A 144,179-nucleotide genomic window follows, 5' to 3' on the forward strand; every position below is an offset into this window, starting at 1 on the left:
ATGGACACGTACATACTGAGGCATTTTAAATGGATAACCAACAAAGACCTACTGTACTGCTCAATGTTATGTGGCAGCTTGGATGGGAGGGGAGCTGGGGGAGAACGTATACATGGATACATGGAGAATGTATGTATGTGTGGCTAGATCCCTTTCTGTTCACCTGAAAGTATCACAACATTGTTAATTGGCTATGAAAAAGTGAAAGTGAAAGTGTTAATCACTCAGTCGTGTCTGATTCTTTGTGACCCCATTGACTATAGCCTGCCAGGCTCCTCTGTCCGTGGGATTCTCCCGGCAAGAATACTGAAGTGGATTGCCATTCCCTCCTCCAGGGAATCTTCCCGATGCAGGAATCTAACCTGAGTCTCCTGCATTAACATGTGGGTTCTTTACTGTCTGAGTCACCAGGAAAGCCCCTAACTGTTTATATCCCAATACAAAAAAACTTCAAAAAAAAAAAAAAAAAAACAACCTAAAATTCTGGTCTATAACCTCTGCAGAAACTGAAACTAATTTATAGCCACTTCCAAATTAGGGTTCAATCAGCCCTCTTCCTCACTTGCCTGTGAACCTCAGCTTCAGGGACGTGAAGGTGCCCAACTCCCTTGTTATTACCAAGCTCTGAATAGGTGGCCTTCATTTATCTTGTGTGGATGGGCTTGCTTTATTCCCACACCTGCCCTGGCTCCAACTCCACCATGGCTCTGCCTCCTTTACGGTGTGTTCTCTATGCTGCCCGAGGCAGCCTGCTGAGACTTGCACCAAATTTCCCAGAGCTCCTGTCATCCTCAGAGTAGAGGTCAAGACTCTCAGCCAGCCATTTCAGGCCTGAACTCTGTCCCTCTGTTGTCCACCCCCCAAAAGGAAAGAGACTAATGGTTCATTGTACACTCACAGCTCAGCCTCACCTCCAAGCACCTGAACATGCCTGGGATGCCTTTGATCCCTCACTTCTCTGGGTTCTGTGGGAATCTCTCCATGTAACTATGGCTTTGATTGAACCTGTCTCCTCAGGGAGGGCTTCCCAGGTGGTTCAGTGGTAAAGAATTCACTTGCCAATGCAGGTGACATGGGTTTGACCCCTGGGTTGGGGAGATCCCCTGGAGAAGGAAATGACAGGCAATTCCAGTATTCTTGCTGGAAAATCCCATGGACAGAGGAGCCTGGTGGGCTACAGTCCATGAGGTCACAAAGAATCAGACACGGCTGAGCATGTCTCGCCCTAGGACGGAGGTGCTAGTCTCTTCTCCAGCATTCTGCACCCCCAGAGATGAGATGGGACTCTGGAAGCTCTGGTCCAAAGTGAATTGCTCACAGGAAAAGGCCACTCTCCTGGGCCATGACTGGCAGAGAGGTGAAACACTGTGGCATCGAGAATTCTGGGTATTGTAGGCCCCAGTTTGCCTCCAGTCGCAGAAGGGAAGCCCCTGGTCAGAAGGTGGGAGCAAACAAATCATTTATGGAGAGCCTCCTGTCTTCTTAGCCTGCCAGTTGCTCCCAAACCTCAGGCTGCATATCACACCTCAGAATCTCTGTAACCATATGAGGCTGGTACCAAACCCAAGTTCAACTTCTTGCCACTGGAAAAAGCAGACAAACGTTGGTGGGAAAGGAAAAGTTGCTTTATTTAGGAGACCAGCAGTCTGGGAAGACGGTGGACTAATGTCCTAAGACCATCTCCAAGCTGCCGGTTAAGAGACAAAGGATTTAAAGGCTGTGTGAGGAAGTGGGCTGCAGCATGTGTGATCCGCTTGTGCTCAATTCTCAAATCTGTTGGCTTCAAGGTGAAATTTCAACAGGCCTGGGTCCATCTGCTTGTGGTCAGCAGTTTTCCCTTGGTGAGGGTCTGCTTCCTGTAAAATCTCCAGCAGGCATTCCATATCCTGAGTGAGACACGCTGATGTGGGCTGTTTTGGAGGTTCACAGACTGAAAAGACCAGCCTCTGAATTTTGGACCCAAGGCCAGCAGCTTCACCTCCATGATGTGGAATGAAAATTGAAGATAAAACCTCTCTTGCAGACCTCTGTGAAGTTGCTTAAATATTCCTCAAACATACATGTCCATTCACTAAAATAGGACCATATCTTGGTGAGGTTGTGTTATTAAGTGCTTAAGCCAGTGCATGGTATACAATTAGTGCTGGCTACATGGTCCTCATCATCAGGGACCTGGGCTCCCAGGCACCTGTGTGCTGGGAGGCGAGGCAAGGCTGCCATGTACAGTTCTGGGCAATGCCTATCAAAATCCACACACACACACCATGGACCTGTGAGGAGCCTTAACAGGAATGATTTAAAATTATATAGGGTGGCAGTGTGTACAATCTGTGCCATTTAAAATTCATTTAGGAAAAAAATAATCACACATACAGAAGGATGTCATCAATTTCAGGTAGCCAGTTGCATTAGGGGTATGTTCTTCTAGGCAAGATGATTCAAGATTTATAGTTTAAGAAATATTTTCCCTCAGGAGTATATTTTTTTGAAACAGGCAAGAGCAATTTTTTAACTGCACCCCAAGGCATGTGAACTACTAGTTCTCCAGCCAGAGATCAAACCCACGCCCCTGCATCAGAAGTGTGGATCTTAACCACAGCATAGGGTGGTAGCATAATTTTTCTATATCTTACTTTCAAATTCACAACCTTTGAACTTACACTAGAACCAATCATGTGTTTGGCTTCAAATTGGCAATGCAACCTACCACATGGTATCCAGTGTCTGACTTCAGGGCCTGTAACCCCATTATTGATTATGGTACATTAGCCAGAAAGCCTCACTTCTCTAAGCCTCTGTTTGCTCTTTTCTGAAAGTGGGAAACAACAGTATTCATAGCATATGGTTGTTGGGATTATTACCTGGAGAATTACATGCCGTCCTCTAGTCATTCTCCCAACAGTACTTCGAACCTTTCACATTGGAAGACCAGGAAATGACTCCTGACCATCCATACTCTCTTGAGTTGATTCAGAGGCTTTCAGGTGCTCGCTTCCTCCAGGAGCCAGAACCTCACCCCCCAGCAGCCTCCCTGCCCCTACTGTCCTCAGGTAAACTGGCCTTAGGTGGATATGGGTAGTAAATGAAAGCTCAGCTTTAATTCCCATGACTCAAGCTTACCAGGTTCAGTCTTCAACAGGACACCATCACTTCATACTGGAGTCCAAAGTGAGCACAAAACTCTCAGATGAGGAAAAAGTGAAATCAAATTCTATAAGAAGATTTGCCCCGTTTATTTAGGTCGTCTTTAATTTCTCTGAGTGTCAGGGGACGTTCAGCTTTAAGGAATGCAATATGTTGCACTCTCCTTTGTGTGCCGTTTCTCAAGGATTCTCTATTCCTTATCAGTTCCTATTCTGGGACGAGTAGAGGGGCATGCAGTTCTCAGGACTGACATCATGGGAACGAGTATCTGCTTGGATTCCTTCCTGTAACTCCCTTCAGTGACTCTTTTCAGTGTCAGCGACCTTGTGTGTATTAGACTATCCATTTTGTTGCAACTGATGGAATTTCATTCTTTGTAATAGCTGATAATCATTTTACTAAAAGATATATAAGCCTACATTTCTGCTAATAAAATACGTTTGCTCCACTAGAGACCTGGGTCCCCCGCGTCCTTCTTTCTGTCTTCATTCGCTTCAGAGCGTGGAAGCCTGCCGAGCTCACTTTCTTGCCCAGGCTTTCAAGACCTCCTTGAGAGGATGCCCTGTGCCTTCGTGAGCGGTACAAGTCCTGTGCATGGGCTTTGTTGGTTTTCTACGTAACCTGAGAGATATTGCTCTCTCTCTCTCCTGTTCCCTTCTTTTTCGTTGACTCCAGTCAACCAGGCCCCAGTCTGTAAAGAAGACCACATCTGAGCAGAAGTGTTTTTCTGTATATCAGCTAAGCTTTGAAGTTTTCAGTAATACTGAAAAAGGTAATTTTGTAGTTTTCAATAAAATAACTGAGGAATGAATATAATCAAAGAATTTGCATATATTTAATTATATTTATCCCTAAGTATTTTACTTTTTATGCTATAGATTTAGAAATTTTAATTATTCAATTGTTTTCTACGTATTACTAATATATAGAACACAGTTCATTTACATCTATAACCCTCTGTCTACCATATACACACGTGTATTTACAAATATATATAAAAAGAACTGTACACAGGACTTTGCTACATTCAACTATGCTAGTGAGTTTTCTGCACCAAATGATATGTGATTTTTCTTCTTTAACCTGTTAATATGGTGGATAACATTCCTTGTTTTTCTCATATTAAATAAGTCCAACACCACTAAAAGAAATCTCTCTGGCTATGGTAGAAAATTCCTTTTATACATTGCTGAATTTTATTTGCTAATACTGTCTTAATGATATTTATATTTATTTTCATGAGATGTGTGTATGCTCAGTTGCATTCGATTATTTGACTGTAGTCTGCCAGGCTTTATTTTTATGAGGTTGGTTCTAAAAGTTTCAGATGTTTTAGAGTGTTCTTTACATTCTGTGTTCTCTAAAGAGTGCTGTATTTGGTATTCAGTTCTCATATGTCAATGGGTTTATCTTATCATATGCCTGATAATCACCTCAATTCCTTCTTCCACTGATTGCTCTTATTTTTGTTATTTAGGTTGGAGTTGTATTTCTTGTTCTAATTAATACAGTTTCCTTGTAGGTCCTGTGTGCTCATCCTTTGGCGGTTTTAGACACTGGAGATATAGTCTTTTACTCTTTATATTTTAACTTTCATGAGCTTTGTGGAATAGAAACCTGCAATTCTAAAATAAATTATTCATCAATTTTCCACACAAAATATTTTGGTTTTTAGTGATACATTTAAATTGTTCTTGGGACTTCCCCAGCAGTCCAGTGGTTAAGATACCAGACTTGCAACACAGGGGGCATGGGTTTGGTTTCTGGTCAGTGAACTAGGTCTCACATGCCATGTGGTACAGTAAAAAAGAAAAAAAAAAGTTAAAAAAATTATTCTTGCCCGTTTAAAAAAGCTGTGCTCCTAATTTATCTTCTGTTGGTTTCCTTATTTCTTTTGCTTCCCTGGTGGCTCAGGTGGTAAAGATTCCGCCACAACGCAGGAGACCTGGGTCCGATCCCTGGGTCTAGAAGGTTCCTTGGAGAAGAAAATGGCACCCACTCCAGTATTCTTGCTTGGAGAATCCCATGGACAGAGGAGCCTGGCGGGCTGGGACAGTCTATGGAGTTGCAAAGAGTCAGACACAACTGAGCGACTAACACACAATTTCTCTTACTCTTTGATACTTAATAGTTCTTATTTTAAAACTTACTGAAATTTACCTTATGCCCCCAGAGTTTTATTTAGCTTGGAGGAATGTACTATGTGTACCTGAAAAGAATGTGTATTCTGTTGTAGACTGAAGTAATGTCTTACATATATTTACTGAATCAGGATAGCTGATGATATTGGTCATGTCTTCTGTATCCTTATTATTTTCCTGCCTATTCTATTAATTATTGAGAGGAAAGAATTTTGAAAGCCTATTCTTAGGTACAAATATACTTAGCATTTATTTATTTATGGCCATTCGGCTTGCAAGATATTAGTTTGACCAGAGATCAAACCTGTGACCCTTGCAGTAAAAGCACAGAATTCTAACCACTGGAGTACCAGAAATCCCCAATTTAGCCTTTTTAAATCTTCTTGATTAAATTACTTGTTTAATATTATAAAATTGCCATATGTTTTCTTTGGTCATATTATTTTTCCTTAAGTTTTTCTTATATTAAAATAACTTCTCCAACACTCTTTTGGTTAGTGTTTGCATATTATTTCATTCCATTCCTTTTCACTTAAATTTATATTTGTAATTAAGGATTATTTATTATAGGTTGCATGGAGTTTGCCCAAGAATTTAATCATATGAAAAATCTCTCCCTATGATTTAAATATATGAGATATTTAAAGCAAAAAACTGAAAAATAATTGTAGGAACAAAAGTATAACTTATTCATTCACATCTATCTTCTTAGAGATAAATCAAACAAAGAATAAGCATATAGATGATATTAGTAATATAACATTCAGAAGATACACATTTATCTTGATTTTACACTGTTGAACGTTTGAAAAATCACATTCACTAAGGCAAAAATGAAGCCACGATATAGGATGACAAGGTTTCTGAATTCTCTATGAACATATCCATATTTGTTTAGTACAGCAGTGCAGTAATAAGATTTATAACAAGAAATACATATTTGGCCTTTGTCCAGGTTTCCAGCACAGAACTCATAAAACCTTAGGTCTTTCCTAAGGGAGGAGCCAAATCAAAAACAACACCCATTTGTGGATGTGACTGGTGATGGAAGTAAGTCCGATGCTGTAAAGAGCAATATTGCATAGGAACCTGGGATGTTAGGTCCATGAATCAATGCAAATTGGAAGTGGTCAAACAGGAGATAGCAAGAGTGAACATAGACATTTTAAGAATCAGGGAACTAAAATGGACTAGAGTGAGTGAATTTAACTCAAATGACCATTATATCTACTACTGTGGGCAAGAAACCCTTAGAGGAAATGGAGTAGGCATCCAATTTCCTGAAAAACAACTCTGGCAAACATCTTAATTGTTTAGGCTGTAATGCCTGAATGACATGAAGGCATTTTACAGCTCATTTATTTATTAAGCAAGTTATAGTTTAATGGGCTTCTCAGGTGGTGCTTCTCAGGCGGTAAAGAATCCACTTACCAGTGCAGGAGAGGCAAGAGAGGCGGGTTCAATCCCTGGGCGGAGAAGATGGCCTAGAGTAGGAAATGGCAACCCATTCCAGTATTCTTGCCTAGAAAATTCCATGGACAGAAGAGTCTGGTGACTGCAGTCCATGAGGCTGCAAAGAGTCAGACACGACCGCAATGGAGCACATGGTTTAATAGATCTAACTGATGACTCCTCTCAAGTTTCAATAGTAGTTATGTGTTTTGTGCTTGTCTCAGGCTATTGATAACCAATGTCTCCTTTGCCTGTATCAACAGTGATTGTCCTACCCAGCAAGGAACACTCTTTTTAAAAATCCATATTATATACCTTATTCCTCAATATTCTTTTGCCCAATCATTCCAGGGCCAGGCTCCAGGCAACTAGATATCACTCCTGTACACCAAATCTTTCACTTGAGTTATTCGACTTTATTGTTTTTGTTTAGTCACTAAATGGTGTCCAACTCTTTGTGCCCCATGGGCTGTATCTGCATGGCTCCTCTGTCCATGAGATTTCCCAGGCAAGAATATTAGAATGGGTTGCCATTTCCTATTGAAATAGCCAATCTTAAGCTGTTTGCTCTGCCCTTGCCTTGCCTTTTCCTTGAGACCCCATAAAGTATCTGGCCTAGACTTTCCCTCCCTTCTGAATGTAAGTTAAATAAGCAGGGTGACAATATATAGCTTTGTCATACTCTTTTCCCAATTTTGAACCATTCCATTGTTCCATGTCTGGTTCTAACTGTTGCTTCTCGACCTGCACACAGGTTTCTCAGGAGGCAGGTAAAGTGGTCTAGTATTCCCATCTCTTTAAGAATTTTCCAGTTTGTTGTGATCCACACAGTCAAAGGCTTTAGTGTAGTAAATAAAGCAGAAATAGATGTTTTTCTGGAATTCCCTTGCTTTTTCTATAATCCAATGGATGACAGCAATTTGATCTCTGGCTTCTCTGTCTTTTCTAAATCCAACTAGAACATCTCGAAGTTCTTGGTTCACATACTGTTGAAGTCTAGCTTAAAAGATGTTTAGCATTACCTTGCTAGCTTGTGAAATGAATGCAACTGTGTGGTAGTTTTAACACTCTTTGAATTGCCTTTCTTTGGGATTGGAATGAAAACTGACCTTTTTTAGTACTGTGGCCACTGCTGAGCTTTCCAAATTTGCTGGCATATTGAGTGTAGCACTAACAGCGTCATCTTTTAGGATTTCAAATAGCTCAGCTGGAATTCCAGCACCTTAATAGATTTGTGAGCATCTCAAATTTTATTTCCTGGGAGCAGGCTGATCTTCATGGAGTATGAAATTACATCCTTCTCCTGCAGTTCACAAGAAGTAAAGCCCCTCAGTCCATCTAGGTAGGATTATCACTTTCACATATTCCCCAGAGTAATGCATGGATGGAAAATTCTTTAAGAGATGGGAATACCAGACCACCTTACCTGCCTCCTGAGAAATCTGTATGCAGGTCAAGAAGCAACAGTTAGAACTGGACATGGAACAACAAACTGGTTCCAAATTGGGAAAGGAGTACATCAAAGCTGTATATTGTCACCCTGCTTATTTAACTTATATGCAGAAAACATCATGTGAAATGCTGGACTGGATGAAGCACAAGCTAGAATCAATATTTCCAGGAGAAATATCAATAACCTCATATACGCAGATGACACCACCTTTATGGCAGAAAGTGAAGAGGAACTAAAAAACCTCTTGATGAAAGTGAAAGAGGAGAGTGAAAAAGCTGGCTTAAAATTCAGCAGTCAAATAACTAAGATCATAGCATCCAGTCCCATCACTTCATGGTAAATAGATGGAGAAACAGTGGAAACAGTAACAGACTTTATTTTCTTGGGTTTCGAAATCACTGCAGATGGTGACTGCAGCCATGAAATTAAAAGACGCTTGCTCCTTGGAAGAAAAGCTATAACCAACCTAAACAGCATGTTGAAAAGCAGAGACATTACTTTACCAACAAAAGTCTGTCTAGTCAAAGCTATGGTTTTTCCAGTAGTCATATATGGATGTGAGATTTGTACCATAAAGAAAGTTGAGCGTCAAAGAATGGATGCTTTTGAACTGTGGTGTTGGACAAGACTCTTTAAGAGTCCCTTGGACTGCAAGGAGGTCCAACCAGTTAATCCTAAAGGAAATCAGTCCTGAATATTCATTGGAAGGACTGATGCTGAAACTCCAACATTTTGGCCACCTGATGCAAAGAACTGGTTCACTGGAAAAGACCCTAATACTGGGAAAGATTGAAGGAGTGAGAAGGGGACGACAGAGGATGAGCTGGTTGGATGGCATCAGTGACTGAATGGACATGAGTTTGAGCAAGCTCCAGGAGTTGGTGATGGACATGGAAGCCTGGCGTGCTGCAGTCCATGGGGTCGCAGAGACTCTACACCCCTGAGCGACTGAACTGAACTGCTGCTCTGATAGTCAATACCGTCAACACCCTTTCCCAGAGGCCTCTAGAGCCCTAGAAACTACATTATCCAGAAGGTTGTGTGCCCAGTTGAGCCAATGACAGGACAGCATAAAGGTATTTCCGGGTCTATGGCTCTCTTTGGGGCGGGACTTCCGGCGTCCTCCTCCTGGCGGCCATTTATATTACTTTCCTGTGTGTTGTCGCTCGGGGCGCTACGTTGGGAATGAGGTGACTGAATTAAGACGGTCCAAGAGGCAGCGCACAGAGGCGGGTCTCAAGTTCAGCGACGCCGTCAGGGGACCCCCGCGCTAGGCCCCCAATCGCGCCCGCTGTGCCCGCTTCCCGCCTCCTCTCCCGCCGCTCGCGGTCCTGCTCTGGCCACAGAGTCCGATGGCGGCGGCGGCGCTGAGGGATGCGCCTCAGGTAAACGCTGGTCCCCTGGGCCCTTACCATTCTCATCCCACCAGACGCTAAAGCCCGAAGTGCGTGGCGCCTGCTCACGTGCCTGAAGCGCGGCCCCGGGGTCCAGGCGGCTGAGGCGGTCGAGGGTGGGGCCCTGTGTCTGACAGTGTGATGGAGCATGGCAGGGTGACAGGCGGAGGAACCTGCCTGCGCAAAGGCTTAGAGGTCGGATATAGGCGAGAAGGTCCAGGAAGACTGGCGTGGATCTGGTGTCTGCAGGGAACAGAATGTGGTGAAGTGAAGTCGCTCAGTCGTGTCCGACTCTTTGCGAACCCATGGACTGCAGCCTAAGAGGCTCCTCTGTCCGTGGGATTTTCCAGGCGAGAATACTGGAGTGGGTTGCCGTTTCCTTCTCCAGGGGATCTTCCCGACCCAGGGATCGAACCCAGGTCTCCCACGTTGTAGGCAGACGCTTTACCATCTGAGCCACCGGGGTGGTTGAGTGGTCTTGATCTAGGGTGGGTCTACCTGCCGTGGACTGAAGCGGGGTGGCTGGGTGGGTAGGCTTCAGTTCCTGGCCAGGGATTGAGGCAGGTTGGTCGTGGTGTGAACACGGAATCCTAGTCACTAGACCAGTGGTCAGTGACAAGGCCCTGGCCCTTCAGTTTTGCAGGAAAAAAAAAAAAAAATCCCCACAAAGAGGGGAAGCCGTGAAACAGAGTATTTATTAGGAGGAGAAAATAGTACAGTACCTTTTGGATAGACCCACCAGCGGACTCAGGGAGAGTTGTGCTGTGGTGGTTTGAGTCGCTTTTGTGGGGCATTTATTTCTTGTTTCCTTTGGCCAGTCATCTTGCTTTGCTTGGTTTTGAGTCGGTATTTGGTTTATCTCAGGATTTTCCTGCGTGTAAGCGCATCTTTTAGCCAAGATGAATTCCAGTGAAAAGGCTTATTGGGTAGTTGACATCACCTACTTTGAGGTGACGCCCCTTCCCTTTCCAAAAAGGCTTTCTGTGCTGACTTCCAAGGAGCCTTTCTGTTCATGTGTAGTGGGGAGGTCTCCTTAACTTCAGGAATGGAAAATATGTGGTTTCTTACGTTTTATGTGGGCAGGGCCCAGCCTCCATCATCCTGCCCCAGACCTACTCAAATGTGAGTTTCATTTGTGGTGTCTAGAACAGACACCACGTGAACCAGGATTCCAAAGAAGGTTGAAGGAGAGAAGGGTTTTGGCTGCTGAGGGGACAGGGAGTCCAACACAAAAGGGGAAGTGAGTCATGGGCATCTATAATCACATGTGCTTCTGGGTGGCTCAAATTGAAGCAGGAATCAATAAAGGTATAAAAAGGGCCTTCAAAGCAGTTTTCCACAAGTGCAGTTGTGGGAGTGCAGCTGTGGAGTAAAGGTGTGAGAGGGGTACAGTCTACAGAATCATGGGTACGTGGAGAGGAAGTGCTGGCTCATGGCTCCAGCGTCCTGTTACTGGGGACTGAAAGGTGAAGCCTGAGCCCAGGTTTGGTTGTGTATGTGAGTCACAACCTAGAGACTCCAGGGGAGTTGATTGACAGAATGGATGGGACCCTACAGGCCAGGACGAAAGCTTGGATGACATGTCTATGCAGTCCATCCCAACGTTGGTGAGGACTCAACACAGTGAATAAAGGGACCCTGAGGGGTAAGGTGGGCACCAGTGACACCTAGGTCTGGAATTCCTGTTCGGTGGAGAGCTTTGGAAGAGGATGAGGGTGGGATGTGTGATGAGGCGGATTATGCGATCCTAGAATGTTCATAGTTTACTCTGTCTCTCATAGAAGTGCAGTGTGACCTTTGAGGATGTGGCTGTGTACTTCTCCTGGGAGGAATGGAGACTCCTTGCTGAGGCCCAGAGAAGCGTGTACCTCGATGTGATGCTGGAGAACTATGCACTTATAGCTTCACTGGGTAAGACTCTCATAGCCTTCCCAGTGACCTGGACTAGGCTCTGTCCCATCTCACCCCCCTTTCCTCAGGGGGTGCTCTGTTCTTCTACATGTGGACAGTGAGCACTGCTTGTTTCCCAAGCTTTCTGAGTTGCTGTGATAGCTAGCTAGGACTGGGTTGTTTGCACTGCCCTCTTCTTTCCCCTGCAATACCAACCCGAGTACCTGTTGTACAGAATGCTGTTAGGAAAAAGATTCCAAGTCAGCAGTATTACAGTAAACTTAATGGATTCTACCTTACTCCCCTCTCTCTATCCGGGTCAGTGTGTCTAGATCCTTGTCAACTCTGTCCCTTCTTTTATGCTGAGTTGTGCAGCTTGTGGGATCTTAGTTTACTGACCAGGGACTAAATCAGGGCCCTGGCAGTGAAAGCTTGGAGTCCTGGTCACTGGACTGCCAGGGAACTCACTTGATCCCTTCTTTTTAGCTAACATTTCTTTGTGCCTGCTTGTGCTGAACCATGAGCTACTTCTCAGTGTCCTCCAAGGTTGGTAGTGTTTAAATTTGTTTTCTCTTTTTTCCCCAGCCTTGTCCAGATATAAAATTGTATATCTTGATGTGGTAAAGTTTTGACTTGATGTATGAATACAGTATGAAATAATTGTCACAGTGAAATTAGTTAAACATCTGTCACCTCATTAAGTTACATTATTGTTGTTACTGTTGTTATAAACATCATTTTTTGTTAATATTTATTTAGGCTGTTCCAGGTCTTAGTTGTGGCACTCAGGATCTTTGATCTTCGTTGCAGCATGCAGGCTCTTTCTCTGTGTCATTTGTGATCTAATTCCCTGACCAGGGATTGAACCCAGGCCTCCTGCTTTGGGATGGCAGAGTCTTAGCCACTGGACCACCAGGGAAGTCCCAGCATCATTGTTAACTATAGTCACCGTGCTTTATATTACATCCTCAGAACTTATTAATCTTATAACTGAACATTTGTACCTTTTGACTAAAATCTCCCTATTTTCCATATTCCCCAGCTCCTACCATTTTACTCTGTTTCTATGATTTTCCCTTATTTAGTTTTTAAAAATTACAGCCATAGTGGACAAAGATTGTTTCCTTTAAATCTGTGCCCTCACCAATCTCTGCTCTTTTTTTCCTTTTCTTTTTTTTCCCCTGCTTTTTTTTGACAGTAGCCATCTTATCAGGTAGATTTCCCTAAAGTTTAGATGGTAAAGAATCTCCCTGCAGTGCAGTTTGATCCCTGGGTTGGGAAGATCCTCTGGAGAAGGGAATGGCAATCCACTCCAGTATTCTTGCCTGGAGAATCCCATGGACAGAGGAGCCTGGAGGGCTACAATCCATAGGATCACAAAGAGCCGGACACGACTGAGCAGCTACTACTGCATCTTACCAGATGTGAGGTATTATCTCATTGTGGTTTTGATTTGCATTTTCCTGATGGTTAGTGATGGCACCCCACTCCAGTACTCTTCCCTGGAGAATCCCATGGACGGAGGAGCCTGGTGGGCTGCAGTCCATGGGGTTGCTAAGAGTCAGACGTGACTGAGCGACTTCACTTTCACTTTTCACGTTCATGCACTGGGGAAGGAAATGGCAACCAACTCCAGTGTTCTTGCCTGGAGAATCCCAGGGACAGCGGAGCCTGGTGGGCTGCGGTCTCTGGGGTCGCACAGAGTCGGACATGACTGAATCGACTTAGCAGCAGCAGCGGATGGTTAGTGAGATAGTTAGTGAGGAGGAATATTTTTTCATGTACCTTTTAGCCATTTGTAGATCTTCTTTGATAAAATGTCAGTTCAAGTCCTTTGCTCGCTTAAAAGATTTTTTTTTTAATCTTATTTATTTTTAACTCGTGGGTGTGCTTAGTCACTCAGTTGTGTCCGACTCTTTGAGACCCCATGGACTGTAGCATGCCAGGCTCCTCTATGCGTGGGATTCTCCAGGCAAGAATACTGGAGTGGGTTGCCATGTCCTTCTCCAGGGAGTGTTCCCAACTCAAGGATCAAAACCAGGTCTCCTGCATTGCAGGCAGGTTCTTTACCATTTGAGCTACCAGGGAAGCCTACTTTTAGCTTAATTTTAATTAACTTATTTATTTTTGGCTGCACTTGTTCTGTGTTGCTGCATGCAGGCAAGTGGAGGCTACTGTCTAGTTGCAGTGCGCAGGTTCTCAGTAGTGGCTTCTATTCTTTTGGCTCATGGGCTCTAGAGCACAGTCTCATTAGTTGCCAGCTCATGGGCCTAGTTGCCTCAAGGCTTGTGGAATCTTCCTGGACCAAGGATTGAACCCATATCTCCTATAATTGGTAGGTGGATTCTTAACCACTGGACCACCAGGGAAGTTCCTTTTCTCACTTTTTAAACAGATTGTTCTTTTCCTGTTGGATTGTAGAGAACCTTATATATTGAATACTTCAGATATTAAAATATAAATTTCACCAATGAAATCTATCTGATCATGGCCTATTTTTGTTGTTGAAGATTACTGATTCAATTTCCTTATTGGTATTGGTCTATTAAATTTTTCTATTTATGATTAAGAATTGATAGGTTGTATGTTTCCAGGAATATATCTGTTTCTTCTAGGTACAGCTGTGTGTAACAGCTCCTAGTAATCTTTTATGATTCTTTGGTCCTGTTTTATTTCTCTGTTAATTTATATGAGATAAAGTCTAGACAAAGGTTTGTCAATTTTATTTATCTTTTTATTTAGTTATTTATTTTTGGCTCTGCTGGGTCTTTGTTGCTGCGCAGGCTTTTCTCTAGCAGTGGAGAGTAAGGACTACACTCTAGTTGCGGTGCTTGGGTTCTCATTGTGGCGGCTTATCTTGTGGAGCACAGGCTCTAGGGCACAAGGTCTTTAGTAGGTGGAGCACGTGGCTTAGCTGTTCCATGGCATGTGGGATCTACCTGGATCAGAGATTGAAACCATGTCTCCTGCATTGACAGGTAAATTCTTTACCACTAAGCCACTAGGGAAGCGCCTATCTTTGAAGAAAACCAGCTCTTAGTATTGTTAATCTTTTTATCATCTTTGTAGTTTCTATTTCATTTATTTCTGCTCTGATCTTTTTTTTTTTTTTTTTGATTTGGCCATGCTGTGCAGCATGTGGGAACCTTAGTCTTAATTCCCCTTCCAGGGAAGGAACCTGCACACCCTGCACTGGAAGCATGAACTCCTAACCATCGCATCTCTAAGGAATTCCGCTTTGCTATCTTCGTTTCCTTTGTTTTGATAACTTTGATCTTAGTTTTCTTTTTCTAGTTCCTGGAGGTGTAAAATTTGGTTATTTATTTGAGATCTTTCTTTTTTCTTAATGGTGGCATTTATTGCTCTAATCTTTTCTCTTAAAACTGCCTTTGCACATTTCATATGTTTTGTTTCTATTTTTGTTTTTCTCAAGGTATGTTTCATTTTCCTTTTGATTTTTCCTTTTACTGATTAATTGGCCAAGAGCATATTGTTTAATGTTCGCATGTTTGAATTTTGAAGCTTTCCTCCTATTGCCGGTTTCTAGTGTTATCCATTGTGTTAGGAAAAGTTACTTCATATGGTTTCAGTCTTCTGAAATTTGTTAAGACCTGTTTGACATAATATATAATCTATCCTAGAGAATATTCTATATGCACTTGAGAAGAGAATATATTCTGCTATAATAGGATGGAATGTTCTATGCACATCTGTTACATCCATTTGGACTGAAGTATTCAATTCAAATAACTTTCTATCTGGATATCCACCTATGTTGAAAGGGGGATATTGCAGTTCCCTATAAATATCTTGGAAGGAAAGTTATGACCAACCTAGATAGCATATGCAAAAGCAGAGACATTACTTTGCCAACAAAGGTCCGTCTAGTCAAGGTTGTGGTTTTTCCAGTGGTTGTGTATGGATGTGAGAGTTGGACTGTGAAGAAGGCTGAGCGCCAAAGAACTGATGCTTTTGAACTGTGATGTTGGAGAAGACTCTTGAGAGTCTCTTGGACTGCAAGGAGATCCAACCAGTCCATCCTGGAGATCAGTCCTGGGTGTTCATTGGAAGGACTGATGCTGAAGCTGAAACTTCAATACTTTGACCACCTCATGCGAGGAGTTGACTCTTTGGAAAAGACCCTGATGCTGGGAGGGATTGGGGGCAGGAGGAGAAGGGGACGACAGAGGATGAGATGGCTGGATGGCATCACCGACTCGATGTACATGAGTTTGGGTAAACTCCGGGAGTTGGTGATGGACAGGGAGGCCTGGCATGCTGCAATTCATGGGGTTGCAAAGAGTTGGACATGACTGAGTGACTGAACTGAACTGAACTGAACTGATAAATATCCTGTTGCTGAGACTTCCCTGGTGCCCAGTGGTTAAGATTCTATACTTCCACTGCAGGGAGCACAGTTTGGTTCCTTGTTGGAGAACTAGGATCCTGCCTGCCATGCAGCATCCCGCCCCTTCCCCCCCCAACTCCAATTTTCTCTTGCTGTCTTTTCTGCCTTCAGAGCTGGTCATATTTGCTTAATTTTTAAGTTATGATGTGTAGGTATCATATGTGTGTGTATGTGTGGTTATAATTGTTACATCCTCATGATGACTAACTCCTTTATTATTATATAATGACCTTTGTCTCTTGTGACATTTTTTTATTTAAAGTCTATTTTGTCTCACTTAAGTATAGCTTATCCTTTTCTCTTCTGATTTCCATTTATGTGGAGTATCTCTTTCAATTTCTTCACCTTCAGCCTGTGTGTGTCCTTAAAGCTGAAGTTACTCTGTTGTAGGCAGCATAGAGTTGAGTCTTGTTTTTTTTTTTTTTTTCTGTTCAACCACGTTGTATCATTTGATTGGACCTACTGTTGTCACCTATTATTGCCCCCCTATTTTGCAGGTTTTTTCCTTCCTTTCTTGCTATCTTTATGATTTTCTGTGGAAATGGACTTTTAAAAATATTTATTTATTTAGCTGTGTTGGGTCTTAGTTGCAGCATGCAGGATCTTCGTTGAATTGGATAGGATCTTTTGTTGTGATGCATGGGCTCTGTAGTTCTGGTGCATGAACTTAGTTGCTCCGAGGCATACAAGATCTTGGTTCCTTGACCAGGGATCGAACCTGCATCCCTTGCATTGCCAGGCGGATTATTAACCACCTGGGAAGACCCTATGGTAAGATACTTTTATTCCTTACTCCTGTCTTTTGTGTCTATAGGTTTTTGACTTGTGGTTACCATAAGCTTATATAAAACATCTTAAAACATTCTGTTTTATGCTGATAATACTGTAAATTCAATCCCATACAAAATGTCTACTCTTATACTTCCCCTACACATATATTTTGTTTTTGATGTCACAGTTTACATCTTTTTATATTGTATATTGTGTAACCATCAACAAGTTATTGTCGGTATTCAGTTCAGTTCAGTCACTCAGTGATGTCCAGCTCTTTGCGACCCCATGAATCGCAGCACGCCAGGCCTCCCTGTCCATTACCAACTCCTGGAGTTCACTCAAACTCATGTCCATCGAGTCGGTGATGCCATCCAGCCATCTCTGTCGTCCCCTTTTCCTCCTGCCCCCAATCGCTCCCAGAATCAGAGTCTTTTCCAATGAGTCAACTCTTCCCATGAGGTGGCCAAAGTACTGGAGTTTCAGCTTTAACATCATTCCTTCCAAAGAACACTCAGGGCTGATCTCCTTTAGAATGGACTGGTTGGATCTCCTTGCAGTTCAAGGGACTCTCAAGAGTCTTCTCCAACACCACAGTTCAAAAGCATCAATTCTTCGGTGCTCAGCTTTCTTCACAGTCCAACTCTCACATCCATACATGACCACTGGAAAAATCATATCCTTGACTAGACGGACCATTGTTGGCAAAGTAATGTCTCTGCTTGTCAATATGCTATTTAGGTTGGTCATAACTTTTCTTCCAAGGAGTAAGCGTCTTTTAATTTCATGGCTGCAGTCACCATCTGCAGTGATTTTGGAGCCCCCCAAAATAAAGTCTGACACTGTTTCCACTGTTTCCCCATAGTTGCTTTTAATACTGTTATTCTTTATCTTTTATGTTTGAGTTGAGTGATTAAGGCAGTTTTACAGTATTAGAGTGTTCTGAATTTGACTATATACTTATTTTTACCAGTGTGTTTTATGTTTTAATATGTTTTCATGTTACTGTTAGCATATTTTTATTCAACTTGAAGAAGACTTTGTTAGACTTCCTCATTTTTGATAGGGTTAGGTCAAGTGGTGATGAACTTCCTCAGTTTTCATTTGTCTAAGAAAGTCTTCCTTATTACTGAAGAATAGCATTGCTGGTAAAATATTCTTGGTTTGCAGTACCCCCACCCCTTCCCCTTTGGCATTTAGAACACATCTCACTGTGACTGTATGCAGTGTTTTAGCTAAGAAAACCACTTGTATCTTTATGAGGGTTCCCTTTTGTGATGACTTTCTTTTTTCTTGCAACTTTCAAAATAATTTGTCATCACTTTGAGTTTTATATTAATGTGCCTTGCTGAAGTCCTCTGTGGATTGAGTCTGTTTGGGGACTTACAAGCTTCATGTACCCGAACGTCCATTGCTTTTCCCAGATTTGGAAAGTTTTCATTCATTACTTCTTTAAATAAACTTTCTGCCCCTTCCTCATGCTCTCTTCCTTCTAGGGCTACCATTCAGTTCAATTCAGTTCAGTCACTCAGTCGTGTCTGACTCTTTGGGACCCCATGAACCGCGGCACGCCAGGCCTCCCTGTCCGTCACCAACTCCCAGAGTCCACCCTAACCCATGTCCATTGAGTCAGTGATGCCATCCAGCCATCTCATACTCTGTCGTCCCCTTCTCTTCCTGCCCTCAATCTTTCCCAGCATCAGGGTCTTTTCAAATGAGTCAGCTCTTCACATCAGATGGCCAAAGTATTGGAGTTTCAGCTTTAGCATCAGTCCTTCCAATGAACACCCAGGACTGATATTCTTTAGGATGGACTGGTTGGATATCCTTGCAGTCTAAGGGACTCTCAAGAGTCTTCTCCAGCACCGCAGTTCAAAAGCATCAGTTCTTCAGCACTCAGCTTTCTTCACAGACTAACTCTCAAATCCATACATGACCACTGGAAAACCATAGCCTTGCCTAGATGGACTTTTAGACAAAGTAATGTCTCTGCATTTTAATATGCTGTCTAGGTTGGTCATAACTTTGCTTCCAAGGAGTAAGCATCTTTTAATTTCATGGCTGCAATCACAATCTGCAGTGATTTTGGAGCCCAGAAAAATAAAGTCTGACACTGTTTCCACTGTTTCCCCATCTATTTCCCATGAAGTGATGGGACCAGGTGCCGTGATCTTAGTTTTCTGAATGTTGAGCTTTAAGCCAACTTTTTCACTCTCCTCTTTCACTTGTACCAAGAGGTTCTTTAGTTTTTCTTCACTTTCTGCCATAAAGGTGGTGTCATCTGCATGTCTGAGGTTATTGATATTTCTCCCGGCAATCTTGATTCCACCTTGTGTTTCCTCCAGCCCAGCGTTTCTCATGATGTGCTATGCATATAAGTTAAATAAGCAGGGTGACAATATACAGCCTTGACGAACTCCTTTTCCTATTTGGAACCAGTCTGTTGTTCCATGTCCAGTTTTAACTGTTGCTTCCTGACCTGCATACAGGTTTCTCAAGAGGCAGGTCAGGTGGTCTGGTATTCCCATCTCTTTCAGAATTCTCCATTATACAAATATTATTTTGTTTAACAGTGTCCCATAATTCATGTAGACTTTTTTCTTTACTCTTTTTAGTTGTTTTATCTTTTTTCTCCTTTGACTGGATAATTTCAAAGACCTACTTTCCATTTCACAATCATTGTTTTGATTGATCAAATTAGCTATTAATGCTCTACATTTCATTCATCATACTCTTCACCATAATTTCTGTTTGGTTATTTTTTGTATTTTTCTGAATCTCTGTTTAAAACCTTATTTTACTTGTATATCATTTTCCTTATTTTGTTGAATTGTCTGTCTGTGTTTTCTCATAGTTTACTGAGCTGCATTAAAACAATAATTGTGAGACTTAGAGAATGAACTTACGGTTCCTAGGTGGGGAAAATGGGGCAAAGGGATAGTTATGAAGTTTGGGATCTACTTGTATGCTGCTGCTGCTGCTAAGTCACTTCAGTCTTGTCTGACTCCGTGCGACCCCATAGACGGCAGCCCACCAGGCTCCCCTGTCCCTGGGATTCTCCAGGCAAGAACACTAGAATGGGTTGCCATTCCCTTCTCCAATGCATGAAAGTGAAAAGTGAAAGGGAAGTCTCTCAGTTGTGTCCGACTCTTAGCGACCCCATGGACTGCAGCCTACCAGGCTCCTCTGCCATGGGATTTTCCAGGCAAGAGTACTGGAGTGGGGTGCCATTGCCTTCTCCGTTACTTGTATACAATGCTATATTTAAAATGGATAACCACAAGGGCCTATTGTAGAGCACAGGGAACTTTCCTCAGTGTTATGTGGCAGCCTGAATGAGAGGGAGCTTAGGGAAGAATAGATACATTGTATATGATTGGCTGAGTCCCTTTGCTCTCCACCTGAAACTGTCACAACATTGTTAATCAGCTATACTCTATACTCCAATATAAAATAAAAAATAAAAAAAATATTATTGTGAGAGACTTCCCTGGCAGGCCAGTAGTTAAGACTCTGTGCTTTCATTGCTGGGGGCATGGATTCCATCCTTGCTTGGGGAACTAAAAGCTTGCATGCCTTGTGGCCTGGTCAGATTATACTACAAAGCTGCAGTCATTAAGACGGTATGGTACTGGCACAAAAACAGAAATATAGACCAATGGAACAAGATAGAAAGCCCGGAAATAAACCCATGCACTTATTGGTACCTTAATTTTGACAAAGGAGGCAAGAATATACAATGGAGCAGAGACAGTCTCTTCAATAAGTAGTGCTTGGAAAACTGGACAGGTACATATAAAAGAATGAAAGTAGAACACTTCCTGACAGCATACATAAAGATAAACTCAAAATGGATTAAAGACCTAAAGGTAAGACCAGAAAATATAAAACTCTTAGAGGAAAACATAACACTCAATGACATAAATCAAAGCAACATCCTCTATGACCCACCTCCTAGAATGATGGAAATGAAAACAAAAGTAAGCAAGTGGGACCTAATTAAACCTAAAAACTTTTGCACAGCAAAGGAGACTATAAACAAGGTGAAAAGACAGTCCTCAGAGTGGAAGAAAATAATAACAAATGAAACAACTGACAAAAGATTAATTTCCAAAATATGTAGGCAGCTCATACAATTCAATACCAGAAAAACAACTCAATCAAAAAGTGGGAAAAAGACCTAAACAGACATTTCTCCAAAGAAGACCTACAGATGGCTAATAAACACATGAAAAGATGCTCAACATCACTCATTAATAGAGAAATGCAAATCAGAACTACAATGAGATATCACCTCACACTGGTCAGAATGGCTATCATTGAAGAGTGTACAAACAGTAAATGCTGGAGAGGATGTGGAGAAAAGGGAACCCTCTTGCACTGTTGGTGGGAATGTAAATTGATACAGCCACTATGGAAAATGGTATGGAGATTTCTTAAAAAACTAGGAATAAAACTACCTTATTACCCAACAATCCCACTGCTAGGCTTATACCCCGAGGAAACTAAAATTGAAAAAGACACATGTACCCCAACGTTCATGCAGCACTATTTACAATACCTAGAACATGGAAGCAATCTAGATGTCCATCAACAAATGCATGAATAAAGAAATTGTGGTATATATAGACAATGGACTACTATCCAGACATAAAAAAGAATACATTTGAGTCATTTCTAATGAGGTAGATGAACCTAGAGCCTATTATAAAGAGTGAGATAAGTCAGAAAGAGAAAGATAAATATTGTATACTAACACATATGGAATCTAGAAAGATGGTAATGGATTTATTTTCAGAGCAGCAGTGGAGAAACAGACATAGAGAACAGACTTATGGACACGGGGAGAAGGGAGGAGAGGGTAAGATGTATGGAGAGAGTAACATGGAAATTTACATTCCCATATGTAAAATAGGTAGCCAATGGGAATTTTCTGTATGTCTCAGGGAACTCAAACAGGGGCTCTGTATGAGTGGGATCCCACCTAATGGGGTGGGATAGGGAGGGAGGTGGGAGGGGGAAGGTTCAAGAGCCAGGGAACATATACATACCTATGGTTTATTCATGTTACGGCTAGAAAACAACAAAACTCTGTAAAGCAGTTATCCTTCAAATAAAAAATAAATAAATTTTTTAAAGGTTAAAAAAAATAAATATTATAATTTTTTTTTGACAGCTTGTAGATCTCCATTTCTTTGAGGCAACTGATTATTGTTCCTTCAGGGGTGTCATGTTTCCTCGATTATTGTGTTTGTGTTTCCTGAAGCCTTATGTTGATTAGTACATTCATGGAGCAGTCATTTCTTTCAGGCTTTACGTAAGGTTTTGGTGGTCAAGATCCTCACCTTTGGGTGTGAGTGTGGTAGCTTGATGGACAGTGGCTGCTGCACCCACAACAAAGCCCAGTGGCTTTGTGTTTGCAGCTCTGTCACCTGAGGTCAGTGTCAGCACAGACTGCAGGGTCCTCAGTAGCTAAAGCCGTGGGTGTCCACAGTAATAGAGAAGACTGCTAGGGCTCTCCTGATTTCTTTCTCCCATGGGATATGTTTTGACTGAGGGGGTCCCCCTTAATGTGGAGTTTGGCTCTTAGAGGGGGAATGCTTCATAGTGGTGATGGCGTTGGTGTCTGATGTGTGGATTCTGTGGAGCAGATATAGATCTGGACTCTAGGATGTGAATAGATGCAAGGCAGTAGCACTTCTAGGGTCCCAGTTACTGAATAGTCTGTCTCAGTGTTGACTTTGCTTTGTGAGATGCAGTGGCACCCTGAGCAGTGGTGGAGCCTTGACCAGAGTATGGGTACACACAGAGAGACAGTGTCTTTGGGGTCTGAAGAACTAACTCACCCACAGTGGCCATGAATCTGGCGCCTGAGACATTCAGGTGACAGGCGTGGAGTCAGGTTATAGAATATGAACATCTGTGGTTCAGGTGGGGCTCAAGGGTTTGGGGTGTGTGCAGGGTTTATGGGGATGGAAGCTGTGGTTCTGAAATAGAGTAATAGCTGTTTTTGTGGGGACAGGGATGGTTCAGGATATTATTCTCTTGCAGGTGCCTCATGGTGGTGGCTATTAGTTACCTTAGTGTGAGAGCTTCCAGTGCCCTCTGCAGAGCAGGCAGCTGGGGTTCACACCTGTAAACACTTGCCTTCCTCTGCTCTGCAAAGTTTGGGGTCTGCAAGTGTGCCAGGGCCTGTTGAGGTTCTCTGAGGTAAAAGCTACTGGGATCCTTTGCAGTGCAGGCCATTGGGAATGTGACAGCAGCTACCATTTGGCTGATGCACTTAGTTCCCACCCTTCATCTTATTTCCTGTCCATCTTCATGTGTCTGTTAAGGTAATATGTTCAGTGATCGTTTTCGTGTTGTTCTTTTTCAATTTCCTCTGTGTTGCTGCAGTATCTTAATTGGATTCCTGAGTTGTCCAAGGGCAACTTTTGTTTGCTTTTGTGTATTTTTTGTTGGTGGTGAAGGCTCGTGTCCTCTGCTGTTTTGCTGACATCACTCTCCTGGATCTTTTCTCTGCATCTGTTATGTGCTGAGTTGCTTTGTGATGATACAAGCTGTTCATCTGTCCTGTTTTTCCTTTAGGATTTTTATCCTGCATGTCCTATGTAGTTGCTTAACTAGTGCTTATAGATGTCCCAGGATTGACATGACTCCAGTCATGGTGAGGTGGGCTCAGAGGGGGCCTGGTCCTGGTGAATGGCAGCTGAGGAGAGTATGACATCAGGCTGTGTTCAGATCATAGCAGGAACCTGTCTTTGTTCAACCAGGGTTTAGTGGCCATTTCCAGTGCATGGCCATACTACTTCTATCTTTTCTTTTCACTGTTAACACTTGACTGACTTGTCAGTTGTACTCCTTGTCATTCCTTCTGTGACTTCAGCCCAGGGATAATCTGGACTGATTATTTGGACTCCACATCTCTGGACTTCACCACTCTCTGGACTCCACATCTCTCCTATCTCTCACTACCCTTTCTGTAGTACTCACCAACATTGATTGTGCTATGATATGTTCACATTTCCCTGAATTGACTTCTAATAGCAGCTGATATGTTGCTGTGGGATTTTAATGAGCTTAGATGACCTTTTCTACCCAGTCTGAGCAGAAAAGTCCTACAGGAAGCCACTGGAAGAGAAGTGAGTCATAGACCCTGCCTCTCTTCCTTATGTCCTATCCTGTATTTGTTTTTTTCTCCTGATGAGGTCTCCACTATTGTGTGACCTTGAGGCTCAGTAATGCACAACAGTTGGCTGTTCTTCCAACTGAATTCCAAGTTCTGTATCTTGAAAAGCATCTCATAGACTCACATCTGGATTAGATAGGTACACTAGTGATGAGCTGGACCCTTCTCTGTAGTCAATATGTACTTGACCTGCATTTCTTTCTGTTCAGGTTGCTGCTGTGGAACAGAGAATGCAGAGGCACCTTCTGAACAGATCACTTCTCTAGGAGTGTCACAGGCTAGGACTTCAAAGGCAGCTTTGTCTTCCCAGAAGATCCACCCCTGTGAGACTTGTGGTCCAGTCTTGAAAAAAGTTTTCCACTTGGCTGAGCACCAGGAAACACAACACACCCAGAAAATGTTGAGGTGTGGAGTATGTGTGAAACAGTTTTGTTCTAGTGCAAATTTTCAGCAGCACCAGGAACACATGGGAGAGAAAACCCTCAGAAGTAGTGTGGATGAGGCCAAGTTTTTCAAGAGCTGCAGATTCCTTGTGTTACAGAAGCCATTTACCTGCAGGGAGTTTGAAAAGGACTTCCCAACCATTATGGGACACCTGCAGCAACAGACCACTCATACTGTGGAGAAGCCAAACAAAGTCACCCAGTGTGAGTCAACTTTACAGAGCAGAAGTCGTCACACCTCAGGAGAATGCAGGAAAGCCCTCAGCCCCAAACACACACTTGTTCAGGATCAGGGTGTCCATACTGGAATACCTTGTTTTGTGTGCAGTGAATGTGGGAAAGCATTCAGGTACAAATCTTCATTTGTTGTGCACCAGAGAGTGCACGCTGGAAAAAACCTTCATGTGTGTGGTGAATGTGGGAAATCCTTTAGGCGAAGCTCAATTCTTTATAAACATCGAAGAATTCATACTGGGGCAAGGCAATACAAGTGCAGCAAATGTGGGAAATCCTTAAGTCACAAATCTGTCCTCATTTCTCCCCACCCATGGTGCAATGGAGAAAAGAATTATGTGTGCAGTGAGTGTTCGAAATCTTTTAGCCATAGCTCAGTATTCATTCCACACAGGAGAGTTCAAACTGGAGAACGGCCTTATAAGTGTAGTGACTGTGTGAAATCTTTTACTTCAATGTCTGCACTCTGTTATCATCAGAGATCCCACACTGGAGAACGACCTTACATATGCAGTGATTGTGGAAAATCTTTTATCTCTAGCTCTGACCTCCGTTATCATCAGAGAGTTCATTCTGGAGAAAGGCCCCATGAGTGCAGTGAATGTGGGAAATCTTTTATCACTCGTACTGCTCTCCGTTATCATCACAGAGTTCACACTGGAGAAAGGCCTTACGAGTGTAGTGAATGTGGGAAATCCTTTACCCGAAAAAATAACCTTATTATACATTTAAGAGTTCACTCAGGAGAAAGGCCTTATGAGTGTAGTGAATGTGGGAAATCTTTTACTTTTAGCTCTAGTCTTCGTTATCATCACAGAGTCCACACTGGAGAAAGACCGTATGAGTGCACTGAATGTGGGAAGTCTTTTAACAATAGATGGACGCTCATTCGACACCAGAGAATTCACACAGGAGAAAAGCCTTATGTGTGCAATAAATGTGGGAAATCTTTTTCCTGTAGCTCCACCCTCCAGTATCATGAGCGAGGTCACCTTGGGGAAAGGCCTTACGGGTGTGATGAATGTGGGAGATCTTTTACTACTAGCTCTGCCCTCCGTTATCATCAGAGAATTCACACAGGAGAAAGGCCTTATGAGTGCAATGAATGTGGGAAATCTTTTATCTCAAAGTCTGACCTCCATTATCATCAAAGGGTTCATTCTGGAGAAAGGCCTTATGAGTGTAGTGAATGTGGGAAATCCTTTATCCGAAGGAATAACCTGCTTTTACACCAGAGAGTTCACACAGGAGAAAGGCCTTACAAGTGTAGTGAATGCGGGAAATCTTTTAACAATAGATGGACACTCATTCAACACCAGAGAGTTCATACAGGAGAAAAGCCTTATGTGTGCAGTGAATGTGGGAAATCATTTACCTCCAGCTCCACGCTATGTTATCATCAGAGAGTTCATGCAGGAAAAAGGCCTTATGAATGCAGTGAATGTGGGAAATCTTTTACCTCTAGTTCTACCCTCCGTTACCATCAGAGAGTTCACACAGGAGAAAGACCTTATGAGTGCAGTGAGTGTGGGAAATCTTTTACTTTTAGTGCCAGCCTCCGTTACCATCACAGAGTGCACACTGGAGAAAGGCCTTATGAGTGCAATGAATGTGGGAAATCCTTTAAGGATAGATCGCAATTCAATAAACACCGGAGAGCTCACACTGGAGAAAGACCTTATGAGTGTGCTGAATGTGGGAAATCTTTTAGCCAAAAATCTTCCCTCTCAACACACCAGAAAATTCATAATAGAGAACGGTCTTATGAGTGTAGTGCATGTGGGAAATCTTTCACCTCTATCTCTGGCCTTGGTTATCATCAGAGAGTTCACAGGGGAGAAAAGCCTTATCGGTGCAACGAATGTGGGAAGTCCTTTACCAATAGCTCTATACTGATTCGACACCAGAGGGTTCACACAGGAGAGAGACCTTATGTGTGCAGTGAATGTGGGAAATCTTTTACTAGTAGTGCCACCCTTTCTTATCATCAGAGAGTTCATGCAGGCAAAAGGCCTTATGAATGCAGCAAATGTGGGAAATCTTTTACCTCCAGTTCTACCCTTCGTTATCATCAGAGAGTTCATGCAGGAGATAGGCCTTATGAGTGCAGTGAATGTGGGAAATCTTTTATCTCTAGCTCCAAACTCCGTTACCATCAGAGAGTTCACACAGGAGAAAGGCCTTACGTGTGCAGTGAATGTGGGAAATCCTTTAGAGACAGTTCCCAGTTTAGTCAACACCGGAGAGGTCACACTGGGGAAAGACCTTATGAGTGTAGAGAATGTGGGAAATTTTTTATGCGAAAATCTACCCTTTCTCAACATCAGAGAGTTCACACTAGAGAAAGACCTTAGATGTTTAGAGAATGTGCAGTTTTCTTGTTCAGTGTAAGGATACCAAAGGAAGCTGAGGATCCATCTGTCTGAATTAGCTCCCAGACATCTGCATAGCTATTGGTAATCATGAGGAAAGATTCCTCATGATTTTGTGGGAAATATGTGGCTATGTTGCAGTCTCTAACCTCTCCAGGGTTCTGCCCACATATATGTCACTCCCATCTCTGTGGTCAAAGCCATTTCACATCTAGCACTTGGCAGGTCCACCCAGTGTGCTCAGGGAGACTTACTGTGTCCTCCCATATTTTAGCCAAGTTAAGAGTCACTTGAGGCCTACGGTGCCGACTTTCACTCCTCCATGACTATCTTGGACATGGACCTGGTCAGTGTCAGTCCAGAAACTATCAGAAGTTCAGCTGGAAGCTTGCAGAGAATAGCAGCAGGGATGTGTTGATTTCATGTGATACTAGTAATAAGGTTTTACGGCTTCCAAATGATGAATAAATACTTGCTACAGGTTGCTTTGGCTCATACAACACTCGAGACCTTCTAAGCTCTTAAGTCCTCTTTCATCTTGGACTTTCTATTTACTGTGCAGGTGGTTCACAGATTTGTGCTGTGTAAGCATAAAGGGGAGAACAGTTTTTAGGGGCCTCAAAGTTTCTGTCTGAGGGAGGACGGTATGTTGACAATAGCTTGCCAGTTATGACCAGGTCTGCCTTGCAGCTGCAGCTTCCTAGAAAAGATTGCGGGGATTTCTGGTTTTCACTTGAAGCCTGGAGGCTTTGTTTTAGGAGTCTCCCAGGTGACACTGAGAAGCAGGCAGATGTGAGAATCTCAAGTGCTTCTGAGCATAACATTAATTTTTTTTCCTTACTAAACGGAGAGATCCCAGGGTGTTTCAGCACTGTGGAGGGAAATCTTCTCCAGGTCTGCAGAGAGCCATGTTCCCTGATTAGTGTAACTGGTGGTAATACCACTGGGTCCATAACCGGTGCAGAAACACTGATTTGTAGGGAGAGGAGAACTGCAGCCAACTAGTGTAATGTGCTGCTTCTAAACGTGCATCCACAAATGTCCATGTGTAAGTGATAGTCCCTCTGTATTGTTCATCTCAAGACTATTACCACATGGACGGGAAGAAAAAAGGGGGTCTAGTCCCTGGCTGTCGGAGAAGGCAATGGCAACCCACTCCGGTCTTCTTGCTTGGAAAATCCCATGGATGGAGGAGCCTGGTAGGCTGCAGTCCATGGGGTCGCTAAGAGTCAGACACGACTGAGCGACTTCACTTTCACTTTTCATGCATTGGAGCAAGAAATGGCAGCCCACTCCAGTGTTCTTGTCTGGACAGGGATAGGGGAGCCTGGTGGGCTGCCATCTATGGGGTCGCACAGAGTTGGGCACGACTGAAGCGACTTAGCAGCAGCAGCAGCAGCAGTCCCTGGCTCTGGCTCTTGTGACCCAGACAGCATTCCCATTGACACTCAGTGGAAATATTCTCTATTACTCACCATATTTGTTGGCACTGATGCAAGTTTGACAACCACCCCCGCCCCCCAGGGCATAAAGAGAGAGATGGAGTGTATGGTTGCCATACCTCTCTGTCAAAAAGACTGGGGCATAGAGATCTTTAAGTTGAGCTATTTTTTAAAGCTTTACTAAGGTATAATATCTCTGGCTTTCCTGATGGCTCAGCAGTAAAGAATCTGCATGCAGTGCAGGAGATACAGGAGGCCAGGGTTCGATCCCTGGGTTGGGAAGATCCCCTGGAAGAGGAAATGGCAACCCACTAGAGTATTCTTGCCTGGAAAATTCCATGGACAGAGGAACCCCGCGGGCTATGGTCTGGGTCACAAAGGGTCAGATACGACTGAACTACAAACACACACACACACACACAATGTACAATTTACATTTGCTAAACCGAGTATATTTAAGGTACAACTTGACAAGTTTTGACACAGGTGTGAACCTCTGAGACTATCACATAGTCCTGATAGTGACCATATCTGTCATGGTGTATTTACCTCATTTGTTCTATAATCTCCTTGCCTTTCTCACCTTTCCAAGTAACCATTGATTTACTTTCCTTAAAATAGATAACTTGCATTTTCTTGAGTTGATATTATTGGAATCATATGCTATTTACCATATTTTTCTTTCCTTTATATATCGTAATTACTTTGAGATTCATCAGTGATATATAGTGCTTTTTGTTTTTTGACTGACAAAAATATGACATTTTTCAATATGCCACGGTTAGTTTATCCATTCTCTTTATGGATATTTGACTTGTTTCTAGAATTTGACTTCTGAAAATAAAGCTAGTATAAAAATTGCATTAGTTCTTTTTATGAACATGTATTTATCTTTTGTCAGTAACTTAGAATGCAGTGTATGAGCCACGGCTATTTTATTCTTGTTGGCTGCAGTGGATTTTTACTGTAGGCCGAGGCCTTAGTTGCCCTGCCACATGTGGAATCTTAGTTCCCTGACCAGGGCTTTAACCCCAACCCCTGCATTGGAAGGAGGATTCTTAAACACCGGACCACCAGGGAAGTCCCACGACAGCTTTACTTTTGAAGAAGCTAATATTGTGATCTAAAATGATTGTGCCTTTTGCATCTTACCAGCAATATATTGAGAATTCCACCTCTCCCATATTCTGAATACTTGGTTTATTGATTGCTTTAATTTTAGCTTTTTTTTTTTTAAAGAAGTATATCACTTTTTTTGTTTTAATAGAGTTTCTGTAAGGGTTTATGATGAGCAGTTTTTCAGATGTTCATTTCCTATCTATGTATCTTTGTTAAAATGTCTGCTTAAATCTTTATTGGCCTTTGGCTATTTTCCTTTAACAAATAGGACAATGAAACCATAACGATGTATATTGGAATTTCACTCATTTTTTAATATTGTGAGTGATTTTGCTTTATGGAGTAACTTTTCAATACTGGCAGAATTTTCTAACCTAAAAAGTTTTTTTTTTTTTTTTTTCCCAGTGTTCACAATGCAGTGGATACTTAGACATATGCTTTTAAATTTTACCTGCACTGTTAACACATTCTCTATCATATTCTTGATTTTAGTCACTTAAGAATACAATAAAACCTTGCTTTATAGTGCTTATGCTTTTTCTTGGTTCTGTCACTATAGAAGTTGGTGGATTGGAGATGGGGACAAGGTTTCATCAGGATGGACTGGTCTTTACTTTGAGTTCCAAAGCCTGGTTGGGAGGGAATGGAGATCAGTGGTCAGACTCCTCAAGTCCTCATCCAGGCTACCTGGGTTTAAATTCTGTATCCCTGATCACGGACCCACAGGCAAACACTCTTTCCCAAGCCCTTTTCCTTTTATGTAAAGTGGAGATTAGGATCTGCCCTGCGTCTGGCCCACTGAAAGATGTGAAGAGAGGAGCTGTCCATTCCCATGCAGCTCCCTCTACAGGTGAGATCCTGGTGCCAGGAAACTTTAGCTCCCCCTGATATCCTCAGACCCCTCTATCCCCAGGTGCATGCATTTCAGAAATAAATGGAGCTTCTCATAATTCCTGACCTGGGTCAGCCCGAAGGGACTTATCTGCATCAAGGAGGGGGTTGCTGGTTACTGAGGTCTCAGTGTGGATTTGCCAGTGGGAAATAATCTGGGAAACTTGCTAAAGCTTCCTGAGCCTCATTTGGCTGATTTTGACATTGAGGTGTTAACTTTGGCCCTGGGAGGATCAATAAAAATAACACAACACTGAGCATTTACACCAAAATTCCAGGCTTCATATTTTGAACTTGTACGTGCCATTTATTTAAAAAATGTTATATAAAATATTTTTGTAACTCTCCTTTTCTCAATTCTCTTACTGTACTTAATTAATTTATTCTTTGTATTAGTTATATCCTTATCTTGTTGCATTTTATAGAGTGCCATGTAAATTAATATAAATGCCATGTAAATATACTGTGAAATTTTATTCAGACTATATGTGTTCATGGTTATAGCTTATTTTTCCTGAATCCATTGACTCTTGAGATTGAGAGCACACTCACCAGTTGATGGATTACCACAGAAGCATTTTGATTCTTTTTCAACTGTACTGGGAGATCGTTTCTCTCTATTTGCCCTAGCTGGTAAACTAATTCTCTTCAGATCCTCTTTAACCAAATTTCATTTATTATGCTGAAATGTGAAATGACCGATTCTATTACAATATGTTTTTTCTTTCCCCTGAAAGTCAATGCAAGTTTTGCTTATTTAAAAATAAAATTTTAATCTAAGATCATATAAATAACAAATAACTGCTTAGAAAGACAGAAAATATACTTATTTCAATCAATATTCATTTGATTGTACTGGAGAGGTTCCACATAAGCTTTTTAAAAAATTCAGTGAAATGTGACTGATGAAAGTATGTGATAAAGTAATAAGTATTGTAATGGTGTATCATATATTCAGAGTAAGTATTCTATAGTCAGAGTGTTTTGGAAACATTTTAAATTATCAGGCCACCTTAATTCTGGCTGGTTATAGGTAAATTTTGAAATCAAAATGAATTTTTCACGAATTATTGTATAGCATTTGAATAGTTTTCACAAAAACTGCCTGTTACAAAATATTGCCCAATGTTTTATGGATACTTAAAATACATTTTTTTTGTTTGTTTTATACAAGTAATTTTTGTCATTTGAATGTTTTTGTATTTTGTTGCAGCAGTGAAAGCTCAGAATCCTAACCACTAGGCCACCAGGGAACTCTGTATTTTTATTTACAAAAGTCAGAAGTATATTTTATGGCCTGAAATTGGGGCTTAGCTTTGTAATGACTTGCACACCTTAGTTTATTTGAAAACAATTTTTTTTTTACATTTTTATTATAAAAGCTACAGGTGTACAGTATAGTGAGTCATAAATTTAAAGATTATACTCCATTTATAGTTATTATGAAATATTGGCTATATTCTCCATATTGTACAGTATATCCTCGTAGTTTATTTTATACCTAATTTTTTGTACCCAAGCTACAGATGCACTTGTGGCACCCACTCTCCTCTCTCTGATTTACTATTGGCATTATCACCATGTTCAGGATTCCTCCTACTAATACTAATAGAACCTCCCCCTGGTCCACAGACTGTCCACCAAATTTTGTAGATGTGTCCATCCAGAGATCCTCCCCATAGTTCCAGACCTGTGTATCCGGCTACGTGCTAAATAACTCCATTCTTTTGTTTTCTGAAATATACCCCCAAAAGGAAACTGCTGATACACCAATGAGAATTATTACCACTACGGAACACCCAACATGTTGATGGAGCTTCTGTCCTTCTACCTCCCAACACCAAAAAGCTTGGTGTCAAAACCTGACACCCACCTTACTTTCTCTCACAATCAGAAAAACCAGGCTGTCTTGTTTTTAAAAGTGATTCCAAAGTTCGCATCTTCCACAACCACAACAATGGGTCACACTAACGCTCACCCCTCACTCCTGTATTTCCCACTTCCTCCTTTTCTAATGGAAATGTCTGTCCCTGCCTGTTTCAGTATTACATTTCCTTAGCATGAAACCTTTGGTTTCACAGCTGGAGAGCAATTTTGCCTCAGGGTTAATTGTGCATTAGGTCTCAGTCATATCTGAGTTAGATGACATGTAGATGAGTCTTTGAACTTTCTAATATAACATTAAAACTAATTAGACACTTTTTCTTTCATGTATCCTTTCTTGTTCATTGAAGAATGTAAGCTGCATGAAAAAAGAATAGGTTTTCATCTGTCATGATTTCCATACATCTAAAACAGTGCCTGACACTGTATTTTGTATAATGAAAATTTACTAGAGCCGTGAATAAACATGATACTCCAAATTCTTGTTCACATTTACTAGTTTTGGCTACTTAAAAAAAATAAAGTTAATTAAGATTTTTTTATTCACTTATTTTGGTTGCAGTGGGTCTTCCTTGCTGTGCACTGGCTTTCTCTAGTTTCAGCGAGCAGCAGCTTCTCTTGTTGCAGAGCAGAGGCGCAATAATTGTGGCACACTGGCCTACTTGCCCCGAGGCATGTAGAAATCTTCCCAGACCAGGCAGGGGTGGAATCCATGTCCCCTGCTGTGGCAGGCGGATTCTTATTAATGTACCATCAGGGAAGTCCTAGTTTAGCTAATCTTAACGTCCACGTCAATTCTTTCTCCAAGTTGGTATTAATGTTTTCAAGAATAAAAGCACTATTGAAAATTCTCTGATGTTTTCAACATCACTTGCTGTATCCGCAGGGCGGTATCTGCTACTGTCTTTGAGTAACAACACACACATTAATAACTTTCTGAAACTTGCATGTCAAAACTTTCTGATATTATCTCATGTCGCTGTAAGGAAGTGTGCCTGCAGTCACTGGAAAATGATAGTCACTTACCAGCAGGGACACGAGATCATAAGCTTAAGATGCCTTCTTTTGTATAAGTGTTCAGATACTCCCTTCCATATGTGCTGCGACTCTAAAAGTTGCAGCTACTGACCCATACCAAAATAACATTAGTTCTGTTGCTTTCAGTTTGAGATGGATATCTGTTCACTAAAAGGAATCGAGTTTATGTTAGGAAGTGGAATAAGAGATAATATATGGATGAAAGTGTTTCTCAGTGGATAGAACACAATCCCTAGTTCTGTAGGAAAGAAAGAAGCTTTATTGTGGAACCGGAAGTAAAACTCCTGCTTGACCACCTAATTTAGAATATCCATCTTCTTTCCCCCAGTCATGACCCTGTACAGACTGTTTTGCTCATAGCCAATCATAATACAACACAGAAAACTGACTACAGCTTCAGTACATGAATTTAAAGAACAATTATATAATGTGTCCAGCTACTTGCTGACTCATTTCTGAATGGCTCTAGAATAATATCGGAGAAAGCAATGGCAACCCACTCCAGTACTCTTGCCTAGAAAATCCCATGGACGGAGGAGCCTGGTGGGCTGCAGTCCATGGGGTCGCTGAGTGTCGGACACGACTGAGCGACTTCACTTTCACTTTTCACTTTCATGCATTGGAGAAGGAAACGGCAACCCACTCCAGTGTTCTTGCCTGGAGAATCCCAGGGACGGGGGAGCGTGATGGGCTGCTGTCTATGGGGGTCGCACAGAGTCAGATACGACTGAAGTGACTTAGCAGCAGCAGCAGAATAATATGGCCATTGAGAGGCCATTTAGAGGACATCCTGGACGGTGAAGTCAAGTGGGCCTTAGGAAACATCACTCCGAACAAAGCTAATGGAGGTGATGGAATTCCAGTTGAGCTATTTCAAATTTTAAAAGATGATGCTGGTAAAGTGCTGCAGTCAATATGCCAGCAAATTTGGAAAACTCAGCAGTGGCCACAGGACTGGAAAAGGTCAGTTTTAATCCCAGTCCCAGAGAAAGGCAATGCCAAAGAGCACAGTTGCACTCATCTCACATGCTAGCAAAGTAATGCTCAAAGTTCTCCAAGCCAGGCTTCAACAGCATGTGAACCGTGAACTTCCAGATGTTCAAGCTGGATTCTGAAAAGGCAAAAGTCAGAAGAACCAGAGATCAAATTGCCAACATCCATTGGATCATCAAAAAAGCAAGAGAGTTCCAGAAAAATATCTGCTTTATTGGCTATGCCAAAGCCTTTGACTGTGTAGATCACAACAAACTGTGGAAAATTCTTCAAGAGATGGGAATACCAGACCACCTGACCTGCCTCTTGAGAAATCTGTATGCAGGTCAGGAAGCAACAGTTAGAACTGGACATGGAAAAACAGACTGGTTCCAAATAGGAAAAGGAGTTCGTCAAGGCTGTATATTGTCACCCTGCTTATTTAACTTATATGCAGAGTACATCATGAGAAATGCTGGGCTGGATGAAGCACAAGCTGGAATCAAAATTGCTGGGAGAAATATCAATAACCTCAGATACAGATGACACCACCCTTATGGCAGAAAGCGAAGAACTAAAGAGCCTCTTGATGAAAGTGAAAGAGGAGAGTGAAAAAGTTGGCTTAAATCTCAACGTTCAGAAAACTAAGATCATGGCATCTGGTCCCATCACTTCATGGCAAATAGATCGGGAAACCTTGGAAACAGTGAGAGACTTTATTTGGGGGGGCTCTAAAATCACTGCAGTTGGTGACTGTAGCTATGAAATTAAATGACGCTTGCTCCTTGGAAGAAGAGTTATGACCAACCTAGACAGCATATTAAAAGCAGAGACATTACTTTGCCAACAAAGGTCTGTTTAGTCAAAGCTATGGTTTTTCCAGTAGTCAGGTATAGATGTGAGAGTTGGACCATAAAGAAGGCGGAGTGCCAAAGAATTGATGCTTTTAAACTCTGCTGTTGGAGAAAACTCTTGAGAGTCCCTTGGACTTCAAGGAGATCCAACCAGTCAATCCTAAAGGAGATCAGTTCTGAATATTCATTGGAAGGACTGATGCTGAAACTGAAACTTCAGTACTCTGGCCACATGATACGAAGAACTGACTCATTGGAAAAGACCCTGATGCTGGAAAAGATTAAGGCAGGAGAAGGGGATGACAGAGGCTGAGATGTTTGGATGGCATCACCAACTCAATGGTCATGAGTTTGTGCAAGCTCCGGGAGTTGGTGATGGACAGGGAAGCCTGGCGTGCTGCAGTCCATGGGGTTGCAAAGAGTCTGACACGACTGAGCGACTGATCTGAACTTGCTGACTCATATCTGAATGGCTCTAGAATAATATGGCCATTTAGAAGAATGACATTTGAGTGCATCTTATTGACTTAAAAAAATTGTACAAGTGAGAGTTGCAAGTTAAGTTTTATTTGGGGGCTAAATTAGGACTGACCCCCAGGAAACAGCATCTCAGATAACTCTGAGAAAGTGCTCCGAAGAGGTGGGGGTAAGGTTAGTGTACATGTGATTTTGGTGAAGGGAGAGTACATGCAATCAAGCGCATATTTTTCTGAGAAGGTTTCTGCTAGTTTCGGGAAACTTTCTGAGAGTCACGAGAAAACAGTCATCACCATGAAGGATTTTAGTGCCTTTCTAGATATGAGGAGATATAAGAATTGGGCTCATCATCTGAAGACCTGTCCTGCAAGTTTGCTGCCCCCGTTCCACGCCCCCCCTCCCCCCCGCCCCCCTGCCGCAAGCATAGAATGCTTCATTTCTGCTTTCCACTCAGAACCACTTTCAGAGGGTGTTGAAGTCAACAGCTGGAGCAGCACATGATTTAATCCTTGTAGAGGTAGGCGGCAAGCACCATGGCAAGTGCCAATCTGAAGTTGACAGTCTCAATATTTTTATCTTCTGGGAGCTGAGTGAGCTTCAGGAATTCTGAAATTTTGTCACTTTGCTGCATTTAACAAGAAACAGAACCCTTCCTTCCTCAAGGTAAGATGACTGCTTTCCAGCATCCTTCCGGGTGCCAGTTGGCACAAGTTACGGTTGGTCAGAAAGGAGAACACACTTTCCGGCAATCGCTAAAGCCCTGAGAACAATACTACAGGGAAGATCCTGCGCCCAGGAAGGAAGATCCACATGAATGCATTTCCGGGGAAATTCTTCACACTGGGCCCATTGGGGCGGGACTTCCGGTATCTTGCTTGTGGTGGCCATTTTAAACTGCTGTGAGTGTCCTGGTTGGGGGCCGCTGATTCCTCACCGGGTGACCCGATCTAAAAGCGCGAGAGCAGGCGGTGTCCCCGCACCACATAGTGGGCTCTGAGGTTCTGCAACGATGACCGGTACCCTGCGCCAAGCCGAGGAGAGGAAAGTCCTTGCCCGCGTTCCCCGGCCGCTCCTGCCAGAGTCTGATGGCGGTGGCGGTGCTAAGGGATCCACCTCAGGTAAAGGCTGGCCCGCAGGGCTCTCACCGCCCTCACTCCACCAGACACTAAAGCCCCGAGTGCAGGGCGCCTGCTCCTGTGCCCGCAGCCCAGGCCCCGGGCTCCAGGACGGTGAGGCGGTCGTGGGTGGACCCTGTGTCTGACAGACAGTGTGATGACGCGTGGGAGAGGGTGATGGGCACAGGTACCTGTAGGTGCAGAGACTTGGAGGTCGAACTGAGGCGGGTAGGTTTGGGGAACCTGGATTCCAACTGATGTCTGCAGGAACCCGAGTTGAGGGAGTGTACCTGAACTGGCAGAGAGGTTTCTTTTTCTGCTTGACCTGGAGGCGGTGGAGGCTAGTGGACAGAAGAGGGACACTTATGTGTTAGGGGTTTGTTGTTCTTGTTTTTACACTGCATGGGGTCTTCGTTTCTGCCCACTGGGCTCTTCCTTGCTGCTGGAGGGCTTTCTCTAGTTGCAGAGGGTGCGAGGTGGCTTCACTTGTTGGCAGAACTCCGGCTGTAGCTGGAGTGAGTAGTTGTGGTGCGGGGACTTAGTTGCTCTGCGCCATGTGATATCTTCCCAGACCAGGGATCAAACCTGTGTCCCCTGCATTGGCAGACAGATTCTTTACTACTGAGCTGCCAGAGAAATCCCATATGTGTTAGGGTTTTAAAGGTCACCAAAATCCAGTTCAGAGAGGAAACAGATTGGAGGTGGTTGATGAATAGGTTGTGGCAAAGAGAAGTAGCACCATTTTCCAAGGTCAGGGATCTGATAAGAGGCTGCTCTGAGGACTGAAACACAGAGGTTATTAAGTTAACCCCAAGTCCAGGTTCAAGGCCTGGTGGGGATCCAGGGGAGTCCTGCATACTTGGGAGTCCAGCCACAGTTGTCTTCCTCATCCCCCAGGTTCTGAAGGTTGGAAAAGTACTTAGGGATCTTACACAAGGCAGGAGATGATGTCCCAGTCCCTCACTGATATTGACACCACCCATAGAGAGTGGTCAGCTGATAAAGAGTCTGCCTGCAATGCGGGAGACCTGGGTTTGCTCCCTGGGTTGGGAAGATCCCTGGAGAAGGGAAGGGTTACCCACTCCAGTGTTCTGGCCTGGAGAATTCCTTGGATCATACAGTCCATGGGGTCGCAAAGAGTCGGACACCACTGAGCAACTTTCACTTTCACTTTATAGAGTGTCAGGGTATTGTGTCCAGAGACTTGCCTTGATATAATCTCAGCTCTTGAATGTGAGGGCCATGAATCCAGCTCTGGGTCCTGACTGCAGAACAAAGGTAACATACACATATTTTGTTTCCTGATGACTAAACTGGTATGGAAGGTTTTCCCAGGAACAGATCAGATCAGATCAGATCAGTTGCTCAGTTGTGTCCGACTCTTTGCCACCCCATGAATCGCAGCACGCCAGGCCTCCCTGTCCATCACCAACTCCCGGAGTTCACTTAGACTCACGTCCATCGAGTCAGTGATGCCATCCAGCCATCTCATCCTCTGTCGTCCCCTTCTCCTCCTGCCCCCAATCCCTCCCAGCATCAGACTCTTTTCCAATGAGTCAACTCTTCCCATGAGGTGGCCAAAGTACTGGAGTTTCAGCTTTAGCATCATTCCTTCCAAAGAAATCCCAGGGCTGATCTCCTTCAGAATGGACTGGTTGGATCTCCTTGCAATCCAAGGGACTCTCAAGAGTCTTCTCCAACACCGCAGTTCAAAAGCATCAATTCTTCGGCACTGAGCCTTCTTCACAGTCCAACTCTCACATCCATACACGACCAAAGGAAAAACCATAGCCTTGACTAGACGGACCTTTGTTGGCAAAGTAATGTCTCTGCTTTTGAATATGCTATCTAGGTTGGTCATAACTTTCCTTCCAAGGAGTAAGCGTCTCTTAATTTCATGGCTGCAGTCACCATCTGCAGTGATTTTGGAGCCCAGAAAAATAAAGTCTGACACTGTTTCCCCATCTGTTTCCCATGAAGTGGTGGGGCCGGATGCCATGATCTTCGTTTTCTGAATGTTGAGCTTTAAGCCAACTTTTTCACTCTCCACTTTCACTTCCATCAAGAGGCTTTTTAGTTCCTCTTCACTTTCTGCCATAAGGGTGGTGTCATCTGCAAATCTGAGGTTATTGATATTTCTCCTGGCAATCTTGATTCCAGCTTGTGTTTCTTCCAGTCCAGCGTTTCTCATGATGTACTCTGCATATAAGTTAAATAAGCAGGGTGACAATATACAGCCTTGACGTACTCCTTGTCCTATTTGGAACCAGTCTGTTGTTCCATGTCCAGTTCTAACTGTTGCTTCCTGACCTGCATACAGGTTTCTCAAGAGGCAGATCAGGTGTTCTGGTATTCCCATCTCTTTCAGAATTTTCCACAGTTTATTGTGATCCACACAGTCAAAGGCTTTGGCATAGTCAATAAAGCAGAAATAGATGCTTTCTGGAACTCTCTTGCTTTTTCCATGATCCATCGGATGTTGGCAATTTGATTTCTGGTTCCTCTGCCTTTTCTAAAACCAGCTTGAACATCAGGAAGTTCACGGTTTACATATTGCTGAAGCCTGGCTTGGAGAATTTTGAGCCTTACTTTACTAGTGTGTGAGATGAGTGCAATTGTGCGGTAGTTTGAGCATTCTTTGGCATTGCCTTTCTTTGGGATTGGAATGAAAACTGACCTTTTCCAGTCCTGTGGCCACTGCTGAGTTTTCCAAATTTGCTGGCATATTGAGTGCAGCACTTTCACAGCATCATCTTTCAGGATTTGGAATAGCTCAACTGGAATTCCATCACCTCCACTAGCTTTGTTCATAGTGATGCTTTCTAAGGCCCACTTGACTTCCCATTCCAGGATGTCTGACTCTAGGTCAGTGATGACACCATCGTGATTATCTGGGTCATGAAGATCTTTTTTGTACAGTTCTTCTGTGTATTCTTGCCATTTCTTCTTAATATCTTCTGCTTCTGTTAGGTCCATACCATTTCTGTCCTTTATCAAGCTCATCTTTGCATGAAATGTTCTTTGGTATCTCTGATTTTCTTGAAGAGATCCCTAGTCTTTCCTCTGTTTGTTTTCCTCTATTTCTTTGCACTGATCGCTGAGGAAGGCTTTCTTCTCTCTTCTTGCTATTCTTTGGAACTCTGCATTCAGATGTTTATATCTTTCCTTTTCTCCTTTGCTTTTTGCTTCTCTTTTTTTCACAGCTATTTGTAAGGCCTCCCCAGACAGCCATTTTGCTTTTTGCATTTCTTTTCCATGGGGATGGTCTTGATCCCTGTCTCCTGTACAATGTCATGAACCTCCATCCATAGTTCATCAGGCACTCTATCTATCAGATCTAGGCCCTTAAATCTATTTCTCACTTGCACTGTATAATCATAAGGGATTTGATTTAGGTCATACCTGAATGGTCTAGTGGTCTTCCCTACTTTCTTCAATTCAAGTCTGAATTTGGCAATGAGTTCATGGTCTGAGCCACAGTCAGCTCCTGGTCTTGTTTTTGCTGACTGTATAGAGCTTCTCCATCTTTGGCTGCAAAGAATATAATTAATCTGATTTCGGTGTTAACCATCTGGTGATGTCCATGTGTAGAGTCTTCTCTTGTGTTGTTGGAAGAGGCTGTTTGCTATGACCAGTGCATTTTCTTGGCAAAACTCTATTAGCCTTTGCCCTGCCTCATTCCATATTCCAAGGCCAAATTTTCCTGTTACTCCAGGTGTTTCTTGACTTCCTACTTTTGCATTCCAGTCCCCTATAATGAAAAGGACATCTTTTTGGGGGCGTTAGTTCTAAAAGGTCTTGTAGGTCTTCATAGTCCCGTTCAACTTCAGCTTCTTCAGCATTACTGGTTGGGGCATAGACTTGGATTACTGTGATAGTGAATGGTTTGCCTTGGAAACGAACAGAGATCATTCTGTCGTTTTTGAGATTGCATCCAAGTACTGCATTTCTGACTCTTTTGTTGACCATGATGGCCGCTCCATTTCTTCTGAGGGATTCCTGCCCGCAGTAGTAGATATAATGGTCATCTGAGTTACATTCACCCATTGCAGTCCATTTCAGTTCGCTGATTCCTAGAATGTCGACATTCACTCTTGCCATCTCTTACTTGACCACTTCCAATTTGCCTTGATTCATGGACCTGACATTCCAGGTTCCTATGCAATATTGCCCTTACAGCATCGGACCTTGCTTCTATCACCAGTCACATCCACAGCTGGGTATTGTTTTTGCTTTGGCTCCATCCCTTCATTCTTTCTGGAGTTATTTCTCTACTGATCTCCAGTAGCATATTGGGCACCTACTGACCTGGGGAGTTTCTCTTTCAGTATCCTATCATTTTGCCTTTTCATACTGTTCATGGGGTTCTCAAGGCAAGAATACTGAAGTGGTTTGCCATTCCAGCATGTGCAAATACTTGAAGGTGTGTCTGAACTGGTAGCAGGGTACAGCAGGTCTTTAAGAACAAACAGCAGTGGATCTGGTAATCAGGTCTTTATTTTGTAAATAATTATATTTGGTTGTGCTGGGTGTTTATTGCTGTAAGTGGGCTTTCTTTAGTTGTGGCAAGCGGGGTTTACTCTTTCTTGAGGTGATCAGTCTTCTCATTGTGGTGGCTTCTCTCGTTGCAGAGCTGGGGCACTGGGACTAGCAGGCTTCAGTCGTTGTGGAGCATGGCCTTAGTTTCTCCATGGCTTGTAGTACTCTTCCCGGACCAGGAATGGAATTTGTGACCCCTGCATTGGCAGACGGATTCTTAACCACTGTACCACCTGAACTTGTCACAGCATTGTTAATCAGCCATACTCCAATAGTAAATAAAAAGCTTGAAATATTGAGGAAATATATATATATGTGTGTGTGTGTGTGTGTGTGTGTGTGTGGCTTGGGAGGCAGAGAAATAATTGAAACAAATTGGCATTGAGGCCAGTGCTCCTGCTAACTTAATATTATCCAGATTCACCAGAATTGTGCAGTGAGCCTTGATGGAGCCGAGAGTATTTTCGTCTTGTTGGAGGATAAGGTCTGTGGTAAATGTAGTCAAGAGTCATCATGTCGCAGGGAGACTGTAAGGGCTGGGATTTTAAGGAAGGTTGAGTAGACGGTTGTGACTGTTGAGGGGACAGATGATGAGTGTATCACAGAACTGGAAGAGTGTCATGGGTGTGTGTGATTCACGTGTTGCATTATACATGGCTAGTATTGAATCAGGGATCAGAAGCAGGTAGAGAGGCCTGCAAAGCAGCATGTGGGACTGTCCCTTGCACTGAGATTCATCAGAGGTCTGGGGTGGTTGTGGACAGTTTTAGAGTGTCAAGCAGTCTCTGGAGGCTATACGTTGGGTGTATGAATGAGTCCAGGGTGAATCCTGTATTATAGAGCAGGAAGGTGGCGGAACGGTGGGAGTGTAACCCCACACGGTGGGAGTGAGGAATGATGGAGTTAGAGACAGTCTATAAAAGGATGTGCGCATGCACAGGTACTGTGAGCTGATGGCCCCACAGGCCTGGTATTCAGGACTTGATAGTGAGGCGTGAGCCCAGGTTTGTCTGTGTGTTGTACAGACAACAGGGGAGACTCCAGGGGAATTGCTTGATGGGAGGGGTGGGGCTCTGCTAGCCAGGCCCAGAGCTTACATGGCATTATTGTGTATTATTGCTGAGGGCTGACTTCAGTGATGTATGTGACCCAAGGATGACCCAAGGCTGCATTAGCAGCCCCAGGTCCGGGTGTCTCCTCTGAGGTGAGGAGTTTGGGAGGAGAGGATGCCAGTGGGGTAGATGTGTGTGGCAATGGACTGTGGGTTCTCAGAACATTGTTTCCTCTGTCCCTATGTTGACAGGACAGTTTAAGCTTTAAAGACATTGCTGTGTATTTCTCCTCGGAGGAATGGAGGCTCCTTGATGAGGCTGAGAGATGCCTGTACCTCAGTGTGATCCTGGAAAACTTTGCACTCGTTTCTTCACTGAGTAAGACTCTCAAAGCCTTTCCAGATACCTAGAGTGAGCTCTGTATCCTGGCTCACCCCCCTTTTCCATAGGGGTGCTCTGCCTTCTGACAGGTGGACCTCCAGCAGTGCTTGTTTTCCCAGCTTTCTGGGTAGTTGCTATGGAAGTTGTGGCTGGGTTGTTTGCACTCCCTCTTTTCTATACTGAATCCTCACGGGGAAGAATTGGAGGTCTGTAGTCTTGGAGTGGGAGAAAGCAATGGCACCCCACTCCAGTGCTCTTGCCTGGAAAATCCATGGATGGAGGAGCCTGGTAGGCTGCATTCCATGGGGTCGCTAAAAGTCAGACATGACTGAGCGACTTCACTTTCACTTTTCACTTTCATGCATTGGAGAAGGAAATGGCAACCCACTCCAGTGTTCTTGCCTGGAGAATCCCAGGAACGGGGAAGCCTGGCGGGCTGCCGTCTATGGGGTAGCACAGAGTCGGACACGACTGAAGCGACTTAGCAGCAGCAGCAGCAGCAGCAGTCTTGCAGTGAGTTTAATGGACTGCACCATCTTGTAACTGAAGATTTGTCCCTTTTGAGCAACAACTTCTCTGTTTCTGTGAGTTAAACGTGTTTTGCTTTTTTGTTTTAAATTCTACATGAGTGATACCATACATAATTTGGCATAATGTCCTTCTGGTTCATCCATGTATATGGGAGGACTTCCGTTTTTTTATGGCTGAATAATTTTTCAGATGTGCATGTGTATGTGTGAGTATATTACACCTTGTTTATCTATTCATACATGGATGAACACTTAGGTTGTTTCCACATCTTGTGTATTGTCTGTCCATAATGCTGCTGCAAACATAAGACTGCAGATTATGTTTTCCCCATTTGATTTCATTTCTTTGGGCTATATTCCAAGAAATGGGATTGCTGGATCGTATGGTAGTTCTATTTCGAACTTCTGAGGAACTTCCATACTGTCTATCCATAAAGTCTATACCAATTTATCTTCCCACCAAGGGTTCCCTTATCTCTGTACTTTTGCCAGCACTCATCTCTTCGATGATAGCCATCCTGACAGTTTTGTAATACTATCTCATTGTGGCTTGGATTTACATTTCCCTGGTGATTAGTGAGAAAGAACAGTTTTTCATGTACTTGTTAGCCATTTGTATATAACGTCTAATCAGATCCTCTGTTCATATTTTAATAAGATTATTCTGTTTTTGCTGATTTGATTATGTTATGTGTTTAAAGTATCACCACCTTACTAGGTTCATGGCTTGCAAATAATTTTCTGCAATTCTGTAGATTACATTTTCATTTTGTTCATTTTTTTTTTTTTTTTTTGCTCTGCAGAAGCTTTTCAGGTTGATGTAGTTTCAGTTCTAATTTTTTTTTCCACTGTACTTTCATGTAATATTAAAAAAAAAAAAGAATCACTGCCAAGACCACTGCCAAATAGCTTATTTCTTGCTTTTGCCTCCAAGCAAGTCTACACTTTCAGGTCTTAGGTTTAACTCTTTAATTCACTATGAGCTAATTACTGTTAATGGGTTCAATTTCACTGTTTTCTTTTCTGAATATTTGTTGATTTATCTGCATGCATCAAGTCTTAGTTTCCGCGCACAGAATCTTCACTGTGTCGTGAGGGGTCTTCCGTTGCAGCGCACAGACTGTCCAGTTGTGCCGCACAGACTGGAGCACATGGGCTCAGGCTTAGTTGCTTCACAGCATGTGGGATCGTAGGCAGTGAATCTGCTTCCTCTGCCTTGCAAGGTGGATTCGTAACCTCGGAGCTACCAGGGAAGTCCCAGTTTCATTGTTTTGCATGTGGAGATCCACTTTTCTCAACACCTTTTATTTAAGAGACTGCCCCCATTGTGTGTTATTTGCACCCTTGTCAAAGATTAGTTGACCATATATGTTTGGGACTTTTTCCTGGGTTCTTTATTCTGCTCCATTCCTTTGTGTGTCTGTTTTTATGACAGTGAAATACTATTTTGATTACTTGAGCTTTGCAGTGTATTTTGAAATCAGGAAGTTTCGTATCTTGAGATTTGATCTTCTTGCTCAAGATTGCTTTGGCTCTTTGAGGTTATTTGTCGCTCTATATGAACTTTAGGATTCATCTTCTATTTCTGTGAAAAATTGTAATTTTGATAGGAATTGCATTGAATCTGTATATTGCATAGGGTAGCATGGATACTGTAATGCTATTAATTATTCCAGTACAAGGACATGAGTTATCTTTTCATTTATTTGTGTCACTTTCTTTTATCAGTGTCTTATAGTTTTCAGTGTTCAGATCTTTTTGGTTAAATTTATTCATATGTATTTCATTGTTTTTGATATTACATATGTAATTGCTGCCCTAGTTTTTATTCAGATATCTTATTGTTTTTAGAGATGCAACTGATTTTTACATATTGATTTTTGTATCCTGCGACTTTACTGAATTTGTTTAATAGTTGTAACAGTTTTAAGGGGGAGCATTTAGGATCCTCTGAATATAAGATCTTGTCTTCTTCAGACACAGTTTTGCTCCTTTGTGATTTTATTATTAGTTTTTTCTCATGAACTGGTGATCTGAGCAGGCCTTCCAGAACAATATTGAATAGAAATGAACATAATAGGCATCCTTTTCTTGTTCCTTGAAGAGGCAGTCTCTTCATTAATAGGTATTGAGAAAGCTTTTAGGTTTTAAATTTTGAGTGTGGGGGCTTGCCTGGTGGTCCAGGGGCTCAGACTCTGCTTCCAGTGCAGGAAGCTCAGGTTCAATCCCTGGACAGGGAACTAGATCCCACGTGCCACAACTAAGATCCAGAGTCACCAAAATAATAAAGAAATATTAAAAAAATAAAAATAAATTTTGAGTGTGATGTTGTGTGTATGTGTGCTCAGTCAGGTCTGACTCTTGGTGACCCCATGGACTGTAACCCACCAGGCTCCTCTGTCCATGGGATTTCCCAGGCAAGAATATGATGTCAGCATGGACTTATTTTATATGTGTTTATCATATTGAGTTACATTCCTTCTACACACCAAGTGTTAAGAGTTTTTGACAGGTAAATGTGCTCTATTTTGTTAAGGGATTTTTCTGCATTTATTGAGATGATCATATGATTTGTATCCTTCATTCTATTATGTGTCATGTTTATTGATTTGTATATGAAAAACTATCCTTGTATCCCAGGAGTAAATCACAGTTGATGATGGTGTAAGATTTTTAATACACTGTTGAGTTTGGTTTGCTATTTTCTGTTGGAGATTTTTTTCTTCTATGTTTATCAAGGATGTTGGCATATAGTTTTTTTTTTTTTTTTTCTTGTAATTTCCATAACTTTCTTTGCTATTGACATATATTTCTAGCCTGGGAAAGTGAGTTTGGAAGTATTTCTTCAGTGGTTTGGAAGAGTTGAGGAAGGATTGACATTAGTTTTTAAAATCATGGTAGAATTTACCAGTGACTCTGTATTTTTCTTTGTTGGGACAGTCATTATAAATTATTTTTTAAAAACTGAAGCATAGTTGGTTTACAATATTATATCAGTACCAGGGTAAGACACAGTGACTCAATATTCTTATTAATTGGGAAATTCTCTGATGGTCCACTGGTTAGAACTGTATGCTTCCATTGCAGGAGGCATGGGTTTGATCTCTGGTTGTCAAACTAAGATCATGCATGCCATGCAGCATAGCCAAAACATTTTTTTATAAGTTATACTAAATTTAACATTATTATAAAACGGTGGCTATATTTCCCTGTGCTGTAAAATATATCTTTGTGGCTTAGTTTGTTGGGAGATAATTGATTAATGATTCAGTTTCTTAACTTGTTACTGATTTATTCAGATTTTTTTTTCTTCAAGTTTTATTGTTGCTGGGTTGTCTGTTTCAAAGAATTTATTCATTTTTTTCTAGTTTTTCCTGTTGGCAGTTAATTGTTTGTTTGCGGCTTTACTGAGTCTTCGTTGCTTGTCACAGGCTTTCTCTAGTTGTGGCATGGGGGACTACTCTTCATTTCAGTATGTGGGCTTCTCATTGTGAGGGATTCTCTTGTTGCAGAGCACAGGCTGCAAGTGCTGGGGCTTCAGTAGTTGCAGTGGGTGGGCTCAGAACTTGCAGCACGTGGGCCCTAGAGCACGCAGGCCCAGTAGTTGTGGTGCATGGGCTTAGTTGCTCCTCAGCGTGTGGAATCTTCCACATCTTCGTGGCCCAGGGATCAAATCTATGTTCCCTGCATTGGCAGGTGGATTCATAACAACTGGACCACCAAGGATGTCCTGGCATTTAATTGTTGATTGTGGTTTTTATGATCTTTGTGTGTCTGCAGTATCAGTTGTAGTATCTCCTTTTTCATTTCTGATTTCATTTACTTGAATCTTTTCTTTTCGTGCAGCTAAAGGTTTGTCCATTTTGATTCTTTTCAAAAACCAACTCTTAGCTTTGTTAATCTTCCCATTGTATTTTTAGTCTGTATTTTATTTATTTCTGCTCTAATGTTTGTTATTTCTTTCCTTCTAGATTTGAGTTTGTTTTTTTTAAGTTGTGGCATATTTTGATTCCATTTTATTATGGTAGGCTGCAGTCCGTGGGGTCGCTATGAGTCGGACACGACTAAGCGACTTCACTTTCACTTTTCACTTTCCTGCATTGGAGAAGGAAATGGCAACCCACTCCAGTGTTCTTGCCTGGAGAATCCCAGGGACGGGGGAGCCTGGTGGGCTGCCGTCTATGGGGTCGCACAGAGTCGGACACGACTGAAGTGACTTAGCAGCAGCAAGATAATCTTTTCTTATTTTTTTTTTCCCTTCAACACATTCAGGAATGTATTCTTTAATGGCCATATGTCTTTTTTAACGTCCATATATTTTTGAGCTTTCCAGCATTCACAATGATAGTATTATGCTATTGGGGACTTCCAGGTGGTGCAGTGGTAAAGAATCTATCTGCCAATGCAGGAGATTAGGGAGATGTGGATTTGATCCCTGGGTTGGGAGGATCCTGTGGAGTAGGAAATGGTAACCTGCTCTTGGTGTTCTTGCCTGAAAAAATTCCATGGACAGAGAATCCTGGTGGGCTACAGTCTATAGAGTCACAAATAGTCAGACATGACTGAGCAACTAAGCACGTTACGTTACTGATTTTTAGTTTCCAACCCTTATGGATGGATAAAATTCTTGACATGATTTAAGTCTTCTTAAAAGTGTAAAGACTTGTTTTGTGACCTAATATATGATCTCTCCAAGAGAATGTTCTGTGTCCATTGAGAAGAATGTATTCTGTTGTAGTTGATTGGGATATTCTGTGTGTTTGTTAGGCTCAGGTGGTCTAAAGATTCATTCAGTATTTTGTCAGTGCTTGAGCTAAGGTGCCATTAAATATTTCCTTATCGATTTTCTATTTGGTTAATCTACCCATATTCTTGAAAGATGGGTATTGGAGTCTGCTAATGTTATTTCATTGTTGTCTTTTCTGCCTTCCAGTTTCTTGATATTTGCCTTATACATTTAAATGCTCTGATGTTAGATACATACTACTTATAATATGTTCTGCCCTCTTGATGAGTCAACACCTTTATCTTTATTTAATGATTTTTTGTCTATTGTGATAGATTTTGACTTAAAGTTTATTTTGTTTGGCTTAAGTGTGGATTATTTATAAGTATAAGCTAGTGTTTTGTTTCCATTTGTATGGAGGTTTTTTTTTCCCTTCAATTTCTTCTCTTTCAGCCTATTTGTGTTCTTAAAGCTGAAGTAAGTCTCTTGAAGCCTTTATCCTCAGGCACTGTGTGTCTTTTAAAATTTCTTTGGTTTTTACTTTGCCAGGTCTGTGTGGCTGCAGGTGAGCTTTTGCTAGTTGCAGTGAGCTGGGACTACTCTTTGTTGCAGTGGACGGGCTTCTCATTGCAGTGACTTCTCTTATTGTGGAGCATGGGCTGAAATGAGTCTCTTGAGGGCTTTATTGTCAGCCACCGTGTCTTTTGAATGGAGAGGACTTGCCTGGCAGTCCTGAATGTCCACTGTAGGGGGTGCAGGTTCTATCCCTGGTCAGGGAACTAAGATTGTGCATATAGTGTGACCAAGAATTAAAAAGCAGACAAACCAAAAAGCACAAAAAAGAGAATGGAGAAAATTTTGTCAGGACTTTACAATTGCCAACTCGTTAATTTTTGTATGACTGACTTGTAGTTCCTTTGGTGTTTCCATCATTTCTTCTTTCTTTCTTTCTTTAATGTTTAATTGGAGGATACTTGCTTTATAATATTGTGTTAGTTTCTGCCTACATCAACATGAATCAGCCATAGGTATACATATGCCCCCACCCTTTTGAACCTCCCTCCCACCTCTCACCCCATCCCATCCCTCTAAGTTGTCACAGAACCCAGTTCCCTGTGTCATACAGCACATTCCCACTGGTTATCTGTTTCATATATGATAGTGCATATTTTTCAGTGTTACTCTTTCAGTTCACCCTCCTTCTCCTTCTCTGCTGTGTCCACAAGTTGTTTTCTGTCTGTGTCTCCATTGCTGCTCTCAAATAGGTTCATCAATATCGTCTTTCTAGAGTCCATGTATATGTGTTAATATACGGTATTTTTCTCTGAATGACTTCACTTTGTATAATGGGCTCTAGGTCATCTGCCTCATTAGAACTGACTCAAATGTGTAGCTTTTTATGGCTGAATAATATTCCATTGTATATATGTACCACAACTTCTTTATCTATTCATCTGCTGATGGACATCTAGGTTTGCTTCCATGTCCTAGCTATTGTAAATTGTGCTGCAATGAACATTGGGATACACGTGTCCTTTTCAATTATTGTTTCTTCAGGAACAAAACAAGGGTGCCCACTCTCACTACTATTCTTTGTCACTTCTTGTGGTACTTCCACAATGTGAATATTATTTTCCTGGATAACATCCCATAATTTACTTCAATAGGCTTTCTTCAGTCTTTCTTCCCTGTGGTTGGATGGTTTGAAATCACCTGACTCAAAGTCACAGGTATTTCTGCTGCTTGATCAAGTGACTGTTCCCTATTATATTTTTCATTTCATTTATTGTAGTCTTCAGCTACAGAGTTTAATTCCTTTATTTTCCTTCTATTTCAGATCTTTTTTTTTTTTTTTTTTTGCCACACCACATCACATGCAGAACCTTAATTTCTTGACCAGGGATCAAACCTGTACCTCCTGCGGTGGAAGCACAAAGCCCTAACCATTGGACAGCCCAGGAATTCCAAATCTGTTAATTTGCTTGTGTGTGTGTGTGTGTGTGTGTGTTTCCTGCTTTCATTGAGTTTCTGTCTGTGTTCTCTTGGAGCTGGCTGAGTTTCCTTCAAGTATTTATTTTGAATTCTTTGTCTAGTTATTTATAGATATGCATTTTTGGGGGTTCACTTGCTGTAAAGTTATGCTCCTTCGGTGATGTCATGTTTCCTTGATATTTCATGTTTCTTATAGCCTTTTGGTCATCTTTTTGCATCTGATGGATAAGTCACATCTGAATTTACAGACTGACTTTGGTGAGGAAAGACCTTAACTTGGATTGATTGCAAAGTCACTGGCTAGGTGGGGTGTGCCAGTTTGGGCTGTCAAGAGGGACTGGCCATATAATGGCTCTGCAACTTTGTCAGCTGGGGTCAGGGGCACCAAAGATTGTAGGGGTTCTGGGTAGACAAGGCTGCAAGATGAACTCATAAGTACCTTTTCTGGGAAATCTGGGGAGGGTGTGACATCAGGACTGTGTTCAGGTCACATAAGGAATGTTTCTCATTTAATCGAGATTTTTTGGTTTTTGCTAATGTCACATCCCTTGTCTATTTTTCTTGTCCTGTTGTTGGTACTTGGCTGAGTAGTCAGTTTTACTCCACTGTTATATCTACTCTGACTTCAGCCCAGGTATAAGCCTCATCTCTCTGGATTTCATATCTCGGTCCTTTCTCTCATACTTCCTCATCTCTTGCTCTGCAGCTTTGGTTCACATGTGCTATGAGGTGTCCACTCATCCTTAAATTGGCCTTGAACAGCAGCTGGGTTTCTCCTGGGTTTGGACATTTGCTTCTACACGGTCTCATGTCGTTTCAGAATAGGTCCTGCAGGAATCCTCTGGCACATGAGCAAGCTCTACAGTGTGCTGCTCAACTTTGTGTTGCGCCATATTCTTATGTCCTTCTCCTGGTTAAGGATACCATCCTTTTGCCTTAGAGGCACAGTCATGCCAAGTAGTGGAATGCTGCTTCCCCAGTGGAATTACAGATCTTTCTGGAAAACCATCCTGCAGACTCACCCCTGGATATGACTCATTACCTTTATGAAGGTATTGCTCCCTCCTCAGAAAGTCGACATGTTTATTTGCATTTATTTCATCACAGGTGTGTGTGTGTGTATGTGTGTGTGTGTGTTTTCAGGTTGCTGCTGTGGAGGAGAGGATTCAGAGGCACCCTTTAAACATAACATTTCTATAGGCATGTCAAAGGCCAGGACTCCTAAGGCACTTTCGTTTTCCCAGAAGAATCACATTTGTGAGAAGTGTAGTCTGATCTTGAGACGTATTTTTCACTTGGCAGAGCATGAAGAAACACAACACAGCCAGAAAGTGATTGGGTATAAAATACACATGAAACAATTTCATTTTGGTGCAGACCTCCAAAACACCAGAAGCAGTTCATGGGAAAGAAATCCTTTGGAAATGATGTAGACAGGGTCTTGTTTGTGAAGCACTGCAAACTCCATATGTCAGAAAAGCCCTCTTCCTGTGAGAAAGTTAAGAGACTTTCTGGCCACTTCAGGACATCTCCAGCAACAGTCCACTCACACCAGGGAGAAGCCAGACAATATTGTCTAGTGTGAACAAACTTTACAAAGCAGAGAAAGTCATGACAGCCTGGGAGAACACAAGAAAGCCCTGAACCCCAAACACACACTTGTTCAAGACAAGAGTGTCCACACTGGAAGACATTGTTTTATGTGCAGTGAATGTAGGAAAACGTTCAAATACAAATCCTTATTTGTGTGCACCAGAGAGTCCACACTAGAAAAAGACTCCCTGTGTGTGGTGAATGTGGAAAATCATTCAGGCGAACCTCAACCCTCAGTCTGTATCAAAGAACTCATCCTGGGGCAAGGCAGTACAAGTGCAGCAAATGTGGGAATTTCTTTAGCCAAAACTTCGTCCTCATTTATCCCTGGAGAAGTCATATTGGGGAAATTACTTGTGTTGTGAGTGTGCACAGTCTTTTAGCTGTAGATGCATCTTAGTTTGACAGTCAATAGTTCTCAATGGAAAAAGGCATTGTGCGTGTACCCAGTGTTGGATAGCTTTTAAATGAAAATGTTATCTCATTGTACACTGGAGAGTTCACATAAGAGAAAGGCCTTAATTTTGCAGTGAATGTGAGAAATCATTTACCAATAGCTCAGTTCTCATCCTACACCAGCGACTACATAAGGGGGAAAGAAGGCCTTTTGCATGTGGTGGATGTGGGAAATCTTTTGCCAATAAGTTGATACTCACTCTCCACCAGAGAGTTCACACAGGAAAAGGGCCTTATGAGTGTAGTGAGTGTTGGAAATCATTTAGTGTCAATCTTACCTCATTCAACACTGCAAGGTTCATAGTGGAAAAAGGCCTTAGGAATGCAATGAATGTGGGAAATCTTGTTCTGGCCCCCATTATCATCAGAGAGTTCACAGTGGATCAAGGCCTTATGAATGCAGTGAATGTGGGAAATCTTTTACCTCTAGTTCTACTCTCTGTTATCATCAGAGAGTTCACACAGGAGAAAGGCCGTATGAGTGCAGGGAGTGCGGAAAATGTTTTATGTTCAATTCTGCCCTGTGTTATCATCATAAGATTCATGCTGGAGATCGGCCTTATGAGTGTGCTATATGTGGGAAATGTTCTTCTTCTGGTTCCACCTCTGCTGTCATCAGACTTCACACAGGAGAAAGGCCTTATGTGTGCAGTGAATGTGGGAAATTCTTTATCCAGAGATATTACCTTGTTATACACTAGAGAGTTCACACAGGAGAAAGGCCTTATGTGTGCAGTGAATGTGGGAAATTCTTTATCCAGAGATATTACCTTGTTATACACTAGAGAGTTCACACAGGAGAAAGGCCTTATGTGTGCAGTGAATGTGGGAAATTCTTTATCCAAAGATATTACCTTGTTATACACTAGAGAGTTCACACAGGAGAAAAGCCTTATCAGTGTACTGAATGCAAGAAATCTTTTACCACTAAGAGGAGCCTTATTTATAATCAGGGAAATCACACTGGAGAAAGGCCTTATGAGTGCCATGAATGTGGGGAATCCTTTAAGCAACAGTCTTCTCTTATTGAACACTGTAGACCTCACTCTGGGCAAAAGCCTTCTAAATGTAGTGAATGTAGGAAATCTTTTGCATCTAGGTAGGGTTTCTGTTATCATCTGAGCGTTCATATGGGATTGAGGCTGTATGAGTGCAGTGAATGTGGGAATCTTTTGCCTCTAGTTCTACTCTTCATGAGTATCAGAGAATTCACACACACAAAAGACCTTATGAATGCACTGAATGTGAGAAATCATTTAAGAAAGAGTCTCCTCTCATTGAACACTGTAGACTTCACCCTGGAGAAAACCCTTATAAATGCAGTGAACGTGGGAAATCTTTTGCGTCTAGGTGGGGTTTCTGTTATCATCCACAAGTTCACACTGGATAAAGGAAGTATGAGTGCAGTGAAATCTTTTCCCGAAAGCTCTGCAGTCCCTCAACATCAGTGTTCACAGACGTGAAAGGTCTTTATGTGTGTTGCGAATGTGGGAAAACCTTTACCTCTAGATCCACCATTTGTTCTCAACAGAGAGATCACAAGAAAAGTTTTATTCATGACAGGAGTTTGGGAAGTTTTTTCCTAAAGAATTTGCCTCATTATATGTGATAGAGTTTACAGTGGAGAAAGGTCTTGAATGTGCAAGAGAATGTGCAGTTTTCCTTGTCAGGATAATGACACTGGAAGAAAATGAGGAGCTGTCCATCTGAATTCAGTCTCCTACTTCCAGCTGTCTGCAAGGGGATATACCCGTTAAGTCGCAGTTTTGCAGGAAGCATCTGTGGCTATTTGCACTTCCTGACCTGTGTGCGGCTCTTCCTGGATTTGTGTCGCTGCCACTTCTCCATTTTACCTCTGTCACCTGGCAGGGCTACACAGTGCCTCAGTCACCAGCCCAGCGTGCTCAGAGAAGCTGGCCTCTGTTCTTCCATGTGTTAGAGTCCAGTCCTTATGAATTCAGCTGACAAAGTGTACAGAGAAGGGCCACCTTCTTCATGGACATGTTCTCACACGATTTATTTTTCTAGCTAGCAAGTCACCAGCCCAGGCTGCGCGCCACGCATTGTTTTGGTTTGTGCAATATGGATGCCTTATTGTTTAAGGACTGTTTTATTTTTGAGTATTCTATATACTGCAAGAGGTTTTCTACAAGGAGGTTTGGGCTCCGCAGGCACGAAGGGTGAATGGTTTTTAGGGGCCACAGGGAGGATAGTGTGATGGCAAAATATTGGCTTGCCAGTTTTGGCCAAATTTGCATTGGTGCCAGTGAAATCGTAGGAAAGAGGGCAAGGCATTCTGGTCCTTGTTTGAAGCCTCTATGTGTTTTAGGAAACTCAGACATCACTCTGGGGAGGGGTGAGATCTGATAATCTCAAGTTCTTGGAGCAGCGTGAAGTTTTCCCCCTGTTCATAAGGGATATCACAGGAGGTGTCAGCACTGTTGAGGGGAATCTCCTGTCTAGGTCTTGCAAAGAGCATGTGCCCTGATGTCCACAATTCTGTGAGTGACAGTCACTGGTTGTAAGACTACAGGGGCCAGGGGAAACCGAAACTGCTGCAGAAACTGCATTATTAAGGAGTAGAAGAGACAGAAGCCAACTCAGTGGGATGTGGCTCTTCCAAAAGTGCATCCACAGGTGTGTTTGTGACAATGGCTGATGTGCAGGATAAGTGTGTACACAAATCTCGGGACCTCCAGCATGTTTTTCTTAACCACTGGACCACCAGGGAAGTCCCGAGGACCTCCAGGCGTGTGTTTCTTGTGTAGCTGAGGTCACTGTGAGAGAAGATAATTGGAAAGTTTTGCAGATTTTTGTAACCTCTCTTTAATGTTCACCTCAAGGCCAGTGCTACATAGGCAGGAAGTGGAAGGTAGAGAAAAGTAGTCCAGGGATGTGTCTCTTGTGACCCAGTGAGCATTCCTGTTAACTGAAGTGGAAATATCCTCTATTACTCACTAGTATTTGCTGCCACTGAGGAGAGATGACCCCCAGAGGTCATGACTAGAAAGATGGTGGAGTCAGAATATGTAGGGTAAGGGAGTTAGAGAAGGCAAGGTTCGGAAAAAGAACAAGACCGGTGCTTTACAAGAACAGATCACCTTTAATGAGGCAAGAAGGGCCAGCAGTCAGATTAGTGAGCTGCTGCACTAACCCAAGAAAAGAGTGAGTATATATGGGAATATATATGGAAATCTACTGTCTTAAGGGGGCCTGTTTTTCTCCAGGGTTGTTCGGAGTAGTTATCTCTTAAATGGCTGGGTCAAGGAATTCTGGAGATCGGCCTGAGGCTGGGACCCACTAGAAGCTGGGTGTAATTAACCTTAATGTCCATGTTTTCCTTCTGGTGAGAGAGTTCTTTGTTTTGCATAGAATGGTGGGGAGGAGCAGGAGGGGAGTTTTAATTCCAGGCTATTTTGGGCAGTGTAACTTTCCTTCATTCCAGACCCTAAGGAATATATATACATGGAGAAAGAGAGGTGGGTGTCGTTAATGTTCAGGGCTTCTTCGTACTGATAAATGAGGGTCAGGGGTTTGTGGTCTGGGAGGAAGGAAGTCTCAGGCCCGTAGTATTAATTCTCTTATTTTAGCCGTCAGGGTCTTGAGCAAAAGAACAGTCTTGACTTGGTCTTGGGAAATTGCTCGGATTTGGTCTTGGAGGAATCCCTGGAAAAGATTCAACAAACAAGGTCCAAAGGTGAGTAGGAGGGTGATAAAAATGAGTGGTCCGAGAAGGGGTAAACCCCAAGGCGTCCAGTTACAATCTGTTAACCGTGACTGCCAGGAGTTGCTTAGTCTCTGGAGGATGCGTGAGGCTCAATCTGGGTAAGGTTTTTTGCAGCTCCTTGGACAATACCCAACTGGTTGGCCTAGAAACAGCAGGATTCTTCTAGAAAAAGGCACAGCCCTCCCTTGTCTGCAGTGAGTAGATCTAATGGCCGCCAAGGAATTGAGTTGATTTTGGATAGTTATTAGGCCTTGAGCTATTTCCTGGAGGCTGTCTGACAGGTCTTGAGATAGTGTCTGGTAGTTTTGGATGGAGGTGGTTAAGCCGGCGGTTCCTGTTCCAATTCCAGCCACTATTTCCAGTCCTACTGAGAGTGGAATGAAATGAATGGCGTGTTTTATTCACTTGTGGATGAGAGGAAGAGGCAAGGGTTGGTCATTGGGGGCTATTAAAATGTTTGGACTGGAGTATACCAGGGTGCAGGTCCTGGTGCAGTTAGTAGGTAGACAGAGGCATGTAGATGTCCCACACAGGAAAAACAGGCCAGATGTCGTAGTACAGCAGCTGAAGTCGAGGCAAAGAGGACTTGAGGGGGGTTTGATCGTTCGTTCAAGGACACTCAGAGACCCCACTAAGGTGGCCCCAACAACAGGAGAGGAGGAGGAGTATGCAGAGAGAAACCGCCCTGTAAAGGTTAAAGAGTGTCCTGTAGGACCAGAAACAAATATAGCCTTCCCAGTGGCAAAGAGTAAGGTGGAGATATGGTTGCACATGCAGTTAGGGATTGTGCCCACAGGTTGGTCCTATGAACTGTTTCAGTAATTTCTGGATGTGCAAAAAGGAGCTGGTTGTAACAGTGTTACTCTCTGGGCGATAGGGCCTCCTATTGGAGGTTTTCCATTGAAGGAGGGGAGTTCGGTGAGTAAAGATTCTAAGAGTATGTCTGAATTTCGGATTTGGTCACTAGTGTGAAGATATTTAAGATATGAGATGACTAAAGGCTCCCCATGGTATGAGTGGTGTAGGGACATGTTACCTGTGGTCCAGTCAAGGATGGATGTGGAGAGGGCTAAATCTCCCAGGGGAGTTACAGATAGACGTATCCAGCAGTCAGTTGTGGGTTAGAAGCCTTGAGAAGGGTATGGGTTAAATTAAGGGTCTGGAATAGATAGTTGAGGTTAGGATTTTGAAGGAGCTCGTGGGTCAGAGGAAGAAGGGAGGACAAGAAGATGATGTTGAACAACATTTGGGGAAGTGAGTATAAGATAGATTACTATGGAAAAGAATTGGATTTCAAAGGGGTGGAAGTTGTAAAGGGTCCCCTGCAGCCACAGGGTGAAGATGTAATCTTCAACATGTTCGAACGTGGATCCTTGAGGACTCAAGACCCAGATATCTGCCAGAAGTTGTTCCAGGAATAATTGCAGCTGTGAAACCAACAGGCTCATCCATCGCCAGTTGGGGCCGGTGGAAGCCGTGAGAACTTTAGAGTTGTAGGGCCTGTATGAGAAACTTGATAAGTATTAGTCTGGCAAGCATTTTCATCATTGGGCTGCATAACCTTTTTTTAACTGAGTGATGTGTACCCAAGGGGTGATTTCTTTTAATTTTGCAATGGTAGGGGTCAGCAGAATTATCGTGTAGGGACCTTGCCATTTTGGGGTTAGATCTGAGTGGGACTGAGTTGTCATATAAACTTTGTCTCCAAATGAAGGTATGGGTATGGACGATCAGGGTGTGGTCAAGGGAGTAAGTCATCCTTATGTTGCCAAAGGGCATCTCGTATCTGGGCAAGTAAAGGAAAAGGAAGGTGGGATGGCAGTCTGGGACTGTCCTGGGAGTGGGGAAGACCCAAAGGTACTATGGGCCTCCCATACATGGCCTCAAATGGACTGATGTTTAAGGGTTTTTTTTTTTTTTTTTTTTTTTTTTAAGTAAGGCCCAGACCTTTAAGAGGGCTAAAGGGAGGAGTTTAGTTCAGTCTTGATGAAATTCAATTGTTAATTTGGTCAGTTTCTTTTAGGGCTCAGTTAGCTCTCTCAACCTTACCGGAAGACCAGGGATAATAAGGAATGTGAAACCTCTAAGGAACTTGAAGGGCTCATGCAATATTTTGGGTGATTTGGGATGTGAAATGGGGCCCGTTGTCAGACTGGAGGGAGGAAGGCATTCCAAACCTGGGGAGGATTTCAGGAAGAATAAGGCAAGCCACAGTAGGGACTCGTTTGTTAGTAGTCGGGAAAGCTTCGATCCATTCAGAAAATGTATCTACGAAGACTAGGAGAAGTTTAACCCTTTTTATGGGTGGCATGTGGGTGAAATCTACCTGCCAGTCTTGTGCAGGAAGATGTTAGCAAATTTGGTGGGTGGGGAAAGGAGGGAGGTGAATGTTAGGATTTGTCCACTGACAGATGGTACAAATTTGGGTCAGATTATTTAAATAAGTTGCATTGTCCTTAGCTCAATAAAGTTCTGAAGGAAAGCCTTAAGTATTAAGTACTTTTGCAGAGGGGTGGAAAAGGGAATGTAAATATGAAAGTAATGTGTGGATGTTAGGCTCGTCAGTTTGGGCTATAGTAAAGACAGGACTAACAGAGGCGGCCTGCCGCTGTGCTTTGTGATCTGCTATATGGTTATAAAAGGAGATATGACCATGTCGCTGATGTCCCCAGCAATGTATTACAGCAGCTTGTTTTGGGAGCTGAGCCACATGGAGGAGTTCAGAAATAAAAGAAGCATTGAGAATAGGTGTGCCCTTCTGAGTGAGGAATCCCCTGTCCCTCCAGATTATAACGTTAGAATGTAGTATGTTATAGACATATTTGGAATCAGTGTAAATGTTTAGCTTTTGGTCTTTGGCTAGGGTCAAGGCTTGTGTAAGAGCTATCAGTTCAGCCTGTTGTGAGGATGTGTGAGCTGGGAGTGTGGCTGACTTGATGAGGCAAGGGGGAATACCTTTGCCAGGCCGTCCCTGGACTACAGCGTATCCAGCCCCAAACGGGGCTTACGTCTGGGCACTGCCATCTGTGAACCAGGATGGGACTTTGGGGTCAGTAAGGGGCTGATCAGTTATATGTTCAAAGGGATTAAGTGTCATATCTAAGGTCTGAACACAATCATGAGATAGGTGTCCTGCTTCTGGATCTGGTGTAGGGAGTAAGCTAGCAGGATTGAGGTTTACAAGGCATAAAAGAAAGGGATGGGTCGAGGAGGTGTACGTGGAGGATCTGTAGTCGAGCAAGGGGCAGAGAAAGGAAAGCCTGATGAGAGAGCAAATCTTTGAAGGAATGAGGTGAGCATACATTTAGAGGAGCATTTCGGGTTAGGGTGGTTAACAAGAGGGTGGTTGCAGCTAAGGCCTGGAGACAGGGTGGCCATCCGAGTGTGACGGGATCGAGTTGTTTAGATAAGTGAGCTAGAAGGCCCCATATGCCCCCACTTTTTTGGCACAGAATCCCTGAGGCATGTCCTTGTCGAGAATGTACAAAAAGGAAAAAAGGCTTGGTGTAATCTGGGAAGTAAAGAAAAGGGGCCTGTAATAAATGTTTGATAAGAGTTTGTATGGGGGTGTGGAGAGAGGTGGGGGCCAGTAAGTGTTCATCTAAGTTTCCTCGAGTAGCTTGGTAGAGAGGTTTTGCATGGAGGGCAAAATTTGGGACCCATATTTGGAAGAAGTTTAATAGACCTAATAGAGAAAGAAGTTCCCTCTTGGTTTGGGGCCTGGAGGTCTGTGTCAAAACATGAAATCTCTAAGCTGGGATTTGGATGTGGGAGTGAGAAGCAATCCCATGTAATTGATGCTGGTGGAAGCAATTTGTGCTTTGGAGAGTGAGACTCTCTAGCCCCAGTTGCCTAGGGCATTTAATACTGTCTCAGTGTGGACTACACAGTCACGGAGAGAGGAACTACATAACAATAAATCATCTACATGTTGGAGTAAGGTCGTAGAGCCTAAGTCTAAAGTTTGTAGGTCTCTTTGGAGGGCTTGACCGAAAAAATGAGGGCTATCGCTAAACCCTTGTGGTGAAACAGTCCGAGTTAACTGTTGAGATTGATATGTGTCTGGGTCCGTCCAGGTGAAGGCAAATAGGGCTGTGAGGCGTGGTGTAGGGGTATAGTCAGGAAAGCATCTCTGAGGCCCAGTACCGTGAAGTAGGGTGTGTCAGGGGGATATGTGAGAGAAGGGCGTAGGGATTAGTGACCGCGGAGTGTACGGTATTATGGCCTCAGTAATCTTGCAAAGATCTTGAACTAGACGCCAGGAGTGGGGTCCCTCTTTGACTGCCAGTTTAGGAGTATTATGAGGAGAACAGATAGGTTGCAAAAGGCCGGCTTTGAGCAGTTGGGAGATTATTGGTTTAAGTCCTTGTCGGGATTCTGTGGGCAGGGTATACTGAGTTTGGGTTATCACCTGAGAGGGACTTTTAAGAAAAACCTGTACCGGGGAATGGTGTCGGGCTACCGATGGGGCTTCAGTGTCAGATCTGAGGATCTGTTGGGGAAAGGTGGGGGGGCAGGTTTTGGGAGTGAAGGCTGGCCACGAGTTCGGGTGCCACTTGGATTCAAAGAACTGATATGGGATCTAAGAATGGGAGGTTTATAGAAGTTTGCAGCTTAGCCAGAAGATCACGTCCCATCAATGCCGTTGGGCATTGAGGAACTACTATAAAAGAATGTGTTAGTGTTGTTTTGCCAAAGGAACAAAGGAGAGGAAGGTTATTTGGGGATAAAAAGGGATGCCTGAGACCCCTTTGACGGCCACTTCTGAAGGTTGGAGAGGGCCCTTAAAGGAGGTTAAAAGTGAAGAGGCCGCTCCAGTGTCTGTTAGGAACAAGACTTTGTGTCTGGCCACCGTGCCAATTAACCGAAGCTCCAAGTCCGTCTGTACGGGGCGACTTGGGGTCTGGAGCTTGGGCTTTTCACTGGAATAACTCAGGCACAATTGGATCATCTCTCACCTCATCCGAGGAACCATGGTCTGGGATGCCAGGGCCCCCCTGAGTCTGGTTCCCAGCCCATTGTTGTTGGGCCTGGGGTGGACCCCGAGATTTGGTGGGTATTGCCTGAGGACAATCCATTTTCCAGTGGCCCCATTGTTTGCGGCTGAGGCAGGGTTTGGTGGGTGGCCGGGATTGGGGCAGGACTTAGCACAGTGTCCCGTTTGGTTGCATCTGAAGCAGGGGCCTGGAGGGTTAGGTCCCATACTTGTGGGCTGAGGTTGATGGGCCAAAGGGGTTGAATTTTTTTCTTGGCTAGCTGCAGCGAATAAAGCATATTTGACCTTCTTTCCTTTTCTTTTTCTTTTTTTGCTTCTTCCTCCCCATTGTTGAAAACTTAAAAGGCTGTTTCTAGGAGATTTCACTGAGGGGTTTCGGGGCCCTTCTCTAACTGGCATAGTTTTCGGTGAATATTGGGGGCTGACTGGCTTATGAACTGGACGTGTAGGTACAGAAGTCCAGCGAGGGTGGAAATATCTAGATTAGTGTATTTTTGGACTGCCTCACCTCAGTAAGCTGTGAAAGAAAAAGGGCAGGATTTTCATCTTTTTCTTGAGTCACTTCCCTAATCTTATTGTAGTTAACATGAATGTGAGAGCTTTTTAGCATTAACAGTGCAGGAGACCTGGGTTCAATCCCTGGGTCAGGAAGATCCCCTGGAGAAGGAAATGGCAACCCACTCCAGTATTCTTGCCTGGAGAATCCCATGGATGGAGGAGCCTGGTGGGCTACAGTCCATGGGGTCACAGAGTCAGACACGACTGAGTGACTTCACTTCACTTCACTTTCTAGTAAACAGGTGATCATGTGAGGCAGGTACAGGATGTCGGCATCGCCCGCTTGATATGTCTACCGTGGCTCAGTTAAAGGGACTGCATCATCAGCCACCGGGTTAGTCCTATCTTGGTTATGGAGCTGATCAGCATGAGCCCAGTCTGCCTGCCAGATCCGTTCCTTTGCATCGGAGTCAAAGTGGCATTTAGGATGTAATAAGATCCTTCCAGGTTAAATGATATGCTTGGCTAAGGCCAGGGAATTCCTTCCTATATCTAGTAGGATTTTCTGAAAAGGATCCCAATTTTTCTTCAATTTGGCTTATATCAGAAATTGAGAAAGGCGCATGAACCCGTGTAGGGCCCTCTGGTCCCACTACCTCTCTGAGAGGAAACCTGTTTGCTTTGGGTCCTGGCTGATTGGGGGCCGGGGTGGGGGGGTGGGTGGCGGAGGGTAGAAATCTCTTTTGGGGTTTTGGAGTCATCGCTTCCTGTTTTGGAGGAGGAAGGGCTAGAGGGTGGGGTCTTGTGTCCGGAAGCCTCATCTCCAGGGTGATAGGAAGGAGGCTTATCTGCTGGGTCAAAATCGGGGGCTGAGGGTTTAGTGGGCCTTTTAGGGGCTTTAGATTTGGATTCGTTTTTAGTGGAGTGGGAGAGAGAGCAGAGGGGGATTTGATAGGTAGAACAGTCATTGCAGAGAGAAGGACGGCTTTTAAGGTCCCAGAAGGCTTGAATATAGGGGACCTCCAACCATTTGCCATTCCGTTTGAGGAAGTTTGTGAGATCTGATAAAATATTGAAATCAAAAGTCCCAAACTCAGGCCTGTGGTTTTGGTTATCCAGTTTGTGTTAAGGCCAAATTTGAGTGCAAAGTGACTCGCGTTTATCAACCTTGAGATTGGTCAAGAGTAGAGGTTTGAGGTTTCGTTTTACTCAGGCCAAGGGAGAGTTCCGCAGGACGGATTGGCTTGACCCCATAGCAAATGGCTAGCAACTGTCTGATTAAGAGAAAAGGTCGTCACCTAATCTTTTGACCCAGCAGGGAGAAGGAGGGAGGGGCGTCCCCAGGTACCTTCCCCAGAGGGCCTTTTGGCCGGAGGGTTCCCCGGGAACCCGGAAAGGACGATAGTCTATGGCGCCCTAGAGTACCATCCGAGCTTCCCTGGGCTACTGGGTCAGGCAAGGATTTATGGTGGATGGAGGGAGGTTGAATGGCAAAAGGCCTCTGTCCTGGAGTTGGTCAGTCTCGTGGAAAAGAAAGTATAGAGAAAAGAGGAAGAGAGAGAGAGGCCAATATTCCTTGGGGTATGTGGAAAACCAATAAACCCCTTAGACAGGACTTGTACCGCTCATGAAGGCACAGGGTGGCCTCTCAAGGAGGTCTTGAAAGCCTGGGCGGGAAAGTGAGCTTGGCAGGCTTCCATGCTCGGAAGAGGTGGAAAAAGAGAAGGAACCTCAACCTCCCAATGAAAAAGAACCAGACTAGCACTTTACAGGAACAGACCACATTTAATGAGGCGAGAAGGGGCAGCAATCAGATTAGTGAGCTGCTGCACTAACCCAAGAAAAGAGTAACTATATATAGGTATATATGTGGAAATCTATCTTAAGGGGGCCTGTTCTTCTCCAAGATTGTTCAGAGTAGTTATCTCTTAAACAGCTGGGTCAAGGAATTCTGGAGATCAGCCAGAGGCTGGGACCGGCTGGGCCTAATCAACCTTAATGTCCATTTTTTTCTTTGAGTGAGAGAGTTCTTTGTTTTGCATAGAATAGTGGGGAGGACCCGGAGGTGAGTTTTAACTCCAGGCTATTTTGAGCCATGTAACTTTCCTTCAGTATAGGGTTGCCAAATCTGTTTTCAAAGAAAGGAGGATGTACATCTCAGTGTTGTTTTTTTTTTTTTTAAGCTTTATATAGGTATAATTTACCTGTAGTAAAGTGTACATATTTAAAATGAAATATTGAGACTTTCCTGGTGGTACAGTGGGTAAGAACCCACCTGCCAATTCAGGGGACACAGATTCAATCCCTGGTCGAGCAAGATTTCACACACCTCGAGGCAGCTGAGCCTGTACGCCACAACTACTATTTGCTTTCCTTTATAATAGATACCTTTACATTTTCTAGAATTTATATGATGGAATCCTTAAGTGTTGCTTTTTTCCTATAATTATTTTATGTGATGTTATATTTGTAATATAGATGTTATATGAATGGTTCATCCCCCTCCTTTTTCTTGGTTCAATCCTCTTTAGATATACTGCTATTTAACCATTCACTTGTTCATGACAAACCTAGGCAGCATATTCAAAAGCAGAGACATTACTTTGCCAACAAAGGTCCGTTTAGTCAAAGCTATGGTTTTTCCAGTAGTCATGTACTGATGTGAGAGTCGGACCATAAAGAAAGCTGAGTGCTGAAGAATTGATGCTTTTGAACTGTGGTGTTGGAGAAGACTCTTGAGAGTCCCTTGGACTGCAAGGACATCAAACCAGTCAATCCTAAAGGAAATCAGTCCTGAATAGTAATTGGAAGGACTGATACTGAAACTCCAATACTTCAGTCACCTGATGCGAAGAACTGACTGACTGGAAAAGACCCTGATGCTGGGAAAGATTGAAGGCAGGAGGAGAAGGGGACAACAGAGGATGAGATGGTTGGATGGCATCACCGACTCAATGCACATGAGTTTGAGCAAGCTCTGGGAGTTGGTGATGGACAGGGAAGCTTGGCATGCTGCAGTCCATGGGGTCACAAAGAGTCAGACACGACTGAGTGACTGAAATGAACAGAAACATTCACTTGTTTATGTGCATTTTGGATATTTCCAGATTTTGACTGTAGAAAATAAGTTGGTGCAAACATTTGTATACAGTTTTTATAAGGATATTTATTTCTTTTATTTTTTGGTCGAAGAATATTGCTGTGTCTGAATCATGAGGCCTGTGACTATTTAGCTTTTGAAGAAGCTAACAATTTGTGACCTAGTAATTGTGTTTTTTTACATTCTTTCCAGCACTGTATGAGGGTTCCGGTTTCTCCACATCCTAGTGAATACTTTATTTGGTCAGTCGTTAGTAATTTTAGCCCTTTTAGTAAGTTTATCATGCTGTCTTGCTGGTTTGTTTTTTTTTTTCCCTCTAAGAATTCATGATTAGCATTTTTTTTTTTTTCATATGTTTGGTCTCTTTCTTCATTTGCTCTATCTTATAAAATACCCACTTTTGTCTTCTGCCTACTTTATGAACTTTGGCTATTTTCGTTTCGTTTTTTCTTTTTTTTTTTTTTAACAAGTAGGACAAAGATGTACATTGAAGAGTCATCCATCTTCACTGGTTGAATAATGTGATTGTTAAGATTTGCTTTCAGTGGTGGAAAACTGTGTCCTGAGCTTTTTCAGGTTTTGTTATGCATAATGGGACACATGTACCATACATTTTTAAGATTAATATACCCTGGGAATTTCCTAACGGTCTAGCAGTTAGGACTTTGCTCTTTCACTGTCTGAGGCCCAGGTTCAGTCCCTAGTTGGGGAACTAAGATCTCACAAGCCACATGCCACACGGCCCAAGCAGGGGAAAATAAAGATTAATCCGCCATAATATGTCGTTCGTCAATTTCTAAAGTCCAGACTGAATAATAAACCCTTGCTTTGTAGTGTTTGCCCATTTTCCTGTTCCATATGGGTGATGGTGGGTTGGAGCAGGACCGTTAGATGGATTAAGTGCCATCAGGATGGACAGTACATCTCAAAAGCCCAGTGTGGAGGGAAATAGGACGGCAGGGGTCAGTCTCTCCAAGCCTGGGTCAGGCAGCCTGGGTTTGCAGCCTAGTTGTTGGGTTCACACCCTGGGTCCCATTGCCTTGACTCACAGAGAAATGACAGTCACCCACCCTCTACCCTCCCTGACCCCCTGTAAACAGGGATAAGCAGAGATCCTGTCCCCTGGTCTTCAGAGGAGGGGAAGGGCCGAGTTCCCATTAGGAGGGTGTGGCAGTGGTGACACACTGAGCCCAGCCACCCTGCGCTCCTCCTGACGCTCACAGTCCAAGCTGACGCCATGAAGCCACGCTTCGGGAGGCCAGTGCTACAGGACACTAGGGTGTCAGAATGGGTTTTTCACCTGAGAATCTTCAGGTGACTTATTGGAGCTCCTTCAGGCTCAGTTCCTGACTGGGATTTGCAGGCAAATGATAGCATTTAACTTGTTCTTCGTGAGAATCAATAAAAAGAGACTGGGACTTGACCGTGCAGGAGCCACGGGTTCCATCCTGGTAGAGGATCTAAGATCTCATGTGCTTCTGGACAAGCCCACGCATTGCAACTGAAGAGCCAACATGCTGCAACTAAGATCAGACACAGTCAAATACATAAATATTTTAAAAAGCACCCCTAACTCAAAGACCCCGCGGGAGTGGATTTGAGTCTTGTCCCCCACTCCCTTGCTGGGTGCCCTGCAATAAATTTTGTACTTTCTTTCATCGCCACCAGGTGGCACTAGATCGGCTTTGTGGAGCCAGTGGACAAGTTCCGTTTCGTAACACAAACACTTCGGTGATCCACTGCAGACTGATCCCACAGATTCTAGTGTGGCTCCTTTATGAAGAAGAAAAGCCGCGTCTCTGTCCTTAGAACTGGAGTCATCGTTTCCCAGCGACGCTCACTGGGGAGCTTAGCCTTTTCTCTTTCTCCTCAAAGTCTCGTAGGGAGAGCCTTTGCCATTGACTTGCTCGTGTGTTCGAACTACATTACCCGGGATGTTCAGAGTAAAGGGCAGCATGGATAACGAATGAATTACCAGGAAACAGGCAATTTCCGTTCAAAGCACACCTCGTTGGGGCGGGACTTCCGGCCTCCTCCCTAAGGCGGCCGTTTTAACTGCTCTAGGTCCGTTCAGGTCCGGAGGCCTGTTAGGACTGGGCGATGGGACCGAGAACGTTCGATGGGAGGGACTGTCGTCGCTGCACAGAGACGGGTCTGAGCTTCGGAGACGCCGCCTGGGGACCGCCTCGCCCGAGTCTCCCCGCCGTTCCTGGGCCCGCCACGCCCAGAGTCGCTGGAGGCGGCGGCGCTGAGGGACCAGCCTCAGGTAAACTTCGTCCTTCGGGCGCGCACTGCCCTCACCCCACCGGACACGAAAGCCCGAGTGCGAGGCTCCTGCTCACGTGCCCGCAGCCCAGGCCCCGGGCTCCAGGACGGTGAGGCGGTCGTGGGTGGTCCCTGTGTGTGATGGACTGTGTGATGGCGCGTGGGACAGGGTGATGGGCGGAGGGACCCGCAGCTGCAGAGGCTTGGAGGTCGGACTGTGGCGGGAGGATTCAGGAAACCTGGGTGCATCTGATGTCTGCAGGACCCAGACAATGAGAAGCGGAGTCATGCCCGGACTGTCAGGCTGACACTCTTTGTATCTTTATTGTCGGGACCTAAGAAGGTGTGGGGAGAAGGACATGGCAACCCACTCCAGTATTCTTGCCTAGAGAATCCCATGGACAGAGGAGATTGGTGGGCTGTTGTCCATGGGGTCACACAGAGTCGGACACGACTAAAGCGACTTAGCATGCATGCTTGCATGCATTGGAGAAGGAAATGGCAACCCACTCCAGTATTCTTGCCTGGAGAATCCCAGGGACAGAGGAGCCTGGTGGGCTGCCTTCTGTGGGGTCGCACAGAGTCAGACACGACTGAAGCGACTTAGCAGCAGCAGCAAGAAGGTGTGGAGAGTTTTGAACAAAAAGGGGAACAGGATTTACATTTGCTTTTAAAATGTTTCCCAAGGCTATTCAAAGGAAAAACAGATTTGAGGGGAGTGATGAGAACGCTGAGGCACTAGGAGGTTGAATCTTGTTCAAGGTCACACTGCTGGTAAGGATCGACAAAGTGCACCGAGGTCAGACGACCAAATTGAGGTCACCTGGCTTGGGCTAGGCAAGGATGCATATGGGGTGACATGAGCCTCAACCTTTCTGTCCCCGCTGTTACATTTTTCTAAGGTCTGTCTCTTTCCACAGAGTCCCAAGGCTGCAGAAGTACTTATAGAAACAAAACGGGTATGTAGAGGGTCCTAGTTCCTTTCTGGCTCTAACCCTCACTCACATGTTTTCTGGTTTGTGGAATCCAGGAACTCTTAGGTGCCATCTTCCTAATCCTTGGCTCTGGGCACCCTTGAGAAACCCCATGCCCAGAGTCTTAAGTCCATATTAGAGGTTATATGGTTATATTTCCATTTCTGGCAACCATCGTAAAGTAGTGTGGAAAGTTAACCCAGGAGCTGGTACCACCATGTGCAAATACTTAGTATTAAAATTAAGGTGGGAAAAAAAATAATAAAATTAAGGTGGGGGTGTTGAGAAAGCACAGGTATCCTTATCTGGTATGAACATGAAATATAGGATGAATACCTGAGAAATTGAGCATCTATTCTGGAGTTATTGGGTGGTTTCAATCAGAGGAGGGAGGTGATATTATCAAGGTCTTCAAAAGCTATCTCTGACTGTATGTAGAGTGGAAAACAGACTGTGGGAGTGAGAGGAGTGAGGCAAATCCCGGTAGAGGCTACTGACATAGTCTAGCTGAGAGTTAATGGGCCAGAGTTGTGGTTTAGTAGATGAGGTTGAAGTCTGGATGCATGTTCTAAAAAGGGGCAACTAGATTTTCTATTTTGGACAGTGAGAAGTGAAACAGAGAAACCAGAGATAACCCCAGGGTGTTTGGTCTTAACAGCTGTAGGGATGGAAGCTCCAACTGAGATGAGGAGTTGATAGTGTGAGTAATAATCACTGGGTTTATCAGAAGCTTTGTTTTGACCATATTAAGAATCTGAGGTATTTCAGGGACCAGTAAGTGGAGGCATCAAATTGGCAGCTGGACTCACAAATTGGGAAATCGAAAGAGGGATTCAAGTGGAGATATCCAAAATGTGGTAGCTACTATGTGGACCCAAGTGAGTGACCTGTGGTCACATTTAGGAGGTATAATCTTCATGTTACAGTCCTAATGCTGTTCAGGGAATGGGAAGTGGAGGATAGAGGCTGAGCACTGGGGCTCTTGCTTGAGTACCTGAGTGATGGTATTGGGTTTCTTGGTGGCTCAGATGGTAAAGAATCTTCAGTGCAGGAGACCTGGGTTCGACCCCTGGGTCAGGGAGATCCCCTGGAGAAGGGAATGGCAACCCACTCCAGTATCCTTACCTGGAGAATTCCACGGACAGGAGCCTGGCAGGCTACAGCACATAGGGTTGCAGAGTCAGGCACAACTGAGCGACTATCGCTTTCACTTTTCAAATGCAGTTGAGGGAGGGATGTGGCCATAAAGGTAGGGTGTATCAGACATGAGAGCCTGGTAAGTGGCCAAGGCTTCCAAGAGAAGAGTAGATATGAGTTGGATGCCAAGGCATAGCAGTGATTGAGGCAGGATGACATGCAGACCGGAGCTATTGCTTATTCACTTCACTAGGGACTCAGCAATATTTTGTGAGGACGTTAATGGGGCCTGGAATGATCCATTCAGCCTGGTGGATATGGACAGAGGCAAATATGGTCATTTGTGATAATTAGCGGGATTGGGGTGACTTGAATGAGGGTTAGCTGGACAGAGAAGGCTGTCATTGCTGAAGGACAGCGAGAGCTGCACAGAAATGGAAGCGGGCCATGGGCATCCAAGATTGACTGGTGGGTTTGTGTGGCTTAGTCTTAGGCAAGGAGCAGCCATACAGGAAGAGAGGCCATAGAAAGCTTAGATGTTTCCACCCTCAATGGGTGCTGTGGGAGGTCTAAGCTAGTATTGAATCCTGTCTGAATTTGCTGAGCAAACCTCTGTGCGTTCTGCAAAGTTGTATGTTAAGACCTTAAATGAAGGGCTTCCTGGTGGTCAAGTGGTTAAGAATCCACCTGCCAATGCAGGGGACACAGGTTCGATCCCTGGTCTGGGAGGATCCCACGTGCCACAAGGCAACCAAGCAGGTGCACCACAACTACTGAGCCCGTGCTCTAGAGCCACGAGCTGCAACTGCTGACCCCTGTGCGTTACACTTCTGAGAGGAGTGGGGTCAAACTGATGAGGGTCACGGACAGTTGTACCTTGATGCTGGAGGACCTTGAACTTAAAACCTCCCTGGGTGAGGTCCTCACACCCACCTCTGTGCCGGATGTATTCCCTGCTCTCTCTTTTCACCCTAGAGCCTGGTCTGCCCTTCCTACATCAGAACCACAGACAGTGCGTCCTTCCCCAAGTCCCTAAGTAGGTGCTGGGGTTGGTTGGATAAGGTGTGTGCACTGCCCTCTTCTCTCCTTGAAAAGCCCCAACTTCTGCTTTCATGAAGCCTCACAAAGAATGATTCAGGGTCAGCCATCTACTGGTCACTGTAATGGATTCTATTTTGCTTGCCCTCTGCCTGACCTGGTGACTTTGTCCAGATCTAAAGCACTCTAGTACCCTAGATCCTATTTCTGTCTTCTAGCTGACATTTCCTCATGCCTGCCTGTGCCAGGATTTGCCATCATTGACATGTTTACTAATTACGTGGACCATGGTCTTTTCTTGCAAGACTCTCTGAAGTTTTCTGTAATAGTTTTCTTTCCTGTGTACTACTGTGTGCTGAGCTATTCTGGCCTAGTACTGGCTACACTTTGTAATGTCTTTCTCTAAGTAATTGCATCACATGGTTGCCATGTGTATTTGCTCATCCCGGGAGTAGAATGGAGTGCATTCAGTGGTTCACAAATGACTGTTCATCCAGTCACAGCAAAATGCATCAGGAGGCTTCTGGTCTTAAATGGCACCTGGGGGAGGGCATGACATAAAGCCTGTGTTCAGATTATAGAAGAAGCTTACTGTGTTTGATTTGTATTTTGTGCCAGTTCTAGCAGCTACACCTCATTTCTGGTGTTGCTTCCCAATTCCTGACATTTTGATGACTTGTCTATTCTACTCGTCTGTTCTACTCTCACATACCATACAGGACTAATCCTCACCTCTCTTGACTCTCACCTGCTTTTCTTACTGCTCCTTCTGCAGTGCTCTCCAATGTTGACTTTTACATATTGTGTCGTGAGGTGTGCACCTATCTTTGAATAGTCCTTGAACACAGACTATTCTATTGCAATTGGATATTCTTGGTCCTGGACTTACCCTTCTACTCTAGTGGTCGTGTGTCACCAGCAAACAGGAGCCCTAGATAAACTGGTTGTAGGCCCTGTTCTTCTCCAAATACCCCATCCCGTAGCTGTGTCCTTCACCTTGCAAGGCCTTCCCTTCTGTGCTCTTTATTTCCTAGTACAGCAAAGCGGCCTGACCCTTAGCCTGCATCACCTCCCCGGTCCTGCGGACAATCCCGTGGACTTACCTTGAGTTGTGTTCAGGTGGCCCTCTCCAACCATGTACTGTGTTATCTAGCATCATCTACAAGAGTGCATTATAGAAATGTACGTGGCTCTGCAATGTGAAGAGGCAACAGAGGTTTTCAGAAGGCAGATGGAAGAGCGTAAAACAGAAATACAATGGCATTATAAATTTTAAGTTTCGTAACTGTGTCTAAACACACATCCATTCTTCTGGATTCCACTAAATAGTATGAAGAACAGAGAGAGAGAGAGAATGTCTGACATCTAGAACCTGTCTTGACTTCAGCTCAGTAACACTTCCTCATTTTGCCAGAAGTACATCCATGTGGAGAAGATTCCAAGTCCGGACGCCACTCTAGATGGTTCATCACTTTCCTGTGTTCCCTTTTCATGGAGCCTGAGTACAAGGTCACTGCATACATTTAGTAAATTATTTCTGACCAGGTGTGATCTTGGATCAGAGATAGAGAACAAACACGTGGGGTAAAACAGGAAAGAGAAGAGGGACAGAGAGGGGAAATGAGAGAGATGCATTATGGTAGAAATGACACATAAATATCAGGAAGTGGCACAATGCTGAAAATGAGAGACTGTTAAGAGTTATATAGTTTTTGAACATGGAAACACTAACGTATAATATTTTGGGTCAATTAATTCTTAAGGTGTAGAGAATGAGAAGCAGTTCATTAAAAAGAACAAGAAGCAAGCTATAAAGAGTGAAACTATGGTCTAGACTCATGAAAATCCAGCTTCTTAGACAGATGGGAAGGGATGATAAGTCTTCAACAATGAAAATCAAAAATTGACATAACTGAAAGTAAGTAACTGAGGGAAAATACATTTTCTAACACATTTGAAGTGAGATAGTTCTCAAAGGAGAGTAGTCAAAATAGAACTCGAATAAAGGTTTATTTTGCTAAGTCAACAAACTGTCTGCCTTGCTGTCAAGAGAATTGATAGAAGCAGTGTTTGCAAGCAGAGTGGATTCATAAAGAGAGGAAAGTTTCTTCAAAAACAGCAGCAACAGGAACAGCCTGACATTGCTGTGTTGCATGTTGGGGTGTTACTCTATGACTCTATGAATCCCAGTCCGTGTGGGCTATAAAACTGGCACTCCCCTCCATCAGGATATCTGAGGTTCTGTTACTCTACAGAAGAGAAGGCAGGGCTATGCCCTGTGGATCTGAATGTGACTAGACCTCTCTCACACCTTCCTTCTAGAATTATGAGCTTATATCCTAAAACTCTTCTTAGATTCAGTGTACACTTGGATGACAATATTGCACCTTCCTTTCATAAATATGAGATGTCTCTTCCATTTATTTAGTTTTTCTTTGGTATCTTTTATCAGAATTCGGTAGTTTTCTCCATATAGCTCTTGTATATGTTTTGTTAGATTTGTACCTGAGTATTTAATTTTGGGGGATGCTAATGTAAATGGTAATATATTTTAAATTTTAAATTCCATTCATTCACTGCTGACATATAGCAACAACCTTGCTATAATTTCTTACTGGATTGAGAATTTTTGTTGTTGATTCTTTCAGGTATTATACATAGAGACTTTCTTATCACTTGTTTACAGAGACAGTTTTATTTCTCCCTTCCCAATCTATACCTTTTCATTTTATTTTCTTGTCTTACTGAATTAGCTAGGACTTCCAGGACAATGCTGAAAAGCAATGGGTAGCAAGACATACTTGCCTTGTTCCTGATTTTCGTGGAAAAGCTTTGAACTTCTCACAAGTAAGATTAAGCAGCAGTTTGCTTCTAAGTATATCTGATCATCTCTGCTTTTGTTTATTTGAAATTAAATGCATCATTTTGAGTAAGATCTTTATTTCACAACCTGATACTTATTATGCTATGTTTATTATGTCTATTTATTGTATTTTTGTAGATTTTCTTCAAATGTTGGATTTTCTCAAATGTTTTTTCTGCATCTATGATATGATCATGTGATTTTTCTTCTTTTAGCCTGTTGATGTGATTGTTGTTTTTCAGTTGCTCAGTTGTGTCCGACTCTTTGCAGCCCCATGGACTGCAGCACGCCAGGCTTCCCTGTTCTTCACCATCTCCCAGAGCTTGCTCAAACTCATGTCCATCAAGTTGGTGATGCCATCCAATCATCTTGTCCTCTGTCGTCCCCTTTGCCTACCTTCAATCTTTCCCAGCATCAGGGTCTTTTCTAATGAGTCAGCTCTTTGTATCAGGTGGCCAAAGTTAATTTGTATTTAAATATTAAACTAGCCTTGCATACCTAGGATAATTCCATTTGGTTGTGGTGAATAATTCTTTTTACACATTGTTGGGTTCACTTCTGTGCTCATGAGAGATATTGGTCCGTAGTTTCCTTGTAGTGTCATTGTCTGGTTTTGGTATTAGAGTGATATTGGCCTCGTAGAGTGAGTCAGGGAGTATTTCCTCTGCACTTTTCATCTGGAAGAGATTGTAGATAACTGATATAATATCTTCCTTAAATATTTGGTAAAATTCACTAGTGAATCTCTTTGGGCCTGGTGCTTTCTTCTTTGGAAGGTTAGTAATTATTGATGCAGTTCTTCACTAGAAAGTAAGAATAGACAATCTGAATAAGCCTGTATCATTTAAAGAAATTAATAAATGCTGTAAAAACATTTGAGAAAATCGAACACCCATGCTCTCCTGTTTTCCATTTCATTGGTTTCTATTCTAATTTTTATTTCTTTTTCTGTTTTGGATTTAATTTGCATTTCTTTTTAGAGTTTTCTAGGATGGAAGTTCAGACTAATGATTTTGTATATTCTTTTTATGCTGTAAATTTTCCTCTAGGCACTGCTTTCTCTGCAACCCACAAGTTTTGGTAAATTGTTTTCATTTAGTTTCAAGCAGTTTGAAATTTCTCTTGAGATTTCTCCTGACTCATAAGTGTCCTTGAATTATTTAAAACTATGTTTTTTTCAGCTCCATGTATTTTGGGATTTTCCAGCTATCTTTATCTTTTTGATTTCTACTTTAATTCCATTGTTGTCTGAGATCAGACATTGTGTGATTTCTATTCTTTTAAGTTTGTTAAGGTATATTTTATAGCCCAGAAAATGTGGTAGTGCATATTCCATGTGAGCTTGAGAAGAATATGCAATCTGCTCTTTTTTGATGAAGTAGTCTTGTAGATATCAATTATATTAAATTGATTGAAGGTGCTTTGAGTTTAAATATGTCCTTAACTGATTTTCTGCCTGCTGGAGCTGTCCTTTCTGGTAGAGGGATGTTGAAGTCTCCCAAATATAATAATGGATTCATTTATTTCTGTTCATCTGGAGCTCTAGGTCCACTTTCACTCTCACAAAGCACAGTTAATTCCTTCTCATAGTTTCCCTCTGAATTCCTCTATATTCTAGCCACAGCAGGAGATTGTCAAGTAGAGAATTTCTTCTCCCACTTCAGATCTGCCTGACTTCCACTTCTGTTTCAGCCAGAACAAGTTCTCTACGTTAAGAACTCATGTGATTACATTAGGCCAACCTGAATAATCTCTGTTTTCAAGTCAAACAATTAGCTACTTGAATTACATCTGCAAAGTTCTTTTATCTTGTAACATAACGTACTCAGGGGAGTAACTTCAGGGGTCAGAGCCACAGCCATCAAAACTCTGGTAGTCGTAGTCTTTTTTCCTAACTCACTTCTGGTGTTTTATAACACGTTTAAATTTTTATCTTCTCAACCTAAGCCTGAAATTATTTGTATTATATAAATCTACTCACAGTTTATCCACACATCTCAGTCATGGGACAAATATCCATATAGAACTGCAACTACCATTGTTTGGCACAAGTTGACTTAAATTCCAGGTTTTCCATGTTCAATACAGTGCTTAGATTAAGCAGTAGTTTGCTTCTAAGTACATCTGATTATCTCTACTTTTGTTTATTTGAAATTAAGTGCATCATTTTGAGTAAAGTCTTTATTTCGTTTATTTACTTTGATTTTGTGGACTAATCTTTTGCTCTTCTCATGATATTAACTTGGGGCTTACTCTCTGAGTCTGTGAAGAATTGATACTGATGCTGCCTTTGTGTGTAGGTGTTACTTCTGCCCTCCTGACAGGGACCTCACTTGGACAGACCTATCACATAAGCCTAGAATCTACCCAGTATTCTACATGATGAATACTCAGGCAGTGGTGCTTTAGATTTCCACACAAAGGCCTGCACATATACAAAAGCCAAGTTTATAACTGTACAGCGTGATTGTTTACTGTTCAGTGTTGTGGTGTTCTAAGGTAGGAACTGTTGTGGAAACATAGTTTTAAATAAAGTGTCCTGCTAACCCAGAAGACTTCTTCACATAAAAAGAAGAGAGAGAAAACTTTTTTTTTTTTTTCCTGTTGAAGAAGCACTGAGGCAGAATGTGATATGCATTACAGGCAGTCTAGTAAGGAGATCATGAAGTCAGTAAGGAACCTCATCCTTTTATGTGACCATGCAGTACAATGTGTTCCATACATGTTCTTGAGATAAATGAGAACTAGTTCTCCAGTAAGAGGATTTGACAGTACCATTTTTTTGTATCATTCATGCTAAATTACCTTGTAATTGGAGTGACCATTGGTGTTTGCCAAGTGTCTTTATCTAAAGAAAAATACATTTCTTACACCTTTATGACAGGAGGTAGTTTTATAAATTAGAGCCTGGCACCTGCTGAAGTCAGGCTCCTTCTCTCCTATAGAAACTGGAAGATAAGGGCACGCTCTTATGTAATGATTGAATTTAAAAGAGCAATCTCTCAGATCCTGGAGCAAAAGGTATCCAGAATGCAAATCTGGCAAAAGGCTTATATAGCTTTTAAAAATATATCATAATGGGCAAAGGAAGAAAAGACAAGTTTTCTTAAGTAAATGCCTTAAGAAAAAGTGGATGATCGGTGATGAAACTCTCCTTTTGCCTCAGAGGATTTATTTTCCTTTTTTTAAAATTTTAACAGTAAGTTACAAAATTTACTGTTAATTTGAACTTTAAGCTGATCTCCAAAAAATTTATTTGCATTTTCTAAGCATATTGGCTGGGTGAAGTTGCTTTCAAATGGAGAAGAAGAAGTCCTAAAAATTGACTGACTTCTGGAAGCTTTAGAAGACTGGAAGAACTGAAGGGATGTCAAGAATTCTGTGTGTGGGTATGTGTACGTAAGATAAAGCCAGGAAAGTATGTGATAACTTCTGACAGGTTTTGATGGAAACACCAAAGGAGAGAGATTTTCCAGAAGAGACATGATGTGTCACTGTGTATTCATGTAGGAGAAATGATAAGATTCCTTAAAAAATTCAATTAAAACAAATTGATTTTATTAAAAATTATTTTTAACCCTTTTAGTTTTAAGTATTAAATAAGTATTTTTAATATAAGTAATGTTTAGCAAAATTTGACAGCCATTAGCACCTAAAAGGAGAAGGCAGTGTCTTCAGAATAATTATTCTGGTCACATGCTCAGCTTAATTGTATCTCTTCTCAGACATCACTGCTAAAACTTCTCTAAGATTTTCACATTTTTAACCATCTACTGATACTCCTCTGAGACATTTCAGACACAATCTCTGAATCACTACATAGTCATTAATAGCTTTCTGTAATTTGAATTTTGTAACTTTTTTCAGGTAATAGTTCCTCATGCAGAGCAGTTTCTGTAATCCAGGGGAAATGATAACGACTTCCCAGTGATGAGATCATAGTTTCAGTTACTCTGTGCAGTTTGGGGTTCAGAACACCTTTTTCATACATGCTCCATCTGTGAATACCACACCTGTTAATCTGTATGAAATCTGCATGTCTTTCATTGTTCTATTTTTGAGAAATTGTCAGACTATCCAAAAAGAAACTAAATGATAAAAATATTATATGCTTGCTAAATTGGACACAATAACTTACTATGCTGTTAGAAGTATTTTCTGAAGTGACTATAGAGATCCACCTTTGTACTCCCGCTGACCCACTTGGAGTGTTTTTTCTCTTCTTCCTGACCAAACATACAGAGACTGATCAAACTGAGCCTAACACTTCATAGTGTATAGATTTAATTGCAACATGGTAATGTTTATTTTTCATTATTAGTTTATTTTTATTGAAGTATAGTTGTTTTACACCTGGAACTAATCCAGGTATATAACATAGTGATTCAGTATTTTTATAGATTATACTCCATTTAAATTTATTAAAGACAAGGCTTCCCTGGTGGTCTAGTGATTAAGAATCCTAGAAGGCAATGGCAACCCACTCCAGTACTCTTGCCTGGAAAATCCCATGGATGGCGGAGCCTGGTAGGCTGCAGTCCATGGGGTCGCTGAGGGTCGGACACGACTGAGGGACTTCACTTTCACTTTTCACTTTCATGCATTGGAGAAGGAAATGGCAACCCACTCCAGTGTTCTTGCCTGGAGAATCCCAGGGACGGGGGAGCCTGGTGGGCTGCCGTCTATGGGGTCGCACAGAGTTGGACACGACTGAAGTGACTTAGCAGCAGTAGCAGCATGAAATGTTTATTAGCTTCTGCTACCAGCGGACACATTTTGTATCTGAAGGACTAGGAATGATATGTGTACTTGGTTCTGTGTCCTCTGAGAACTTCAGAAACGGTACAGGTAGCCTCAGGCAGCATGATGAGGTTCACAGAAACTTGGGTGAATGTCTTCAGACAACACAACATCCCCTAGAAGTCCTGAGATCTGCCCTTTTAAGAACGAACAAGAGGCTTCTAAGTCCTTGGATGGGTGAACTCCATTTCCCAGCGCCCCTCGGGTCTAAACTTGTCAGGGTGCAAAGGGGTGGGGTGAGTTACCCCCAAGCGTGAGAACTACATTACCCAGAATACTCTGCTGAGCAGCCTCGCTGAGCCAATGAAGGCTCAGAACAGAGGCGTTTCCGTGCGTGTCTCCTAGCGAGGGGCGGGGCTTCCGGCGTCCTCCTCCGGGCGGTCATTTTGGCTGCTCGGGTGTGTTCGTCCGGATAGAAGTTCCGGAGCCGTGAGACGGGGCCGACGGGACAGGACCGAGAAAGCGTCAGAGGAGTCCCGCTGCACAGAAGCGAGTCTGAGGTTCGGCCGCAGCACCGCGAGAGATGATTCGCACCAGGGCCGGTTTAAGACCCGCCGGCCCGCTCCCGGACCCACTCCGCCCAAAGGCCTGGATGGCTGCGGCCGCTCGGAGGGACCCGCCGCAGGTAAGCGCTTGTCCTCGGGCCCTCCCCGCCCTCACCCCACCAGACACTAACGCCCGGAGTGCCCTCGTCCCTGCAGCCCAGCCCCCGGTGTCCGGGACGGTGAGGCGTTAGTACACGTGCTCTTGTTTCTGACAGTGGTTGTGAATAAACATTTCAGTTTTCCAGTTTAATCTTACTATCTGGGGTGTGATTAGATGAGGGAGAGGGATACAGGCAGAGGAACCGGGATGTACCAAGGCCTGGAGCTGCGACTGAGCTCTGGGAATTCGGGAAATCTGGGCTCCGTTGTGCCTGGCGAGGAACAAAGTTTGAGGCGGAGTTACTCCTAGAATAGCAGGCTGAGGGCTCTGCATATATTCTCAGGAATTCTAAGAGCTGTGGGAAATTTTAAACCAAACTACGTTAGGTTTTCAAAAGTCTTCCAAAAGCTGTTTAACAGCCTTTGGATAACCAGACCGAGGAGGAGGATGAAGACGTTGGGGCACCAGGAGGTTGGATCTTTGTTCAAGCACACAGAGCTAGTAAGGTGAGACACTGAGGCACATAAGTTAGGCATTCAGCCCAAGGGCCAGGCGTGCGCGCATAGCGGCCTGAACCCCGTGAAACCTGACATTGTATTCATTCATCTGTAGCCTGTGTCTTAAAACATGACTGCAGAAACGTTTGCGGGACCTGTAGGTATGTGTAGTGTGTCCCAGACTGCTATTGTTTCTTTCCCCAACCCATATATTCTCTGCATTGTGGTGACCCGGGATTCTTTTTATACATTGCTTATTTATGGCTGTGCTGGGTCTTCCTTGCTGCGCAGGCATCTCTCTAGCTGCCCTGAGTGGGGGCTACTCTTTCCGAGGTGTATGGGTTTTTCATTGTGGTGATTTCTCTTGTGGAGCATGGGTTCAATAGCTGTGGTGCATTGTCTTAGTTACTCTCGCAGCTTGTAAATCTTCCCAGACCGGGGATCGAACCTGTGTCCACTGCTCTTGCAGGCAGATTCTCATCCCCTGCACCACCAGGGAAGTTCCTGCCGTGGAATTCTTTAAGGACCTAAACCTAGGGTCCTGAGTCTACCAAAGATGGTATAGAAGTGTTTGCATTTCTGGCACCTAATGTAAGTGGATGTGGAAATGTTATCCAAGTACCAGGATGTGAAAGTGCTTAGAGGTAGAGCTGAGGTGGGATCATTAAGATCTTTCCATTAGGTGGGAAGAAGGAGCAAGAGAACAGAATTCAGTACTGGAACGGCTGCCTAAGAAATTGGGTATCTGTTCTGGAGGTGATAGGAAGTTTGAATCAGAAGAGGGGGAATGACCTTGCCTAGCTCCATTTATAGGAGAAGGAAATGGCAACCCACTCCAGTGTTCTTGCCTGGAGAATCCCAGGGACAGGGGAGCCTGGTGGGCTGCCGTCTATGGGGTCACGGAGTTGGACACGACTGAAGCAACTTAGCAGCAGCAGCTCCGTTCATTTATTTATGTTGGGGGGTCGGGTGGTGCTTCTCATTGCAGTGGCTTCTTGTGGCAGAGTGTGGGCTCTGGGGCGAGTGGGCTTCAGTAGTTGTGGTACATGGGCTCAATAGCTGTGCCTCTGGGCTTAGTTGCTCTGCAGCATGTGGAATCCTCCTGACCCAGGGATCGAACCCCTGATCCTGCATTGGCAGGTGGACTCTTTAACACAGCCTCCAGGGAAGCCCTTACCTACCTCTAAACAGTCTCCGTATGGCTGCACAGTGGAGACTAGATTGTGAGACTGAGGGAAGAGAAAGGAAAACCAGTGTGGAGGCTCCTACAGTAGTCCACTTGAGGGTTTATGGAACAGAGTGGTAGCTTGGAAGTGGCTGGATTCTGGATATGTTTTTATTATGAGTTAACTGGATTTTCCAGTGGGGAAGGAAAGTGTCTTTTTCTGCATGGTTGGTTATAACAAAGTACCGTAAACTAGATAACTTATAAACACCAGGAGTTTTTTTTCTAGAGGCCGGAAGTCCAAGATCAGGGTGCCTGCATGGTCAGGTTCTGTGTCTGGTGAGGGCCTGCTTCCTGGTTCCTAGAAGCCATGTTCCGTGTCCTTATGTGGTGATGAGCAGAGAGGAGCAAGCTCTCCTGTCTTTTATAAGGGTGACAGTCTCTCCCTTGTGGGGCCTACCTTCATGGTCTCCTCTAATTTCCTCCCAAAGGTTCTCGCTTCTAATACCATAAAATTGGGAGGTTCTGTGTCAGGTATGAATTCTGGGGGGAAATAAACATTCACTCTCTAACAGAGAGTGAAACAGATAGATTTAGGTGGTTTTTTTTTTTTTTTTTTTTAACATATTTGTGTGATTGACTTACGTTAGTTTCAGTTGTACAATATAGTAACTAGATACTTACATACATTACAAAATGACAGGAAACATTCTGTTACTGTGTGTTACCATACAGAGTTACTACAGTATTATTGACTATATTCCCTACGCTGTACTCGGGGTCCCCAGCCTGTGGGCTGCGGACTGCTACCTCTTGTCAGATGTGCAGCATCAGTAGATTAGAAATAAAGTGCGCAATCAATGTACTGTGCATCAGTCAGCCCGAAACCAGCCTCCCCTGGTCTGTGAAAAATTGTCTTCCATGGAACCAGTCCCTGGTGCCAGAAAGGTGGGGGATCACTGCTTACATCCTTGACTTATTTGTTTTATAGCTGGAAGTTTGTTTTGCAGTTACCATGAGGCTTTTTTGTTTGTTTGTTTGCATGTGATCTTTGTTGTGTCATGAAGGCTCGTTTGATGTGGCGCAAAGAGTCTAGTTGTGGCGCTTGGGCTTGGGAGCATGCAGGCTTCAGTAGTTGCTGCTCGCAGGCTTAGTTGCTCTGCAGCATGTGGGATTCTGGTTTGCCACCAAGGGATCGAACCCGAGTGCCTTGCACTGCCAGGCAGATTCTTAACCACTGGGCTGCCAGGGAAGTCCCTACCATGAGGTTTTTATATATGTATATATGTACATACATATAACATAAAAATATATTTTTTATATGTTTTAAATTGCTGGTTTCTTCATGTCACATGTGTTTCCAATAGCCTACATTTGTACTCTCCACTTCTCATAATTGCTGGTTTTGATACCATATTTGTGTGTGGGTGATTTCCTGCCTTGACTGTATGTGAGCTTTTACCAGTGAGCTTTCCCATTTGTAATTTTCTTGTTTCTAGTTGTGGCCTTTTCCTTCTAGAGAAGTTCCTTTGGCATATGTGCTAAAGCTGGTTTGGTGGTGCTGAATTCTCTTAGCTTTTGCTTGTCTGTAAAGCTTTTGACTTCTTGGTCGAATCTGAACGAGAGCCTTGCTGGGTAGAGTATTCTTGGTTGGAGGTTTTTAGCTTTTCTGCCTTGCAGAGTTTCTGCTGGAAAATCAGCTGATAACCTTATGGGAATTCCTTTGCATATACTTACTGCTTTTCCCTTGTTCCTTTTTTTTTGTTCTGGGCACACTGAGCAGCTCTCGGGTCTTAGTTCCCTGACTACACGTTAAACCCGGGTCACAGCTGAGAAAGCACAGAGTCCTAACCACTGGACTGCCAGGGAATTCCCAAGTTCTGTATATTTTAGTGATGTATTTATGATTATATGTGCTGTCAAAATATGCAAAATTGTACATTAGACAGAGTACATTTTACAGTATATACTATAGAAAATTAAGACAAATCCCAGAGACTTTTGTTCTTTTAAATAGAGTTGTCATGAAAGGACTCTAATAAAAAGACATTAGGACTGCTGGTCTAGTGGTTAAGAATCCATCTTCCAACGCAGGGGATGCAGCTTTGATCCCTGGTAAGGGAACTAAGATTCCGCATGCCCCAGGACAAGTATGCCCACGTGCCACAACCAGAGAGGCCTGCGTGCTGCAGTGAACAGCCCACACACCTCAACTAGGGCCTGATGCAGCCACATAAGCAAATCTTAAAAATAAAAAAGATGTTAGACCACGTAGTCAAGTGGCTAAGCTTCCGAGCTCCCAATGCCAGGGGCCTAGTCAGGGAACTGTCAGGCAGATTACCTCACTAGTGCTGACCAGGAAATACCAGGTTGACTGATTTACGATTTGGTTTCTGGGGAAGGCTGAAACTGAACTTAGGTAGTGTTGGTTTGGTGAGTAAAGCTCAGTTCAAGTGACTCCGTTTTGGGCTAGTTGTCTCCTTTTTTTTTTTTAAACAATTCTTTAAATTTTTATTTTAGATTGAGGTATAATTGATTAAAAATGTTGTATTACTGTCAGGTGTACAGCAGAGTGGCTCAGTTATACATATATATGTATCCATTCTTCTTCAGATTCTTATCCCTTATATGTTATTACAGAATGTTGAGTAGAGCTCTTGTGCTATACAGTAGGTCCTTGTTGGTTATCTGTTTTATTTATCTGTGTGTGTGTGTGTGTGTGTGTGTGTGTGTTCAGTTGTGTCTGACTCTTTGTGACCCTATGGACTGTAGCCCACCAGGCTGCTCTGTCCGTGGAATTTTCCAGGCAAGAATACTGGAGTGGGTTGCCATTCCCTTCTCTTTATTTATAGTAGTGGATATGTTAATCCCAAACTCCCAATTTATCTACCCACCACCTTTCCCCTTTGATAACCATGATCCTTTTCAAAGTCTAATCTGTTTCTATTTTGTAAATAAGTTTCTTTGTAAAGATTTGTATCATCTTTTTAAGATTCTGCATATTAGTGATATCATATGATATTTGTCTTGCTTCACTTAGTATGATAATCTCTATTATTTCATTCTCTTTTATGGTTGAGTAATCTTCTATTATATATATGTATATGTCTGTGTGTGTGTGGCGTGTATGTGTGTGTATATGCCACACCTTTATCCATTTCTCTGTCGATGGATATTTAAGTTGCTTCTATGCTTGGCTGTTGTAAACAGTGCTGCAGTAAACATTGGGGTGCATGGGTGCATGGATTTTTCTTGCTTGCTTTCTCTTCCTTCCTCCCTACTATCCTCCCTTCCTCTCTCCCCGGCTTGCAGGATTTCAGTTCCCTCCAGGAATTGAACCGGGCCCAGAGCAGTTAAGCCCAGAATCCTAACCACTAGGCCACTTAAGGAACTTTCTTAAGTGGCATGTATCTTTTCAAATTACAGTTTTTTCCTGTTAATATGTCCAGGAGTGGGTTTTCAAAACAACTTTAAGGAGAATACGTTTTGTGAAACACAAGTAGTTTTCCCAAATTTACAGTCTTTAGATTTGACATCCACAGTGTTAGGGCTGTTGGAGATATTTCATTTTTCTTGAACACAAACTACAGTTCAATTTTAAATGGATGCAGTATCATCTCCATGGTGTATCGTAGCAGTTTGCAGCAGACGTTGTAATTCTTATTTGTAACTGAAACTCTCCTTATACCACAACCACCAATTAGGGGAGTGGAATTGGATCCTACCCCAGTGACTGTAGGCACAGTTTCATGCGCTCGTCACTCACTGCCTGTAGCATATGTTGGCTTAGAGAGAAAATTTTCAAAATCACTGGCTAGGGTCTCAGATAGGTTCTCTGCTCTTTAGAGATGTGAAGTCTTGGGTTGATCATCACTGCTCTAAGATGTCACTGTTCCCAATTGGCTAAAGATTCCACATGGAGATTTCCTTTTTAGCCTTACCACCTTCAATTAGCTGAGGAACATTCAGAAAATCTAGGACATCTTCCCCTGAACTGTCTTAGTAATTATAAATATCTCAGTACTTTGAGGTCAGAGAGCTCACATCTGTCATTTAAAACTTCCAGAACCCCGTTCACCTGAGACCCTGTGCACACGTTGGCCCTGGACCAGCAGCTTTTCCATTTCCTGGTGTTTTCCTCTCCAGATTGCAGTTCTTGGCTCAGTCTCTTTATTAAACTTTCAGCAGGGCCAGCAAATTTTAATTGTTACTTCATTAAGTTCCCCGGTATGACTCCCTTCTCTGTTGATATTCAGCTCCTGCCACCCACAGAAAGAGCAGAGCTCACCATGTGAAAACAGTTTCTGCTTCCTGACCTAAAACAAATCAGTTTAACTCAAATGCCAGCTAAGAGCCATGCCCTCATGTCTCAATTTGTCTGCAGACTGGTTCTTGATCAAATCTCATGACTGGTGACCTGTTACTGCTCTCTCTTTCAGTCTCTTTTTGAACTAACTTTATAAACACTTATTCCTTCTAAAAATAGTTTTTTCTCTCTTAGTGATCCAGTGCATTTCTTGTTCTACTGTTTCTGTCATCTTTTACAACTGAACTTTTGTTTTATTTATTTTTAATATTTAATTTATTTTTCTGTGTCTGGTCTTAGTTTTGGCATGAAAACTCTCAGTTCCCAACATGTGGTATCCAGTTTCCAGATCAGGACTGAACCCAGACTCCCTGCATTGGAAGCGTGTAGTCTTAGCCACTGGACCACCAGGAGAGCCCCAGAACTGAACTCTTAAAGAGCATTGTTTTTTTCTCTCTCCTGATTACATCGACAATATAGCTCTACTTTTTCAAGTTTCGTGTATTAGCCTCACAGCTCATTGTCACTAACAAAGTCCTAAATCCAATGGTAACTTGAAGATTTTGTTTAAATTTCCTCTCCGAAGCTCTTGCCGCAGTTGACATTTTTATTCTTTTTCACTCTGCTAGACCTTCATTGCTGCGGGCTTTCTCTAGTTGCAGTTCACAGACTTCTTGTTGCAGTGGCTTCTCTCTCTCTCTCTCTCTTTTTTTTTTTGCAGTCAATAAGAAATTTACTTGTTTTAAAAAAATCCAAATGCTGGCATTGTCCAGAAAAATTCAACAGGTTTATTTATAATTGTTATAAAGTTGAACTGCTGAAACTTGTTGACTGAAACATTTTGACTTTCATTAATGCTTTACGTCCCCACATTTATATTAAAAATTCACACACAAATGAAAATGGAAAAACTGCCAATACCTGATTTCTGTCCCCTATTTTCCACTTGCAATCATATATTTAGGTACCTTTTGACCCCATGGAAAAAAAATATCTAACGTTCAGAACTACTAATAACAGGAAGAAGAGAATTTTTTTTTTTTTTTTAAAGAATGAAATGTTTCCCGTTATAGTGGATTCTTAAGCACGTTCTCCATGTATGCGGCGTGCTAGCTGGATATCTTTTGGCATAATTGTTACATGTTTGGCATGGATAGCACACAGGTTGGTGTCTTCAAAAAGGCCAACCAGATAGGCCTCATTTGCCTCCTGCAAAGCACCAATAGCTGCACGCTGGAAGCGCAGATCTGTTTTGAAGTCCTGAGCAATTTCCCGCACCAGACGCTGGAAGGGAAGTTTGCGAATCAGAAGTTCAGTGGACTTCTGATAACGTCTAATTTCATCGAGGGCCACAGTACCAGGCCTGTAACAATGAGGTTTCTTCACCCCTCCAGTAGAGGGCGCACTCTTCCGAGTGGCTTTTGTAGCAAGTTGCTTCCTCGGTGTTTTACCACCTGTCAATTTGCGGGCAGTCTGCTTTGTACAAGCCATGGTATAGAGACCTCCTTACTTACCCTCCTTCTCCTTCGGCTGGAGCTCGGCGAGCTGGAGGCGGCGCTGGCGTTGGAGAGTGATGGCGGCGCGGCGGCGGCTGCGAACACCAGGGGCTCCTCTTGTTGTGGTGCACAGGCGTAGTTGTTCCATGGCATGTGCGATCTTCCCAGAGCAGGGGTCGAACCAGTGTCCCCTCCATTGCGGTGCTAGTCACATGACCTGGAAATACCATGACAGTTATTTGGGGTACGTGTATCCTTTAGAACAGTGGTTTTCTCCAGGTACTTGCCCAGGAGTGGGATTGCTGGATCATGTTGTAAGGAACCTCCATACTGTTTCCCAAAGTGGCTGTACCAATCTTATCGGGTTGGCAAAAAGTTCATTGGGGTTTTGCTGTAATATCTTACAGAAAACCCAGACAAACTTTTTGGCTAACATATACATTCCCACCAACAGTGTAGGAGGCTTCAATAACAGTCTGACCTGATGGTAATACAAGTGAGAACTCTGAAATACTCCACATAGTTGGGTCTTCTCTTCCCTACTTTGCACCTCTACTGGCACGACTGAGTATATTTCTCTGTCTTACTTCTCCTGAGGTTGAAGGATTTAGTATTTTTAACTTTGCTAAGGAAAACTGATGAACAGTAAAATAATACTGGGGCCTCCCAGGTAGCTCAGTAGGTTAAGAATCTGCCTGCAGTGCAGGAGACACAGGAGGTGCGGGTTCGATCCATGGGTCAGGAAGATCCCCCGGAGGAGAGCATGGCAGCCCACTCCAGTATTCTTGCCTGGAGAATCTCGTGGACAGAGGAGCCTGCCCAGCTACAGTCTATAGGGTCACAAAGAGTCGCACAGGGTATTCGAAGCGGGGACGGCGTTGGCGACTTATTTAAATATTAATTAGAGATATAAAGAGTAATAGAATGAGGATAGCTCAGCAGGAAAATTCAGTGGAGAAAAGAGGCTGAGTAGCTTGGTTTATGCGGGAGACCAATAAAACTTCAAGACAAGAAGCTTGCATCACTTACGTAGGCCACAGGCGTCCTTCCGTTCTCCCGAAGGAGAGGAGACACTGAGGCCTCCCCGGTCAGATCTTAGAAGCCCAGGCATAATTAGGAAGCATGGCGGGCTCCGCGCTCCAGATGGAGACTCAGCCAGAGTTTGAGAGAGAGAGAGACATGGGGAGACCAGTCTTTCGAGGAACTGATCCCAATTCTTTATTTTCCAAAGTCTGTTTTTATACACTGAGATATTATACAAAAGTCACACGGGGACAGCAGTCCTGACTTTTATTAAAGTCAGGTGCTTCACACAAATGTATACAGAGGTCTTAGGGGTGTTGCATCATCTTCTGGCCAGGGGGGCCTGCTGACAATTTATGACCCTCTCCTTGTGACAGCGGTCAGTCAACCAGAACACTTATTTCTCCAAGGCTGATTATTCTTAAAACAGACGCCACCCAAATAAAGTTACATTCCTATAGGGTGAGAGTGTAGTGGGTTTTAATTAAGGAAAGAATTTACTTAGCCTAAGGTCTAACGTGATTTATATCAAAGGTTAATACTTATTTCTTCTATATATTCATTAATGTGTGTAAGGGCAGGGGATATGGAGACTTAGCAGTAAACATTGGCTCAGCAAATGAAAAACCCTTCACCAATACAATTTCTAATCAGCCCACTATACTTATACTAATAGTTTTCTAACTTCTCTAAAGAACCTGTTTTTAGAAGGTTTAAAGCATCTCGAGCCTCTCACGGTTGGGAGGCTGTGAGCAATCACATGTGGCCAGACAAGCCTGTCAGGCAGGCTAGAGAACCTTCAGAGGAGTTTGTAGGTTGAAACACTCCTGTCACGCCCAGGAATTATTATTAACTGGAGCTCTAAGTTAATTCCTTCTCTGAAAGAGGTGGTGGGGGACAGCCCCCTGTAAAGTCAGAGGTGTAGGTGAGAGCACAAAGTAGTAAAGTAGGCAGGCTCTGGTTATGGGGGTAGATGCTCGAGGATTTCCAGGGGGACTCCTGAGGCTCGATCCCGCCTTTGCGTATGTCGAGCCTCCTTCCTCATGACCTTTGCCACGGGCAGAGTGCCTCCTGCTGGCTCCCCGCATACTGGTATCAACATGACAGGTTTTGAGCTATGATACACTTCAGAATAAAAGGGTAGTATATAGCAAATGGAAAACAAGCTCAACATGTTTGATTATTAATATAAAAATTTTGTAAGTAAGATTCAGTTCAGTTGCTCAGTCAGGTCCGACTCTTTGTGACCTCATGAATTGCAGCACGCCAGGCCTCCCTGTCCATCACCAACTCCCGGAGTTCACTCAAACTCATGTCCATCAAGTCAGTGATGCCATCCAACCATCTCATCCTCTGTCGTCCCCTTCTCCTCCTGCCCCCAATCCCTCCCAGCATCAGAGTCTTTTCCAATAAGTCAACTCTTCAAATGAGGTGGCCAAGGTATTGGAGTTTCAGCTTCAGCATCAGTCCTTCCAAAGAACACCCAGGACTGATCTCCTTTAGAATGGACTGGTTGGATCTCCTTGCAGTCCAAGGGACTCTCCAACACCACAGTTCAAAAGCATCAATTCTTCAACGCTCAGCTTTCTTCACAGTCCAACTCTCTCATCCATACATGACCACTGGAAAAATCATATCCTTGACTAGACGGGCCTTTGTTGGCAAAGTAATGTCTCTGCTTTTGAATATGCTGTCTAGGTTGGTCGTAACTTTCCTTCCAAGGAGTAAGCCTCTTTTAATTTCATGGCTGCAGTCACCATCCGCAGTGATTTTGGAGCCCCAAAAAATAAAGTCTGACACTGTTTCCACTGTTTTCCCCATCTATGTCCCATGAAGGGATGGGACCAGATGCCATGATCTTCGTTTTCTGAATGTTGAGCTTTAACTTTTTCACTCTCCACTTTCACTTTCATCAAGAGGCTTTTGAGTTCCTCTTCACTTTCTGCCATAAGGGTGGTATCATCTGCATATCTGAGGTTATTGATATTTCTCCTAGCAATCTTGATTCCAGCTTGTGCTTCTTCCAGTCCAGCGTTTCTCATGATGTACTCTGCATATAAGTGAAATAAGCAGGGTGACAATATACAGCCTTGATGTACTCCTTTCCCTATTTGGAACCAGTCTGTTGTTCCATGTCCAGTTCTAACTGTTGCTTCCTGACGTGCATACAGGTTTCTCAAGAGGCAGGTCAGGTGGTCTGGTATTCCCATCTCTTTCAGAATTTCCCACAGTTGATTGTAATCCACACAGTCAAAGGCTTTGGCATAGTCAATAAAGCAGAAATAGATGTTTTTCTGGAACTCTCTTGCTTTTTCCATGATCCAGCGGATGTTGGCAATTTGATTTCTGGTTCCTCTGCCTTTTCTAAAACCAGCTTGAACATCTGGAAGTTCAGAGTTCACGTATTGCTGAAGCCTGGCTTGGAGAATTTTGAGCATTACTTTACTAGTGTGTGAGGTGAGTGCAATACAGAATCTTAAAAACTCCTGGAAAAGTGGACACGGTAATAGGAAAAAAGAAAAAAACCCACAAGAAGTCATCATATAGCAACAAATGAACTGACTCACAGCCAAAATCATTTCATTTATAATCCTGCTCTATTTCCCTCAGCAATTGCTTATCTTAAGGCAAACTCCAAAAGCCATATCATTACATCTATAAAAGTTCAAATAAGGGAATTCCCTGGTGGCCCGGGGGTTAGGACTCCATGATTTCACTGCTGAGGGTGTGGGTTCAGTTCCTGGTCAGGGAGCTAAGATCCTACAAGCCATGAGATAACACGTAAGTGTATGTAATAGGCTAGGACTTTTTTTTGTTTGTTTAATTATAGTATCTTTATCATGCTGCTGCTGCTGCTAAGTCACTTCAGTTGTGTCCGACTCTGTGCGACCCCAGAGACGGCAGCCTACCAGGCTTCTCTGTCCCTGGGATTCTCCAGGCAAGAAAACCGGAATGGATTGCCATTTCCTTCTCCAATGCAGCAGAGTGAAAATTGAAAGTAAAGTTGCTCAGTCATGTCCGACTCTTCGCGATCCCTACTCTGTCCGTGGGATTTTTCAGGCAAGAGTACTGGAGTGGGGTGCCACTGCCTTCTCTAATCTTTATCATATGTAACTATAAACAGTTTCTCCATATTATGCAGTACCAAACAGTATTCAAATTTTCCTGGGTATTTTATTTTTAATATTTATGTTATTTCTCTAGTTTTGGCTGTGACAGGCCTTAGTTGCAGCGTGCAGGCTGTTCATCACAGACTTTCCTTTAGTTGTGGTGCGAGGGCTCAGTAGATGGCAGCGCCTGGGCTTACTTCCCCTGTGGCATCTGGGTTCTTAGTTTCCTCAAACCTAGGTTCCCTGTTTGGGAAGGTAGTCCTTTTCTTTTTTCTTTTTTGAAAGAAGGCATATTTTAACTACTGGACCGCCAGGGAAGTCTCTAGTTTTTTTTTTTTTTTTTTAATATTTATTTATTTGGCTTCACTGGGTCTTGTGGCATGTAGGATCTAGTTCCTTGACTAGGGATTGAACCTGAGGCTCAAGCAGGGAAGTCCTGCCGATGATGATTCTTGCCTGTACCATCAATATAGGTGATGGTTCTACCCTCCCGTTTCCTTTATTAGGTGGAATATGTTTTTTACAAATAAGAAAGTTATGAGAGTAGAAGTTCAGATAGAAAAAGATACAAAAATATCTTGTTTTATTTCTCCTTTCACAGTGTGATGATTCGGTCCTTTGCCTTTTTCCAAAATGAGGTTTTGAGGGTTTTTTTTCATAGTAGTAGTAATAATAAATGTAAAGGAGTTTTACAGATTTTTACTTTGTAGATACAGTTGACCCTTAAACTGCAGGAGTTATGCGTGTCAATCCCCTACACAATCACCGATTTGCGTATAACTTTTGATTCTCCCAAACATAATTACTAATAGTCTACTGTTGACCAGCATATATATTTTATTTTATATGTATTTTATACTTACAGGTAGAGAAAGGAAAATGCTCTTGAGAAAATCATAAAGAAAAGAAAATACATTTATAGTATTGTACCATATTTATGCATAGCCACCAGGCACATGAAAAGATGCTCAACATTGTTAATTAGAGAAATGCAAATCAAAACCACAGTGATACCACTTCACAGCTGTCAGATGGCTGTCATCAAAAATACCACAAATAACAAGGATGTGAAAAAAGAGAGAGAGCCTTCCTACTCTGTTAGCGGGAATGTAAATTGGTACAGCCACTGTGAATAGGAATATGGAGGTTCCTTAAAAGAACTAAAACTAGAACTACCACCAGATCAGATCAGATCAGTCACTCAATCGTGTCCAACTCTTTGTGACCCCATGAATCGCAGCACGCCAGGCCTCCCTGTCCATCACCAACTCCCAGAGTTCACTCAGACTCACGTCCATCGAGTCAGTGATGCCATCCAGCCATCTCATCCTCTGTCGTCCCCTTCTCCTCTTGCCCCCAATCCCTCCCAGCATCAGAATCTTTTCCGATGAGTCAACTCTTCCCATGAGGTGGCCAGAGTACTGGAGTTTCAGCTTTAGCATCATTCCTTCCAAAGAAATCCCAGGGCTGATCTCCTTCAGAATGGACTGGTTGGATCTCCTTGCAGTCCAAGGGACTCTCAAGAGTCTTCTCCAACACCACAGTTCAAAAGCATCAATTCTTCGGCGCTCAGCCTTCTTCACAGTCCAACTCTCACATCCATACATGACCACAGGAAAAACCATAGCCTTGACTAGACGAACCTTTGTTGGCAAAGTAATGTCTCTGCTTTTGAATATGCTATCTAGGTTGGTCATAACTTTCCTTCCCAGGAGTAAGCGTCTTTTAATTTCATGGCTGCAGTCACCATCTGCAGTGATTTTGGAGCCCCCAAAAATTAAGTCTGACACTGTTTCCACTGTTTCCCCATCTATTTCCCATGAAGGGATGGGATCAGATGCCATGATCTTTGTTTTCTGAATGTTGAGCTTTAAGCCAACTTTTTCACTCTCCACTTTCACTTTCATCAAGAGACTTTTGAATTCCTCTTAACTTTCTGCCATAAGGGTGGTGTCATCTGCATATCTGAGGTTATTGATATTTCTCCCAGCAATCTTGATTCCAGCTTGTGTTTCTTCCAGTTCAGCATTTCTCATGATGTACTCTGCATATAAGTTAAATAAACAGGGTGACAATATACAGCCTTGACATACTCCTTTTCCTATTAGGAACCAGTCTGTTGTTCATGTCCAGTTCTAACTGTTGCTTCCTGACCTGCATACAAATTTCTCAAGAGGCAGATCAGGTGGTCTGGTATTCCCATCTCTTTCAGAATTTTCCACAGTTGATTGTGATCCACACAAGCAAAGGCTTAGGATTCAGTATTTCCACCCCTGGGTATTTATTAAAAAAAAAAAAAAACCCATTGATTTGAAAAGATACATGCACCCCAGTGTTCATAGCAGCATTATTTACAATAGCCAAGAAATATATGGGAGGAACCTATGATGATCAACAGATGAATGAATAAAGATGTGGGATATCTATCTATAAATGCATATATCTTTTATATATTTATTATATATACTGTGTGCATATATTTAATGGAATAAAATACTACGCAGCCATCAAAGGAATGAAATTTTTCCATATGCAACGTCGGCGGACTTGGAGGGTATTATGCTTAGTGAAATAATTCAAAGAGAAAGACAAATACTGTATGATATCACTTTTATGTGGGATCTAAACAAAACAAACTGGTGACGATAACAAAAAGAAACACTCACGATGTAGAGAACCAACTCGTGGTTACTAGGGAGGAACAGGGCCTGACAGCAGTAGCACACGGGAGGTGCAAACTCCTGGGTGTGAGATAAGCTGCGGCATATGTTGTACAGAGTGTAGTCGATGTGTTACAGCTGTAAATCAAGTGGAAACTTCAAAAGTGGCGATCTCTGTGTTGAACACCTGAAACTTATATAATGTTGTAAGTCAACTCTACCTTAATTAAAAATAAGGTAACGTGAAACAACTCATATTTACACATATTCATGTGTTAATAATGAAGCAGCAATATGATTGGTCCATGGTAGCCTAGCTTATACGCTAATGAATGGTTGGTTATAAGAGTTTTTACTGATTTTCATGTTTTATTCATGGTTATCCTTAAATAAAGGGTGAGCATGTACAAATTAAAGCATAGGATTAAAAAATGGTAATAGATTTCTGGTTTAATTAATAAGATTTGCTGCAATGGATTTGAGATTTTTTGTCAAAATATGTTCAAATGAATTAAGCTTAATAAGAACTTTTTAGTTTGATATTGTTTTATTGTCATCATGACCAGTTTTACCTCATTAACGTTTTTATTTATGGCTGCATTGGCTAACAGAGATGTATTCCTTCATGTGATCATTTATTCAGAAAACATTTTATCATGACATCCTATTTAAGTAGTTCCTTTGCTTACGTTGTGGTTGCTAGTTTTTGTTGCGGATCATTCCAGTTCAAGAATGGGAACTATTTATAAAGACATGGCAACTCCTAACATTGAAAATGTCTGGATTGCCCTTTTTTGTAGCAGGTATTATGACTAAAGGGCTTATTCTGTTTTCTTCATTTCATTTTCTTTTTTAAATTTATTTGTAATTGGAGGATAATTGGTTTACAATATTGTGTTCATTTCTGCCATACATCAACGTGGATCAGCCAGCTTCTGTCTGACTTTTTAAATTTTTTCATTTCTCAAAAAATGTTTCTGTATGGCACCAATTCTTCTTCCACTGTTTGTGTTTGCTCTAGTTTCAGTGCCCATATCATATAAGTCTCCATCTTATAAAAGAAGTCAAAAGCAGTCTTGAGTAATCAGAACCCTTCTGCTGGATTGTCTAAGGTCATTTTGTTTTCTGGCACTGGTGCATCATATTCCTCTAGCACGGGTTCAGAAGCACTCATCTCCATCAAGTTGTCTTCTGTTCATTCCTCTGGTATGGGGTCAGTTAGCTCTTGAATTTCTCCAAGATCCATATCGTGAAACCCTTCACCTTCTTACCTGCTCCCCTCCCCCGGCCACCATACATACAGTCTCTCTCATGATTTTCTTGACTGCCTTTGTTTTAAATCCTATGAAGTCATCTGGACACATTTTTCTCCAGTAGGAATTTATTGTTTCAGACTTTATAGCTTTCACAGCTTTTTCTATAACAAGAGCATCTTAAGTAGTATAATCCTTCCTGACTTCTGTGGTGATTTCTTGATCAGAATTCTCGTCCATCGTAGCACTGATAATCTTTCCATAGAGTGCTGTATGTCATGGGCCTTACAAGAACTGTAAAAGGCAGTCCCTTACTTGCAAGATACTGATTTCAGAGACAAAGCAGCAACGGAACCAATTCAGAAAAATGGTTCTTCTTGTCTAGGCCTTCTTGTATAACCAAAGACTGGTGTTTATATTTTCCCAGGGGTTAGCAGCTTTGTAATCGGGAGTCCTGATTATCAACCAGACTGCATTTGTACAACATGGTCAGAGGGTTTGGCATAGTCGATAAAGCAGAGGTAGATGTTTTTCTGGAACTCTCTTGTTTTTTCTGTGATCCAACAGATGTTGGCAATTTGATTTTTGGTTCCTCTACCTTTTCTAAATCCAGCTTGAACATCAAGAAGTTCTCATTTCATGTACCGTTGAAGCCTGGCTTGGAGAATTTTGAGCATTACTTTGCTAGTGTGTGAGCTAAGTGCAATTGTGCAGTAGTTTGAACATTCTCTGGCATTAACTTTCTTTGGGATTGGCATGAAAATTGACCTTTTCCAGTCCTGTGGCCGCTGCTGAATTTTCTAAATTTGCTGGCATATTGAGTACAGCACTTTCACAGTATCATCTTTTAGGATTTGAAATAGCTCAACTGGAATTCCATCACTTCTGCTAGCTTTGTTCATACTGATGCTGCCTAAGGCCCACTTGGCTTTGCATTCCAGGATGTCTGGCTCTAGGTGAGTGATCACACCATCGTGATTATCTGGGTCATGAAGATCTTTTCTGTCCAATTCTTCTGTGTTTTCTTGCCATCTCTTAATATCTTCTGCTTCTGTTAGGTCCATACCATTTATGTCCTTTATTGTGCCCATCTTTGCTGAAATGTTCCCTTGGTATCTCTAATTTTCTTGAGAGATCTCTAGTCTCTCCCATTCTGTTGTTTTCCTCTGTTGCTTTGCACTGATTGCTGAGGAAGGCTTTCTTATCTGTCCTTGCTGTTCTTTGGAACTCTGCATTCAGTTGCGTATATCTTTCCTCTCCTCCTTTGCCTTTTGCTTCTCTTTTCTCAGCTATTTGTAAGGCCTCGTCAGACAACCATTTTGCCTTTTTGCATTTCTTTTTCTTGGAGATGGTCTTGATCACTGCCTCCTATACAATATCACGAACCTCCGTCCATAGTTCTTCAGGTACTCCGTCTATCAGATCTAATCCCTTGAATCTATTTGTCACTTCCACTGTATAATCGTAAGGGATTTTATTTAGGTCATACGTAAATGGTCTAGTGGTTTTCCCTACTTTCTTCGATTTAAGTCTGAGTTTGGCAATAAGGAGTTCATGATCTGAGCCACAGTCAGCTCCCGGTCTTGTTTTTGCTGACTGTATAGAGCTTCTCCATCTTCTCCTGCAAAGAATATAATCAGTATGATTTTGGTATTGACCATCTGGTGATGTCCCTGTGTAGAATCTTCTCTTGTGTTGTTGGAAGAGGGTGTTTGTGATGACCAGTGCGTTCTCTTGGCAAAACTCTGTTAGCCTTTGCTCTGCTTCATTTTATACTCCAAGGCCAAACTTGCCTGCATCCCTTGACTTCCTACTTCTGTATTCCAGTCCCCTATGATGAAAAGGACATATTTTTTTGGTGGGTGGTAGAATTAGCCTATCCTTTTCTGCCTTAAATCCTGGTGCTCACTTCTCCTCTTTACTAATAAATGTTCTTTGTAGTATTGCTATATGATATTCTTAAATATATAGTAAGAATGTACATATTTTTACTGTTGATATTCTTACTTGTAAGAGTAGGTAAGAATATGTATTAGATATTTTTATTAAGATATCTGTCTTAAGATATTCTGAATATGGCATTCTTTTTCTGGAATGTAAATTATGGTCTGAAGGCTCAGCAGTAGAGAAAATTTATTGATCATGTCCACGACTACCTAATGCTTATTATGAGGATGCAGCATGATTTATTTAGTCTCTCAGTGATAGATACCAGGTTGATTATTCTTTGTTACTATGAAACAGTCTATACCAAATAGCTTTGTTATTACAAAAGATTGCTCTTATTATTAAATTAAAGTGATTTGTTATGTGACCAAGTTAATTCTCTGGTATTAGAATTACCCACTATCTTTGTCACCGGATTCCTCTGATTCAAATAAAATCAGTCTCTAACATACTTTATAAATTGATGGAGTAGTTTCTACTAACTTTAATTTGGCTATTATCTTCACTCAGACTGGGTTGGGATCCTTGGAAATTCCTCACTATAACTTTGTAATTCCAATTTGGGCATGAGATGAGACCTCTTTGGATCACTTGGTCTTTGCTAACAAGTTGGTCCTTTCTCTAAAGGGATCATGTGGTGGCAGCTTTTGGATTGAATGAAGCTGGATGTAAACACATCTTCTATTTACATAGAAAGAATATGGGACTTTCTCCCAGCATGACTTGCCTCCTGAGTAGTTTCTAGGCCATTAAGTTTTGTATGCACACCTCTTTGGGATCAAAGTCTTAGCTCCATCCACTGACTACTCTGACTTCTCCTGTTTCCTAGACTGGATCCTGAAACTCCTGGTGTAGATTGACATTCCTGTTAGCGTGGTGAGGAGCAAAAACAGCAATATGGGGTGTGGGTATGTGTGTACATCTCCCTGGGGCTTTCCAGGTAGACTGAGAGGAAGGATTGTCGGCGTCTGTGATACTGACGTGCTGTGTTTGGGCCTTGTCGTCTGGGCTGATGCCTCCATTGTCTTTGTTCTTTGCAGGTACAAGCAGTAAGTCTAGTACATTCTCAGCAGTAGACTTCCTTCTGGACCTGCCTATGAAGTCAGAGCCACGTGTACCATCCTGATCCTGGTAAGCATGTTTGGCTTTTTCTTACTTATTCACTTCTGTCTTTGTCCTTTGGATGACTCTGGTTGTAAACCCAGGCCACTGGCAGATGAAAACCTTTCTTGTGTCTTTATGTTTCTCAACATTTTGTCACTTTTTGCTGATTAGCATTGACCGCTGTGTCTATGTTCTGCTCTGTCTGCTGGGTAGGGAGAACACCTTTTTCCAAAGATGTGGGCTCAGAAAGTTCCCCCTAGGATATTCAGTCATGTATTTAATATAAACTTTCCTTTTATGTTTATAATCTCGTGAACTATTCCAGTTAATCTGTTGGGAATTTTACATTCACTGTTGAATAACAGTTGAAGCCATTCAGTAGTTGTAGGCTACACAAGAATCTGTTGAAGGAAGGGAGACCCTTTCCATGGCCTAAGAGTGGGCTCTTGTCTGACACTCAGAAATGAATTGTCTGAGAAGACACATGTGCAGGAGACTTTATTGGGAAGGGGCACCCTGACTGAGAGCAGGAGGGCAAGGAAACCCAGGGGGACTGCTCTGCGACGTGGCTCACAGTCTCAGGTGTTCTGGTGATGGGGTTAGCTTCTGGTGTGGCTCCTGCCAGTCATCTCACCTGGCCCATAGCCTGACTCGGGGGCCTTCCTGGTGACACGAACATCTCTCAGCTGAGGTGGGTTCCAGTGAGAAGGTCTTTGGAGGGTTGGTCATCTCCTCCCTCTTTTGCCCTTCCCTGAGTCTCCCAGTTAGTTTTCGGGTTAGTTTTGTCCTGCAGTACATGTTCTTTTTTGAGACTTCCTTTTGTGAGACAACTCAGGCAAGCGCGCCTGGCCAGGGCGGGTGGATTTGGTCAACAGTTCCCTAGCAAAAACTGTTTTGTAAATAATTATTCAGAGATGTTGCTCTGAAGTTAAATAACATACGACTTTTTCAGATTTGGGGAGTTTGATGGTTGAAATCCAATGCTGCTTTGAACTTTTTTAATAACCCCAGTTTTCTAATCATTAAGGAAAGAGCCCTGAATCTACTGCATTGTCTTTTTTTGGTAATTGGAGGGTGATTACTTTACAGTGTCATGATGGTTTCTGCTGTACAACAAAGTGAGTCAGCCATACGAATACATACATCCCCCCACCCCCCAAGTCATCATGGAGCACCGAGCTGAGCTCTCTGTGGTGTGTCACAGGTTCCCACTAGCTCTCTGTTTTATACACGTAGTGTATTTATGTCAAATGTAATCTCCCAATTCATCTGATCTCTCCCCTTCCCCTCCCCTCATGTCCATTCGTCCATTCTCTGTGTCTGCATCTCTTATTTGTGCCCTGGCAGTAGGAGAAGGCAATGGCACCCCACTCCAGTCCTCTTGCCTGGAAAATCCCATGGATGGAGGAGCCTGGTGGGCTGCAGTCCATGGGGTCGCTGAGAGTCGGACACGACTGAGGGACTTCACTTTCACTTTTCACTTTCATGCATTGGAGAAGGAAATGGCAACCCACTCCAGTGTTCTTGCCTGGAGAATCCCAGGGACGGGGGAGCCTGGTGGGCTGCCGTCTATGGGGTCGCGCAGAGTCGGACACGACTGAAGCGACTTAGCAGCAGCAGCAGTAGGTTCACCTGTACCATTTTCTAGATTCCACATACTTAGGATGATTGTCTTTCTCCTTCTGACTTCACTCTGCAGACTGTAGGTCCACCTACATCTCTACAGGTGACCCAGTTTTGTTCCTTTTTATGGCTGAGTACTCTATTGTGTGCGTATTTTCCTTCTCCAATACACATAACACCTTTATCCATTCATCTGTTGATGGACATCTATAGGTTGTTTCCATGTCCTGAATATTGTAAATAGTGCTTCAATGAACATTATCTTACACATATATATATATATATCTTTTTGAATTAAGGTTTTTTTCAGAGCATATGCCCAGGATTGCTTGGTCATAATGGTAGTTCTGTTTTTAGTTTTTCGAGGAACCTCCATACTGTTCTCCATAGTGACTATATCCATTTACACTCCCACTAACAGTGCAGGAGGGTTCCCTTTTCATCACATTCTCTCCAGCACTTAATGCTTGAGGATTTCTTGATGAAGGCCTTTGTGATTGATGTGAGGTGATACCTCATTGTAGTTTTGATTTTCATTTCACTAATAATTAGTGATGTGGAGTATTTTTCCATGTGCCTCTTGGCCATCTGTATGTCTTCTTTCAAGAAATGTCTATTTAGTTCTTCTGCCCATTTGTTTGACTTTTGATATTGAGCTGCGTGAGCTGTTTCTATGTTTTGGTTTGTTTTAACTTTTTATGTCTTCATGTGGGTCCCAGTTGCAGCACATGGAGTCTTCATTGCATCGTGCTGGATCTTTTGATGTGGCACGTGGGCTCAGTGCTTGTGGCACTGGGCGTAGTTGCTCTGCAGCATGTGGGGTCTTAGTTCCCCGACTGAGGATTGAACCCACGTCCCCTCCGTTTCAAGGCAGATTCTTAACCACTGGCCCATCAGGGAAGTCCCTATTTGTGTATTTGGAGACTAGTCCTTTGCTGCTTTGTTTGCAAGTATTTTATCCCATTCTGAGGGATATCTTTTCTTGTTTGTGGTTTCCTTTACTGTGGAAAAGCTTGTAAATTTAATTAGATCCCATTTATTTATTTTTGTTTTTATTTTCATTACTGTGTGAGGTGCTTCAAAAAGGTCTTGCTGTGATTTATGTCAAAGAGTGTTTTCCCTAAGTTTTCCTCTAAGAGTCTTTTAGAAGCTAGTATTACATTTTAGATCTTTAATCCATTTTAAGTTTATTTTTGAGTATCGTGTTAGGTAGTGTTTTTCTTGTTTTTTTTTTTTAAAGGTAGTGTTTTAATTTCATTCTGTCCAGTTTTCCCGGCCCTACTTATAGAAGAGACTTCTTTTCTCCGGTATGTGTTCTTGCCTCCCTTGTCATAGACTAGATGGCCCATAGATGTGTGGGTTTGTCACTGGGCTTTCTGTCATGTACCATCGATCTGTATTTTTTTTGTTCCAGTGCCGTGGTGTCTTGGTTACTATAGCTTTGTAGTACAGTCTGAGGGCGGGGAGCCTGATCCTTACAGCTCCGTTTTTCTTTGTAGTTTGCTGTAGCTCTTGGGAGTCTTCTTGCTTTCCATACAAATGGTAAATTTTTTTGTTCTAATTTTGTGAAAAATGCTGGTGGTCATGTGATAGGGATTGCATTGAATCTGTGGATTGCTTTGTGTACTTTAGTAATTTTCACAATATTGACTCTTCCCATCCAAGAACTTGATATCTCTCTCCATCTCTTTGTGTCATCTTTGATTTCTTGCATCAGTATGTTATAGATTTCTGAGTACAGGTCTTTTACCTCCTTAGGTATGTTTATCCCTAGGTATTTTATTCTTTTTCTTCCTATGGTAAATGAGGTTATTTCCTTAATTTCTCTTTCTGTTCTTTTGTTGTAAGTGCATAGGAATGCAAGAGCTTTCTGTGCATTACTTTTGTATCCTGCAACTTTAAGATTCATTGATGAGCTCTAGTAGTTTTCTGGTTTCATCTGTAGGGTTTTCTGTGTCTAGTACATCGTTTGCAAACAGTGACACTTTTACTTCCTCTTTTCCAATTAATATTTCTTTGCTTTTTCTTTTTTTGAGTGCTGTGTCTAGGACTTCCAAGTCTGTGCTGAGTAGTAGTGGTGAGCGTGGACATCATTACCTTGTTCCTACTCTTAGCAGAAGTGCTTTCGGCTTTTCACCATTGAAAATGATGTTTGCTGTGGGTTTGCTTTATACAGCCTTTATTATGTTGAGGTAGATTCCTTTTGTGCTTATTTTCTGGAAAAGTTTTTTTTTTAACCATGACTGGGTGTTGAATTTTGTTCTGCATCTACTGAGATGATCATCTGATTTTTAATTTATTAATATAGTGTATACATTGATTGATTTGTGTATATTCTTTAATTGCATCCCAGTTTTTCCTTGAATCCCCGGGATAAATCCCACTCAGTCAAGCTGTATGATCCTTTTAATGTGTTGTTGGATTCTGTTTGCTCATATTTTGTTGAAGATTTTTGCATTTATGTTCATCAGTGACATTGGTCTATAATTTTTTATATGTGGTATTCTTTTCTGGTTTTGGTGTCAGAGTGATGACTTTCATAGGACAAGTATGGGCATATTCCCCTCTCTGCAGTTTTTGTTAAGAGTTTGATAGAATTCACCTGTGAAGCCACCTGATCCTGGACTTTGTTGGAAGATTTTTAATTATACCTTCTATTGAATTACATGTTGTTTGATCTGTTCATATTCTCTAATTCTTTCTGATTCAATCTTGGAAAGTTATACCTTTCCAAGAATTCGTCCATTTCTTCATGCTGTCCATTTTATCCTCATAGAGTTGCTTGCAGTAGTTTTTATGATCCTTTGTATTCCTACAGTGTCAGTTTTAATTTCTCTTTTTTCATGTCAAATTTTATTGATTTGAGTCCTCTTCCCCCCACCACCTCTTTTTTGGTAAATCTGGCTAAAGGTTTATCAATTTTATTTATCTTCTCAGACAATCAACTTTTAGTTTTATTGATCTTTGCTGTTGTTTTCTTTGTTGCTATTTCACACATTTCTGCCTTGGTCTTTATGATTTCTTTTTCTAATTTTAAAAATTTTTGTCTGTACTGGGTCTTTGTTGCTGCACGAACTTTTTCCCTAGTTGTGGCAAGCAGGGGCTGCTCTCCAGTTGCAGTGTGTGGGCTCCTCATTGCTGTGCTTTCTTCTGTTGGAGCGTGAGCTCTGGGCATGCAGGCTCCAGTAGTTGCAGCACGTGGGCTCAGTAGTCGCGGCGTCCGGGCTCCTGAGCGTACAGGCTCAGCAGCTGTGGAACACAGGCTTTGTTGCTCTGCAGCATGTGGGGTCTTCCCGTGTCTTTTGAATTGGCAAGCAGGTTCTTTACCACTGAGCCACCTGGGAAGCCCCCAAAATTTCTTTTTTTATACTAACTTGAGGGGGACTGTTCTTTCTCTAGTCACTTTAGGTGTAAGGTTTGGCAGTTTTGAGATATTTCTTCTTGTTTCTTGAAGCGAGGTTGAATCACTGAGACAGCATTACCACTTATTAAAAAGGCAGACGGAACTTCCCTGGTGGCACAGTGGGTAAGAACCCACCTGCCAGTGCACGGGATGTAAGTTCAGTCTCTGCTTCAGGAAGATCCCACACGCTGTTAGAGCCACTAAGCCCATGCACAGCAACAGGAGAAGCCCCTGCAATGAGAAGCCCGTGCAGAGCAGCTAGAGAGTGGTCCCCGCTCTCTGCAGCTAGGGAAAGCCCGTACACAACAACCAAGACCCACACAAGCAAAAGTAGAAAATTAATTTAAAAATACATTCAGTTAGTAGCTAAAATACTGCTGTTATTTAGTCACTAAGTCGTGTCTGACTCGTTTGTGACCTCATGGAGTGTAGCCCACCAAGCTTCTCTGTCCGTGGGATTTCCCAGGCAAGAAAGCCATTTCCTTCTCCAGGGGATCTTCCCAACCTAGGGATCGAGCTCACATCTTCTGTATCTCCTGCACTACGGGCAGAGTCTGTACATGCAGGCAGAGTTTTAATTCACTGCTTAAATCACTGTTTTATTTATTTAATTCAGTGTTTTATTCACTGCTGTGAGAACCACAGTGCCCAGAGGACCCCGAGCCAACACAGGCACATCAGCGTGGAACCAATGAAGGTCCAGGAGAGGGGCATTTCTGTGTGTACCATCGTGTTGGGACAGGACTTCCAGCATCCTCCTAGTGGCGATCTGTTTCCTACTCAGAGGTTCCAGAACACTGGGTCTGTTCCAAGGTGACCCAGACTGAGAAGGAGACGTGAGCAAGAAAAACCATTGCGCCTGCTTCACAGGGACAGATCTGAAGCGCTAGGCTGCTCCACCTCGGAGTCCGATGGCGGCGGCGACATTGAGGGACCCGCATCAGGTAACCCTCGTCCTCTGGGCCCTCACCCCAGCAGACACTGAAGCCCAGAGTGTGGGGCACCTGCTCACACACCTGCAGCCTTGGGATCCAGGATGTTGAGGTGGTCATAGGTCGGGCCCTGTATCTGACAGAGTGATGGCGTGTGGGAGAGGGTGATGGGCAGAGGGCGCCACGAGTATAGCGGCTTGGAGGTTGGACTGAGCTGGGAGCATTCAGGAAACCTGTTTCTTTAGGGAACAGTGAATTAAAATTAAATGGCACCTGGATTGGCAGGCTCAGGGGTTATTTCTTCATTTTGAAATCCCTGGGGACTATTGGAGAATTTCAGCAAAGGAGAAACGTGAAGTTTCCCAGGAGGTCTTTAGATGAAAAACAAGCTTAAGAGGGTTGGTAACAGTGAAGTACAGGGAGACTGAGTCCTGTGGCTGAGGACTGAGTCTCCCAGGGTGTAGGCAGCTGGAGGGCTCTCTGTTCCGGGGTGAGCAGAGCAGAGCCCATGAAGCTCCACCCTGGTCATCCGCCTCCACTTCGTCTACCTCATCGTTCCCACAACAGCTGAAGCACCTTTGGAACCTTCACAGTAAGGCAGGGTTCCCAGGGCTCACTGATGGCAGCCCTATCCATGTGGTGTCAGGGCCCTGGAGAAGCATCAGGACAAGGCCGGAGGTTACTATATGGAAGTGTTCCTCATTCCAGAGATCAGTAAACTGAAGTGGTCTCGGGCATACCTACCAGTATGTCCAAGATGCTTGAAGGTGAAGCCGGCCTGGCAGTATTCAGGGAAATGTCAGTCTCCTTCTGATGAGAACAGAGCAGGGAGGTAGGACTCAGACCTGGAATATGGGTGTTGATTTTGGAGGTGGTAGGAATAAGGGGAGATTTGGACCATAAGATGGAGGTGACCTTTCCTTACACTGCCCAGCATGTTCCATTTTAGGTGGGAGGGTGAGAGGAGGCTGCCACACTAGTTCAGGTGGGATGTGTGTAAGACACAATTGTGGAGGTGAAGTTGTTGGATCTTTGTTAACTTGCTGAATTATGTCCGACTCTTTGCAACCCCATGACTGCAGCACACAATGTTTCCCTGTCCTTCACTGTCTCCTGGAGCTTCATCAAACTCATGTCCATGGAGTTGGTGATGCTGTCCAACCATCTCCTCTCTGTCACCCTCTTCTGTTGCCTTTCCCAGCCTTGGGGTCTTTTCTAATGAGTTGACTCTTCACAGAAGAGGCCAAAGTGTTGGAGCTTCAGCTTCAGCATCAGTCCTTCCATTGAATATTCAGGGCTGATTTCCTGATTCCTTCAAACCAGGGATGGACTGGTTTGATCTCCTTGCAGTCCAAGCGACTCGCGAGTCTTCTCCAACACCAAAGTTTGAAAGTATCAATTCTTTGGCACTCAGCCTTCTTTATGGTCCAGTTCTCAAATGACTACTGGAAAAACCATAGCTTTAGCTCTGTCTGTTGGCAAACCGATGTCTCTCCTTTTACATATACTGCCTAGGTTTTACATATACTGCCTAGGTTTTTCATAGTTTTTCATAGCTTTTCTTCCAAGGAGGAAGCAAGCATCTTTTGATTTCATGCCTGCAGTCACTGTCTGCATTGATTTTGAAGCCTAAGAAAACAAAATCTCTTGTTTCCATTGTTTTCCGATCTATTTGCCATAAAGTGATGGGACCAGATGCTATGATCTTTGTTTCTTGAATGTTGAGTTTTAAGCCAGCTTTTTCACTCTCCTCTTTCATTTTCATCAAGAGGCTCTTCAGTTCCTCTTTGCTTTTTGCCGTCAGGATGGTATCATCTGTATATCTGAGGTTATTGATATTTCTCCTGGCAAGCTTGATTCCAGGTTGTGCTTCATCCAGCCCAACACTTCACATGATGTATTCTGTATATAAGTTAAATAAGCAGGGTGACGATATACAGCCTTGGCTCCTTCCCCAGTTTTGTTGTTGTTGTTGTTTAATTTCATTTGGCTGCATCTGGTCTTTGCTGTTGTAGTGAATCGGCTCAGGCTTAGTTACTCCAAGGCATGTCAGCATATGGGATCTTAGTTCCCTGACCAGGGGTCAAACTGCATCCTTTGCATTGCAAGGCAGATTCTTAACCTCTGGACTACCAGGGAAGTCCCCCTTTCCCAGTTTTGAAGCAGTCTGTTGTTCCATGTCTGGTTTAAACTGTTCCTTCTTGACCTGAATACAGATTTCTCCGGAGGCAGGTAAGGTGGTCTGGTATTCCCATCTCTTGAAGAATTTTCCAGTTTGTTGTGATTCACACAAAGGTGTTAGCGTAGTCCATGAAGCAGAAGTAGATTTTTTTTTTTTAATTCCCTTGCCTTTTTTATGATCCAACAGATGTTGGCAATTTGATCTCTGGTTCCCCTGCCTTTTCTAAATCCAACTTGTACATCTGGAAGCTCTCAGTTTACATACTGCAGTGAGTGCAAATTGTACAGTATTCAAATGTTCTTTGGAAGTACCTTTCTTTGGTATTGGAATGAAAACTGACCTTTTCCAGTCCTGTGGCCACTGCTGAGTTTTCCAAACAAATTTACTGGAATATTGAGTGCAGCACTTTCACAGCATCATTTTTAGGATTTGAAACAGCCCAGCTGGAATGCCATCACCTCCACTAGCTTTGTTCGTAGTGATGCTTCTCTCAAAGGTCCACTTGACTTTGCCTTCCAGGATGTCTGGCTCTAGGTGAATGATCACACCATCGTGGTTATCTGGGTCATTAAGATCTTTCTTACATAGTCCTTCTGTGTATTCTTGCCACGTCTTAGTCTCTTCTGCTTTTGTTTGATCCATAGCATTTTCTGTCCTTTATTGTGCCCATCTTTGCAGGAATTGTTCCCTTGGTATATCTAATTTTGTTGAAGAGTTCTCTCTAGTCTTCCCCATTCTGTTGTTTTCCTCTGTTTCATTGAAGGTTTTCTTATCTCTCCTTGCTGTTTCTCTGGAGTTCTGCATTCAGTAGGGTAAATCTTTGTTTTCTCCTCTGTCTTTTGCTTGTTTTCTCAGCTATTTATTTGTAAGGCCTCTTCACAGATGACTCCTAAGGTTTTTGTCTTTACAGCTGAACATGGGGATCTCCATTCACAGGGCTGGAGCAGTCAGTGAAGGGAGTAGGAACAATTTCCAGTGAGGATAGCGGGAGTTTTGTTTTGGGCCATGTTTAAGAGCCTGATGTGTTTCAGAAAATATAGAATGGAGGTATCCAGTTAGTTGGAGGTTATAAAAATGTAGAAATCTGAAACAGTTCAGCATTAGAGCCACATAGGTGGTGACCACTGGGTGGAAGGAGCTCAGTGTCACATTTAGGAAAGGGAATTCTCACCCTTGGTAATGTTACTCTCAGGTCAGAAAGAACAGGTCATTCTGCATCTCTTTCTGGGGCACCTGGTTGGAGGAGATGGCATTTGTGGGAGGAAGGGACAGTCTAACAAGTGGCCAAGACTCCCAAGGGAAGAGTGGACTGTGGTGAATGCAGAGGCCCAGGAATAATTGGGGCAAAGGGACCCTGAGACTGGAGCTGCTCTTGTTCAACATTTTCTTGACTCACAAGAACTTTGTGGTGATCTTCCATGGAGCCTGATGTATTTCACTCACACTGCTAGATGAGTTTAGAGGTGAATGGGAACATTTGTGTCCATGTAATGAGAAGAATTACATTCCCTGAAGTTTTTAAGTTGAAGTGTTAACCCCCAGGACCTCAGAATGGGACTGTATCTGGAGGTGGGATTTTTAAAGAGGTAATTAAGTTAAAGTGAGGTTATTAGCACGAACCACTAGTGTCTTTGTAGTAAGAGGAAGTTAGGACTCGGGTATGGGAAGACTGGGAACTCACATGGAAAGTACCAGTGAATTTTAATCCTTAATAAGCCAAAGATTGAGACTGCAAATGTTTCAATAATGGTAGTAGGAAAGAGAAGGGCTCTGATAGTAGGGTACATCAGTGCATGCATGCTCGGTTGTGTCTGACTCATTGCAACCCCATCCACTGTAGACCACAAGGTTCCTTTATCCTTGGGATTTCCCAGGCAATATTTACAGTTGGTAGTCATTCCCTTCTCCAGGGGATCTTACCAGACCAGGGATCAAACCCATGTCTCCTGCATTGGCGGGCAGGTTCTTTACCATTGAGCCACCAGGGAACCCCAAAGGGGAAAGTGCAAACAAATTGGGAAGAGGGCTATGGTATATTTTAAGATCCATGCATGGTTCTGGGTGCCTGAGACTGAAGCACAGATCAGAGGCAGACAAGGCGGGGGGCCTGGATTTTAGGCTGCCTCAGATGGTTGGACTTCCCTGGCTCAGACGGTAAAAGCATCTGCCTACAATGAGGGAGACCTGGGTTCGATCCCTGAGTTGGGGAGATCCCCTGGAGAAGGAAATGGCAACCCACTCCAGTATTCTTGTCTGGAAAATCCCATGGACAGAGAAGCCTGGTAGGCTACAGTCTGTGGGGTCACAAAGAGTCAGACATGACTGAGTGACTTCACTTTCAGGTGGTTGGGTCTTGCACAGGGCTGTAGCAGTAGGGGGTTCTCTTTATCGAGGCCTCTTAAGCTGTGTGATGAGTCAGAGAGTTGGGACAGCTGTGCCTGCAGATGAGAGATGTGCACGTGGAGAGGTAGTGGGAGCTGATGATTCCACATCCTCAGCATTGGACTGACAAGTGCAGGTTGAGCCCATGTGATTGTACCTGGGAGGTGCCCTCTGGGTTCCCCAAGGATGGGGCCTGGCTGGCAGGGGTTAGACACCCCCAGCGAGGCCTTGCACTTGGATGGTAGCTATTGGCCCACCTGCCTTTACAGCTGAGGACTGGACACAGTGATGCATGGGACCTGAAGAGAGAGTGCTATTAGTGGCACCAGGTCCTGGGCAAACGTGGTCATTTGTAAGAGTCACAAGGCCGGGGGTGGTCCACTGCATGGGGCTGAGCTTTGAATGTGGCTTGGGTGAACAGAAGAAAGTTGTGATGGCTGAGAGTGCAGCCCAGAAGTGGAGAGGGCCACGTGTGTCTGAGAGCAGACATGTTCTGAATGCAGAGTCTGAGGCAAGGACCTGCCCCCTAAGTAATGAGGTCTCCAGAGAAAGATCTGGGGCTGCTGCAGCTCAGGAAGTCATGAGAAGTCCCTGGGAGTATTTGAATCCTGTTTGAATTGTCAAAGTATACTCTGGATGTTTTTTGCCAGGTTGTGGTGTAAGCCTAAAATTAAAGATTAAAGCCAGTGTTATTTAAGTGCTGTGTTGTGAAACCATGAGGACTTCAAATGGCCTGAGTGCTGGTTCTTCTCACTCTGCTCCTACACATAAGGTCTCCTAACCCAACAGTCTTCTTTCTCACAGGGATTAAATGGACTTTCTGCTCATCCCTTCTCAGGTGGTTTCAGTTCCCTGCCTGCCCCTGGAGGATCATTGTTCACTCTTTCCATTCATGTAGCTCCACTCTGGCTCTGTGAGTGTGTGGTCTCCTCATCTCCCAGACTGAGTAGATGATTAATACGTTGCTGTTGATCTCATCTGACCAACATTAGGTCTCCTGTGTTTGGTCATCTCTATAACCATAGGACATGATCCCATCCTCCCCCCTGGGGTAAAGTAGGAGATGATTGAACTACCATAATTTATAGGGATGCCAAAGAGGCACTTAAGCTGTGGGGTGGTCAGATGGTGGCCTGGGACATGTGGCTGTGGTGTCTAGAGATGTGAGGGATGTACCATATTAAGAAGGATGTGCATTTGCAGAAGGAGTAAGTCTCAGGGCCCCAGTGGGAGACGTACATGATTTGCCCACAAGTTAGGGACATTGCCTGGCAGCTGTGCCATGTCTTTTTGCCTGTGTGCCTCCTCTTGGTGACTTCTGGCCCCAGTGATCAGTGGGGCCATTTGCAGACAGTGGGTCTGGTTTCATCTCCCGAGTTGGAGAGAGGGTGGGCATAGGTCGATGTGTCAGTGATGGGTTGTGGTCTTTGGGAGAGTTTGTGATTTCATCTTTCCCCCATCATGGCAGGGCAGTGTGACCTTTGAAGATGTGGTTGTGTACTTCTCCTGGGAGGAGTGGGGTCTCCTGGATGAGAATCAGAGATGCCTGTACCACGATGTGATGCTGGAGAACTTTGCGCTTGTGACCTCACTGGGTAAGGCCCTCACACCTGCCCCAGTACCTTGTACTCAACTCTGCTCACTTCAGACACAGGTGCTGCCTCCTTTCCCCAGTTGCCTGGCTGGTAGGCACTAGGGTCAACAGGGCTGGGCTAAGCTACCTCTTCATGAGCCTGCCACCTCTAATTGTGCTGCCAAAAAATCCAACCAGTGTCCCAGGCTGCTGTTCATGAAACTCTCACATAGCGCTGAAATGTCACTCAGCCAAGGCTCTCATGAAGGGTGTTGGCAGAGAACTTGAACTGGATGTTTCTTTCTTTTCTGCACCTCTCCCCTTTACATTCTTTATCTTATGAGGCCTTCCTAATTCTTAAGACTTTCAGAGCCTCAGTACTGCACATCAACCTCATATTGAGAACAATCCAATGGGCTGTGCTGAGTCTCACACAGAATTGTGTAGAGGCTGCCCCCTCCACCACAGACGACAGGCATCTCACCCGCACGTCTGTGCTTTCAGGTTGTTGGTATGGAATGGAGGAGGCAGTGGCATTTTCTGTGGAGAGTGTTCCTGTAGAACAAACATCACGGGGCAAGACTGTAGTTCCATACCCATCCATTGAGAAGACTCAGCCCTGTGAGGGGTGTGTCAGGGCCAGGAGAGACGATCTACAGCTGCCTGAGCACCAAGGCCTGCATCCTGAGCAAAACTCACAGCCCGGTGAGGAGTGTGAGAAGCAACCAAGGTTCAGCCCTGGCCTCCACCCAGAGCCCAGCAATGAGAAGCCATCCAGAAGGGACACAGACAAGGCATGTGTGAGAAGTTGCAGATTTCACATATCAGCAAAGCCCTTCACTTGTGAGGAAGTGGGCAAGGATTTCCTGGCTATGCTGAACCTCCTCCAGCATCAGGCCACACTCAAAGGGACAAAGCCACAGAGCAGCTCTCAGTGTGCAGAGCCCTTTCTTGGTGGAAAAAGTCAGTACAAGTGCAGTGAGTATGAGAAACTGTTTAGCTGTGAATACACACTTTTTCAGAATCAGCAGATTCTCACTAGAAAAAACTATCAGGACTGTGATGACTGTGAGAAACCTTTTAACCAAAGTTCCCTCCTTATCAGTTGCCAGAGACCTGATAACACAGGAGCAAGGCCTTATGAGTGCAGCGAATGTGGGAAGTCCTTTAGCCAAAGCTACAGACTCATTCAACACCACAGAAGTCACACTGCAGCACGGCCTTATAAGTGCAATGAATGTGGGAAAGCCTTTAGCTACAAACTAAGACTTGTGCAGCACCTACAGATTCACAGTAAAGTGAGGCCTTATGAGTGTGGTGAGTGTGGGAAATCCTTCAGCTACAGCTCTACTCTCATTAAACACCAGAGAGTTCACACTGGAGCCAGGCCTTATAAGTGTGGTGAGTGCGGGAATTCCTTTAGCCAAAGCTCCAATCTCATTCAACACCAGAAGATCCACAGTGGGGCAAGGCCTTATAAATGCACTGAATGTGGAAAATCTTTCAGTTACAAATGCAAACTTGTGCAGCACCTGCGCATTCACACTGGAGAGAGGCCTTATGAGTGTGGGGAATGTGGGAAATCCTTTAGCCACAGTTCCACCCTCAATCAACACCAGAGAATTCACACTGGAGCCAGACCTTACAAGTGTGATGAATGTGAGAAATCCTTCAGCCAAAAGTCCAATCTCATTCAGCACCGGAGAGTTCACACAGGAGAAAAGCCTTATGAATGTGGGGAATGTGGGAAATCCTTTAGTCAAAGCTCCCACATCATTCAACACAGAAAACTGCACACCAGATAACCTCACGAATGCAATGACTGTGAGAACACCAGTCACAGCCAGTGTCTATATTCAACTAGAAAATTATGCAGCAGATTTGGGGAAACCATCTTAAAGGTCTAAGCCCAACAGGGAACATGGGTTTCTTGGTGAAGGGGCCATCTCCTAGAAGTTGAGCATTATACAGCTGAACATACACAGCAGAAACATTCCCTTTGCGTTTGTAGGTTGGTGGGAAGCTTTTAGAAGCCTTTCTGCATATTTCACTGCTGGCTCTGTTTCCTCAGTTATATCCCTTCTGGTTTCTGTAGCAGAAGCCTCACCCCTACCAGCCAGTAGTTTCCAGGTTCCAACACTTTTTATCAGTCCTGGCAGTTTGATCAGGGGAGGGAGATGTCTCATCTCTGTCCCATTCTCTACAGAACAGTATGAATAATTTTCAGGGGTACTTCATATTCCTTCCCCTCTGACAAATTAGGGCTCAATCCAATTTTAGCGAAGTGTGGGTAACATTGACAGCAATAGGCTTACCATCTTCCCCTAGAGGTCCAGCTTGCATAGCTGCCAAAAGTCTCCTGGGAAAGAGAGAGGGCTTTTAGTAAAGGGCCCTAATTTATGGCTTGGATGCAGGGAATATGGGGACCCAGAGGTCACCTGTAAGAAGCACCTCTGGTGCTTCTGTGAGAAGCACAGAAATCAGTTCCCTTTTCCCCAGTATTACACATAATGCTGAGCACTGTTGTGGAGAAGCTCCAGGTACTGCAGAAATCATGTGCCTTCAGGTCTCGAGCTGGGTTTTCTGGTGTTACTGAACGATTTCAAGGGTGAAGCCAGAAACTTCACACAGAAATGCTGGATGTGGTTATGTGCACTGGAGGAGGCTGTGGCAATGAAAGGACGTGCCTGCTGTAAAGGCACCTCCACAAATGTCCCAGTGACTGTGGTGTGTTAGATGCGTGAGTACACTCCGCTCATGTATTCTTCCTTTAGTTGCAGTCATTGTCAGAGCAAATAAAGCTTTGCTTATTCTCATAACCTCTGGCCTTTTCACCCTAAGCATCATGCTGCACAGACAATGACAGACGGGGATGAAGCTGGAGCCCAGGGATATAGCTTTTGTGACCAGTTTCCTGCTGACTCAAAAACAGTCTTTACCAGTATATTTTTTTCCTTGATGGAGGGCCTGCCAGGGAAAGGCAGGTTTCTAAAGCTCTGGTTATGGGGGAAAAAAAAAAGACTAGGAAAATTTCTACATAAAACAAATTTCTACAAAGTTTTATTGAAATATAATTGATTAAAATTGTACAATATGATACTGTTTACTTGTACACCCATAAAACTATTAAAAAACATATCTACAACAAATAGTTTGCTTGTTCCCTTTCATTTTTTTTTTTTTTAGCCACACTGCATAGCTTCTGGGATATCTCAAGTCAACCAGAGGTTGATCTGGGGCTGTGGCAGTGAAGCCCAGGTTTCTAGCCTCTAGGCTACCAGGAAACTCACTTGTACCCTTTTAAAAACTCTCCCTTCTGTCCTTTATAGTTGCTATTGATTTTACTCTTTCACAGTAAATTAGCTTGTTTTATAAAATTTTATATAGTTGGAATCATTAAACTGTTTACTTTTTAATTGATACTGTGCTTTCTTCCCTGTGCAGCTCACAGTGCTGCTTATGTAAGTGCCTTCGTTTCTCAGCAGAGTGTTCCTCTATAGAGGCACCGTTTGTTTACCCACCTGATTGCACATTGGCTTGTTCCCGGTTTTGGCTGTTACAAATAAAGCCTTATGTTATAACCGCTGGAAAGGAGTGGGTGACGGGAGCTTCAGCTTTCTGAAGCTTTCACTCTGCCTTCATCTAGCTCACTAGGCCCACTATAATAGTGGATTGTAACACCTAACATCTCGGGACCACTCTACGATAAAGAATCTTCATTGCTCCAGGTAACTTATACACAAAATACAGTACTGAGGTATCCCAAGCTGCTTGCAAAACACATCTTTAGAAGCTTCTATGTTTCATAAGTTTCATCCATCCTTCCAGTAGAATTTACCACATTCTAGATGTGGTTCGTTTGGTCTCTCTGAAGCTGTTTAAACATACTGGCTGCACCCAGGCCCCGTGCTTGTAAGCTGGCTGTTCTGGAAGTTGCTGATGGTTTGTCCGTTTTGCTGTCCCCCACGCAGCATAGCCTGGAAAACATTCAAGTGCTTGTATGTGCCCCAGTGTAAGAAACCCTTCCTTCCAGTCTCCTGCACCCTAATACACCCTTGAGCTCTGTAAACCTACTCAGGACAAGTGAAAACCATGAAACCCTAGAGACCACCACCCTTGGAAACTAATAAAGGCAGAGCTTCAAGTCTGTGTTCCCTTCCTTTCCCTCACCACCTCACTGTGGCATGCCCCCAGGACACCTCCACAGGCTCTCAGTAATGTCTTGTTCCTCAAGTTTCGGATCAGATTTTGTTGACGTTCTTCCTACGGTTATAGTAAGAACCACAAGCACTGCGGTGCAGGGGGAATGGCAGTAGGACTCAGTGAAGTTACAAGGTCTTCCAGTGAGTGCCTGGGGCATCCCAGCTGAGAGCATCCATCACTGCTACCAGTGGCTGGGACCTACAGCACATGGTGAGTCGGCCAAAAAGTGCAGTCAGTTTTCTGCATAACATCTTCATAGCAAAACCTAGACAAATTTTTGTGCCAATTCAATATTACTAGCTCTTTAAAGGAGTAGGGAGAGAAAAAACCTGGTATTTTCGTGTGGTATTAAAAAGTACCTACAAGTTACTTCGCTATAAATAATCACTAATTACAATGTGAATTAAGACTTGGATGATGTCCCTGCACAACATTATCACAGTAAAAAGTCAAAACTTGTAAATTTTTGCCAGACATACTAAGTGAAACACCAAGGGAACGAGAGTTGAGTGCTGGTTTTGGCAAGACTTTAAGGTCACTGTAGTCATAAGGTGAATCCCGCCTAAGAATGGAAGAACTGCTTATGGGCTCTATTGAAGTAAGTCACTGGTTTGGGAAAGTTGGAATTTTGACAAGGAAATTAAGAAATAATCCCTTGTACATCACAACAATTTGGGAAGGATACAGAAATAAGACAGAGCTTAACTCCAGCAAAGTACTTGAATGGGGAGGAAGGGGATTCAGGAAGAAAACACTTCTGCTTTGAAGTGGCCTGGGGACTTAACTTGCTTGAGCTGCACCAGGTGTCAGTTGCAGCACAGGGGGAATCTTCGATCTTCGCTGTGGCGTGCAGGATCTTTAGTTGCAGTATATGGGATCTCGGTTCCCTGACCAAATGTCAAACCCTGGCCCTCTGCATTGGGAGCATGACGTCTTAGCCAGTGGACGACCGGGAAGTCCCCACTCAAAACTTACTAACTTCCACAACAGGGGGAAAAAAGCCAACTTCAAACCAGCCAAATTAGAGAGAGAACATTCTCTAATGTTCAAACGAGCCAGTTGGAACATTAGAGAATGCCTTTGCTGCTTTTGAACGCATCTGTTAGAATCGCCTGGCTTCCAGGTGGCACTGGGGGTACAGCACCCACCTGACAACAAAGGAGACGTGAGAGACGTAGGTTCCATCCCTGGGTCATGTCATGAAGAGCCCCTGTGGGAGGGCAGGGCAACCCACTGCAGTATTCTTGCCTGGAGAATCCCAGGGACAGAGGAGACTGGTGCGCTACACAATCCATGAATTTGCAAAGAGTCAGACACGACTGAAGTGACTTTGCACACACACACACTAGTCACCACTGTGTGCCACGCATTAGTCCAAGCGTGTGGTGCACAGGAGACAAAAAGCGAGGAGGCCTTTGTGGTTAATAGGTGAGGGGGGATTCTGACCTCACACCTTGGGCTCCAGCTGCCTGCGTCCTGCAGTCCCCTCCGTGCAACTGTGTCCCTGCTGCTGCTGAGAGGCTTGGGAGGCCAGGCTGGCCGCTCCCAGCGCCGCGTGCCCAGGTCCACTCCACGCTTCCAGGGAGCAGCTCCAGCCCATGGGGTGTCCTCACTGGCCTCACTTGGCTTCCTGTGCTTCCTCCTCCCACGAGGCTGGGCCCCTGCACACCTGGAGAGCTACAAGAAGCAGGAGGGGTGGGCACTGGCCTCCCTCACCCCATGACCTGGCCACTGTGTGCCCTGGCCACCTTGGCCTTGGCTCACCGTGCCTGCTGTGTTCCTGGCTGGCTGGCCTCCCCTGGACTGTGTCCTTCGGTGATCTCTTCTGCCAGCATGATCTTGGTTTTTCTCCACAGTGACCTCTTTAGATCACATGCATTGGCCCTGCTCTGTAGGGCTTCCTTTCTGACAATAAAGTGTGGACCCTGAGGTGGGGGGGCGGGGTGCGGGGAGTCAGGAAGACAGAGAATGAAGAAAAGAAATTAATAGGATGAAAATTTCCAAGGAGAAAGAGTAGTTTCGTGTAATAAATAGTGCAGGGGGTTGGGTTATAAGTCATATAAACTAAAAACGGGTAAGAGCACACTCCAGTCTAGATGTGATGAAAGGGCAGGCATGAGATTCAGGGGATGAAAGGAGAGGAAGCACCACTGGAACGTGTCTGAGGCCAGAGTACACTCTCAGTACTTGGGGGAAAGTCTCAGGGCAGTGCAGAGGTGTCTCCAGGCCACAGGTAAGACTCGGTCCCTTCAAGGACTCAGGTAGGTGGGGACACACCGCCAGGGGAGGGGGACACGCCCTAGTGCCCACGCAGTGAGTTGTGTTCCTCATCAATGCACCAGCAGCCCCCTCACCAAATATCAAGACAAGTTTTGTGGGCAGAGGACCCCCTCACCGGCACATCCCCAGCGGATGCCAAAACAGATGCAAAGAGGCCCAGCTCAGCGCTCACAGGGTTTGAAACCCGCGTATGCAGCACCGTCTCAGGAGCGAACCAAACAGCCCATTGGGCTCCGGGGGGGCGGGGGGGGGGGGGTGGTCACTGCCTCCCCGGAGACACGGGGCCCAGGAGACCCAGCGCCCGGAGTCGTGGCTGCGGGGGACGGAGTCCACAGGCCGGGACCAGGTGGATCTGCAGCCCGGCTCGCCCCGGCCTCCCAGCCAGGCCTGGCCTGATTCCCACCTCTGGTCCCGGGAGACCCTCTCCCGCTCCCCGCGCCGGCCGGAGGGGCTCCGGTGGAGGCTGGTCGATCGGCCGGGCAGCCCCACACCCAGGCCTGGACTGAGGGGCCGGTCTCGGCCTCCGCCCCCAGAACCTGCCGGCACAGCCTCCGGAGAGAGGAGGAGGCCCACCGCCCAGCAACAACCAGCCGATTCCGCCTGCCCCGGCGGCCTCCCAGGCTTCGGTTCCGAGCCAGAGTCAGGGCGGCCGCCACGGTGAAAGCACCAGATACTACCTAGACCGGTGGTCGGTGACAAGTGTCCCAACCCTTCCGCTTTGCAGAGAAGAATGCCCGCAAAGACAGAAAGTAGTGAGTATTTACTAAAGAGGAGAGAGTACAGGGCGCGTGGATAAACACTCCGGCCGACTGAGGGAAAGGGAGTCACTGAGTCGAACCCTCGCGGCAGTTTTACTTACTTAGTCGGGGCATTTCTTCCGGGTTTCCTTCGGCGGGTCATTTTGATTTGCCTGGTTCACAGGCCGTATTTGGTGCATCTCAGGATTCTCCTGGATGTGCGCACTCGTCGTAGCCAAGATGGGTTCCAGCGAAGAGGCCCGTGGGTAGCCTGGCATTAGTTAACATCACTCCCCTTTGACCTCCGAGGAGACTTTCTGTGCACATGTGGTCAGACAGGTCTCCTGAGAAATGTGTGGTCTGGGCAGGGCCCAGCCTCCTCCCTAAATTGTCCTGCTATTCTCAACTTGGAGTTTCAGTCCACAGGGAGTGAATCTCCAGTGCTCACCTGGGACCCACCCACCTCCTGCCTCATTACCGCCTGAACCACCCCCTTCCCCATTGTCCATGGGAAATTCTCTTCCATAGAACCAGTCCCTGGTGCCACGAAGGTTGGGGGCCGCGGCTGCAGAGGGAAAGGACGATATAAAAGAGGCTTCAGGTGGCGCCCGACAACCGGCAGGAACGTCAATGGGACAGACCCAGATCCTGGGGCAGCGGGAGCGCACTGTGGGCAACGGGGATCCCTGGCCTCCTCCAGGCCCACCTCTGAGCCTGGACCCTCAGGCGGGCTGCCCAGAGTGAGACCAGAGAGTTCCCAGGCTCCGCAAAGGGCTTAAATAAACTCTGCAGCGGGCAATGTACAGCTAAAGCTTCCAAGGGGGCTTCCCTGGTCGTCTAGTGGTAGAGTCTGCCTGCCAGTGCAGAGGGCAAGGCTTGGACTCCTGGTCCAGGAAGACTCCACAGGGCAACTAAGCAGACTCTAGTGGTAGAATCTGCCTGCCAGTGCGGAGGACACGTTGGACTCCTGGTCCAGGAAGACACCACAGGGCAACTAAGCACAATGAGGCACCAACTACTGATCAGATGTGCTGCAACTACTGAAGCCCCCTTGGCCGGAGCTCATGCTCTGCAACAAGAGAAGCCATGGCATTGAGAAGCCTGCACTCTAGCATGAAGGGTAACAAAGATCCATCACAGCCAGAAAGTAAAATAAAAATAAATAAATAGATCCTTATTTAAAAAAAAAAAAAAAAAAGCATATAAGGATGCATAGACAACAATGGATTAATGGTTTCGTTTGTGGGAAGGTGAGGTTTGTTTACTTTGGCAGAGCCACGTGGCTTGCAGGATCTTAGTTTCCCAAGCAGGAATTGAATCTGGGTCTTCAGCAGTAAAACACCGCATCCTAACCACTGAACCACCGGGGATTTCCTGGATGAATGTCTGAATTCCATCATTTTGAGCAGAGGTCTTTTTTTTGGTTGTGCTGGTTCCCTTGCTGCACACAAGGTTTCTCCAGTTGTAGCTCTAGTTGAAGTTTTCCACTTTAGAGGAAAAAAAAAATCCCAAGAGAAAAACTGGGGATCTAGAGTCAGTTGTGCATGCGTGCTAAGTCACTTCAGTCATGTCCAACTCTTTGCAACCCTATAGAATGTAACCCACCAGGCTTCTCTGTCCATAGGATTCTCCAGGCAAAAATACTGGAGTGGGTTGCCATTTCCTCCTTCAGGGGATCTTCCTGACCCAGGGATAGAACCTGTGTCTCCTGTGACTCCTGCATCACAGGCAGATTCTTTACCACTGAGCCACCGGAGAAGCCCAGGGTCAGGTACAGTGATTTTAAAATTTGACACCACAAGTGTGATCCATGAAAAGAAATAGAGACACTGAAAGCTGTCAAAATTAAAAACCTACGCTCTGAAGCACCTTGTGAAGAGGATGAAACGACCAAGGACAGAGGCCAGGAGAGAAAACGTGCAAACCACGTGTCAGATACGAACATGAAAAATTCTCAAAACATCATGGTGTTATCTTTTAAAAAATCCAAATATAGAATAGACAAAATACACATAATATATTTTACCCAAGAGAAGGAGATACCATTAAATGGCAAATATGCATATGGAAAGCTATGAGGCATTTCCTAGGAATGCAAATGGAAATCATAGGGATATACCTAGGCAGATCCCTCAGAACGCCTCAAAGAAAATACAGAACAGTAGCAAAATGGTGAGGAGGTCAAGGGAAAATCAATCATTCATCCTAGCGGTGATGTAAAGTGGTACAGCCACTGTGGAAAACAGTGGTGGTTTACAAACACAAACAACAAAAAACTTTCCAAGTACCATACAATCCAGAAACTCAACTCCAGTCAAATTAAAATAGACCATGTAGTAAATGATTGACTCAGCAGGCCCACAGTGTTCAAAACCTGCACATTCCAAGGAAACTCTGGCCTTGCCTGGCTCCCAGGAAGCCCTTGGAATACCTGACGAGGGTTCTTGTATAGTTGAGGCTTGCAGGGCCTTGGGCCGTGGGCCATGGGGTAGCAGTTTCACCTGCAGGAAGTCAGCTTTGTGGGATCATGTGAGTTCTTCTAGGGAGTGAGGCATCAAATAAGAGGGTGGTCTGGAGGAGCTCCCCCAATCTCTCCCCAACAAATAACATTTATCATCCCCAAAAATCTTGAACTTGCATGGCCTTAGCATCTCTTGTTCATCAGAGTGCCAAACTGGAAACAACATGGATTCCTTCAAGGAATGAGTGGTTAAATAAATTAGTTGGTGGCAGGGGTAGCTGTGAAGTCAAGTGGGCCTTAGGAAGAATTACTAGGAACAAATCTAGTGGAGGTGACGGAATTCCAGGTGAGCTATTGAAAATCCTAAAGGATGCTGCTATATTAAGTGCTACACTCAATACTGTCAGCCAAGAGCCGGACACAACTTAGTGGCTGAACAACACCAGGGGGTAGCTGAGGAACTAGAAGTGTTTGGAGATACAAACGGAAGGAAGAAGGGACAGGACTGGGCAATGGGTTGTCCGTGTCATGTGGAAATACAGGATGAGGGAACGCTTCCAGGGTCTAGAACAGTCACTGGGTGAAGAGTGGTGGAATCCATTCAGACACGGCACAGTCTGTGGCCCATCCAGGGTGAGAAAGAACAGGGTTTTCATGCTGCACCACTTTTAATATGTCGTTTCTATGAGGCATCCAAGTCAGAAAACCAAGCAGATGGTCGTATAGCTAATTCTGGAAGGAGATAAGATCTGGGGGTTATAATGCCTTAAAACAAACTAGGTCACTAAGGCTATTTTTTAAATCATTTTGGTTATGGACTTTAGGATCCAGGGTGGAACACTTCCAGTTTTAACGTTGAGGTGGAGGAGATTATGCTGGCAAGCAGTGCTATGGAGGAGCATCAAGGCAGCAGTGAAAGAAGCCTCTGGCATCAGGAGCCCAAGAAACCAAGGCTGGCGAGCCCCTTTCCCTACTGCTCTGAAGGAAACCAGGACATTTCACCCCAAAGTCTCCCCCACACTTCGGTACATCAATTTTTTTTTGGTTGTTAGTTTTTAGATTAATTTATTTACATTTAAGGCTGTGCTGGATCTTCGTTGCTGCGCGTGGGCTTTCTCCCACTGCGGTGAGCATGGCTGCTCTTCATTGGGGTCACAGTCTTCTCACTGCGGTGGTTTATCCCGTTTCAGAGCATGGGCTCGGGCTCACTGGTTCTAGAGCACAGGCTCAGTAGCTGTAGCACATGGGCTCCGCCGCTCCACAGCAAGTGGGATCGTCCCAGACCAGGGACCCACCCCACGTCCCCGCGTTGGCGGGCGGACTCTCTCGCCTGGACCACCAGGAAAGCCCCGGCACAGCGATTATTTTGAATTCCAGGCAGTTACGATGCAGCAGGTGTGAGGAAGACGCTCTGACTCTAAAGCTCCCATGTGAAATGCGCCCTCCCTTTCCCCAGAGGAAGACATTTTAAACACCAGAGATAGGAAACAGGGTTGTCAAAGGGAGAACTGGGGACTGAGCAGTCTGCGCTCAGTTTAACAAACCTTGTTAATCTCATCCTTATCTTCTATTTCTTCACCATGAAATACCCACAGCCCAAATCCCTTTTCCTTCTCAATTTTTCACAAATTGATCCTTTGACTAAAAGGTGTAGAAGCTTCCTGTTCTTGGTATACTTGGGTCTTCATTCTTTCATGAATGCTCCCATGGACACATAAACATTTAATAAAATGTGCATGCCCTACTCCTGTTAATCTGCCTTTTGTCAGTTTCAACTTTGGGCCCAGCCATAGACACTAAGAGGGGAGAGAATTTTTCCTTCCCCACGGCTGTTAGGAAGTCCAGTACAATGGTAGATGGCAAGTGAGCACTGTAATGTTCACCAAATGAGTCTCTGGTGCCAATGGCGAGAGAGAGCAGTGTTGGGAGCGATATGGGGATGCTAGGTGAACATACTGAAAGCATGTGTGTTGAAAGAAGTGTTCACAAAAGGTCGATTCTGTATTGCATTTTTTAAAGAGGAGTTTAGGTTCACAGTAAAATTAGAATAGAGAGTCCAGAATGCCCCCCCCCCCCCCCCCCCCCCGCCACTGCGGGTCCTTGCCTAACTCCACTCCCCACAAACAAGAGCCAGAGAGAGAGACTCAGAGCCTTCTCCTCTGCCACTCTTCTACGAATAATTCCACGCCAGTGAGTTGTCTGTAAGCATCAGAATTCACTTTTTTAAATAGAAGATTCTCTCCTTCTTTTTTTTTTAACGTATTTCTTTTTATTTATTTACTTGGCCGTGTCGGGTCTTACTTGTGGCATGTGGGATCTAGTTCCCCGACAAGGGATTGAACCTGGAACCTGGGGCTCCTGCATTGGGAGCATGGAATCTTAGTCACTGGACCATCAAGCAAAGAGAGGGAAAGTGAAGGTTACGCTACGCTATGCTAAGTCGCTTCAGTCGTGTCCGACTCTGTGTGACCCCATAGACGGCAGCCCACCAGGCTCCCCCGTCCCTGGGATTCTCCAGGCAAGAACACTGGAGTGGGTTGCCATTTCCTTCTCCAATGCATGAAAGTGAAAAGTGAAAGTGAAGTCGCTCAGTCGTGTCCGACACTCAGCGACCCCATGGACTGCAGCCCACCAGGCTCCTCCGTTCATGGGATTTTCCAGGCAAGAGTACTGGAGTGGGGTGCCATTGCCTTCTCCGAAGTGAAGGTTAGAAAAACATGAAGATTAGTTATAGATACTGGGACTCCAGCACACGGGACTGACTAACTCTAAGGTCAGACTCTAAGGGACTGACTTTGAAAGATTTCTGAATGTGTGTGGTCGATTTGACATGCAGGTCGTTTTGAATTTACACTACCATCTAGCCACTTCTGAATGTCACACACTCCCTCCTCCCCACTGAAAAGGAAGATGGATAAACATGACTGAACCCCACAAATGGCACCACTGAATGAAGATGGGTGCTGTCTTTGTGCCAACTGTGACTCTGAGTTGTGATACCAGGGCGTTTTATTTTATATTTTTATGCTGACCTACACAGCTTGTGTGATCTCAGTTCCCCGACCAGGGATTGAACCTGGCCCCTGGTGGGGAAAATGTTGAAACCTAACCACTGAACCACCAGGGAATTCCCACTAGGGCTGTTTTAAAGATTGATTTAATAGTTTTAACACAAGGAGAATGTAAATGTACTTCATGCCACTTATAAATAGCAAAATAATGTTGTGTGATACATATTTTTAACTACAATTCAAAACAAAACACCATCTTCCTGACTCGGACTAAGGGAGTTTCTGGGTCTGCTGGAGAGGGTCATAGGCAGTGTGGAAAACCAGGGTCAGCAATTCAAAATATTTTCTTCTTCATAGGGTGAATAAAAATTATAAATGATAGCAGTTGTAGATGCTGTAATTTAAGAAGGAAAAGGCAGGGATTCATTTGAGCATTTAAAAGCATAACCTGGGCTTCCCAGGTTATGTGGCTTTCTGTAAAGAATTCTCCTGCCAATGCAGGAGCCACAGGAGACTCAGGTTTGATCCCTGGGTTGGGAAGATTCCCTGGAGAAGGAAATGACAACCCACTGCAGTATTCTTGCCCGGGAAACTCCATGGACAGAGGAGTCTGTGGGGTCACAGTCAGACTCGACCGAGCATGCACACACTGTACAAGAACGGTCTGTTTTATAGTCGGTGGCATCTTAGCTTTGGTTTAAAAAACAAAAAGACAGTTGAGCCAGTGCACAGTCTTACCAATTATTACATAATCTAAAGTACTGTAAATGTTGGAAAGTCAAGTTTCAGTGACTACGACAAAATATAAGTAGTGGACTTGACCTAGTCTGAAGGCTCAAGAAAAGATACCTTGAGAAAAACTTCCTATATATTGAGTGTTGGGCAGAGTATTCCAGTGAGAGAGAAAAGCTGGTATTGGGAAGCTGAGTGAACATTCAGGAAAGATAGAGGCGCTGGGACAGAATGAAGGATGCTTCATGTTCAGACACTGAACTAAGGAAATAGAATAATTTGTGGAAATAATAACTTAGTTGACCCATAAATTCAATGTATGTAATTTATAAATCTGAAATCATTAGAAACTAAATCTTAAGTCTTATTAAACTACAATACTGTGATTACATACTTTTAAACATGGTGATAAAATCAGCAAAAGGTAATTCCATTTGTCAAATAAAATTATTAAATCAATTTAATTTGTTCAGAAAGTCAATATACTGAGAAACTTTAAAAATACATAATTTGTAAACATCTGCATACATAAACAAATGTTTAAAGACTCCTGAAAGCAAATTTTGTTGAGTTTCCTACTTCTTCTTATCTGGTAACCTGAAAGTCAAGGCTATTATTCAAAATCACATTCTAACAATTTTTCCTTCAAAAATATCTTTCACTAAGAATTTATGTAGCAATATAAAGAGCCTGCCCAAAAAACACTGTAAACTGTAAGTCAATAAAGGATAAATAAAAAAATAAAGAGCCTAATCTTCGTAAAGCATTAGAAGATTAATGGTAAAAATAAATAAATAAATAAATAAATTTTTTAAAGATTAATGGTTATCTTTCTTTCATCCTATGTTAGGACACTTCCCCCCTGCCCCCCGCCCCCGATATCATCAACACGTCCTTTTCAAAAGTTTTCTTTTCTTTTCAACTGAGTTTTGTTAACCTACAAATATATTTCAAGTGAGGTCTAGCAGACTTTTTCAAATCACAGTTTGCATGTCTTGGGCCAGTTAAAAGGTGAGAGTGACTGTATGTGCGCAGGAGAAGAATGATCTAACAGACTTTTCTTTTCCCACCTGGAATCTGAGAAGGCTGACAATGCCAGAGATTTGAACGACCAGACTCAACATCCATTCTCTGAGAATGTGTCTCCTCCAAAGAAACTGCAAATTCAAGACACACTGAAGTACTTCAGCCAACTCAGAGCACTGTAGAGGAAAGCAAAAGAGTGGATGAGAGGGATACAAACAGGACAAAGAGGGACAGGGTTTAGATAGACTCCCTAGTGAGGAAGTTTTACACTTGTAACATCGTGGTTCCCTAAGTGAGCCCTGCAATGCTTTCAATTTTCAGGACAAAAAGAAGTAAAAATCTGATTACCCAATGGCCCTCTCTCTACACTTTGGTATGAATAGGCTCCCAAATACCACATAGACTCTCAGGGCTTTTCTTAGGCAGATCCATCAGTGGCTAGAATGTCAAATATACTCCGTGTTTCTGGGTGTGTGAAAAACAAATTAAATAGAAGGAGCTTAATTCTCCCTGTAGAAAATGTGGGGATCCTCCCTGCCTTTTGTCAGAGCATTTAGCTTAGAGCTAAATCTAAGCACTTCCTCATCTCTTTAAAAGGGATCACTTTGAAGACTAGATGGGACTTTTGTCCGTTGGGCTTTTTTGTTTTTCATTTTCATGAGTTTCTTAAGAAACTAGGAACCATTTCTTTAAAATGGAAACATCTTGAGAGCCAGTTTTTTGAAATGTAAACATCGAGGGAGCCCGCTAGCTTGCCTCTCTCCAGGTTTCTATGGGAGGGTAAGGGACTAACTTCGGTGGTGCCTCGCTCCAATATGAAAAAAAAACAACTCCTGTCACAGGGATGAAAGTAGCTTGTCTTTCCTCTAGATAAAGCCAATAAGCGAGGGCGACAGACGGCCACCCCGCTTACCAGGGACACTTGGGACACACTGGGTGCCATGTCAACACGAAAACACAGGCAGAACTCAAGGCGAAGCATTTACTTGTGATCAAAGAATTGCCGTTCAAGGTACACCAGATTTGCAGAGCAACCTAACTCAAATAGGTTTCATTTGAAGCAAGTGAAAGTCAGGAGTTTTTAAAGGCAAAAAGGGGGACGTCTACATAATTCCAAGTATTTTGACTGGCGTTGGCGGCAGAAAGCTAGTCTTGGCTAAACGTGTTTGGTCGCTAAATATCACTAAGCAAAAGTCTGTTCCTGGAGCAAGGTACTTTTGCAGAGCTCTTGAAAATACTTGTGGTTTGACCCTGTCCAAAAGTTCACAGTTCACGGGGTGAGGACATGCATAAGAATCAATTCTTTAATGGTCCCTAGGCTCCATTTAAAAACTCACTGACATGAGCAACTCATTTTATTTCATCTTTCATGGTGCCATCAAGTCCTCTTACTTGTTATACCTATCTTGAAAACAAGTATATAATGGGTTCTATGTGCCTGTGTACATAAGAGAGTGAGGGGATTTTTTTTTTCCTGTCTTTGCAATTTCTTAGAGTTTGCTTGTGATGTACATCACACTCTGGTTTAATACTGATCCAATAATATGGTATAATGAGAAATTTATTTGGTTTTTGCTCACAGATCCTGGCAGAGGTCCTAAAATCCTTGGAACTTCCTGATAGATAGGATTACCTTTTGTCACTAATACGAGGCTCCCTTAAATTGAAGAAAGTAGGGAAAGCCACTAGACCGTTCAGGTATGACCTAAATCAAACCCCTTATGATTATACAGTAAAGTGAGAAACAGATTTAAGGGACTAGATCTGATAGATAGAGTGCCTGATGAACTATGGAATGAGGTTCGTGACGCTGTGCAGGAGACAGGGATCAAGACCATCCCCATGGAAAAGAAATGCAAAAAAGCAAAATAGCTGTCTGGAGAGGCCTTACAAATAGCTGTGAAAAGAAGAGAAGCGAAAAGCAAAGGAGAAAAGGAAAGATATAAGCATCTGAATGCAGAGTTCCAAAAAATAGCAAGAAGAGATAAGAAAGCCTTTTTCAGCGATCAATGCAAAGAAATAGAAGAAAACAACAGAATGGGAAAGACTAGAGATCTCTTCAAGAAAATTAGAGATACTAAGGGAACATTTCATGAAAAGATGGGCTCGATAAAGGACAGAAATGGTATGGACCTAACAGAAGCAGAAGATATTAAGAAGAGATGGCAAGAATACACAGAACTGTACAAAAAAGATATTCACGACCCAGATAATCATGATGGTGTGATCACTGACCTAGAGCCAGACATCCTGGAATGTGAAGTCAAGTGGGCCTTAGAAAGCATCACTACGAACAAAGCTAGTGGAAGTGATGGAATTCCAGTTGAGCTATTCCAAATCCCGAAAGATGATGCTGTGAAAGTGCTGCACTCAATATGCCAGCAAATTTGGAAAACTCAGCAGTGGCCACAGGACTGGAAAAGGTCAGTTTTCATTCCAATCCCAAAGAAAGGCAATGCCAAAGAATGCTCAAACTACTGCACAATTGCTCTCATTTCACACGCTAGTAAAGTAAGGCTCAAAATTCTCCAAGCCAGGCTTCAGCAATATGTGAACCGTGAACTTCCAGATATTCAAGCTGGTTTTAGAAAAGGCAGAGGAACCAGAAATCAAATTGCCAACATCCGCTGGATCATGGAAAAAGCAAGAGAGTTCCAGAAAAATATTTATTTCTGCTTTATTGACTATGCCAAAGCCTTTGACTGTGTGGATCACAATAAACTGTGGAAAATTCTGAAAGAGGTGGGAATACCAGACCACCTGATCTGCCGCTTGAGAAACTTGTATGCAGGTCAGGAAGCAACAGTTAGAACTGGACATGGAACAACAGATGGGTTCCAAATAGGAAAAGGAGTTCGTCAAGGCTGTATATTGTCACCCTGCTTATTTAACTTATATGCAGAGTACATCATGAGAAACGCTGGGCTGGAAGAAGCACAAGCTGGAATCAAGATTACTGGGAGAAATATCAATAACCTCAGATATGCAGATGACACCACCCTTATGGCAGAAAGTGAAGAGGAACTCAAAAGCCTCTTGATGAAAGTGAAAGTGGAGAGTGAAAAAGTTGGCTTAAAGCTCAACATTCAGAAAATGAAGATCGTGGCATCTGATCCCATCACTTCATGGGAAATAGATGGGGAAACAGTGAAAACAGTGTCAGACTTTATTTTGGGGGCTCCAAAATCACTGCAGATGGTGACTGCAGCCATGACATTAAAAGACACTTACTCCTTGGAAGGAAAGTTATGACCAACCTAGATAGCATATTCAAAAGCAGAGACATTACTTTGCCAACAAAGGTCTGTCTAGTCAAGGCTATGGTTTTTCCTGTGGTCATATATGGATGTGAGAGTTGGACTGTGAAGAAGGCTGAGCACCGAAGAATTGATGCTTTTGAACTGTGGTGTTGGAGAAGACTCTTGAGAGTCCCTTGGACTGCAAGGAGATCCAACCAGTCCATTCTGAAGGAGCTCAGCCCTGGGATTTCTTTGGAAGGAATGATGCTAAAGCTGAAACTCCAGTACTTTGGCCACCTCATGCGAAGAGTTGACTCATTGGAAGACTCTGATGCTGGGAGGGATTGGGGGCAGGAGGAGAAGGGGACGACAGAGGATGAGATGGCTGGATGGCATCACTGACTCGATGGACGTGAGTCTGGGTGAACTCCGGGAGTTGGTGATGGACAGGGAGGCCTGGCATGCTGCGATTCATGGGGTCGCAAAGAGTCGTACACTACTGAGCGACTGAACTGAACTGAACTTTGAGCACAAGTGAATTAAAGCTTCAAGAGGTGATTTAGGGTGGGGCTCCTGCATAGCCCCACCCACTGACCTCCAGGAAGGGAGTGTGAGGAGACCCTCATCTCTGGATGAAAAGTCTGTACACATGCCTGAACAAGATTTAAGGAGTTTCCACGTCTGTAAACATGCTGTGCCCAGCGTGGACAGGAGGACTGAAGTGCCTATGCTCCAGACCCTTCTAGACTTCACACTGTAGACTTCTTCATCTGCCTTTTAAATTTAAGTACATGCTTCCCTGAATTGTGAGCCCCTCTAACAAAATAACACCCCAGAAGAGGGACATGGAAACCTCAGAATTATAACCAGTCGATCAGAAGCAGAGTTAACACTCTGGACTTTTGAAAGGTACCTGAAGTTGAGGCTCATGGAAAAGACCCTGATGCTGGGAAAGACTGAAGGCAGGAGGAGAAGGGGACGTTAGAGGATGAGATGATTGGATGGCATCACCGACTCGATGGACTTGAGTTTGAGCAAGCTCTGGAAATTGGTGATGGGCAGGCAAGCCTGGCATGCTGCAGTCCATGGGGTCGAAAAGAGTCAGTCATGACTGAGCGACTGAACTGAACTGAAGTTGGGGCAGTCTCCTGGGACTGAGCCCTTAACCTGTGGGATCTAATGCTATCTCCAGGGAGATAATGTCAGAATTTCTTACTTGGTGAGATTAGAAAGACACACATTGCAAATACTAACCAACGTGTTTTCTGTCCCTAATACCATTATGGACAGGATCTTTGGCATGGAAGATTTTGTTTCTATTTTTCCAAAAGCCACCATCAAAATCTGTTTACTAGGAGGAAACCTCACTCACTGGTATCTAGAGTATAGGAAATATGAGGTAAGGAAGGGTGACCACTTAAACATCAGACATTCAATAAGCCACATCTAGCATATGACAAACAACTCAGCGACTTCAACAAAAATAAGAAAAAAAGGTAGGTGGAAGACTTATGAGACAGCTACTGAAAGACATAAGGATCCATTCTCGATCTTAACTGCAATTAATCTGATTTAGGAAAACACATACATACTTTTGAGATAACTGAGAAAACTGAGCAGCACTCCACTCCAGTCCTCTTGCCTGGAAAATCCCATGGAGGAGGAGCCTGGTAGGCTGCGGTCCATGGGTCGCTAAGAGTCGGACACGACTGAGCGACTTCACTTTCACTTTTCACTTTCACGCATTGGAGAAGGCAATGGCAGCCACTCCAGGGTTCTTGCCTGGAGAATCCCAGGGACGGGGGAGCCTGGTGGGCTGCTGTCTATGGGGTCTCACCGAGTCGGACACAACTGAAGTGACTTAGCAGAGCAGCAGCAGTAATATATTTAAAATATTTTTTGTGTTACGGCTATTGGGTTTATAAATAGCCCTCACATTTTAAAAATGAATTCTCAAGAAGTTATGCATTAAATGGTGTAATGTCTGAGATCATACGTTAAACAATCCACCAGTGTACATGAAGATGGATGAAACAAGAATGTTCATTGAATGACAAATAACGGAAGACTGGGGAAGTGTTTGGTTTCATAATAGTCTTTTCCATTTTTGTATATATTTGAAAATAACAAAAGACAGAATGTGTCTTAGTCTGTTCTGGCTGTCATACCAAAATATCACTGACTGGCTGGTTTATAAACAACAGATAATTATTTCTCACAGCACTGGAGGCTGGAAATCAGAGCTCAGGATGCTCAGCATGGTCAGGGTAGGGTTCACTTCATGGCGGTTGATTTCTTCATCTATCCCCACAAGGTGGAAGGGGTTAGGGATCTCTCTGGAGCCTCTTACGAGGCACTAACCCATTCACAAGGGGTCCATTCTCATGATTTAAGCACCTCCAAAAAGCCCAACCTCCTAATACCATCACCTTTGTGGGTTAGGATTTCAACAAGTAAATGTGAAGGGAACACATTCAGACTGTAGCAGTGTTGCTGTAACAGAAATTTAATATGTTCAGAAAGAACAACAACCAAAAAAAGATAGAAAAAAAAAGGGGGCGGGGGGAACCTCTGGTTTCTGGTCAAGCATATAACAAGCTGGATTTCTCCACTCCATCCTAACAAGCAAAAGGCTAAATAGACTGAAAGAATAAACAATTCTTCTCAGATTTCTAAGTGTGGTCACAGGGCAAGCCACTGTCTCCAAATTGGAGGACTGACAGGGAAACAGAATCATGACTCATTGACTCAGAAACCAACAAGCTGAAACCACTGTGTGAACCAATGCCAGGATAGGGAAACTGGAACTGTAATTGACAAATTCCTGGAGGCTCAGAGGGGCCAGGTCTGAGAAACAAAAACTCAGGGGAACCAAATCATGGGGAAAAAACCAACACTTCTATTGACATTTTTATCTCCGAGAATGATCTTGGCCAGGAGAGAGTTAAAGGAACCATATTCAACTAGTTCAAAGCATTTCGTTTTTTACACAAAGTGTGCTCCAGGAGAAACTTTTAAAGCAGAGCCTTAGGTTTTATCAGAGCCTAAGTGACCTGGGAGAAGGAAAATGCCCAACTCCAGACACCTTGTTCCACGTAATGCAGAAAGGCAAATACACTGAGACCTATGTGTCAATTTAAATTATTTTTTTAACTTAAAACTTTAAACCACAAACAAAACTTCCTATGTTTGGGAACTTTTAAGAAATCATTCCTTGGCAATGAAACATGTAAAATATCATGTAGGAAACGTGTTGCCAGTTCAGGTTCGATGCACGATGCTGGATGCTTGGGGCTGGTGCACTGGGACGGCCCAGAGGGATGGTATGGGGAGGGAGGAGGGAGGAGGGTTCGGGATGGGGAACACATGTATACCTGTGGCGGATTCATTTTGATATTTGGCAAAACTAATACAATTATGTAAAGTTTAAAAATAAAATAAAATTAGAAAAAAAAAAAAAAAACAGACTAAGGATGTTCCATCAAAAAAAAAAAAAAAGAAAGAAATCATTCCTAAAATTAAAAAAAAAAATAGAAATCATTCCTAAGGATTCCATAGGTTAATGAAGAAGTTATAATGCAAAAAGATATACTGATAACTAATCATAGGACTATAGAACACTTCCCCTCTCCCCACACCTTAAAATCACCTGTTGATTGTAGTTCCACTTACTGAGTACATGATAGCTATTAAGAAAAAAGTGTAAGGCATAAGGAATTTTTTTTTCAAAGTTTGAAGAGAAAAAAGAAAAGTCTGAATAGAGCAAGTATCAGAATCAGACTCAAGACAAGTCAGACATGTGGAATTATGAGACCAGGAATTTAAAACAATTAATATGTTTAGCACTCTTCTGGATAAAGTAGACAAATAACTGAGATAGAAATTCTACCACAGAACCAAGAAGAAATGATAAAGATAAAAAATTCTGTAACAAAAGTAAATGCTTTCAATAAGCGTATTTGTAGACTGGACACAGTGAAGAAAAGATTCTGACTTGAGGGTATCTCAATAGAAACCACCAGAACTGGGGGTGGGACAAAACAGGATACTCAACTGTAGGACAACTACAAAAGCTGTAAATTATGGGTAACAGGAATAGGAAAAGATAAAGCAACAGAGAAAACTGAATTAGTAATTAATAACTTCCTAAAACAGAATACAACATACTAAAATGGGTTCACTGGTGTATTCCAGTAAATGTTTAAGGAAGAAATTATACAAATTCTCTACAATCTCTTTCAGAGGACAGAAACAGAAGGGATAATTCCTAACTCATTCTCAGAGACTAGTGTTACCATAATACCCAAACACAAGATACCAGAAGAAAATTTCAGACCAATATCATTCATGAGCATTGATGCAAAAATTCTTCACAATGAGTACCATTACACATCTATTAAAATCCAAAGTCTATGACACTGAAACACCTAATGCTGGTGAGGGTGTGGAACAACAGGAACTCATTCATTCACTGCTGGGAAGAACAGTATGGCCACCTTGGAAGACACTTGGCAGTTTCTTAGAAAACAAACAGACTCTTACCAGCAATAGGGCTCCTCAGTATCTACCCGAAGGAGTCTAAAACTTATGTTCACACAAACACCTGTACACGACTGTTTACATTAGCTTTATTCATAATTGCCAAAACCTGGACGCAACCAAGATGTCTCCTTCAGTAGTGTTTGGATAAATGGTGGTATATCCAGACAATGGAACATCACTCAGTTTTAAAAAGAAACGCACCATCAAGCCATGATGGAGGAATCTTTTTCATTTGTTTTATGGAGGAAACTTAAAAAGCACGTTAGTAAGTGAAAACAGTCATCTGAAAAAGCCGTATACTGTGTGACTCCAACTATACGGCATTCTGGGAAAGGCTAAACTATGGAGATGTAAAATAAGATCACCGGTTCCCAGGCAATGTGGGGAGGGACGAATACACAGAATAGAGGGATTTCAGGGCAGTGAAACCACTCTATGTGATCCTATAGTGATGCACTGGCTGTTGTTCAGAAACGAAGTTGTGTCCAGTCCTTTGCAACCCCACACCCCGCCAAGCGCCTCTGTCCATGGGATTTCCCGGGCAAGAATACTGACTAGAGTGGGTTGCCATTTCCTCCTCTAGGGGATCTTCCCAACCCATGGAATGAATCCACGTCTCCTGTATTGGCAGGCAGATTCTTTACTACTGAGCCACCAATTATAAATGTATTCAAACTCAAATTATAAATTTGTTCAAATATATTGAAACTCAGAATATACATCACACACAGTAAACCCTCATACGAACTATACAAACACTGGGGGACAGAAATGAATCAGTGTAGGCTCGTCAGTTGTTAACAGAAGGCCCACTCTGGTGGGGGATGTTGACAATGGAGGTGATGCATGTGCAGCGGCAGACACTTTCCTCTTAATTTTGTTATGAACCTAAAATTGCTCTAAAAAATAAAAACTTTAAATAAAACAGTTAAAACTGTGAAATGAAAAAACACAAAACATTGGACCAAGGGGTTACTAAGCCTGGGTTTAATTCCAAGTCTGCTACTAACTAGCTCTCCAAGTCACGCACTTCCCCTTTCTGGGCCCTAATTTACTTATCTGCTGAAGAAGGAAAGTGGGAATGGTGATATCCAAGGCCTCTTCCTGTTCTAATTTTCTATGTTAATGCTATTTTTTCTATTTTAAAGTTACAAATGACCTTGAAATCTGTGTAGGATTTTGTGTATCAGTTCAGTTGCTCAGTCGTGTCCAACTCTTTGCGACCCCATGAATTGCAGCACGCCAGGCCTCCCTGTCCATCACCAACTCCCGGAGTTCACCCAAACCCACGTCCATCAAGTCGGTGATGCCATCCAGCCATCTCATCCTCTGTCGTCCCCCTCTCCTCCTGCCCCCAATCCCTCCCAGCATCAGAGTCTTTTCCAATGAGTCAACTCTTCGCATGAGGTGGCCAAAGTACTGGAGTTTCAGCTGTAGCATCATTCCTTCCAAAGAACACCAGATAAAATAAAATGGAATAATATGGCCACATAAACACAAAAAATGATAGCTATTAAAATAAAAACAAGATTAGGAAGTGACGAGTTTGCTTAAAATATCCATTTTGACATTTACATTCATAGTTTCAAAACTCAGTTTCTTCCTGGCCTTTTACATTTATCCTCACCACACAAAATTAACAGCACATACTCTACCCTTTGTAATGGCTGCTTTCAAATATATCCAAAAACAGAAGACTACTGGGAAGTAACATCTGTCATTATTTATCCTATACTACACAGCTTGCAGGATCGCAGTTCCCCAACCAGGGATCAAACCCAAGCCCTATGCAGTGGAAGCGTGGAGTCCTAACCACTGGATTGACAGGGAATTCCCTATTTATCCTTTTATGGCTCTTATTTTATCTATCCCCATGCAGTTAGTGGTTTATTTATAATCACAGACACCATGTCATTTCACACATAACCTCTTTAGGAGGTGTTTCTAAAACGTAAAGATCCTTATATAATTCCATTAATTTGTTGCATAAAATCAAAATATTTATAAGTGCTAAATTGTGTAATTACCATACTGCAATCATGACTTAATGCAGACTGCAGTCTGGATACAAAATTTATCTTAGGCAACAAGTAGGTGTGTCTTGCAAGTTTTTTAACCTCTATGTACCACTCACCTTTAAGAAAAAAAAATGCTGAGAACTTTGGCTGTAAACTGTTGTATTCAGGGTAAACTGATTAGTTCAGTTACTCTTAGTGGGCAGTGGGTAGGGTAAGTTCTCCTAGAGTAGAAGTATCTACTGGAATTTCCTTAGAGGCTTTCTTTTGGCCAGGCCATGCAGCTTGCGGGAATCTTAGTTCCCCAACCAGGATTGAACACATACCCCCAGCAGTGGAAGTGCCGAGTCTTAGCCACTGGATGGCCAGGGAAATCCCCCACTTACCATTTTCTTTTAATCATATTATTCACTTGCCATTTGTTGTTAGAATTTGCCATGATCCAGATTTGGCTTATTGAGTCTTTTGAACTGTTTAACGTGTTGACCCTTCTTCTGTATCTCCTATACACCAACTATGCTCAACATCATGAAATATAAGGGAAATGAAACTAAAACCAAAGTGCTCTAATACTATATACATTTACTCACAGAGTCAAATGTTTAAAAGCAAATCATATTCACTTTAGCAAGGATATGAGAGAATTGGAACTCGCACTAAAGGTGGGAATACAAAAGGGAGCAATCATTTTAAAAGACAGTTTGGTGTTTCTGGAAAAGTTACATATTTACCTACACTCTGGTTCAGGTATTGCATTTTGAGGTATCAGCATGAGAAAAAGGAAACGATTCAATATGAAGAACTGTATCCAACTTCTATACGGCTTTTATTTGTAACAGCCAAAACCAGAAATAATTGAAATATCCATAAAAGGATGAATAAATAAATTGAGGCATAGTGATAGAACATAATTCTCAATAATATAAAAAGAACTACTCACAGAGGCACCACTGATGGACCGCAGAGTAAGCATGTCAATAATATAAAAAGAACTACTCATAGAGGCACCACTGATGGACTGCAGAGTAAGCATGTCATGTAAAGGCACCCAAAAGGGGGGGGGGGGGGGAGACTAAACACTTCATGACTTCAATCATATAAAATCCTAGAAAATGCAAACTCATCTGCTATAATGAAAAGCAAATTAATGGCTGCTTGGAGGACAAAGAGATTCAAGGTAAGTATGGCGTGACAAACTATCATGATTGTTTGATGGTTTCATGGGTTTACATAACTGTAAAAAATCACCAAATTGTACAGTTTAAATAGGAACAGGATTTCCTCATTTAGAACATCAGGTTCGGCAACCATACTGACTCAATGGACAGGTTCAGGACTTGCCTCAGGGGCAGCAAAAACAGGTGAGCAATTTTTGAGGTGGAAACTTCATTCAACATGGATACTGGATGGGTCACAAATCTCACAGAGCTGACTAAGGAGCTCTCTCCTCTCTATCCTTGTTCTGTCTGCACAACAATGGCCTTAGATGAACAGCCCAGAAAGGCCAGAGGAATCCACAAAACCTTTATTTTATTTTCCTTGACAAGGCCCTAAGTTGTACAGATAAAAAGTTTCAAAAGTTCTGAGAATTTCCATACCTGCTTATCCTCCAAAGCCATAGTGGTTAAACATTTTGAGTGACCTTTTGAAAGGGGCACATTCTAATCAGTATGCTGCAGTCTCCTCCACTATTAATCCAGTGTTTATATAATCTTAAAATCACTGCTGTTACTCTACAGAATTCAGGACATCAGGCACGGGGCTCCACTGCAGGACCTGGGGAACAGATTTCCCTCAACAGTGCTGAGCAAGGTGCAATATCGCCTGTGAACAAGAGAACAAGTGTATGTCGCTCTCAGAAGCACTGAGAGTAGTCACAGCAATCAGAAACGGCCCCCTCCTCAGTTTGAACTCTGAACCTGAAAAATATCATGGCATACAACTTATAAATTAGGACCACGAAGGTGGTCCTTGAAGGTGGTCCTTTTCCTTTAAGGCTTTGAGCAGCAATGCAACCTAGGCCACAATTGGAGAGGCATATTCTGCCATCATACTGTCTCCATTGAGGCACACAATTCGGGATCCTCACCAGAGTATTTCATCTCTTCAGGCTAGCAAACCCAATTAACAACAAACCACCCCATACAGTGAAGGAACTCCTAAGATAAATGGTGGCTTAAACAGTAAGACCTTTACCATTCTACAAACAAGAGCAAGGGGAAACTGACTGTTTCCTGGGTTGATGTCTTGGAAGCTAGAAAATCCCATCACTAGAGTCTCATGAGACCAATAATATCCCTGAAAAGTGTAGTCCATCTTTTCAAATCACCAGCAGAGTCCTTTAGGCCAAAAGTGGGTAAGGTCCACGCTTTAATTCATGAAGGAGGGAAAAAAACTGGGAAAGACTTAAGTGCTCAAGCTGCTCATGAATCATCCCATAAATGGGTCAGAACTGGGGTTTCCTTCCCTGAACACACTAGGCTGGGTGAATGTGGCACACAGTAGAAATGTGCCTGTGGTTAGGGGTGATATGATTTCTGCTACAGAACTGGCAGTGATATCCATCTGGCAAGGGTTCTGGAGAGGTTAAAAAGCGCAACACAGTTCCCACATACCTGAAGTTAAGTGGATGTCTGGATGAATGAGGTTTAAAACAGGCAAACGGCATCTTCATAAGGGATTTCCTCCAGTGTTGTTGCACTCAACAAAGAAATCATATATACCTGCACATTGAAGATAGTGCTCCCATTTGAAATTGTGGTATTCAGTGAAATACATTCTTCAGCTGAAGGCTTTCTCACATTTGCTGAACTTATAAGGCCTTTCTCCACTGAATTCTCTGGAGTATACTGAAGCCAGACTTCAGCTACATGATTTTCCATGTCTGCCATACTCAAAAGGCGTTCATCCAATGTGACATTATGCTGTTTTAGGAGCCTAAAGATTAATTTCCCACATACAAATACACACAAAGCATGTCTCTGACATAAACATTCTAGTGGTCGCTGAAGCTGGACCTATGGGTAAATGATTGCCCCAATTCACTGCACTTACCAGGCCTTTAACAAGTGTGAACTCTTCGGTGTTTAATAAGGCTAGAGCTGTGGCTAAAAGATTTCCCACATTCACTACACTCATAAGGCCTTTCTCCAGTATGAATTCTCCTGTGTTTAATGAGGCTGGAGTTTTGAGTAAAAGATTTCCCACATTCGCTACACTCATAAGGCCTTGATCCCGTGTGAACTCTCTGGTGTTTTAAGAGACTGGAGCTGTAAGTAAAGAATTTCCCACATTCATTGCACTCATAAGGCCTTTCTCCAGTGTGAACTCTCCGATGCTGCAGAAGTGCAGAGCTTTGGCTAAAAGATTTCCCACATTCACTGCACTTGTAAGGCCTTTCTCCACTATGAACTCTACGGTGTTCAATGAGGCTGGAGTTTTGGGTAAAGGACTTTCCACATTCATTGCACTCATAGGGCCTTGATCCAGAGTGAACTCTCTGGTGTTTTATGAGACTGGAGTGGTACGTAAAGAATTTTCCACATTCACTGCACTCATAAGGCCTTTCTCCAGTGTGAACACTCCGGTGTTGAAGGAGTGCAGAGCTTTCGCTAAAGGACTTCCCACATTCACTACACTCATACGGCCTTTCTCCAGTATGAATTCTCCGATGTTTAATAAGGTTGGATTTGTTGCTAAATAATTTTCCACATTCATCACACTCATGAGGTCTTGCTCCAGTGTGAACTCTCCGATGCTGAATGAGGCTAGAGCTCTGTCTAAAGGATTTCCCACATTCCCCACACTCATAAGGCTTTTCTCCTGTGTGAACTCTCCAATGGTCATTGAGGCTGTAGCTTTTGCTAAAAGATTTCCCACATTCATTACATGTGTAGCATTTTTCTCTAGTGAGGACTCTCTGATGCTGAGAAAGTATATGTCTGCAACTGAAGTCTTCAGTGCATTCTCCAGGGCTGTAATGAGTTTTCCCCCTGTGAAAGGCTGCTCCACACTCAGTTCTCCTGTTTGACTTATCCCTGGTCTGTGTGGACTCCCCACAAGAAAGTGACTTCCCCAACACAAAAAGTCTGCAGTTGGTCATAAATGAGGCTTTGCCCATCTTGCTTCTGAGGTATTTCTCTCCAGTGTGCTGCTTGCGGGGCTGATACTTTACACTGAAATACAAGTGTTTCTCCCATGCCCCAATGTCATACAGTTTCTGCCTCTGATGCTCAGTCAAGTGCAAAACGTCTCCCAAGTCCAGGTCACAAAAATGGGCCTTCTGGGAGAACATGCCTGCCTTGGGAATCCTGACCTGTGACATTCCATGTACAGAAATGTTCTGTTCAGAAGATGCCTCTTCATCCTCTGCTCCATGCCAACAACCTGAAAGCAAGTAATGCTGGTGAAGTGCGCACTGACTTAGGTGGGAAGGGGTAGCTGCTACACAAGTTCAGTGTAATAAACCCAAGAACCTGTCCATGCGATTGTTTGCAGGAACAAAGAGTTGGTTCTGGTTGAGGATGGGGCTGCTTAGAACTACTGGGCTATCAAGATCAGAGAATGGAGTGACCTTATGAGGTGAAGGGCACAACCATGTGGTGGACACAAAGCAGAGACACAGGGTCTGCAATTCATTCCTCAACAACAAACCTTCAAAAGGAACTTGTCTGCTGGTGACACATGAACACTGTAGAAAAAGGCTGTGTCACACACACATTCAAAAGAATAAAAATTAAATAATTTAAAAAAAGCTGTGTCAAGACCCAAGAAAATACAACTGTATCAGGACACCTGGTGTTGCAGGACTATTTAAGAATGTGTGCACACCTCATGAAACAATACACAGAGGCCACTGTGGAAAGCACTGCAGACGCAGTGGTGAGAAAAGTCCAGAAATGTGAGGTTAACCACAGGTTGGAAGTAAGAGTACAAGCGACACAGCAAATGAACCAGCGAAGTGTCACGAAAGGGGAGAAAGGAAAACACAAATCAAGTGTGGCCACTGGGATCAAATTTTAGTCAACACAATGGGTTTCTGTTGCAGTCTGAATACAGCACTGTCATCACGTCCTTTATGTGCTACGATGCAGGGCCAGGCTCCATCTGAGCCATCTCGCTTGATTCATATACATCCTGTGAAATTTTGTGGGCTCTCCAACCTGATTCCACTCTCTCAGCAATCAAATACACGGCACTCTGATGACACAGTAACCAAAGAAATTCAAAATCCATGATAAACCATGACGGAAAAGAATAACGAAAAGAACTAAAAAAATAATAAGAGTGCAAGTCGACAGGAAGGCTAGTGTTGGGTATGCTAAAGGAAGGAGAGCACAGTGCGCAAATCTCAGCCCACCCAACCTGAGCACCAACTCAGGGAACTGGGGAAAGGAGCAGTGTCCAGGGTCCTGACGTGAGGATAGAATGCTCCTGGGGAAAAAAAGGGCAGAGGCAGTTCAAGGAACAGAGATGAGTTTGACAGTCATACCCAAGGAGATTATAAGTGCCAAGTTCTCCAGCATCACACTGTGGTACAGGCGTCTCTGAGCATCATCAAGGAGACTCCATTCCTCCCAGGAGAAGTACACAGCCACATCCTCAAAGGTCACACTGCCCTGGCAAGATGGGGACAGAGGAAATCATAAATAGCCCCCTTCTCAACAACAACTATCCACTCCCCCCCCACACACACACATCATCCACATGCCCATCTTCTTCCCAAACTCTCCAACTCAGAGAAGAAACCAGGCCCTGGCACTACTAATGCCACTGTCTTCAAATGGTCCCACTTATCACTGGAACCAGTCATCTATAGGAAGAGGTGGGTAGGTGGGTATCCAAGTTGTGGACCTGGCATGGAGGGATCCACACACTCGTGCCAGGATATCCCACTTATGTGGCCAAGGTCACATAAGTCTCAATTCCAGGACCCTGGTGTCATCAAGGATATTCCCTTTTCAGGTATGCATTATCTGTGAGACTGGATCAAACAGCGACATGCCTACAATCACCACCTCCTCACTGTCCCACACTCCAGACTTCTAGACTTGGGTATTTAGCTGCTCAATTAAAGCCGGAAACATCTCAGAAGTTTCTAATATCTCTGGAGAACATTATTATTGCCAACTTCCTCATGTCAGTTAACAGAGCTGCCATTACCACACCTGCTCAAAACAAAACAAGAGGAATATACCTGAATCCTGTTTTACTCCCTCATGGTTCACATTAGAAAATACAACGTGGGACTTCCCTGGTGGTGCAGAGGCCAAGACTCCAAGCTCCCAAAGCAGTGGACCTGGGGTAAGAGTTTGCATGCTGCGACTAAAGATTCCTCGTGCTGCGACTAAAGATTCCTCATGCCACAACTAAAATCCTGCACGCACAATGAAGACTGAAGACCTTTCACACCTGTTTATGATGGCTGTCAAAAACAAAAATCCCTCCATATAACCCTGGCCGTGGGGTTTCTCCAGGGCTTCCAGATCCCAAACTGGGAACAAGGCAGCAATAGATCTCAAGAAACCACAATCCAGAGACCATGTGGCTGGTGGTCAGGGCCAGTGAAGAAATGGGACACCCTCCCAACAGCACTTGGCGTGCTGGCTCCAAAAAGTGCCTCTGTAGCCGTAGGAAATGTGGAAAACGCCACCTCTTGAGGGATGAGTCTATGGCGGGGTTCGATGGGCTCAGGCCTCCCGATACCCGTGCCGGGCCCTGAAGGCTGGGACGCTGGTACCCATTCAATCTCGGTGCCGCAGCCGTCGGTTCGCCCTTTAACAGGTGCCTGTCACCCTCGCCCACGCGCCATCACGCTATCAGAAACAGGGTCCCACCCACGACCGCCTCACCGTCCTAAACCCTGGGTTTTTAGTGTCTGGTGGGGTCAGGGCTCGGAGAACCAGCGTTTACCTGAAGCGGGTTCTTCGGGGCTGCCGCTGCCATCGGACTCTGGGGGCGGAGCGGGGCCAGGAGAGGAGAGAGCACACGGGCGAGGCGGTCCCGATCCGAGGCCTGGGGTGGGGCACCCCGGGCGGCGGCGTCGAGCCTGAGACTTGCCTCTGTGCAGCGGGGCCAGAAGCTCTTTCTCGGACTTCCTAAATTCCGTCACCTCAGGATTGGCCCAGAATTCCCGAACCTTTCACACCGGGTAAACAAAACCGCGAACAGCTAACATGGCCCCGAGCGGAGGAAGCAGGAAGTCCCTCCCTCACGTTACGCGGCCTCCTCGTTCTAAGCTCTCATTGGGTAACATAGTTGCCGCTCGACTCTGAACATTCTGGGTAATGTAGTCCCCATGGATCCACAGCGAGCTGGGTCTGGGCGTCTTGCGAGGTTGGCCAGGAGGGGAGTTTGGAAAGTGGCACATCCAGGTGAGCTTCGCCCCCTGTTTAAAGGGATCATGACCGCATTTCTGCCAAGTGTTCTCTGCAGCTGGTCACACCAGTGTTTGGAGACGTGTTTCAGACTCGGTGAAGCTCAGCATGCTCCCAGAGGCCAAATACTATTTTTTGGCCTCAACCACCACCCCCTCCCCTCCGACATAGATGGGGAAACAATGGAAACAGTGCCTGACTTTATTTTTCTGGTCTCCAACATCACTGCAGATGGTGATTGCAGCCATGAAATTAAAAGACGATTACTCCGTGGAAGGAAAGTTATGAGCAACCTAGACAGCATATTAAAAAGCAGAGATATTACTTTGCCAATAAGGTCCGTCTAGTCAAGGCTATGGTTTTTCCAGTGGTCACGTATGGATGTGACAGTTGGACTATAAAGAAAGCTGAGCACCAAAGAATTGATGTTTTTTAACTGTGGGGTTGGAGAAGACTCTTGAGAGTCCCTTGGACTGCAAGGAGATCTAACCAGTCCATCCGAAAGGAGATCAGTCCTGGGTGTTCATTGGAAGGACTGATGTTGAAGCTGAAACTGCAGTACTTTGGCCACCTGATGCGAGGAGCTGACTCATTTGAAAAGACCTTGATGCTGGGAAAGATTGAGGGCAGGAGGAGAAGGGGATGACAGAGGATGAGATGGTTGGATGGCATCATCGACTAGATGGACATGGGTTTGGGTGGACTCTGGGAGTTGGTGATGGACAGGAAGGCCTGGCGTGCTGCGATTCATGGGCTCGCAAAGAGTTGGACATAACTGAGCAACTGAACTGAACTGAACCCCCATCAAGGCTACAGATAAAAATAAAAAGATTATTTGTAGAGTCTTTCAGACATAAAACATGTCCACTGTTCAGTTCCGTTCAGTTCAGTTCAGTCACCCAGGCCTGTCCGACTTTTTGTGACCCCATGAATCGCAGCACACCAGGCCTCCCTGTCCATCACCAACTCCCGGAGTTCACTCAAACTCATGTCCATCTAGTCGGTGATGCCATCCAACCATCTCATCCTCTGTTGTCCCCTTCTCCTCCTGCCCCCAATCCCTCCCAGCATCAGAGTCTTTTCCAATGAGTCAACTATTTGCATGAGGTGGCCAAAGTACTGGAATTTCAGCTTTAGCATCATTCCTTCCAGAGAACACCCAGGGCTGATCTCCTTCAGAATGGACTGGTTGGATCTCCTCGCAGTCCAAGGGACTCTCAAGAGTCTTCTGTAACACCACAGTTCAAAAGCATCAAGTCTTTGGTGCTCAGCTTTCTTCACAGTCCAACTCTCACATCCATACATGACCACTGGAAAAACCATAGCCTTGACTAGACGGACCTTTGTTGGCAAAGTAATGTCTCTGCTTTTGAATATGTTATCTAGGTTGGTCATAACTTTACTTCCAAGGAGTAATCGTCTTTTAATTTCATGGCTGCAATCACCATCTGCAGTTAGCAGGAGCTAATAACCTTTATCTTATTTCAATTCAAATACATTGACCCCAAAGCATAAAGTCAGTTTTCAGTTTTCCAGTCTATGTACATTTGGTGAGGGACAAAATACTCCAGACTACCTTCTGTTCTGTCATGGGAAGAGAAGTGGGCGACAGAGGATGAGATGATTGGATGGCATCACCAACTCATGAGTTTGAGCAAATGCTGGGAAATAGTGAAGGAAAAGGAAGCCTGGCGTGCTGCAGTTCATGGGGTCGCGAAGAGTCAGGCAGGACTTAGTGACTGAAAAACAACAGCAACAAAGTTCAGATTACGGAGGTAAAACTGTTAGGGGGTCAGACAGGGGATGGTGGAGACTGTGCACTACGTTTTTCTGTATGAGTGCCTGGTTTGGGGCTTTACAAACACACTGAGGCAGGTAAGTGGCCTTGAAAGGAATGTGTTGTGGACAGGATAGTGTGGCAGGTGGCCAAGCTTCCAAGGGGAGAATAGGCATTAGATGGATGTGTGAATGCAGAAACAAAAGGTTATTGAAGCAAGATATCACTCAGAATGGGGCTGGTGCTTATTCACCATTTCAAGCACTTACCAGGATTCTGTGAGGACTTGGGATCTGGGGTGCTTTTTTCAGCCTGGAGACTAAAGTCTAGGGCGAACCTGGTTATTTATGAGAGTCATGAGGCCTGGACTGTTCCATTAAATGGGATTCAATTTTCAATGTGGGTAGAAGAAAGTTGTGATGGCTGGGAGTGCAGCCCAAGAGTGGAGAGGGCCACATGTGTCTGAGACCAGATGTGTTCTGAATGGCAAAGTCTGAGGCAAGGAACTGCCCTGCGTAGTGAGGACTCCATAGAAAGATTTGTGGCTGCTGCAGCTCAGGGAGTCATGAGAAGTCCCTGGAACCACTCAATCAGGTCTGAATTGGCAAAGCATACTCAGGATGTTTTTGCCAGGTTGTGATATAAGGCCTAAAATTAAGGCTGGTATTACAGTGCTGTGTTGTGAAACCATGAGGACCTCAACGGCCTGAGTGCTGGTTCTCCTCACTCTGCTCTTGCATACAAGGTCTCCTAACTCAACAGTCTTCTTTCTCACAGGGATTAAGTGGAGTTCCTGCTCATCCCTTCTCAGGCAGTTTCAATTCTCTACCTGCCCTGGAGATATTCAGGTAAGCCAACAGCACCCTCCCATGGAATCAGGAGATATCCCTTCCTACCAACATTAAAGAAGCTGATCTCACAAACACTACTTGTTCACTCTTCTGAGAGCGCAACTCTGATGTAGCCCTGTGTGTGTGTGTGTGTGTGTGATTTCCTCCACACTTGTTCATCACCAGAGAGTTCTCGCCAGAGAAAGATATCACATGTGCAGTGAATGTGGGAGATCATTTAGCCAAAGCTCAAGCCTCATTAGACACTGGTGAAAAAGTGTTAAGAGTACAACCAACGTGGGTGACCTTTTAGCCAAAGCTACAGCCTCAGTAACCACTGGAAAGTTCACACTGGAGAAGGGCCTTATGAGTGTGGGGAATATGAGAAATTGTTTATAAAGATCCAACCTCATGAAACACCAGAGTTCACACTGGAGAAAAAGCCTTTTAAGTGCAGTGAATGTGGGAAATCTTTTAGTCAAAACAGCAGCCTTGTTCTATATCTGAAAACTATACTGGAGAAAGGCTTTACATATGAGAGAATTGTTTAGTCAAAGATCTAACCTCCTGAAACACCAGAGGATTTGCACTGGAGACAGGCCTTATGAATGCAGTGAATGTGGAAAATCCTTTAGGGGAAGCATCAATGACTGTAAGAGTTCACACTGGGGAAAGACTTAAGTGTGACCAGTGTGAGAAATCCTTCAGCCAAAGCTCTAACCTCACTTGACACCAGAGAGTTCACAATGGATTGGACCTTATGAGTATGTTAAGTGTGAGGAAGCCATAAGCCAAAGGACTTACCTGCTTGCTTACAAAACTCACACAGGAGAATCAACTCAGATGTGCAGAAAATGTCGTATTTCCTCCTTCAGTAAAACAACACTCAAGGACATGCCTCTTGAAGGCATCATCTGCCTGAACTGAACCTCCTACATCAACATAAAATTCAGGGATGTGGGAGGTGCATAGCACACCTTAACCAACCCAGCCCTTTTTTTTTTGGCCACACCATGAGGCCAGAGGGATCTCAGTTCCCCAACCAGGGATCGAATACCTTCTCCCTGCTGTGGAAGTGTGGGGTCTAACTGCTGGACCCCCAGGGAAGTCCCAGTTAACCTACCCAGTGCCCTTGCCAGGTTTCTGTGGTATCATCTCTACCACCTAGCAGGTGCCCAGACTGTGCATCATTCACCCACCCCAGTGTGTTGGGAACAGGAAATTGCAGTGTTCCCCCATTCCCTTGGGGACTTCCTGAGAGGCTGGAATATTTTCTTTTCTGATTAATTTGGACAGGGA

General features: G+C 43.6%; 4 protein-coding genes across 4 annotated transcripts; 2 read left to right on the plus strand and 2 right to left on the minus strand.

Moving 5' to 3' along the window:
• Positions 1-9,307: 9,307 nt before the first annotated feature.
• LOC113875903 (putative uncharacterized zinc finger protein 814) lies at positions 9,308-31,513 on the plus strand. The gene is made up of 3 exons (XM_027514602.1): positions 9,308-9,575; positions 11,366-11,495; positions 24,052-31,513. Exons 1-3 carry the CDS (start codon positions 9,543-9,545, stop codon positions 26,871-26,873), a joined length of 2,985 nt encoding a protein of 994 aa, XP_027370403.1. The 5' UTR covers positions 9,308-9,542; the 3' UTR covers positions 26,874-31,513.
• LOC113875905 (zinc finger protein 211-like) lies at positions 11,425-111,802 on the plus strand. Its single transcript, XM_027514604.1, has 9 exons — positions 11,425-11,495; positions 66,338-66,539; positions 67,459-67,497; positions 75,821-75,939; positions 77,696-77,975; positions 96,493-96,583; positions 102,199-102,526; positions 108,547-108,673; positions 109,156-111,802. The coding sequence occupies exons 7-9, from the start codon at positions 102,494-102,496 to the stop codon at positions 110,454-110,456; spliced, it is 1,461 nt and encodes a 486-aa protein (XP_027370405.1). The 5' UTR covers positions 11,425-11,495; positions 66,338-66,539; positions 67,459-67,497; positions 75,821-75,939; positions 77,696-77,975; positions 96,493-96,583; positions 102,199-102,493; the 3' UTR covers positions 110,457-111,802.
• LOC113875909 (histone H3.3C-like) lies at positions 84,995-85,587 on the minus strand. The gene has a single exon (XM_027514606.1). The coding sequence runs from the start codon at positions 85,452-85,454 to the stop codon at positions 85,044-85,046; it is 411 nt and encodes a 136-aa protein (XP_027370407.1). The 5' UTR covers positions 85,455-85,587; the 3' UTR covers positions 84,995-85,043.
• A 21,895-nt stretch (positions 111,803-133,697) lies between the features above and the next one.
• LOC113875904 (zinc finger protein 154-like) lies at positions 133,698-140,099 on the minus strand. Its single transcript, XM_027514603.1, has 3 exons — positions 139,810-140,099; positions 138,389-138,515; positions 133,698-137,283 (listed from the first exon to the last, which is right to left on the minus strand). Exons 1-3 carry the CDS (start codon positions 139,840-139,842, stop codon positions 135,959-135,961), a joined length of 1,485 nt encoding a protein of 494 aa, XP_027370404.1. The 5' UTR covers positions 139,843-140,099; the 3' UTR covers positions 133,698-135,958.
• Positions 140,100-144,179: the final 4,080 nt, after the last annotated feature.

Source organism: Bos indicus x Bos taurus, chromosome 18 (assembly GCF_003369695.1).
Source record: "Bos indicus x Bos taurus breed Angus x Brahman F1 hybrid chromosome 18, Bos_hybrid_MaternalHap_v2.0, whole genome shotgun sequence".
Lineage (NCBI taxonomy): Eukaryota > Metazoa > Chordata > Mammalia > Artiodactyla > Bovidae > Bos > Bos indicus x Bos taurus.

Coding starts and splice junctions, on each gene's coding strand:
- LOC113875905 (XM_027514604.1), top strand. CDS start 102,494: ATGGCGGCGGCGACATTGAGGGACCCGCATCAG. Junction 102,527..108,546: donor CATTGAGGGACCCGCATCAG/GTAACCCTCGTC, acceptor CCATCATGGCAG/GGCAGTGTGACCTTTGAAGA. Junction 108,674..109,155: donor TGCGCTTGTGACCTCACTGG/GTAAGGCCCTCA, acceptor CTGTGCTTTCAG/GTTGTTGGTATGGAATGGAG.
- LOC113875903 (XM_027514602.1), top strand. CDS start 9,543: ATGGCGGCGGCGGCGCTGAGGGATGCGCCTCAG. Junction 9,576..11,365: donor CGCTGAGGGATGCGCCTCAG/GTAAACGCTGGT, acceptor TGTCTCTCATAG/AAGTGCAGTGTGACCTTTGA. Junction 11,496..24,051: donor TGCACTTATAGCTTCACTGG/GTAAGACTCTCA, acceptor CTTTCTGTTCAG/GTTGCTGCTGTGGAACAGAG.
- LOC113875909 (XM_027514606.1), bottom strand. CDS start 85,454: ATGGCTTGTACAAAGCAGACTGCCCGCAAATTGACAGGTGGTAAAACA.
- LOC113875904 (XM_027514603.1), bottom strand. CDS start 139,842: ATGGCAGCGGCAGCCCCGAAGAACCCGCTTCAG. Junction 138,516..139,809: donor CCCCGAAGAACCCGCTTCAG/GTAAACGCTGGT, acceptor CCATCTTGCCAG/GGCAGTGTGACCTTTGAGGA. Junction 137,284..138,388: donor GGCACTTATAATCTCCTTGG/GTATGACTGTCA, acceptor ACTTGCTTTCAG/GTTGTTGGCATGGAGCAGAG.